Source organism: Aythya ferina, assembly GCF_964211825.1.
Source record: "Aythya ferina genome assembly, chromosome: 1".
In the NCBI taxonomy this organism is placed as follows: Eukaryota; Metazoa; Chordata; class Aves; order Anseriformes; family Anatidae; genus Aythya; species Aythya ferina.
The window spans coordinates 22699299-22839916 of record NC_140296.1 but is presented as its reverse complement, the minus strand read 5'-3'; the positions used below and the strand labels follow the sequence as shown (position 1 = coordinate 22839916).

The following is a 140618-nucleotide window of genomic DNA, read 5'->3' as shown; positions in this document are numbered from 1 at the left end:
CTGGTTTGAAAACTGCTAACTGTGAGGACTGTCCTGCTGCCGTGAGCCCTGATGCCCTGTGGAGCTTGGAGACGTCTTTAGGCTGCATGCCACACACTCTCTACAGTGCATATCGCAGCCAAGGTTGGTGGATGGAAACACCTCCTTAAAGACTTCATTCTGAAAAGCCTATCATCTGTGTAGGAGAACCTGTGTGGTATTTGTTTTCCTCGTATATGGTTTTGTCATATTTGAAGACCCTTTCAAGGTCCTTTTCTCTGTCAGGACAGCTGCAGCTTGAGAAAAGTTGTAGGGAGGGGGTAGAAAATGTTATTCTCTAAGTAGAGCCCACAGATGACTGTTATAGTAGTCCTAACAGTCATAGTAACTGTATAGTAGTGTTGCAGAACTGTAGTATGGCATGTAGTAGAGCAAGCCATAGGTGTTTGATCACTGTGAGTCCTAGAGTGCCAGTAAAACAGTAACCAAACACTGTTGTGGGATTTTTCTTTTATTTATTTATTTTTTCTGTCTATAAGGGTGGCTTTTGATATTTTGTAGTACTTGCAATCTCTCTTAAGCACAATATCTTGTTGGGAAGTTAGCAAGTTAACGTTGCAGAAGACGTGGAAAATTCTCTGAAAGAACGAGGAACGCCGCGTTTTCTGTTATTGTGCTGTCAGGGGAGAGATGGATGCTGCTTGGTGACAATCAGATACACTTGGCTGTATTCAGCCAAAGGGCAGGACTGTCCTGCTGCCAAACTACGCAGGTTCCTTTTTGAAGCTGTAAGGTGAGGGTTGTTTCCCTTAGCAGTTCCTGGAACTGCTTGCATGCAGTGTAGACATCACCGTGGATCCTGTATAGTTACCAGGAAGAGTGATGTGTGATGCATCCCCTATTTCTGTGGATATCAGCATCCCATAAATTCACATTATTTTTCTGCCTTGCAGAACTGATGCTGTGCTAGGATTTCTAATATCAGGAATGGAGCTGATGTTTGCTGTCCTAGGTATTTGCTGCATGTTCAGAAGTAGATGGCTCATCCTGCACTGCGGATGCAGACACAGTCCTGTATGAAGGACCAGACTAAAGGTCAGAGTGATGTTTGCATATTTTGTGTTTTCAGAAAGCGTACACATGGAATAAATAGTAGCTCTGTCCCAGTACTGTACCTGGCTCCAGGAATCTTAACAAGGTAACATCCCAGATGGGAAGGAACAGGTCCTTTTGAATGTTCTGGACTGGAACACATCTTTGTGGAGGTTCTGGACTGGATAAAACAGGAAGGAAAAGAATCTCTGATATTTTTCACCTGAGGCCTGCTTGAATTCTGCCTGTTCGGGTGTAGAAGTCTGATGCCAGTGTCAGCATCAGGGGCTTACCTGCCTCTACACTGGACTGAGTACTACTACCTTTAGAGGAGATGGTCCTTGAATGTGGGCAGCAGCATCTTGGGCTCCTTACAAGGAAACACTGCAGCTAATAATTTTTACCTTGGTGGCACACTTGAGTGTACAATCACATAAATGGCCAGGAGATTTTGGAGAGGAATTGTATATTTGATGCAGTGGTTGCAGAAAGTCAAAGAGATGAGTGGATGTTGCAGTGCAAGTTTTGCTCTCAGCAAAGCAAATATCCTAACGGGTCAGCAATTTCAGAGACAGTGCAGTCCTGGAAGAACATTTCTTGAGCTCCTTTTTGCTGTTGGAGCTGAACACAGGTCACGTCTGTATGAAACTGCACTGTGAGCTTCAGAGAAGCACTTAAAGAAGTTACATGCTTATACAAAAGTAATAAGATGCTAAAGGAATCACATCATAATGGTAAATCATTTCCATTACTGTTATGATGAAGTTGTTAACTATCTGTACACATTTTCACTGTGAAAAAATGTGCGTGGTGTAATGATCATCAGAAGAAAAGTCCATAATTAATGTGTTTTCAGCAGTTTCGCCCACTTTGTGAGCTCAACAGTGGGCATAGGCCAGGCCTATGAAATACGTTTTCTTGGATACTTTATGTACCTGTTAATTCCTCAAAAAACTTAGATATAAATGTTGTTCATTGTACGGATGAGAACACTGTGTGAGTACTGGCCGTGATTTGAGATCAGCTCTAGGAATGATGGAATTGTCTGCAGGGCTCGCGTGTCAACAACAATCAGCTGGTTCGCAAATGAAGCACGGTAAGGAAATCATTGCGGCGGCACCGGTCCCATCGCTGGTCCCAGCTGCCTCTCCCAGAGAGGAGACTTCATTTAGTTATCTGAGGTTACCGTGTTGGTCTGCTCCTGCTCCTCAGTTACCACTTATTCACACATCCAGGACAGCCGGCCGCCCGTTGGCATTGAAAGGACACGTGGCCTTCTGAAACCCCGTTCTCTTAGATAATGCTGGCTAATAAAAGGGAGCCAGCAATATATGCAGGTTACTTTATGCACTCTGCACAAATCCTGCTGGAAAGGCAAAGCAGAGCACGTTCTGTGCATTGTGACTGTTTGCAGGCGTGCTCCATCTCCTTGCTTTGAATGGAAAGCTCCTTCAGAAATAAGGAAGTATTTAAAGTATCTCTAGTGGATTTCAAATAAGACATCGGAAGGGGGAAAATTGGTTATAAGTCTGCATCTGATAAGCAGCTGGGAATTGTGTTCATATGGGCTGTGTAGAGGCTGGCACTGCAGCCTCAGAAAAAGGGAAAATATGGGCTGTGCTTTCTCAGAGTGCACTGCAAACAGCCTGTCCCACGGTATAACTGGAAGTGCTCTCAAAGAATGACAGCCTAAATCCCCAGCAGCTCCATCCTAAGTACATGTGGCCAGGTGCCCTGTCTCTGCAGATGTTTTGCTCTCATTTTGGGCTGAAAACTTAACATTTTTTTTTGTGGAGACAGGCTTTCAGATCTCATTAAAAATAGCCTAGTAGTGGCTTTGGATTTGACTGACAAGCTAGTTGTTGTGCCAAATTAGATATAATACACTCTTAATTTTGATCTGAAGAAACAAGGCTCTTTTTGCTCAGTAGGGAGGACCGAGTGACAAAATCCGGAGTTCCAGTGACGACACTGAATCTCTTTATTGTCAGAGCAAGCTAGGAAATCATCTGCCTGCCAGCCAAAAATGCTGGGGAGCAGGCAGAGTTCCTGACAGAAAGCAAAAGCTGCATAAGAAAGTGGTGGCATGGCCCAGTAAGCTTCTTAGCCCAGGGGGAAGTGTGCTGCCCCATCCTGTGGTGTTCCTGTGTCTTATATGGAGTTGATGCAAGTTCCTTCTCTCACCTCTGTCAGCAACCACAGAGCTTCAAGCAAGACTTTCGGAGGCCTCGCTTGTCACATAGTTTGGCTTCCTTGAAAATGCTGTTGGGCCAAAGAGGGATCTCACCGGGGTGTTTCACAAAGTCCTTTTGGGAGCTGGGAGGTTGATGCCCACTCTGTGTCTCCCTCTGGATTAGTGTCAGTCAGATGGCTGCTGTAGTCTGCTCCATCGATGCTTGGCTTTGCTGGAAGTCTTAAGTTATGAACTACACAGAGGATGTTCTAAAGTGGGAGCGTAATTTCAAGTAAATAAAATTAAAATCTATTTTCATCTTAATTTGATGGGAACTCCTCTGTTATTGCTTGAAATACACTGTTTAGAAGAACAGTTCTCTCGTTGGAGGAGCCTTTCTCTCGATTCTCTGCCTTATCTCTAAAGAAAATGGAAAACGAAAGGTTGTTTTCCCAACCAGTTATGAATATATGGTATGTATTTCCAAGTTCAGCTTGCCTTGCACGGAATAATATTTGAGCCAATAAACTCCTTACAAACATTTCTACTGGTTTTCAATAACTAGCTACAAGGGACGTTGTAAAAATGGAAGTATGTGAAAACATACATATAATAGAAAACATGATCTTATGCACTGCTTTCTGTGCAGTGCAGCATCCAATCCATGTGACTTTTCCCAAAGTATGCTGTAGTTTGCAAAACATCAAAATTACTACATCGGGATTTTGAAACTTCCTGTGCAGCTACTTACTTTCTTTCCAGAGCAATCGTGTTGTGATGTTATGACACGAGTGCGCTGGGGACAAAGCCTCTTTGCGTGAGGTCTGAGGTGGCTCGTGTTATCCAAGCGATCGCGATGACTGCACCTGTCATATGGGTGGTAATTTGAAGCAGATTTTGACTTCAATAGCTTGCAGAAGAAGGCATGTTTGTAAGGGATTGGAAGGGATGTGGCACAGCATGAACAAGAGAAGAAACATGTAGTGCTTCCGTAAAAAAACGCTGGAGTCTGCAGCTGATGAGTAAATTCTTTTTTATTTCTGTAGTCAGGGGCAGCAGAAGGAAGCCACCGGGCTGTGGAAACCTGTACAGGCCTCGGGATAAAAAGAGTGGAGATGAGGGAAAGCCTGTACCAGAATGTCGTGCCATTAAAATCTCCTCATTGCTCACCTTCTTCTAAATCCTTGGCTCTAGACAACAGCTGGAAATAAATGCTTCTCATTCCTTCCAGGTTTTCACAGAAGAAACTTTAAAGAAGTTCAGTATGTGTAAAGTTATCGGCTCAGAGAAAAAAGAAAAGGACCTTCCTTGAGACAGAAAGTGCCAAGTGCCTGCTGGGAAGTGGTTTGCATCTTGTGAGGCTGAACAGCTCAGCTTGCTGTATTTTAATTTTTATTGCCGGCCTTCTAAACAAGAAGCTATTGTGGCCTGTACAGAACCTGTATATTCCTTCTGTGTATAAGTATATTTAAAGAAGGCAGTGAACAAAACAACTGCAGTTTGTTTCACATCACCTAATATTGACAGGTAGCATGCTAGGGCCTGACTTTGTGTGGAGTTAAGACTGTCACCACGCTCCGTCCTACGTGGTAACTCCTCATAGAGCAGCACCTGAGGCCTCAGCTAAGGGATTTGCTCGTTTTAGACACCCGCTGGTTGTAACAGCATCCCACAAACATTTTAGAAATGCTGCCCCATTTAAAGAAGGAAGAGCGAGCACCAAGCTTTGTCCAAGGGTCATCGAGCTGTAAGGCTGTGTGAAAATCCATCTCTTGCAGTCTCCTCTGTAGCTTAATTCCTTGAGAAGAGCTGTGCCAGGTGACTGCTTGGCTGAATTGTCACAGGGTTTCACAGTGATTCATCTACTGATACAACTAAAATGGTTCAATCCACCTGACACAGATGCAAAAGAGTTGAGAACTGAGCCATCCTCCCACCCCAAAAACGTGGCTGCAGTGAGCTAGGACCAGCATAATTAGCATCTTTTAAATCACATTAGTGTCTAAAGAAAGAGGAAGCAGAGGATGCTAAGTTATTGACCTTAGACCTGGCTGCCCTGGTAACTGGTACAATTATGACTTTAAGATGTGGGTTTGTGGCTTTTTTTGGTTTATTTTTAGAAACTCTCAGTATTTGTACAGCTTTCCATTTGTGTGGGCCTAACATTAACAGACTACCCTTCTCTTAAGTTTCTCTCTCGCTAAGAATTAAGCAAGCAGTGTGGGGCTAGATGAAAAAGGGGAGGTTGTCTTATGCATTATCCTTCTTGGATGTGAGGGGTTGGCTTTGTTTGGGATCTGAAATAGGTCTTGCTAGGATTCCCCTTTCACCGTGGCTCATTGTATTGAATGCCATTAGCCATGGTCCTACAGGGGTTAAAGTAGTGACTTTATCAATTAGTTTATTTTGTTAGATGATTATATTTTTTTTGTTAGATGATGATATTAGTTTATTCTGTTCGGTGATGATGTAGGTTAATGGCTAAATTTTGATGTTGGTCACAAACATGCAAATAGTTAATTTTGACAGCGTGCTGCATTATTGTGTTCTCTTAAAGCTAGTTCATTTTGATAGCGTGCTTTGCTACTGTGTTCTCTTGAAGCCTTTGATCACGTTTTGGAAGGGGTTGCAGCCAGGAGCACTAGGGTTTGGGATATTTCCACATTTAGGTGGCCTGCAAAGCGCTGAGGATGGTGTGGACCATGTCTTGGTGCTGCCTGCTGCTTGTATTGCGAGGCGCGAGGTAAGGAGAGTTCTTAGCGTGTGTTTTATTCTGTCACTTAATAAACATGCTGGCTACGAGCAGGGTTAGCGCTTCAGGAATCACCGTGACACGGAAACAGCAGGGCGAGCTGCGGCCGCGAAGGAAACATCAGCCGGGCTCGCTCCCTTGTGACTCCAACCCCCGAGCGGGACAAACGCTGCCTGTCGGCACCCCGCGGCGGTGCGGGGCCCGGCCGAGCCCCCCGGAGCCCCCCGCGCAGGGCGCTGCGGGCGGGCGCAGCCGCGGGGTCCCGCCGCGGGCCGGCAACGCCTCAGCGCCCGCCAGGCTCCCGCGCCCCGCCGGCGGCCGGCTCCCTCCGCTGACTTTTATATTTGCGCGCCCTTTCGCTCCCGGGTGACGTGTCCCGCGCCGCGCCCAATCGGCTCGGCCCTCTGGTCAGGACAATGGAAGGGCCGCGGCCAATGGGCGAGGCGGCTGGCTTGGCGGCAGCCAATGGGCGCGGGGCTGTGTTGAGAGTAATGTTACCAGCGCCGAGAGTGTGAGGAGGCTGCGTATCGATCCCGCTCCCACAGCCATTGCGGTGCATTGGGCTTCGCAGCGACCCAGGCAGCGCTGGGGCTGGGGCCGGGGCGAGCGGCCGGGCGGGCGTCTCTGGGGCCGGGGGCCGAGCGAGGGCTGCGTGCGGGCACCCACACGGGTGAGTACGAGCCCGGGCGGGGGGCGGCGGGGCCGGCCGGGCGCGCTCGCAGCGGGCCGGGCTCTGCCTGCCGCCGCCACCGGCACACCGACAGCGCTGCCCGGGCACAAAGGCTGCGCCCCCCCCCCCCCCCGCCTCCCCTCCGTGCCTCCAGCCTCCGGCTCGCTGCCTCGCAGCCCGGCTCCCGGCGGGGAGAGGCCGGCGGCGGGCGAGGGGCTGGCAGTGCCCGGCCGCCGCCGCGGCGGTGGGGGCGAGGCGGGGCGGCGAGGCGCCGTGCCCTGCTCGGGAGAGGCTCCCCCGGCCGCGGCGGGGCCGGCGCTGCGGTGGGGCGGGCGGGAGGGCGAGGAAGGGGCCGGGAGGGAGGCGGCGGCGGAGCCGAGCCGGCGGCCGGGGCCGTGGAGCCGCTGGCCCCGCAGCCGCCTGGCTGTAACATGGCTGACGGCAGCCGCCAGCGAGAAAACAAGGCGAGCGGCGGCGGCTGAGCAGAGAGGAGCTCGGGCGGGCGGGGGCGCAGTTCGGGGGAACTTTTTTTTTTTTTTTTTTTTTTTCTTCCCTCTTCTTCTCCTCTCTCTCTCTCTCTCTTCTCTTCTTCCCTTCCTTCCCTTCTAGGAGGAGAGGAGGTCGTGAGGGGAGAAAAAAATAAAAAATAAAAAAATAAAAATGGGGTTGGGGGGGGGGGGGAAGGTTTAAAAGTCTGCGGAGCCGGGAGCTTGGGGGGGCTCTGCCCGCTCCGCCGGGGCTCGGGCACGGCGCTGGGAGCGCGCCGGCCCCTGCTCCCCCGGCCCCTGCTCCCCCCTCGGCGCCCACCCGCTCCCCACCTCCCCCCTCAGCCGCCCTCCCTCCTGCTCTCTTCCCTCCCTCCTCTCTCTCCCTCCCCCGGCTGCAATGGCTGAGCCCGTGCGCCAGGGTAGCGGGCGCCCTCACACACACACACACAAAGGGAAGGGAAGGGAGGAAGGAGCCATGTTCTGTAGCCGCCAGCGCAGCGGCCATTCCGCGCCTCGCCCGCCTCCTCTTCCTCCTCCTCCTCCTCCTCCTTTTTCTCCACAGGGGGGGGGTCCCGCGGCCTCCCCGCCGGCTGCGCCGGAGCCGAGGGGGCGCTGGGGGTGCCCGGCTGCTGCTGGGCGCACAAAATGGAAGCAGCCCGGGTCACCTCCTCCTCCTTCCTCCTCTTCATCCTCCTCCTCCTCCTCCTCCAGCAGCCTGCGCCATGCCCGGGCCGCCCGGCCTCATGGCGGGGGGGGGGGGGCGCTTTGTCTCCTCACAGGGTTTTTATTTTTTTGGGGGGGTGGGAGCGTGCAGGGGGCAGCAGCCCCGAAGAAATTCCGCGAATAAACTTTGAGGGCGCTCCCGTCACGAATAGCGGCGTTTTTATCCTTGCTGGGCATTTTTATTTTTATTTTTTGCCGCTCCCCCCCCCCCCCAAGCAGAGCCCTGAGGGGGGACCCGCGACGCCCCCCCCCCCCCCCCCTCACCACCACCCAAAATGGCGGGAAGGCGGCTTTTAAACCGCCTCACAGGGCCTCGGCTCCTCACGGGGCGCCCCCCGCCACCCCAAACTCCTCCCTGGGGGGTTTTCGGCAACATTTCTGCCCCCACACACACACTTCTCTTCCCCCCCCAGCTCTGGGAGCCATCCCCGTGGTGGGGCAGGAGCAGCTCCCGGCGGCGCTTCAGCCCCCTTCTTGTTTACTTGACAGAAACTTCAAACCGGACGCGTTTAGTCACGGAGCAGAAATCTGTTTCTGTCTATCCGCCAAACCGATAGGAAACGCTGCCGCTGTGGCAATACGGGCAGGCAGCAGGGTGTTTTTTTCTCTCTCTTTTTTTTTTTTTTTTTTTTCTTTTCCAATCCCTGCTGAAGGGCAGAGTTCGGCAGGGCGCGAGCGGCTTTTTCCAGGGAGCTGTGAAGAAAATGCTCCGCGTGTCTGGCCGGGGTGTGAAAGCTCCAGGAGGGTGTTTTTTAATTCCTGCTCCGGCCCCGAGAGAAGCAGCTAGTTCTCTGGCGGAGCACAGCCTTACTAGGCATATGTAAATGTCATACTTCTCACGTCCCCGGCTTGGTTATAACATGTTTGACTGAGCGCAGTGGCCCATTCCTGTATTTCTAGGTATAAAGAGTAGGGTTTTGTTTTTTGTTTTTTTTTGTAGCGTACTTAAAGGAGAACGGTAATATATGGCATATAAAAATAATGCATATTTTTTTGCAAATAAGCCCCAAAGGTCTACAGGGCATGGTGGTAGAAAGACGGGCTATTTGAAGAAAGAATTTAGTAACTGAGAAGGCCAGCTGAGACAGGATATTCAGGTACTTTTCCCCCCATTTCTTTCAATACAAGGTATTTCTTTCAAGCCTATGATTGATACACAAGGAATAAGAGTGTCACCTCCCTTGTGTTGATGCCAGCGCTTGCCTACAGATTGCTCGGAAGCAACATTTTTGTTTGTAGGAGACCAGAAGTACAAGTTTCCAAGGCCCTTTGAGATTTCAGGTTAGTTATATGTGCCAGGTTACCTCAGACAGTCATGGTAGGGATCTCCAGTAAATACTCCAGAAGAGAAACTTTCTTCAGAGTGTGATTTTGGAATACTGCTCTGACAGGTCGCATTCAGCATAGTTGTTCTTCGTGGCTTACTTCCTTCCTGCCTTGGCTTGTGGAAAGTAAAAGTTGTAAAAGTGTCTTTTCTTGCTTTGCTACAGAAAATCATCAAAAATGGGCAAAGGCGATCCTAAGAAGCCGAGAGGTAAAATGTCTTCATACGCCTTCTTTGTGCAAACCTGCCGGGAGGAGCACAAGAAGAAACATCCAGATGCTTCAGTGAACTTTTCAGAGTTCTCAAAAAAATGCTCAGAACGATGGAAGGTAAGAATAACTGCTTAAAAACCAAGCAAACAAACAAAAACAACAAAAAAACAAAAACAAACAAAAAAAACCAACACACAAAACCTTAACTGCCTTCTGTGAAATGTTCAAGATTGTCAGTTATTTCTTTAAAAGTTCAGGTTTTTGATACGTAGGAAGTACAGTTGTAAGGTGAATGATAACTGCCCATCATTCTCGCCTTACCTTTAGCTCCCTCGACTGATTTTAGAATGGACCCGGATGTGCTTTTCAATCTTAGAATGTGATTTTAATTGCCTTGCAGACTATGTCTTCTAAGGAGAAAGGGAAGTTTGAAGATATGGCAAAGGCTGACAAGCTTCGTTATGAAAAAGAAATGAAAAACTATGTACCACCTAAGGGGGAAACAAAAAAGAAGTTCAAGGATCCAAATGCACCGAAGAGGCCTCCGTAAGTAGATTTCTAGTTAGGTTATATCACTCAGGACCGTCACGCTAAACTTTACCTATAAAGGCATCATTTTATCCATGTTTGGGACCTCTAGAAATACAAGGTTATACCGCTGGTCAGGAAATTCAAGTAAAGATAGGTTGGGATTTTAATTGGGACTACTAGAGTTTTGTCTTCAGGTTGGCGCGCTTTAGGAAAGTCGGAATAATGTCAGCTTTTAAAAGCAGGTGCAAAGATCTACAACCCGCAGATGGTGACTGACGTTTCCAAATTTTGTGAAGAGGGCTGTTCTCAACAGAATGGTGATAAAATGTTGCAGGCCCTCTTCTTACCACCTGTTGGCTTGAGCAGGAATTTTAGTTGGCAGCCCTTTTGAAGTTAGAGGCTTATGCCCAAAACAGGCTAGAGGGATGGTCTTGCACAAAAACAGCTTGGAAGATTTCAGCCATTGACTACTGACTTGGATTCACACAACATACATTCTGTGTGTGTGGCTTAAATGAAGCTAATGCTGAAGGAAACAGGGAAGTTCCTGTACAAAAGACTTTGTATTTGGGCTGATGCTGTCATTTGGAAATCCTCATTTTCACCAGAAATTATTGCTGTTTCCCTGCCTTCAACACTTCTGACGTAATACTTGCTCTCCTGTTGCCATTCAGTCATTCTCTTTAAGAGTTTTCTCTGCATATGGTGTATAAAATTAGCCCCTCTGGGGGTCCTGCCAAAAATGGGACCAGATGTGCGGCATTACTCGGAGATGAGGATGTGTTCAGTTTTCGTGGTAGTTGTTTTATTCTATTATCTTCCATTGTAATTCATCTTTGCTTCACTTTTAGGTGATGTTCCAAAGCGCTCTTAAGAAACAGTAACAAAGGTCACAAAACTTTCTGTTACAATAGGTTAAAGTCTAAAATTAAAATACTCTTTTTTTTTTTTTTCATTTTTTTTCTTTTGTCTGTAGTTCGGCTTTTTTCTTGTTTTGCTCTGAGTTTCGTCCAAAAATCAAAGGAGAACATCCTGGTCTGTCCATTGGGGACGTCGCGAAGAAACTGGGAGAGATGTGGAACAACACCGCTGCAGATGATAAACAGCCTTACGAAAAAAAGGCTGCCAAACTGAAGGAGAAGTATGAGAAGGTAACGCTGGCATTTATGGAGGTGGTGTGGGGAGAGCAAACCTCAGTTTTTAGATACTTTCCCATTCTCACGTGCTCTTAATATTGCAGATTATGCTGCAAATTTTCATACACAGATGACAAATGTCATCTTTGCAGGGCGGTGTCACTCACAGGGGCATCTGGTTTGTTTTCGTAGCGCTGAATTGCAGCCCTCTGTGTTGCGTGTCCTCCATTCATCTGCAATTCAGGCCCATCGGTGGTGCCGTCATGTCCGTATTGTTACTAAAACAATAGGTCACAGCAGTGTCTGCCTTCATTTGGTGGAATTAAGTAACATCAGTAAAGATGGTTCTCTTGTTTTGGAGGTGTTAGGCATTGGTAAATATCCCCAAATATTAGAAGTAAAATAACGTAGAAGCTGGTTTCAGTTTATTCTTGGGTTAATCCCAGGACACTTCCAAGAAGCGGGTTTCAGGACGCATTTTTTCCTGTACCTACTTTGTGTCTAGCTCCTTTCTAGTAATTAACATGGTTAATAATAGATACGAAGCAATATATCATAGAGTTCCTTGAATTATTAAAGCTCAGCCCCGCCATCATAACGGCAGCTGTAGTCGCGCGTTGTGCACAGAGCAGTGCGAGGTGTGTTTTTATTTCCAGAGGCAGATTCCCATCCCAGGATGAGGAAACCACAGCGGGAGGGGATGCGTGTCAGCTTGTACTCTGATTCTGCTTCAGAGTGGTCAGCATCCACCTATAGCTAATGTATGCCACGGATATCAAGCCGTTTACGTGCCGTGACCTTTCCCTGGCCGTTTCTCCCGCTGGCAAACAAAACCACCTCAAAATTGTAGCATTATAGTGAGCAAGGTGGCCCCTTTTGGACCTAATTACGTGCTGGAGAGGAATTGGAGGTCTAGGTTTCCTGTATTGTCCTACTGATGCAGCTAAAAGCTCTCCAGTACGGTGACTGTTGATCCAAAAAGCTGCAACAACACACCAGAAACTTTGTACGTGGTTAAATCACTAATCTTTAGTCCTAGGTACCTTCATCTTCATTCCTTATGCTTCAAGATGGGGGTTTTTAGGTGCAGTAATTTGTGTGTTTCACTGCTTGGCCTTTGACGTAGTGGATATTGTGTCTTCTGAAAATCTAATGCTAAGCTTTAAGGGAGCGTGAGGAAACTGTGGGGAGAGAGGGGCATAATGTTTACAAGGTGGGGGATATTTGAAGATTTGGACCATCCGCGTAAAGGTGTTCACGTTTCTCTCTAGCTGATAAGTTGGAGAGTCCTGGAGATCGATTCTGCTAGTATTGTTTTTATGGTTTTGGCATAAAGCTGGGAAGTCTCACTGTTTTTCTGGCTTGGTCTCCCAAGTGCAGCTTTGACTTCCTCTAACAGGAACTGAATTTTGTGCGTTATAAAGCACTAGAATAAATTTATTGCATGCAGAAGGTGGCACTGTCTACCCTTTAATCAAAGTTCTTATACCTTTTATTTTGGAAACTTCAGCTGGGCAGGATTCAGTATAACTGCTCTTTGCTGAGGCATAACATCACAAATCCTGGGCAGTGTCATCCTGATGTGTTGCGGATGGCTAATTATGATTTTGTGTCACAGAAGAGTATTTTTGTGTGCGCTTCTTCAGCCATCCTACAAGGTAGGGCTGGGAAGGGACCTTAAGAGGTCTCCCTTCGCTTCGTTTCCTTATGGGGAAGCGGGTTCAGCTGTGCCTCTCTTTCAACCCCTTCCTAAAAGCCAGCCAGTGGAGATCCCTCAGCAGCCTTAAGCAGCATGTTCCAACACCTGAGTGTCCTTCTGGGTTAGAGGGATCCCGATCCCTTGTTCTCCAGGTGCTGGGCCTCAGTTCACGTTGTTGGAACTGGAGCTACGACCCAAGTGTCGTTTGGAAGTTGCTCGGAGCTCTTGCCTGGTTAAACTTTAAGAGAGATTCTTCCTGCTTTTCTCCTCCAAGGATATCGCTGCATACCGGGCCAAAGGGAAGGTTGATGCAGGCAAAAAAGTAGTTGCCAAGGCTGAGAAGAGCAAGAAGAAGAAGGAGGAGGAGGAAGACGAGGATGAAGATGAGGAGGATGAAGATGACGAAGAAGAGGAAGAAGAGGAGGACGAAGATGATGATGATGATGAATAAGTCTCTTTTAGAGCAATTTCTTTCTTGTCTATAAAGCATTTAACCCCCCTGTACACAACTCACTCCTTTTAAAGAAAAAAAAAATGAAATGTAAGGCTGTGTAAGATTTGTTTTTAAACTGTACAGTGTCTCTTTTTTTGTATAGTTAACACACTACCGAATGTGTCTTTAGATAGCCCTGTCCTTAGTGGTATTTCAATGGCCACTAACCTTGCCTGGTACAGTGTGGGGGTTGTAAATTGGCATGGGAGTTTTAAAGCAGGTTCTTGTTGGTGCACAGCACAAATTAGTTATACATGGGGATGTAGTTCATTTCTCATCTTCAGTTGTCTCTGATGCATCATAAAAAAAAAAAATAATTGTTGTTCTGTTAACTGAATACCACTCTGTAATTGCAAAAAGGAAAAAAAAAAAGTTGCAGCTGTTTTGTTGACATTCTGAATGCTTCTAAGTAAATACAATTTTTTTTTATTAGTATTGTTGTCCTTTTAATAGGTGCCCTTGAAAATCATACTTTTTCTTTTCTTTTTTTTTTTTTTTTTTTTTGAGGGGAACTCATCTTTTGCTTTATTGAATGCCCATTTGGGATCACGTGAATATTACAGTTTTCATCTTTCATATAACCAGCTGATAAACAAAGCTTTGATCTACATACCCTGCATAATCATGATAGGGTAAGAAAAGAAATATATAGGCATATGAGGAAAGGATATTCTTCCGTAACTGGAAACAAAACAAACAAACAAAAAAATTTCAATCTCATCAAACCTGATACTTGTTCAGAATTTTGTGAAATGTAATATTCTATTGAGTTGCATGAGTTTACCAGTCTTGGAGAGTTGAGAAGTATAGAGTTCAATTTTACAGAAATTAAATACTTTGGGGCGGGGGGGAGGTGGGAGGGAGGGAGGGGGTGTTAAATTCTGTCCTAGAAGGACCCATAGGAAGAGTGTATGTCCATCCGGTGGGGAGAAATTTACAGGCGTGACTCCGTTACCATGTAATGGAGGTTGTGTTTGTAAATCTCTGAACACTAGTGAGAGATGAACATACCTAAAAAGTGTAAAGTTAAAAGCATGAAATTACCATATTTTTTGGTGACAGGTCTGGCGATGGCCACGGGCTTTATACCATGAAACTCTCCTGGTAGCAAATGGCCCACGAGAAATGATTTTTTCTTTCTAAGATTTCTATAAATGGTACCATTATTATTTGTTAAATCTATGTAAATTCATATTTGTATTCTTGAAATTCTAGTTTTAGCCCTTTAAACAAAGTTGTATATTGTCTCAAATTGAAAATGAGATAAGATGTATTTTTCCTGTTAGGTTTTATACCGCACTCTTGATGTTTGCCCATTTTTAAGTTAAATATAGCTGTATGGAAAAGTACATTTTATTAAATTTTGCATTAAAAAGTGAAATGTTTATGGTATACCAACAATGTCTAATTTGGTCAAATACAGTTCTCTTCCAAAACCAAAGCTAAGGGTTTTTTTGCATATTTAGTAAAACTTCAAGTGCTGGCAACTGTAACTATTTTCACATATACCTGCTTACCAGTTTGGGGGACAATTTGGCAATTTTGTGGTTACAAAATTATGGTTCTCTTAAGTGCCAGTGTTTAAAAGGAGAAAAAAAAAAAAAAAAAAAAAAGCATTCTTGTAATTTTACACGCTTTTGTGATGGAGTATTGTTTTGTTATACAATTTTGACTTTCAGATTCTTATTTCAATTTGCATTTATGTATAACTTCAGGAGAAATATTGAACATCTGAATCCTGGATGATACTAATAAACTAATAATTGCAGAGGTTTTAAATACTTAGTTAAATGGCTCACTTAATATCCTAAAGGGTTTTCTTTCCTTTTTTTTTTTTTTTTTTTTTTTTATTTTGTGTTGGCGCTTTCAGATATGTTTACGTCCCTGCTTTCTGTTTCAAACAGAAGGAAGATGACCCTTCAGAAGCTGGTGACACAGGCAACCTAGGACAGATGAGTTTTAAACCAGGTGTTACCCGTTCAAGCGGTCCTAACTGATGACAGAAATTTTTGGTGATGAGCTTTTTTGTTGTTTCTTCGGGTCATCAGAGAAAAGCAGATGGGATTCCGGTTCTTGGAGCAAGCCTGCTTAATGAGATCCCTGTGATTTTGTGCCTTTTGTTCGCAGCGCTCGGTGTTGGCAAAAGTCAGGTAGAGGATTCAGCTGACCTTGTGCTTACCCAGCAGCCAGGCGCCGTGCTTGCCTTCAGCTCAGGGGTTAGCAGGTGGATAAGTTGAGCTTGCACTTGTTTATCAGACGAGTTAGTGGTTGTTCTCCTGGAACACCTGAATTGATGAAACCACTGCTTTTGGGGGAAAAATACATAGCTAGGTAGATGGGTTCTCTGAAAATACAAGTTTCTGAGAGCTGCTGCTGGAGAGGACCCCCCTGCTCGCTGCCTCTGGTCCCCCAGGAGCTAGGTCATCCTGACAGGAGGCGCAGCCTGGTTCTCAGCAGGAGCAGGACAAACATGACTGCTACGAGGTTACCTGAGCTGAGGTGGGTTAATGCTGACAAATGTCAAAACAAAAAGCATTTTCGAAGAGCTTTAACCCTCACAGAAATGCTTGTAGAGGAAAAAGAGCTCCCATTCTAACCCCAAAAAAACGGGATTGGTTTGGTGAGAATGTGAATAGTAATAAGAAGTAATTATAACTTGAATGTCATTTAAATTCATACCGATTTCACAGCTGTTCATCTCAGTTAGCCTAGAGTCCTGGAAGGAGAAGCAGTTGCTGCCACTGGCTCTGTGGGTATTATAATGTTAAACTGGTTTAACTAGAGGTAGAGAAAGCGTTCATTGCTCCTGCAGGCCTCTCAGCGATCGCGGCTTTTGCTGTCTAGCAGAATCTTATTTAACAAAATGCTTCCAGGTAGACAGGCCACCAGAAGTCTGAAGTAACAGGAACCGAGTGGCTGAAAAGCTTTCTGCAGCTTGGTTGGGATAATGCTGGCGCTGCTGACGCCGGGCCCCCGTAAAGCTGCTTTCAGGAGCATGACAAGGCTGTCGTGGTGGAGGAAAGGCCGAGTAAGAGCTGCTGTAGGGTTGCTGGAAAGCGAGAAGAAGGGGTTGAGTAACTCCCCCAGCAGAGGAGCTGGTCAGACTGCAGCAGCAGCGTCCGGTTGTTTATGTGGGTGATGAGCAGAGCTCGAAAAAATTAATTTTCACTAGCCTAAGGGTTAAAAGAGCTCGTTAGAATAAACGTGCCTGTTTTGGCTTCCCGGCTATGCCTAGCAGAGGATGAAAGGAACGAAGCTGACGAGCTGTGTTGGATCACAATACGTTATTCAATACTGAATCCATAACAGACACAGGGTAATTAACAGACAGGGGTAATTAATTAGCACCATTTCCAGGGTCTGCCTGTAGTAGCTGACCACCGTGAGGCTCCTAGGACACAGCCGTGCCCATGGGTTATTGATAGCGGTGAGGTTCCAAGTGTGTTCAAACAACGCTCCTTCCTCATGCTCTCTAGCTTACCCTCACACCGTACTTAAAGGACTACAGACCACATCTTTTTGGGGCTGTTTCAAGAGAAAATGGCCACGTGTGGCATTTTGCTTGGGCAGGCTGCGACAGGCATCATTTTAGCCCCCGAAATACGTTAAGGGGTGTTGGACAAGTGAGTTAGTCCAACGCAATGCTGCAAACTGGTGTTAATTAATAAAGGGTTTTTTTTTCCTGGATTTTGGTACTGGATTGCACCCTACATCTGAAAAAAAACCACTTGGTGAGTTTTATTCATAAATAAACTTTATTTAAAATTAACGCCATCTCTTATTCCAAAATCACGGATTTGTAGACAAGCTTTCACACTTTCACTGAGTAAAAAAACACAAGAAGTAAATCTCCAAGAGTTTTGTATGCTTCTGTAGAAATTGTCTTCTATTTTGTATACATCGTGCTCCCTGACTTTCCTTTGACAGTACCTCAAGCAGAAAAACAAAAATGGATTTATTTTTTTTTTCTCCCACTGGATTTGCTATTAAGAATGAAGGTCAGATTGCTCTTAGGGCTGCTTTGTGCTATTGAAAACTACAGCGTGGGTTCTGTTCCGAGAGTGCCTAATTTTGAAATCCATCTTGCTGGAGTGATTGCTGCTAGAGGTGACCTGCAAGAGAGACGAGACTTCCCTTTTGCTACTTCACAGCGGAATGAAAGACTTGGGCTATAAATGAGCTTCGTTTACCTGTTTTCTGCACCAGAAGCTCCAGCCCTTCAGGAGAAGTGCTCTGGATCAAGCTGCACAATGAGACCCAGAAAGGGAAGTGTGGATTTTTAGTTGCACCTTTTAAAATTTCACTTATATCATTAAAACACGTCTAACTTAAATGGCAAACGTGTGGCACAAAGGAAGCTCATCCTAATGATTCCAGCAGCCCTTCATCTATTAAAGTGGCAGAAGCTCAAATAAGACGTTTCTGATCTCCCAAAAGTTCTTCAAGAAAAACAGGAAAGACCAAACTCGACGGCTTGAATGTCTGGAAAAGACCCAGCTGCCTGCACGCCTTCAAGCAGCGAGAGGTCACGCTTCAACTGCTCCTCGAAGCCGCCTTCCAGAAAGTCACGCTTACCGAGGAGACACTGAGGGCTCGCACTGCGATGGCTGGGGAGCAAGTTTGCTAGGGGGAGTAAAAATAACAACTAAGAAACGCGCAGGAGCACATTGCACACACACAAACCCCCTGCGTTGCTCTTGAAACTGAAGTGCACGAAGCAAATGCGACCGATGCCCATCTGCACTCCTGGAGGATGAGAAGCGAGAGCATCACACTGCTCACTCTGGGTGAAAGGGCAGCAAAACCTTGATTTTTTTCCACCTTTTCCCCACAGGAGCCAGCCACGTTTTCCGCAGCGTGGAACTGAGGGTGAGGGCTCAGGCTGGAGAGAGGCTCCTACGTGGGCTTGAACCAGACACGCAGAGGGAGCCAGGTGGCAGGCTGGAGATAAGGATCGCTGGTACCAACGCTGCAAAGAATGAGTAAAAAGCTAAATCATGGTTCTCTAAAAAAAAAAATATATATATATATATATATATATATAAAATTTACATGGTGATGATTCCCAGAAGAGATAACTTGTAAAATGTGGGTTAGCAAATGATTGAAGAACGGTGACTCACGTTTTATTATCAGACCTGACTAGCAGTGTTTGCACCCATTTCAGCTTTGTTGACGTGTGTTTCTAGCGGTACCTTCACTTAAGGATGATGCCACGTACAGGCGTTGTGTTTGTAAAGCTGGTACTGGAAAATGGAGGTGAGGATCTGGGGGACAGAAGGGTTGGGTTCAGCTCTGTAGGATGCTGACGGCCGGTGGCTGCCTGCCCCTCAGGGTGTACGTGTGGTTGTGCAGTCCCCTGGCTCCAGGTGGGCAGGAGCAAGTCCAGTTGCTCTTGCCGCTGGACAGACCAGGTTTGGGTCACAGAATCTCAAAATGACAGAGTTTGGAAGGGACCTCTGAAGGTCACGGGGTCCAACTCCTGCTCAGGCTGGGCACCACTGAGCAGAGCCTGGCTCCGGCCTCTCTGCACCCTCCTTTCAGGGATTTAGGGACATGGAGGAGATCCCCCTGAGCCTCCTCTTCTCCAGGCTGAGCAGCCCCAGCTCTCAGCCTCTCTACACAGGAGATGCTTCAGCGCCTTCATCAACTTCATGGCCTTGCACTGGGCTCCCTCCAGTATGCCCAAGTCTCTCTTGTACGGGGGAGGCCCAGAACTGAGCCCAGAACTCCAGACGTGGCCTCACCAGTGCTGAGGGTCCTGCTTCTTGCTCTTCCCGAAGATAGGAGTGATATTTCCTCCAGTCTTCAGGCACTTCTCCCTGCTGCTGTGATTGACCACAGGTTGTAGAGTGGCCTCACAATCACATCTGCTAGCTCCCTCAGTGCTCGTGGGTGCATCCATCCCACCAGGGCCTGTGGACTTGCAAATGTCCCGTTCCCTGACCTGATCTTCTTCCAAGTGCATCTTCCTTGCTCCAGCCATTCAGCCTGGCCTCTGGGCCCAGGGATTCCTGAAGGCCAGTCTTGCTGGCAAAGACGAAGGCAAGGAAGGCATTCAGCACCTTGTCCCGGGTAGCCAGGTCTCCTTTTTACTTCAGCAAAGGGCCGACATTGTCCCTGGCCTTCCTGGTGTCACTGATGTACTTGTAGAAGCCTTCCTTGTTGTCCTTGATGACCTTGGCCAGATTCAGTTCCATCTGGGCTTTCCTAACTCTACCCCTAGATGCTCTGACAGTATCTGTAGTCTCTGTAGTCCTTTTTGTGTCTGAGTTTGGCCAGGAGCTCCGTGCTCCTCCATGCAGGCATCATGGCGTTGTTGCCTGACCTTCTCTCTGTTGGGACAGATGGCTCCTGGGCTTGGAGGAGGTGACCCTTGAATATCAACCAGGTTTCTTGGGCCTCTCCTCCCCCCAGGGCCTTTTCACAGAGGACCCTGTGAGGCAGATCCCTGAAGAGGCCCAGTTCTGCTCTCCCAATGTTCAGGGCTATGAGTTTTAATGCTGCTCCCTGCCCTCAGGACCCCAAACTCCCCCATTTTGTGGTGACAGCAGCCAGGGCCGCCTTCAACCTCCACATCCCCACCGGGCCCTCACTGCTGGTGAGCATAGGGTTGGGCAGATCCCCTCTCTTCATTGACTCTAGTATTACTTGGAGAAGGAAACTGTCACCACCGTGCTCCAGGAACCTCCTGAATTGCTTGTGTCCTGCTTCACGGAACCCATGAAATGGGTTGAAACCCCTCATTTTTGTGCTCCTTCACACCGAGCTGGAGTACAGCATCCCACAGCACCGTGTGGCGAGGCTGACGGCCTGGAGGTCCCTGCTCAGCCGCTCTCACCGCTTTCCCCAAGTCCCTTGCTTCTCCTCACGTGCTACTTTTTTTTTTTTTTTTCTTTTTTCCATCTGAATCATTTAACACGGCTCTGGGAGCACAATAGAGCTGTGATTTGCTTCGGAGCCGCCAGCCTGCAGGAAACAGAAGGTCTCTGAATAAAAGGGAGGCTCTGGTTACAACTTCCCTCTTATTTACTGTTCCCAGCAGCAGAGAAGTTCAGGCTGCAGTGAATGAAACGGAGAATTAACCACGCGTAGCTCCGAAATATAAACACATAAAGGCTGCAGGTCCCAGGGCACCGCTCACGTCGGTGGCTCTCACCCGCTGCTCATAAAAACCTCCCGGCACCCAGACGTCCCGGCTGTGGTGAGCACACGCAAAGGGCAGAGGAAGCAGGACAGAGGTTTTTCAAAGGAAAATGTACAAAATGTGAGTTTTACATGGGTTTTTCTCTTTCTGTACAACTTGAGTCCGAGTTGATATCCCCAGTGCTCAATCATCACCCTGCGACTTTTGCAGAGGAAACTCCCCATTTTCCTTTTTCTGTGTTAACTTTAAAGCTATAAAAGTTTGGGACAACTCAGCCATTCCCTGGAAGGCTACTTTAAAATTGTTTTAGAAAGAAATCACCGTGCCACAGTGTTCCCAAAGCGCGGGCAGCTTTGCTCCTAAAGCAAGCTGCCTGCATTTAACCCCCCTCTTTTATTTTTGGTTTTAGAAACCAAGCGGTGACCATTTGTGTCTTTTATTTAAAAAATAATATATTTATATATAATTGCACACCCGTGTTTGCTCTGTGGCTGTAGATCTGGCATATTCACACCAGTTTGTGCAGAGGTGTTGAGTGCCTCGAGTTAATCGGTGATGAGTTAACTCTGGCGAAGGCTGTAGAAAAGCCAGGATCCAGTCAGCCTGTTCATGTGAGGCAGAGTTTTTTACACAGTTTTTTTTTTTAATTATTATTATTTTTGAAGGACTTTGGTGAAGCAAAATGTAGAAAGTGTGAAAGCAGGGATGCATAATGTTGTTCTAAAATGTGTTTTTTATAAGGAAAAGTTCTGTGGGCTTGACTAGCTGGGCCTGCCATGTCCGTCCTGCTTTCTGGGTGGCTTACCTTGCACTTGGTGAGTGGCTGGTACAAAATGAGAAGCATAATTATAAAGCTGATAGCAAAGTCGATGATGATATTTATGCAAAAAGCTCAAAACTCTAAAATATTGACTTAACAGCCTATATATATAAAAGAAACACGAACAATATATATATATATATATATATATATATATATATATAAAAGAAACCTGAAAAAAAGCGAATGAAAAGTTTATTTGGGCCACCTGCAACAATAAAACCGAAATGACCCGAGTTGGAAAATCCCGTGATAGGCCTGTAAGTGGATGTAAAGAAATACCATCAGGGCAAGGAGCCGGCCCGGCCGTGCTGGTGGCAGCCCCCGGGGACCACAGGGACACCAGGAGCCGGGGACTGTGGCCGGCTCGCCCAGGCAGCTTCGTTTCGCTTTCTCTTTCTGCTCTGCTCGCTCAGGGCGGTGCTGGATGGGGCCGAGATCGCCTTGGTGGATTATTTACAGTTTGCACGGAAATCGTAAAAATAAAAGAAGGTTTTGAATAATGAAAAGTTTTCAATAACAGGCTCGCGCCGCATTGTTGGCTGGTGATTTATTCTAAATGCACTTTCCAGGTGTTTTGTTTGTAAGAGCATGCATTAAACTCAGCTCACATCCATAAACACAGGAGCTCCTTCCTCCCGCAGTGAGGAAGAAGAGGTGGAGGAGTGCTGCCCAGACCCCCTGGCTGCGGTATGACTCCTCCTCAAAATGTCCTTGGTTGCCTGCCTTGGACTGGGCTCATTCTGAACTCTGATGGCTTAGCTGGCAAAATCCACCCTCAGGGCCAGGGATCCACTCTGCCCGGTCTGTCTGGCACAGGACGTCACCTTGTTAAGATTTTTAATTTTTAATGTAATTACTTTTTAATTTATAAACACCCAACCACGAAGGCGTGCCAGGCTCCTGGAGCCTTTTCCCCTGCGCTTTTCTCTAGGCCCCTCTCCACTGACCCCTTTTCTAGGGGGTGATTTTTCTGGGGTGATTAGTACCGGGGAGCTCCTGAGCCAACCATCCTCAGGGGTGCAGGTAACAAAATTTGGGCAGAGTTTGGTTTCAATCATCCCACTCCCTGCAGCAGATGGGGGCTCAGGTAAGAGGAGCTGCCTCATGTGCCATGAGACCAGAGATCGATGTGGGCAGGGACAGCACACGGACAGCTGCGTGGGGATCTGTGTGATGGAAAGCGTGATGAAAATGCTGCTTTTATTTTTTAATTGAGCCTCCAGCTTTAACGAGTTGCTTCTCCAAGGGTTGATGTAAACAGCAGCAGGGTTCGTGTGTGCCAAGCTGCAAAGACGCGACTGTGCTGTGAGATTGATGTGAGCTGTCCTCGTCCCCTGGGCCTTGGACCCTGCATCCCTGCTGTCCCCATCGTCCCCATTGTCCCCATCATCCCCATCATCCCCATTGTCCCCATTTTCCCCATTGATTCATCCTCATTGACCCCATCGCCCCCTTGTCCCTGCATGTGGCAGGCAGGGATGGGGGATCCTGGCAGGGCTCCTTCCGAAATGCTGAAAAAGAAGGTGTGGTGGATTTTTTTCTTGCCTTTTATTTTTTTTTTCTTCCCTAATTTTCCAGTTCAGAATATCTTCAGCACAAATTCAATGAACCTTCAGGAGCACTCCCAGGATCTGTAGGGTTTTGCTTGGTTTTTGGCTCCAGAAAGTCACCTGGAGGTTAATGCAATTGCTGTAATACAATAGGATACAAAAAAAAAAAAAAATAGATTATACCTTGATATAAAGTCTGAGCTTCCAAATAGTGCAGCTCCCACTGGAAAATGCCCAAATTTTTTTTGCTGGTGGGGAGAGGTGGGGATGCCTCTTGTGGTGGGGCTGGGAAGGAGGAAGGTTAACAAGGGGGCAATTTCTGCTGCTCCTGGTACCTGTGTGGGGTTCTTAGCGCATCGCCAGGGTCGTGCTGAGCAGTCGGTGATGATTCCCCTGGATCCTGGGCTCCTGATGCGAGGCAATCACCAGTGAGCCAGGAAATGTCAAGATGACATCACAGGCAGGAATTCTTTAAAGCCCCAAAAAGGAGCTTGTTAAAGCCCGTTTCTAAGCGGCGTGATCCCAGCTGCTTTCATTTTTGCTTTGAGCTTTGACTTCAGCGGAGCAGGCAAGCGAAGCCTCCCCCCCAAAATACCCCGTTGCTTTCACCCTTGGCTCTTGGTGCTGCCCTTCTCTTTGGCCTTGGCCTCGGCCTCGTACTGGGACCATCAGGATGCTCCCCGGAGCCAGGCAAGAGCACAAAGGGGCAGGGTGGAGGGGCACCCAGTGGCGCATGCGACCCACACGTGTTTTAATTTCTTTTATGGCCTCTGTTTTACTCTGCGCTGGATGTGTTTTTCTAAAACAACGATTTATTGGAACCTGGGACTTTATGGCTTTCAGGTTCAATTGAGTCCAGATTGTGAATTTCTCCTTTTGGAAGACGATGGGGTTGTTTGAAGGAGCCCCAAATAGCCGCAGCCAGCCCGTGGCACTCATGAAAGCCCAAGCCAAGGCTGACACCTTTTCGCCTAACTTCCACGGTAATGTCAGAGCAAACATTTACCATCTCCTGTTATGCCTTCCATATGCCGTGCCCTGCTGCAGACACAGGCTCGCCACGGGAGATGTGCCGGCCTCGTTTCTTTTAAAAATTATTGTCGGTGCCGTAAGAGAGCCAGGACTCGCTGAAGGACGAGTCAGCAAAATCTCGGAGCATGCAGAATGAACGCTCGCTTGCGCCCCGGAGTTTCCTCCTTCCTTAGTTTATATTTTAGAAGCACAACCCAAAGCGTTTTCTTGGGCACCGAACACAGCCCTGTTAAGAGCTGTCTGGAGCAAAATTCAGCTCGCAAAGCAGAAGAGGAGAACGGGAAATAACGCTGTTAGCGCCCGGGTACCCACGTCCCAAACCACCCTGAGCGCTCTGCCGGGGAGCCAGCAGCATGAGAAGAAGAAGAGCCCCCCGCAAGAAGTTATTGCAGTGCGAAAAGAGTCCTGGGTGAGAATGATTATTGACGTGAAGCCCTGGGAATATATCTTGTCCCAGGGCCGGGCCCCCACATCTGTTTCGCCACCAGAGGATCCTTTACAAACAGCTCCTTCAGTGCGAGCGAGCAGCCCGCGCGCAGACACGCAGCCCCAAAATACATCTCCTCGCCTCCTCGCGCTATCCCGCGCTTGGCAGGGAACCAAACATAAGGTTCGGCTCCTAGTTCAAAAAGCCCTTCTTCAGGAATCGACTGTGAGCTTGGTTTAATAAAATAATAAATAAAAAATCCGCCCGGCTTCCTCCGGGGAGATCTAATGGGATGCAGAGCCCCGCACCTCTCGGGGCTGCTCCCAACCTGCTCGGCGCTGGGCACAGAGGGAATGTGGTGGTGAAATAAACTCACCCTGCCACAGCTCGAAAGAGCTTCCAGCCTTGCTGTCTGATGGAAAAGAGGTATCATGAAAACAAATGGAGCACAAATCTCCTTCTGGAGGGGCTGGATGAGGTGTGCTGCTCACTGCATCCACGGTGGGATGCGGCGTTGGCTCCAGCGCGGCATCACGGTGCTGCTGAGCATCCATGGGCTCTTCCTAAGCAAACAGGGGGCATTTTCCTATATAAAGGGATGCTAAATTGGAGTTTTTCCCCCAAAAAATCCCTCCAGTCATCACAGCTTAAAACTTTGGGCTGAGCTGCTGACAGCGTATGCGGTGAATTCAGCATTTCCTTTACCTACTCGAAGGGAAGAGCAAAAAAGCGAGGAAAGGAGATGCAGCTGGCGTGGGAGACAGACGAAGGGGAAATAGCAAACACAGAAATTAGCAGTTCTGAAACGCTCGGAGATTTCCTGGATCCACTTCCCTCCTCTCCCAGCGTTTTGCTGAGCACGACGGGATTCGAGCCATTATTATTTTAGCAAGTTTTTTTTGGCTTTTTTTCTGGCTGCAAAAATAGTCATCACTTGTAAATTTAAGGCATTGCTGTCCTATCTGGTGGGGAGCCAAAAGGCATGGAAACAATAGAAGAAGTGTGAACTTTCTCCTTCATCTCGGCGAACATTAACTTCAAAGCCGGGCTGTAAACTTTCAGATGTAATGACTATTTGTCCAAAGGAGAAACACATCAGTTTGATCAATGAACAAAAGTTATAAAACACAGAGGTTACATTTGCTAAACACTTGGGGAAAAAAAAAAATAATATGGGACTGTTTTTGGGTGCGGGGGCAAATTATTACCGAATTATTAGGGCAGTGGGCTGGTGCAGCTCTGGCCATCAGAGGGGTTTCTGTCCCCGAGGAGGATCTAAGGTCCCATCAAACCATGGTCACCCCATGTCCTAGAGCGCAGGGCTCAGCTCTCGGTGTCACCGGGGTTTCTGTGCAGGGATCCTGAGCATCACTGAGTCCCAGGGACCCAAATCCCATGGGAACCAGGCAGGGATGCTCTGGGATATCAAGGAAATGCAGGAAGACCCCAAAATCACTCATTTTTTCCATGCTTTCCTTTTTTTTTTTCTGTTAAAAAGCCGCCTGGACGTGGTCCTGGGCAGCCTGCTCTGGGTGTCCCTGCTTGAATTAACCAGGAGGACCTGCGGCGAGGCAGCAGCGGGGACGGGTGCGTGCAGACCAGACCTGCCTGGAGAAGGAGAGAAGGAAGTGCCGGAGCACGAGAAGAGGTTTTGTCGGAGAGCTCCCTAACATCTTCTGCCAACATCTTTTTTGAATCAGCCCTGGGGGAACGAGCGAGAGGCCGGGCGAGCCGTGTTGTCCGTGCAGGGGAGCTGAGCTCATGGGGGCAGCGACACGGAGCCCTCCTTGCCCACCGTATGAGCCTGGGGGCAGAGAGGGATTGCATTTAAGGGATTGCATCTGGCCTAAGCTGGGAAAAAACACTGCCATGCAGCAGGCCCCGTGCTCAGAAGATGCCCACGGGTGATGCTGGAGCACGGTGCTCAGCTTCCCCTGACCCACTGCTGCTCAAAGGATGTGCTGGGGTTTGGGCCTTCCCCCTGCAAAGCCACACCTGGGCTTTGTAGCCATGGTGTGTATCGAAATCTGGTCCTTTCAACAACAGCAGTCCCCTTCCTGTGCTTTACATCACTGGATCCTGTCCCGGGCTTCGAAGCGTGCTGGAAGCAGCGAGCCATTTTGCTACAGGCTCAAAAAGCAGCGGTCCCTCTCTGGTTCTGTGTAAATAATAAACCGGAGTTATGTGTGCAAACGGAGGCCTGCCAGGCTCTTTGGATAGGAGGCACGAGGTTTGTGCTGTGGAAATGGTAGAAGAAAGCACGAGTCCTGGAAGCTTTTGGGCCGGTTGTGCAGCTGCGCTGACACAGGTGAGCTCGGGATCAAAGGGAAGCCGCTGCTGCCCTCCGACACCTCGCCCAGAGCAGATATTAGAGCAGATATTAGTTATCAGGCAGCAGCGCTATGAAAAGCACAAGCGTGCCCTTTGCCCTTCGGGAGATATGAAAGCCAGAAGGATGCCAGATTTGATCGAGGGAGGCACATTGGCGTGTGCGGCTTTCTTCGGCCTCGCAGCGCTCCTTCGAATCCCCTGCTGCGGACGGGGACGCGGAGCAGGGCTGTGGATGATCACTGCGGCAGGATCGTAATTGCAGTTGCTGTCTGAGAGCTGCTTAGGGCTTCTGCTAATCCCCCAGACCTGCAGCGAGTGACTACGGGGCAGACCGGGAGCATTCGGGGGCAGGGATGCACTGCATGGAACAGCTCTGCAGGAGGAGTGAGAAAACCCACCTCTGACCTCTCGGTGTTTCCATTTCACTCAAGGAGGAGATGCTCCGAGGCACGGGCACAAGTCCAGACCGAAGCCCAGACTTCTCCGCTCTGGGATTTCAGCCACTTGGAAAGCATCTCTGCCCCAAAGCCCTACCCCAAAGGCTGCGAGCCCAGCGTGGCTGAGCTCTCGGCCCAGTCGCTGGCCAGAGCTGCACCACCATGCCCTAAAAGCAAAGCCCACCAGTTCAATGTGCATGTCCAGGGGGGTTTTCAGCTTCTAGGGAGGTAACGGGAAGGTGGCAGCAGTGAAGACTCATGTCAGTCTCTGCAACAACTGTGTTTCAGGAAAACCTCCCTCTAAAAGCCATGTACTGCGTAACAGATGGTGCATCTGTTTCTGTTTCCAGTATGAGCTCACTAATCACTTTTGAAGAATCCAGCATTCAGGGTTAATCAACATGAGCTGAATTGCAGCAAAGGTTTCTGCAGCAATGGAAAAACCCCGTGCGACTGCCTTTCCCCAAGTTATCCCGGTGGACAGCAGGGTTTATCCTCAGCCTGAATGTGGCCAGAAGCCCCATGATCCCCGCAAAGCCAGGGCCTCTCTCCGAAAGGCTTCTGCCTCTTCAGGGTCCTTGTGTGTTTGAGAAAGCAGAGCTGCCAGTAGTCAACATTTCAGTCAATGAAAAAAAAAACTTAAAGCTCAAAACCCTTCAGTTTATCCTGGAGAAGATTTAATGAGAAGGTTTCTTCTGCTTCTTTCCCCCCAGCCACCTTGAGGACGTCCATGTAGAGGTTTGGTACCGACCTTTATTTCCATGTTACGGATTTATCATCGATGTTTCTATGTCCTTGCTCTCAGAACAAAACTTTTTATGACCCCGTTAGCTTATTCCATCCACTGTTAGACTTTAAACACCTTCCTAGGGACAGGTACCAATGTTATGATGCTCACTTTTATTTCCAGGGCACGGTGATTGGTCTCCATGGGTGGTGTAGCCACATGTCCTCCCAGGACACATTTCTCAGCCCCGATTTTTTGCTGCCTCCATCACCGTGCGCACCAGCACCCGGCCCTGGGGTCACACAAAGCCCAGTGGAGCCATTACAGGTCCTTAAAACAGCAACCTCAGCGTTTGCAGAGTAAGCACCGACGGCAGGGGGTGGAGGCACGCATTTGTGGTTGTGTTCTTATAAAAGCTGATTTATTTTAACGGGACATTCACAGCGCGCAGCTGGCAGCGGCAGACACGGCGGCTTCCAGGCTCTGCTCCGAGATCCTCAGGAACCCTTTGGGGCTGGTGGGGAGCTGCCAAAGCGACGAGGGGATGCTGGAGGGGGGGATGCTGCAGCCTCAAACGGGGTCCAGCGGGGTCCTGAGGAAAGGGGATCCCTGAGGAAAGGAGAACCCTAAAGGGGTTCCCAGCAGATACAGGGCAGGGCACAGGAGGAGGCAGCGAGTGGCAGCACCCTGCTGCTGGTTTGGAGGCCCCCACGTGCTGACCCAACATTTGGGGAGGTGTGCTGCTTGCCAGGGGCTCTGGTCCAACTCTTCCACGAGGTCACCAGCGATGAAGCCAGGGGGAACCTGGAGCACATCCAGCATGGCCTCATGGCTGGAAGGGCCAAGGCATGAGCTCCCAGATGATTTTCTCCTCAGTGTTGCTGTTGAAGGGCTTCAGGAGGAGCAGATGGGTCCTGCAGTTGAACTACTGTTGGGGTAGCTGCTGGTGACAACAAGGATTTGGTTTGGTGACCGTGGAGATGGTGACCCACCATTACACGAGTCGTGGTGGGATAGCTCACTGCTGTGGGTGGATGCAGGCCCTGCAGGAGTGACAGGCTGGGGAAGGACAGGGGGCGATTCCCTTGGTTTAAGGGGCTGCAGGGGGCTCTGCCTTGGAGCCACCAGAAAGGTTATGGGTTGGGGTCAGTGGGCAGACCAACATGGGTTGTGGATGGCTGCTACAGACCACCTGATGAGGAAGAGGAAGGAGCTGAGGCCCTCTTCATGTAATGCAGAGAAGCCTCATGTTTGCAGGCCGTGGTCCTCACTGGGGGCTTCACCCACCCTGATGTCTGCTGGATGGGCAGCACAGCAGGGCTCCAGCAGTGCAGGAGGCTTCAGGAGTACACCGATAATCCCTGGACACAGGTGACTGAGGAACAGTCCAAAAAAAAGCAGGACCACAGCCCTGGAGTTCAGGAGAGCAGGCTCCAACCCGTTTGCATTGCTGCTTGGAAGAATCCCTTAGGATACAGGCCTGAAAAGAAGAGGGCTGCTTGATTTTCGCGTTTTACCTCCTGCTCAAGAATAGTCCATCCCCATGTGCAGGATGTCAAGCAAAGGCAGCAGGAGGCCTGCAAGGACAAGAAAAGAGCTCCTGAAAAAGGTCAAACACACAAAAAAGAAATGCACAAGAGGTGGAAGCAGGGGCAGGTCACCCTGGAAATAGTGTAGAAACTATGGGGTTAGAAAAGGCAAAGCCCAGCTGGAGCTGAATCTAGCGAGGGATGTAAACAACAAGAAGAGCTTCTACAGATGTATGAGCAGGAAAAGGGAAACTAGGGAAAATATGGGCTTGCTGCTGACTGGGGGAGAGAGGACCCAGATGGTGAGGAGAAGTCAACATGGTTTTGTGAAGGGGGATGTATACTCAGCCACCCAGATAGACATCTGTGATGGGATGAATGTCTTGGTGGATGAAGGCAGAGCAGTGGATGTTGTATGCCTCAACTTTAGCATGGTTTTCAACATTGCCTCCCATGACACCCTCATAGACAAGTTGGTGAAGTACCAGGTAGATGTATAGTGAGGTGGATAGAAAATTGGCTGAACTGCCAGGCTGGAAGGATTGTGACCAGGTACATGAAGTCCAGCTGGAGGCCAGGCACTAGTGGAGTACCATGGGATGAAATTTGGGTCCAATATTGTTTAATTTCATTTTAATGACCTGGATGGTGGGACAGAGTGTGCCCTCAGTACCTGAGTACCTGATGTTGGGGTATAGTAAAGAAGACAGGGCCAGACTCTTCTAAGTCTGCCAGCCCAGGATAAGAGGCAATGGGCCAGCTGAAATACTCTTTTACACTGAAGGTGGTTGAACACTCGGGATGCTCCACAGAGAGGTTGTACAGTCTCCATGCCTGGAGGTACTCAAAACCTGACAGGACATGGTTCTACACAACCTGCTCTGGCTGACCCTGCTTGGACGGGGGTCTTGGATTAGATGCTTTTCAGCCTTGGTACCTTCCAGCCTCAACCATTCTGTGATTCTGTGAAATTTGTTTTAATCTCCAGCACAGTTATTTTAAAGTATTCCAGCCATTTGTACCTCAGTAAATAAGAAACTTGGCTTCAAAGCCCAAGAGCACATCGAGTCTTTACCAAACCTGTGGTGCCAGAGTTTCAGGAGTGCTTTAGCAGCCTAACAAACCAAGGAAGTACAAAATGTGCCATGTGAGTCAGATGTGTCTGCTGCATCAACCATATGATCCTAAGTTTCTCAAACAAAACCACTTGCTGTCAGGACAGTGTGGAGCCAAGTTAGCATGATTCAAGTTCAAGAGTCAATTTTGTGTAATGTCAGGAGTTACCTAGTGCCACCCAGTGTTGGCAGCTAGAAAAAGAAAGGTTAAATACGGTTACAACAGGGTGTAGCCTAATGAAACAGGAAAAAAAAAAAAAAAGTCCCAGCCCTTGCTTTCTGTATCAGAGGTGAGCAATTGCACAGAAGCCATTCAGCACTGAAGTCTGGGAGACAGCTGTCCCTCTGTGGCTTAGATGTTGAAAAAAAAAAAACCTTCTTGCACCTTTTATATTCACCTTTCAAAGCATATAATCAGTCTGAGAGAGATGTAGATGGCCTCTCACACCATGAGACTCACTCCTCTAAGCTAGCATGAGTTAGATGTTCAGGAATTTAGATGAGAAACAACTACGTGAGAGGTGTCTCTTTCCTGGGATAAGTGGAGCACAGTTAAAACATTACCTTTTTTCCCCTTTTATCTCAGATGGTGCATATGACCTGCATTTCCTTGAAGCCTTTTATATTGTATGGGATCTCACATGTATCAGACAAGGAAATAAATACTTTCCCGGTCATGGTCTTTTGATGACTGAAATAATTCTGCTTTTGTCCTTCAAAGGGCTGTGCAAAACTTGTTGAGTGTCATGGTCAGACAGGGAAACTGAGGCACAGAGCCAGCACTAACTTCCCTCTCACAGCAGGGAGCTGGGTCCTGTCCAGGAGGGGATGGAGAGGACCTGGAGCCCAGAACCCAAGAGGGAAAGAGGAGAAGGGGAAAGTAAGAGGCTGAGATGCTTTGAGCCCACCAGACACTGGCAGTGAGAGGATCCCAGGGTTGTGGTTTTATCTGCAGTGCCCATGGCAGAGAAATCCTCCTTCAGCCCCTTCTTGTATCTTGGACTCCTTTACTCTGCCCTGACGTGGCCTCATTTCCCAAAGAAATGAAGACAACAGTGGCTTGAGCAGTTCTCTGCCAGCTCTTTATTTTACCCCACAGAAGACAGAGGGCCAAGGAGAGACTGACACAGGCGTGTAACTCAGATGAATACATCACAAACAGGAAGGTGAAGGGTGGCTGCCCTCCAAAACCATGTCTTCACGAGGAGACACACTGGTTTATGGTGTTTCTGGAGGTCAGGGGTCCCTCCTGACATTTGTATGTTCTCCTCCCACCTCTCAAGCCCCTGTGGCTCTGCAGATCCCTTGGGTGGCTGCCTGCTGACAAGAAGCCCCCTCTCTAACCCACCTTCTCCTGAGCTCCTGGAGGCAGGCCACAAGCTGAAAACTCCCACTCCGGGGCCAACATGCTCGGGGTGCTCTTTCTTTTCTTGACAGTCCTACATGTTTCCTCGAGGACCTGGGAGCTGAGCTGGCTCTTCTGGCTCTTGGCACCTGTGGGAAGACCTCCACAGTCATTAATTATATCTGCGTGCTTCACTGGGGCCCCACACAACCTAGGTGCTCTCCACAGCTACAAGACTTTCAATCCTCCTCCCACAGTGCTTGCAGCTTGAAAATGGAAGCAGAAAATCTGTAATTCTGGTGATGACTGCCTGGCCTGGGCCTCAGGAATTCTTCAAAAAGAGAATGGAGAAGGTTTATAGCGTAGGTGTGCAATGAGAGCCAGTCCCTGCCCTGAGGTTTTACAGTCTCAACAATCAGGGTGAAAGCACAGGAACAGGACAGAAGCAGGAGACCTGCGAGTCGCTGTGTTGCAAGGCGTGATGCTGCTCAGTTTCCAGATATGAGATGTTTTTGAACCTATAAATAAACCGGGGACGTTAATGATGCCATTAATCTTGGTTGGCCACCATCCCAGCTGTTCTCAGTGGCGAGGTTACCTTGCATCGCCCAGCAAAAGTTGGTCCCCACGGTCTTACCAGTCCACTGTGCCTTTGTTTACAATTTCTGCTATGATATGCCAGGAATGAATTCCTAAAAGTATAAACAAGGATTTCTCCTATCGAGGAAAAATGAAGTTTGCACATACTGGAAACAGGCCCCTTGGAAAACCAAGCCCACGCAGCTTTCCTCGGAACTGCCTGCTCAGATGTCCAAAATGGTCAGGCACAGCCGCTTGTGGTTAGGGAAATAAACGCTCCCCTACCACCAGATAGTAACGTCGGCCAACCTTCTTTTTTATTTCTGTGTCTTGCCCAAGAAGTTGCGACACCCTCTCAGCAGCAGCAGAAGGGAGTTGTTTGCACTCTGGTCCCAGGTGATGTGTGGCTCCAGCACTTATTGGGACTTACTTCCCACTCAGCACCGTGACTCAGTTTCCTAACCTTCACCCCCCGTTTCCCTTGTGCTATTTACCCTTAGTTCCCAATTTCTTAAGTGGTCTGGATGCCACTTCCTATAAAGTATCAACTAAGAACAATTAAGAGGGATTTGGATGCTGTTCCTTACCTTACCAATGACATTTTTGGGCCAATGTCAGCAATTTCTCTGTGGAAGATCCAACCCTCTTGACCTGGCTTGCAGCTCATAAACAGTGTAACCTGCTCTCCCTCAGGAACCGCAATGAAATGCATTTAATTTATTTGTTTTTTTTTGCTATTTTTCCCTGATGACATCCACTGGGCACTGGTAATACTACAGCTACCCTTTTTTTGGGGTTACTAAAGATGAGGGAAAACCACCTATGAAGGACAAACTCCCATTAATTTGTGGTGTGTAGGGGTCAAGCAGAACCTGAGAACAAGCTGAGGGGGTGGAGAACCGGGCAGCATGTGCCTGGCACAAGGAGGCAAGGTTTGGTGTGGCGTGTAGCCCGTTTGGTGAGCAGGGAGATAACTGGGTCCAGCCCTGTGCACCGCATCTGGTAAGGGGAGCTATCCGGGACACCAAGATCTATATGATGGGGAGAAAGTTTCTTTCCCATCTTGATTAGCTTTCCTAGTTTTAATTGGTACAATTTTTATTAACTCCTAATTTCTATTTGTGGGTTTTGCTGAGCTGTTGCTGGGACTGGGAGTCTTCTTTATCAATGGGATTTCATCAGTTGGGTTTGCTTTCCATATATTAGCTTATTGCATTTAGAGAGTTGGCCATCTAAACCCCATTGGTATAAACTGGAGCAACGTCCACCTTGGAAGGGAAGTGGGGAAAAAAGCCCCTCAAAATCTCAGTTTTACTCCTAATTTTATTCTGTGTCTGGTGGAACAGCATGTCTGGTAAGAGACCAGCTCGCAGCTGGAGCCTGGCAGCAAACACACGGAGGTGCTCCAGACAGGCTCGACTTAACATTCACCCTGACAAAGTAATCAACCTGTCAAGCAAAGGAAGTCCTCGCGGCCAGACTGGTGATGGAAGGTAACCAATACTCCATCTGCAGCATCGGGCAATAAAGGATTTAAAATATTACAGGAGAGGAGACCTGAAATGCTAGAGAAGAGAGCCTATGTAGAGAAGGGGAGAGATTAGCAACGTGCAAGAGCCAGAAAAATGAAAAAGAAACTCCAGAAATGTTTCATATTGGCTGCAAATGAATAACAGCCTCAAATGAAGTGGTTAAGGCTTGTTGCATATGGTAAAAATACGGGCTAAGCCAAGCAAACAGTCTCGGGCTAGTGGCACAGAAGAAATAATCTCCCTAGAGCAAGAAAAGGCATCTGTTTATTTATCCTGGTTATGGAAATGTCCTTGCCCAATGTCAGCAGTGCTGAGAGCTCTGTGGGCAGGTTGCACCATCTCCTGGCTCTGGAGGAGACCCGAAACCAGTGTCCTGTATGCGATGTCCCTGGACATCTCTGCACAGAGATCAGACGGGGCCGATAGCAGCAGCATGGAGAGATCCCTGAGCTCCCCTGAAGCAGCACCTGTACAGAACCACTCTGCAGGGATCAGGGTCGCATGAAAAGGGCCTTCAGTGGTGACACCAGCTAAAGTAATTAATTAAATTAAAATCCAGAAAACCCTCACTGCTGCTTAGAAAAACCTGATGTCTTGAGTGAGGGTTGAGGATCCACACCCCATCTGCAGAAGACGCTTCAGGGACCACCTGAGATATCTGCACATCAGGCACGGAAATGTGAAGATCTCACCTGTTAATGTTGATAATTAACTATTATACATGTATTTGCCTGGGAAAAGGTGCTTGAAGCAATTCCTTCAGGAGGCTGCAGTCCAAGGCAGTGGGAGCCCAGGGCTGCACTCTGTAGGTCAGAACAAATATACAGACAACGAGATTGCTGCCCTTGTCCTACGTGGGCACTGAACACACTATGGGATTCAGAAACACTGGACATTACCTCTGCTACATAAACCTGGCATTTCAGCTTACCTCTGATGTGGCAGAGCTTCCAAACTCTGCAGGCCTGACCAGACCGCTGTAGCTCGTTTGGGTTTCTCACCGTCCTGGAGGAGTTATTAGACTATTGTGAGACTGAGTCTCTAATTAGGTCCCTATAGCGGTAAGATCGTTTCCTCTGTAATCACTCAGTGGGAACTGGTGCTTTCTCCTCTGTATTCAGATTTTTATTTCTTTCACCCACATCATCTGTCCAAAGCCCTGAGTCTCCCAGTCCGCTGGATGCAAATGACTTTGGCATTCGCTGTAAGGATGTTTCTTTCCAGCTGCTTCACGTTTCCTTTTGACAAGCTCTTCTAGAGAAATTTATAATGAATTAACTCCAGGCTGGACCACTTGCTACTCTCTTAAATCCAGTGCTGCTTCAGATCTTGATCAGCTGGTTTAATTTTTAACTCTCACAGAATTGGTAAGTCCAAGCTGAACTGTCGCACACCACGATCGGGAGATGGTTCCCAGGAAGGCAGAGCAGCAGCCAGGGGCAGTAGGCATGAGGTAAGCACGCAGAGGGACTCTACTTCTCCAGCATACCATCCGAAGGAGATGGTTCAGTTCACAGGGAAAGTTATCAGAGACCTGGAAAAGAAAGAGTCTTACTGATTTAAGTGCATGTGAAAAATGACGCAATGCACCGTGCAGAACATTTCACAAGCATCTTACAAAAGTGATATTACACAAATGCACCTTTCTCCACATTTTTTTTTCCAGATCCTCTTTTCTGTTTCTTGTTTCTGAGCACATCCTTCGATACAAGCTTAAATTTGGGTCCTTGTTTGAGCTCCTGCACAAAATTGATCTCATTTCTGCAGGACCTGCCCTCCCGAGTCCCACGAGTGCTACAGGGTCTGCAGGTGTTCACCCATTGTGAAAGTCGGGTCATTAGTGCTTTGGCAACCAACTGCTGATTCAAGCACCTGATTTTCATCGGTTTGACTTCCAGCTCTAAAATGTTGGCCTAGAGGTGAGGAGGATACTGGAATTTGTACCCCAGAGCCTGGAAACACGCTAGTCATTCTGAGCTCAGGCTGAAACGGAGGCTCCTCGCCTGTCAGAAGACTTAAAACAAAACAGGAAGTTCTTAATATCAGAGACAGAGCTGACTGGAGAGCCGAACAATATAAAGCAGAAGGTGTCTCCCCGTTTTCCTGTTTATCTCTTGCTATTTCGGAACGCAGGGGAGATGAAGCATCAAGGAGGAGTTTCTCAATCGCAATTCAGCGCTCAGGGCAGCACAACTGGAGCTGCAAACGGTCCACACCATCCCAGTAAAGGCAGGGCATCTCTCTCCTACAGCCCTTTGCCATGCTCTGAACCAAATGTGCAACCCGGTTTGAGGTGTCGGGGTGGAACACAGCACACCAAGGCAGTTTGCAGGGGGCAGGAGCTTAGAGAAAGCGAGCAGTAAGCGAAACCGCGGGGGAGGGCGAGAGGCCGGCTCGATATAATTACCTTAGGAAAACACTGGAACTAACGAACTTTCTCCCGAGAAAGGGCCATTAGATTTTTAATTAACACAGGCCATTAGGACCACAGCTCCATGCCACGGCTGAATGGTGGTTTATCAAACAGGACCAAATTGCTGGCACCGGCCTGGGAGGAAGCTGGAGCATCACAAAAAAATACCGTGTGTACCGGGCTAGCAGTGATGGCACAGAAATGAGCCAAACTTGCTGACCTTGTGGCCAAGCCTTGTCACATCAGCACAGCACATGCCAGAGAGTGTTTGGCCTTCTGATGGCAGAGCCGGAGGGACAAACCTGTGGGGATTTGGGCTCGCTGGCTGCGGGAGCTTTGCTTCACTTCGCTGGTTGCTGTGGAGGTGGGCAGGGGGCGAAGCTGCCTCCCCAGGCACAGCCACTCGCAGAGCTTCTCACGAAAGAAAAGATTTTTCTTGGCCCGGAAAAACTGGCACCGAGCAGGAAATTAAGGGTAAAAAACAGCTCTGTTTATTTGTTTCAACTTAAAATTGAGCAGGTGGTAATTCCTCATACAGCTTGGCCTCTCTTTCCAAAACAAAGCACAGAATGGCTAAGGCTGGCAGCAGGTACCAGCTCCCTCAGCAAGGTTTCCATTCTCCTGGTGAAACAGGAGATTGGATGTGAGGATTCATTTTGCTTAGTTCCTTCCTTCTCTTCCTTTGTTTAAGGTTTTGGGGCTGTTGCTCTTTCCCCCTACCTTTTACTTGGCTGAAGCAGATTCACAGAACCAGATCACCACCACGGACCCTTCCCCCAACCCACAAATAAAGAGGTGAGCACACCCATCCCTTTTTAAAAGGAAAAATCTCGATCCCAAGACCACTGGGGCTGCAGATGCCAGAAGACAAGGGAAAACACAGCACCACGGATTTCATTGCCACCTCAAGGAAGTCAGCTGAGAACGAAGTCACAGAGCTGTCCCCCAAAAGGGCACCTTTCTACCACGAAGGAAGAAAACGCTGCTCTCTTGTATAGGGGCACAAGATGACAAAATGACCGGCCCAGGCAGCAGGAAGATGCAGCTTCACGTTACAGCTGAGTCAGTCTGACAGCGTCGTGCTGCAGACGAGGATGGGCTCCTTGCCAGCTCCGGTGCTCTGCTCCTCTTCCTGCCTTTGCACTTTGCTGCCTCCTACCCCGAGGACTCTGTTTCAGGGACCTACACCAAAGAAGACTCTCTCTGCAAACCAAGGCAGCATCCTGAGAAATAGCTTAGCCACTAGACCTCTTTTTTTTGCAAGTAGGCAACTAGAAAAAAGAACAAAACAAAGGTAAGGAGAGGGGAGAGACAGCACCTTTATAGGTTCGCATCCCTGTAATGCCACACTCCTTTTTTCCCCCTTTTTCCTCCCCAGTTATCACTCCAGCAAGCCTGCCTGTGGATGAGCCAGGCCAGCTCCTCGCAGAAAATGGATGGTATAGTTACGAGTCATTTTCACACTTTAACCGAGAAATACAAGAACAGGTGAAACGAAGACCAAAGAATCCTACAAAGCGAATTAGCGAGCCTTACAGCAAAGCATTGGCTCTGTACAGCTCCAGCCAAACATTTCTTTGCATCTTAAAGCCAGCTGCTCTAAGTGCCCTGAAGCATCCCTTCTGCTGTCCAAAGCATACAGCCAAAAGGTAGTGCAGAGTGAACCTACTCGGGGCCTCGTAGGGCTCTCTCCAGTGCCGTATCTGAAGGCCTCCCCGTCTTTGAAGTATTCATCTCGTGTGCCCTGGGGGTATGGAAGTGTTATTCTTACTTCAAGAACAAGGGGCAAAAGGCTGAGGCAATTTGAGCAGCTTGCCCAAGGGAGTCGCTGGCAGAGCAGAAACCTGGCCGTAGCTCATCGACATCGCAGGCTAACACCTGAGCCTGCAGACACGCCCTCTTCTCCCCGAAAACGTGAGAAAAGGAGAAACAAAAGCAAAGCCATAAAGCAGCGGTTAGAGTCATTTGGGAGCCCTCAGCACAACCTCCCACGCAGCAACCACCGCGCAGTCCTGGCTGGTTCTGCGTTACCTTTCCCCTCTTGGCTCCCCTGCTCCATCCCGACACGAGCTGGGAGCTGCCTGGGGCAGAGGCTGTTCAGCTACTTCACCTGGGGTATCCTGCAGAAGGGCTGAAAATCGGGGCAAAGAGGCCAGGTTTTGCTTTCTCTGCTCGCTCCGGGATTTTTGACTTTAGTGAGATTATTTAGGTTGCAGGCAATAGCTCTTGAGGGTGACAAGGATCTGGCTAGTGAGCCCAAACAAGCCTGGAAGCCTTGCACACAGCAGAGATTGCTTTGTAGGAATGAGGCCCTGCAAATGAATTGTTTATGAAATCTCTGATGTCCAAACTGTTGCTGAGGAGGATTTATGTGTAGAGATGTGAGGATGTGTTCCTCCTCCACTACTGGCTATTCCTGTGCGTTTCCTCTCTCCCTGCCCTTCAAGGCTTTGCTCTGAATATATCGATGTGTACTGTTCCTGAAGAGTCTTGGGAGAGAATCTAGAGGGCAAAGATTTGCTTCAAAGCAGATCTTCAAACATCTGTTTGTACTTACTGCACAAATATTTAGCACACTACAGCACATAGCTGCCTGTAGCTTCAAGGCAAACACGAATGCTAAGAGGTATCAAACGCTCTTAAACATAAACAAGATAGCCTGGAACAGCTTATCGGTTAGGTGGTAATGGGTGGGGAAGAGCTCGTTGTATATTTAAGGCTCAGTCCTTTTCCCGGTTTATTTCCATGTTAGTCATGGGACCTGGAGAGAAAAACTCTCCTGTGTTTCAGCCTGGGAATGACGCTCAGATCACAGCCGGTCCCGACTCGCTGCTGCAGCGGCTCCTGTCTGCTGCTGCCCCGGGCTGCAAGGGCAGGCTCTGGCCAGCTGCCCTCTGGGTCACCCGAGGGTGGAGAGGACCTCTAATGGTTGTTGATGTCCAGAGAAGGGCTACGGAGCTGGTGAAGGGCCTGGAGCACGAGTGCTATGAGAAGCGGCTGAGAGAGCTGGGGGTGTTTAGTCTGGAGCAGAGGAGGCTCAGGGGAGACTTCATTGCTCTCTGCAATAAACACCTGAAAAGAAGGTGTGGGGAGCTGGGGATCAGCCTCTTCTCACAGGTAACCAGTGACAGGACCAGAGGGAATGGCCTCAAGTTGCACCAGGGGAGGCTCAGGTTGGAAATGAGGAGACATTTCTGCTCAGAAAGAGCAGTCAGGCACTGGGACGGGTTGCTCAGGGAGGTGGTGGAGTCACCATCCCTGGGGGTGTTCAAGGAGAGGTTGGACATGGTGCCTGGGGACATGGTTTGGTGGGTGACATTGGTGGTAGGGGATGGTTGGACCAGGTGATCTTGGAGGGCTTGTCCAACCTTAATCATTTTATGATGGCCAGGCCACCTGCAGGAATTACAGCTGAAGGGGAAGGGGCAATTTCCCTGACATCAGAGGTCCTGCTAGTTGGCTGTACAGAAGCACGAGAAGAAGCCTCTGGCCTCCGATTAGCATCTGGTTGAAGATGAACACGTTATCACCTGCTGTTGCTTGATGCCACTCCACCAGGACACTTGTAGCATTGCCTGGGAGAGAGGCATCGTGCTTGTCTCAGCTGCTAGGAGCTGCTGGTGTTTTAGCCCCACACTCTCCTGCTAGATGAGTGAAGAGTTCATTTGGCTGGCTGAAATCCCCGAATCACCTGCCGAAAGGGTCAGCCGGCTGCCATTTCTGGTGCACGGAGGGGACAGGAACACGGGACAGAAGCTGTGAGGACAGACGGCGTGGCAGTGGTGCTGGCCTTGATGGGCGCAGAGCATTAGGGAGAACATCTCCGTATCTCCAGTTCACAGACTTCTGGATGGTCTGATCTCACCTCCTTGGAGATTTCAGCTAAAACACAATTTGGAGCAGCTCTGCCCTGGACATATGTCGCCTTCTGCCAAGTCTGCTGCAGGGACAGAAATCCTTGCCAGCGGAACAGTCATAAACAGCTGGGCTGGTTGCCTCTTCAGTCACCTCGCTATGATTTGCTGGAGCTCATTTGTCAGAGCCCTAAATCACAGCACAAACACTGGAAAACAGCCTGAAATGGATCTGCCTAGACCACAAAAACCTGCAGATTCTCTGCAAACGTGCAGTCCGTCCCAAAAATCGACGTTTTCTCCAGGACAGCTAATGTTTGTTCTCCGATCCGAATAGGGCCAGCAACAAAAGCACTTTGACACCGAGATTTCTGGTGGTACGGGAACGTCCCTGGGGATTGTAAGGTAGTTTCTACACGGACAGAAGTTTGTAATGCAGATCCAGATCCAGTCCTACATTTGTGGAGCTGAGGAGGGCTTTTCCACCGCGTTGAGCTAATGCAACTGAGCCAACAGGAATTAATGCTATGCCCTTTTCTGCCTGTTGAGACACGGTGAAGGAAAGCAGCCACCTTAAATCAAAGGGTCCAGATTCAGGGAGGTGCTCGAGCTAGAAATCAGAAGGCAGTTTACAGATACTTTGATAACTTAAGCTTTTATCATTCCACAGGCCCCAGAGATCACTTGGTGAGGGCTGAATGAGTTTCCTCATATGGTATTTGAAGGCAAAGTCAATCTACATTTGCTTCCCAACAGGCAAGCCCAGGCAGCTACGGCGTGTTTCAAAAAGGGGAGATTAAACACAAGTTTTCGGTGCTACTCTCTGAAAAGATACAATCGGTTCTATCATTGGGAGCTTAGGAGTTAGGAGTTTAAATCTGATGTAGGCAGCTTTGAAGCGCCAGTTTTGTCAAGAATATCCCATGCTTTGTCCTATCTTGAAAACTGAATTGTTTAGCTATTAAGGGAGATTAATGTAATCTCTCTGCCTATGAAATTGGATTTTGAAACTGCTTGCTCACTGTACTATCTCAAGTGCAGCCAGCAAAACCTCTGCTCCCGTTCATGTTGCTACAGACTGCGGGTCACACCTTGCCGGAGCCCAGGGTGTGCTGGATCGCAACGAGGCCAAAGAGCCTGGTGGGCCACACCGGGAGGCACGTAGCTGGCAGGCCAAGGGGAGCTATTAATTCCCCTCAGCTCCATGCCAGGGAGGCCATGGGTGACACGCTGGGCTCCTCTGGGCCCCACAGATCGAGGAAGAAGAGGGGTAGCAAGGTGGTTGAAGCATAGGCCTCACAAGCCAGGAGCAGAGGCTGAGGGCTGGGTGTAATCCAAAGACGGGGGAGACGAATGGTTGACAGCCTCCTGTAAATCACACCCGCCTCATGGAGCCACAGGAGTGACACACACTGACACCTGATGTGAGGGGCAACAAAACCAGGATGGAGCTTGGAGGGTCAGAATGGACAGGGGCTCTCCATCCTTGGTGGCTCCCAAGACCTGGTTAGACAAGGCCAAGGCTGACCTGACCTAGTGCGACGGTCCTGTGCTGAGCCTGAACAATCCTGAGACCTTCAGAGGTCCCTTCCAACCAAAATTTCTGTGATTTTGTGGTTTTCCTAGTTTGAAGAAGCTGAGTGCTGTTCGGCTACATGGATCCATATCCTTTTATGTTAGCTAAGGATCTGAAAATCCCGTAACACTATTCAGAAAACATTTCGGAGAAATGGAAGTACCAGTTCTGAGGGAGATCCCACATTTTGCATGGTGCCATGATGGCCACAATTTTGGACTCCACCAGGTTAGTTTGGGCTCCAGGAGGACAAATGTAGATACACAGGAGATATGCACATGCACAATCTGAAATCCCATGCTTTCATCTAGAACAAGAGGATCTCTAAACCTCAAGAGGATAAATGACTGTGTGCACAGCTCTGTGATAACCAGCCTGTGACAAAAGCTCAGGGGTACCAGCTGGGTGGAAAGCAGCACCAAGTCAAAGCAGTGGACCTCTGGCTGTTGTACCACTATGCTGTCCAGTAGCACAAATATTCTCCAACTTCTTCTGTTCCTTCTCTAGGACTGTGCTATCAGAGGTGGTGATGACCACACATCCCATCCTAACCGTGGACTACCTGCAAGGTACATCATGGAATCCCCAAAACAGCAGCTCTGAGCTCCACAATGAGAATGAGGAGGACATCATGACACAAGTGAGAAGTAAGATGAAGACTTTTTTTTTTTTTCTTGGCATACTCCTCTACCTTTCTAATTTAAAATGGGTGTCATTATCAATGTATAGAGGGGGAAAAAATCAAGCAAGGTTTCCTCTGCTGGTTTATTAAGCTGAGGGCTGCCAAGGAACTAACAGTGAAAGTTAAGAAAGCTGAGCCCCTCCTGCACGTTGCTTCCCCCTTCCATGGCCAGAAGCAGCGTGTTGTGCTCCCCTCCAACACCCCCTCTGCCTGGGAAATGTGTCTGGCAGTCCTGTGAACACGGTCTGGCCATGAGTGTTGACAGTCCAGTTCCCTCACTCAGAGGTAAATGGTCGAAGAAGAGAGATCCCAGGGCAGGAGGCAATCGCTGCAGTGTCAGGGATTTCTGCTTGTCGTCAGCTAACCCACACCTTGCCTCCTTGGAGCAGCTTCTCTTCACTCGAGGTTCCTGGCCGCAGGGACTGCATCGCTGCTTCCACCACCGCGTACCCATGCACACCACTCCACAGGCACTTCAGCGAGCTCCCTTTCTGCGAGCAGTGGGACCATGAAGCATCCTCTGGCTGTCTGAAACAATTGCTCTCTCTGGCCCTTGGGTATCCTTAGCCAGAGATTAGCAACTCCACGCTCCAAAATCTGTAATGTTTGCTAGCCCCTTGCATCCTCTGGATGTCCCCTGCCAAGGAGAACCTATGTGCAGAGTAAACTCATCATGACAGCACTGGCCAGAGCTTCTGACAAGCCTTCCATCTGCAGTGTTGCAGCCCTACAGCACTACCCCTTGTGGGTAGTGGGTAAATATATATATATATATATATATATATTAATGGTTATTCTTTCCCTTTCTGCAGCAGCTGAAAATCTAACTTGTCTTCTGTCTTTCCCAGAAATATCTTTGACTGCACTGGCTTGAGAAGCACCCTGGCAGGAGCGAGTTTGTTAATGACTGACTGCTCCAGGGCAGTGGAGGAGTTGGTGCTTTTGATACAGGGAGAAGGGCAGAAGAGAAGGAAGGCAAATGAGCGGGTGCCTGTGGTTGTTACGCTTCTCCTGATGCACCTGACAGAGACTGCAGGAATGGTTAGATGGCTGCTGGAAGTGCTTGTAAAATGTGGGGAGCCCTACACCCCAAAGCACCACAGGCACAGGCCGTGTCACCACCAGCAGTAGGCTACACAACACTAATGAAAAGGACAAAAAATAGTGCCCATGTCCTCTGTTTTCAAGCAGGAAAAAAATATTTTGGATTTTCTCTTTCTTTTGGACTGTGTAAACAGTTATATAGACCATTTATGCACAACTTGCTTTGTCTGGTTTTATGCATCTGGGTTACTTGCCTATCTGTCCTCTCCGGTTTTAAGTATTTGCCCACTAAGTGCTGTTTCCTTGACCAAAAGCTTTACTTTTGCCTTCTGAATTCCTTATTGAATTGAAAGCACACGTATATGCTGCCCCAGTGCTGCCCTCAGTATGCCTCCCAGGGCTCTGAGGTGCCCTCAAGGCCAGATTCAAACCTCAAAGGGAAGAACTTGTCACAAAAGCAGTGCCTCAGGGTTTCCCGAGAGCATCCCAGCGGTCCGGGTGCCTGTGCTACTCCTGTCACCCCAAACTAGAGCTCAGCAGGAGAAGGATGACACAGAGCAGCCACAATACCTGCGTGTACTGCATTGTCAGCTGGCAGGGTGACCGGGGAGAGAGCTGGGGGGAGCTGCTACATGGACTGGGTTGTATGCAGGCTTTTAGGACCCACTGCTGGGAACTGACAACGTTTTGTATGTACATGCAGCTCTACATGGTCTTAACGGTATCTGAACATCTGCTACTGCTTAAAAGGCAGCTCAGTCATGACCTACCTGCAGAGAAGACCTTGGATATTGTTTTTTAAAGCAGTGGATAGGTCAGAATGCAAATGCTACTAGGAAAAGCTCGAGTGAGCATATAAATATTACATTTGGCTCTACCTGCTCCTAGTACCACTGCCTGCCTATATCCACCCATTATTTCTTACAGTCAAAACTCCTTGGAGCATGCATGTTTTGTTCCTTGTTCAGAGTCCAATGCAGCACGATCCTGGTTATAAACATTGACTGCTGGGTCCTGGAATGGTGAAAATTATAATATTTCAACATTAACCTAGTTAGCAGAATTACTAAGACAAAATGCGTTGTTATTAAGCCATCCATATTCCTACAGAACTATTTGTTAATGCTGCTCTCTCACTAGCATAGCATAACTAGGATGTAACAGTGTATATTTACCGATAAGTGTTCTCAAGTGAAGAATTAAGTTTTATTTGCCATCAGCAATGTGATGTTAAGTATATTAACTGCAAACTTACTAGCCACCAATTAGCAACATAGTGTAAGCACCATAAAATATGGAAGCAAACGCTCTTGACTCCGGCCCAGTAGGGCTGCCACTTTGATATTTCTGAAATTTAATTAAGCAAATGTCATCATTTCTAACAGAAACCATCTTGCAGCGAAGCATGTTTTCAAATGCTTGGAGCAAAGCAGAAAGGAGCACAGAAATCTTGAGGAGTTCGGAATTGTTCCCATATTAGGTACTATTTCCATAATGAGCTGTGTTCCCGGTTTATCCATTTTCATTCACCAATTTATTACATAGTATGCACTAGGGATGTGTGTCTAGATTAAAACCTCATTTGTGTAGGTGCTGCATGAGCAAGGCATGAGATAATCCCTGGTCCTGCAGGCTCCAATGTTGTGTCACAATGATCTAGAAGCAGGGAATCATGGAAGCACGGAATCACAGAAGAATTTGGGTTGGAAGGGACCTTAAAGATTGTCTAATTCCAACCCCCTGCCATGGGCAGGGACACCTCCCACCACACCAGGTTGCCCAAAGCCCCATCCAGCCTGGCCTTGAGCACCTCCAGGGATGGGGCATCCACAGCTTCTCTGGGCAGCCTGTGCCAGGGCCTCACCACCCTCTGAGGGAAGAATTTCTTCCCTAAACTGAGTCTAAATCCACCCTCTTTTAGTTTAGGACGGTTATCCCTTGTCTTATTGCTATACGCCCCTGCAGAAAGTCCCTCTCCAGCTTTCCTGTAGTACCCCTTTTAGGTACTGGAAGGTTGCTCTCTGGCAGAGGATACAAGACATCTAGAATGGAGAGAAGGTACAAACCAGTGTGTCTGGCAAACAAGCACATTCTTCAGAGCAGAAAAAAAATCTTGCTTTTCAGGAGAAAAATCATGTAGCATGACAGCGCACGCAGGCTATGTAGATGTCTTATTAATATTTAACTAGAAAGCCACGAAGGACTTCAAGACGTACCTACACTGCACCAAGTGAACATGGCCTGCAAAGCCCGAGCTGCCTGGAGCCAGGGTCACTGCAGCCAGATTGGTCAAGGCCTGGCTCAACAAGCTTTGACCTTTTTGCTGCCATGCAATCCATCTTAATGCAAATATACTCCCCTTCCTACCCTCTTTAGTACCTCTGTATGCCACTGCAGTGCCTATATCATCCCATCTCTCTGGGGTCTCAGCTGGTCCTTAGTGCACTGGGGCGTTCTGAGGACCCATCTTAAAGGAGCTGGCAGGGCAAGGGGGGCAGGTGGGAAAATTAAAATAGCTTTATATCTAACGCAGAGGGGAAGGCAGATGAGATAGCAAGCAGAGGTGAGATCAGACTGTGGATTCTGAAGGTATAAGGCAAGGGATTATTAATGAAGGGACTTGTTTGAGTGCCTTGGTAACGTCGTAATGAGAGACCGTGTATTACTGCTTCAGCAAACACTGCATATATAACATGGCATTGTGAAATCTTTGTATACAAGCACAGTTACAAGGATAAAATGATAAAAGGAAAGCTTAGCCATATTTCTAAATATACTCTCTTTTTAGGGAAAATAATGTTGACAGAGCCAGAACAGGCCTGATATATCCAACTCTCATGCACATGTCCTCATTCTTATGGTTTAATAATCATAATGAACTATGAGGGAACGGTAAATAGTCTTCATTCCACATCTCTGAGGATAATAGTAAGAAGGAAGAGATCTTAAACATTGGTAATGACTTGTAGAGCTGTGCATTGCTTAAAACATCGAGCACGAGCCAAGAAACACCCCTCAAGGCTGCAATCAAAAACTGTTTTTGGCTCTGCACTGCGAACAGAAATTTTATTTGATCAACAGAGTTATTGCAACAGACTTGCTGTTTAGCCTCTGGAAGCTTGTCTCTAAAGCAGCAGCTTGTCTCAGTGCAGCTGAAGGCTCCACACAGCAAAGCTCTGGGCTAGCAAAACCGCAACCTCTGCTAACAGCTTTGGGTCGGTTGTGATGGCCACAACATCTTCAGCTCTTCTCCCTTCCCTAACTCAGGAGTCTCCATAACTTTTCACATAGAAATATATTTTCTGGAGAGTGGAGAATACTGGCAGGGAGAAAAGAAAGGAACTTTAAAATATTTTTTAATAGAGGTTCTCAGAAAATGACAGACTTTCTCAAAATATTTTAGATTTTTTTTTTTTTTTTTATGTGAAAAGCAGAAAACAAGTTGAAATTTAGAAAGCGGGTGGTCTGTTATTCATATTTATATCTGCCATCATAAACGTGTTTCCTGCTGGTATCACTAAGGAAAAAGAAGAGTTTTGAGAAGAACGATAGCTGTTAAGAGCAGAAAGTCATTTTCAGCACGCAACAAGAAGCTGTACTGATCCGAGAAAACCCAGGAATGATGCTGACTGCTGCTGAGAACGACACGCTGAATGCTATCTGGATCATTGTTTAGTGACACAGATAATCAGCATTTCCAGGCTGAAGGGTTGGTGATCTGGCAAAACAGTCTTCCACAAACACGGGAATAAGATTTAAAAAATTAGCAGGCTCCTGTTCAGCAGAACAAAACCAACGGGGCAGGGAGTCCATTATCGGGCAGAAACACAAGGCCTCAGCTGCAAAACAGGCATGAACTGCCTGAGATCCTCAGGAGAGAAGGAGTTTCAGGCAAACCTGACGTAGAAAAGAGCTCTAGGGCCCAGAGAAGAAACTGGGTCCTCACACAGGCCATGAGGAAAAGATAGGCCAAAACACAGCAAAACTAGTCTACCTAGAAATAGAGATATTTCGCATGATCCACCTCAAGTCCTACTTAAGCATAGAAATAAAAACCACATGGCTTTTCTAAGCATCAGCTTAGTTTTGTTGTTGTTTTTAAATAGTTTTTTTTTTTTTTTTTTTTTTTTTTTAAGAGAAAAGCATTAACACCAGATTTTTTTATTTTTATTATTATTTTTTTTTTTAAACAAAGGTTAGGGCAACTCAGGAAGTTTGCAATGAGTTGGAGAGCCTGTGACTGTCTGGTTCAAATCCAGGCAGTATGAAAAGAGGTGATGATGGGTGGTTGAGATCAAAAAGATACCTTTCTAAGCAGGGAGAAGATATTGTAGCAAAATAAAGAAAATGGGAAACAGGAGAAGAGGAAAAGCAAGCACTTTGTCCACTGTTGCCTCTAGACTTCAGGAAAATAGTATGTTTATTTCTAGTGAGAAACACACACCTTAATACCCTAGTGAAAGCCACGCAGCAGTGGGAGGCTCAGGTGAGCATTTGCTTCCTGCAGGGCAGCTTTGGATGCACATTTCCAGTACAGGGGAGATAGAGATCACAATCGCTGTACAACTGTTACACCCGATTTCTAGTTAAAACAACACAGCAGCATCTCCGAAGGGAGGTGGTGTCGGCAGGTACAAGCACCAACAGCAAGCTAACAACAGAGAGCCCTGGAGAAAGAGCAGAGAGGCCTCCCCAGGCTGCTAGGATCAAGTGTATGAGCAGTTAAACCCCATAAGAAGGATTGGCACCTCTTCCCATGAACAAAAAGCTCGTCTGTAATTAAAATCAAATCCTGGGAAGGGCGTGTGGTGCATCTCTTGGAAGCATGCGGTACAAGCTGGGGAGATCAGTGGCGTTCACACCATACCTTTCATTTTCTGCCTCAATAACCCACAGAGGTGGTGGGTGATGACCATCACAAAGGTAAGCACTGGCATTTCACACTCCCAGTGCTTCCTCACCCACTGGAACCACTGAGACCTGAAAACCAGACTGGGATTTGGCCCACTGCACGTAGACCGGTCACAGAAAGACTCCCAGCATAGGCCCACGGCTGTTTCTAGTCCTGCAGGAAAAGGACATCCTCTTGCTAAAACCTGCTAAAAAAAATCTCTGCATGCCCCTCTTCATCCTCTGGAGCCCTCGCTGCAGACTGGGTTGATAATAAGCAAACCAGGAGGGAGGGAAGGGGCCCAGCTCGGAGGTGATGGCAACCCAGCATGGGTAACATCTGATCCTTCAGGAGAGCTGGGAACAAACACCGCCAAACAGCCCCATCCAGTCCCTGCAACATGACTAAACAGATCTGCACAGGCAGATCTGTGCAGCCTGCGAGAGGAAATCAAACACACAGAGCATGTTACAAGGCTGGCAAGCAGTCCCTTTTTTTATTATTATATTTTTTTTTTCCTCCAGCTGAAACTCATCCTCCCTTTTTATTTACTTCCAACGGGAGGAAAGGCTGGAAGAAACTACTGCCTCATCACCGAGGCGTCTCACCATGCTCCACAGTGCAGCTTAAAAGGAATTTTGCCTGTTTTCCTAAAAACAGCCATAGCTGATGCCTTTGCAAAGAGGACACCGAGGAGGAGTCATCCGTGAAGGGAGAAGGCAGAGATGGGTAGGATACCCTGGGGCAGGGAGAAGCTCCACAGCTTGTGTAACTTGCCAGGGTAGAGAATTGCTCTGACAAGTTGCACAGGCTTCTACAGCGACTACGAATTTGATCCTATTAAAAAAATATATAAAAAAAGCAAGTATCAACAACTTAATCACATGCCTGGATCACATGGTAGCACGGGCAACGCACAACAGCAAGTGCTGCTTTTTTTTTTTTTTTTTTTTTTTTTTTTTTTTTTTTAATTTAAAATGGGAGTGAGGAGTGAAACTTGGGTGGAGCTTTCTGCTGCTCGCTGGGAGGGAAGATGTCTTTGCAGCACCTCCTGCCTTGCTTTTGCTCTCCAGCAGCAGCGTGGGGGCTCTTCAGGCCCTGCCAGGGCTGTTGGAGCTGCAGTTTTTGCTTGGCCCCACAGACTCTGGGTTCTTCTGCCACCCAGACCAGCTTTGGTATGGTCTCACCAGGTCTCACCACCTGAGGGGAGATGGAGTGGGTTAAAAGCAGGAGCGCTGGCCCAGCACCCGACATGGTGGCAGGCCACGGTGCTCAGCACAGCTGGCCAGAAACCAGCAGGAACAGGCCAGGGATGTCTGTGGGGGGAATAAAGAAGAAGATCTCAGGAATGGGAGGTGTCAGGATCCCGGCATGGGGAGGAGATGCTGGCAGGAAGGGTGTGGGGAGGATGGGGAGTCACACCAACACTCTGCACAGGGCTGCGGCCTGTTTGACCTCCCTGCAACCACCAGCATGGGGTGGCTGAGGTGGGACCGGGCTCCCATCACCATCACCTCTTTCAAGAGGTGGTATGGAAGAAATCCCAGCCAGCATTCGTGTCCTCGTGGCAAGGCAGGGCTCCCTGGGGAGTCAGGCCTCACCAGCAGGGCTGCTTCCAACCCAACCACACGCTGCCTGGTCAGATCTTACCAGTCATGGTTGGGTATTTTTTTTTTTTCCCCAGAGACACGTCTACTTTCAAAATCATCTTGCCTGAAAGTTTCTCAGAGTGAAACAGCGTGTTTTAACTCACAGAAACCTTTTGGGTTTTTGCACTGTGCTGTTTCCACCTCTCTTCGTTTTCTGTGGTGGCAGAGACCCCAAAGGCTCAGATCAGCATCACTACCAGTTTGTTGCATCGATGATTTCCAAACGAAAACCCCTGTCATTTCCTTACCCAGTTCTCTCACACAGTACCTACAGATCTGCAAGTCTTACGCTGGGGGTCCATTTCCAGTAATCCCATCCACAGTAGACATGGATTTTCACAATGAACAAAAATAATCAGCACCCCCCCCACCTGCCTCTCTCCCTGCACAGCAGCCTTCCCCAGCAGAAAGCGATCAAAATTACAGCAGCAGAGAGGTCCTCACAGGGATGCAGCTTTTCCTGGCAAAGCCGGGCTTTGCTGATGTATCCTGTGTGCACACATGGAAACACTAGGAAAACAAGAGAAGCGTTTGCACCCTGAGGTAGATGGGCTGCCCAGGTCCAGGATCCTGCCTCCTCGGAGCCCTGAGCTGCAGGGCTCTGCCAGCAGGCACTGCAGGACACGCTCTGCTCAGCTGTTTCCTTTTAACTACTCTGGCACGATTAAAGAAGCACAGCCCCAAATGTGGCTACAGTGATACCGCTATAAAAAAAAATAAATAAAAATGCTAGTTTTAACGGAGCATGCCTTGTGCTAACATCAGTGTGGGCACTGGTGGTTGTACCACTATCAACCTCCCTGTGCAAATAGCAATTATCACCCTAACTGAAGGTTTTTACAGGCACTGGGGAGAGATGAGACCTCTATGCTATTTGTTAGGGCAGGAGGAGGTTGTGTCTTGCAAAGTATTCTTCTGGTTTGCAGGAACCAGAAATGTAAAGGAAGATATTTGTTTTCCTTTTTTTTTTTTTTTTTTTTTTTTTTAAATAGCTTGCTCTAAGGAATGCCTTTCTCAACCACAAGAGGATACAAGATGGAAGGGATACAGGACCTAATAACCCACCTGGAAATACTTAGTATGGAAAAGCTGTTCAGCGAGTTTGGGGATTATGCCAAAGAATTATCAGACAGGCCTTGCTTGATATGATTTGGGTTTGTGGGCAGCTTTTACAGCCCAGCAGGATTTCCCAAAGCTGAGGTACTTCTAAGCTGCCCTTGTATGTGCCTGGCCCTTATTGCAGTCCTGGCTGCTGGCCAAAGGGATTCTGTTTGTGAGAGAGCGAACAAGTGAGGATCATTACGACTTGGAAGAAGCTCAGTTCTTGTTCACCGAGGACTCTGGAGACGGAGAATGGGACTAGAAATGAATCAGAACGTGGGAGCCAGTGAGGAGCCGGCATGCTCTTGCAAATCTCAGCTATTTAGGACGTGGTTTGCAGGCTGTGGGACAGCTTGTGTACAGAAGTAGGTGAACCTCGGATGCAGGAGGATAAAAGGCATCCTGCGAGTTCTGTGTCTCCAGCTCTCGGGCAACCACACATCAGCAGATCTTTCCTCTGACATGGAGTGGCTTCCATCAGTTTCCTCACAGCTCTGACTCCTCTCCTAATCTTTCCTGGTCGCAAGTGACCATATGGCCTCGGGAACATGATGTTAAAACAATGTGAGAGTTTTCAGAAAGCTATGGCAGAGCCTCGGCTATGCTGTCTTCAGGAGAAGGGAAAAACAGAGCAATGAAAAGGTAAAGAAGGAAAAAAAAAAAATAAAACTGTAGTTTTTCCAAGTTAGAAAGGATGACTACAGAAACCATCCAGCCTCCTGCAGACCAAGACAATTGAACTCTGACATCCCTAAGGCCCCCTGGTAGTATTTCCAAATGAAAATTTACAGATTTTTGAGCAATCTTGTTGGGAGGGTGGGAGACTGGGGGGGGGGGGGGGGGGGGGGGGGGGGGAAGAAAGAAAAGTAAATTCCATGGAAAGCTGCCATTCTTCATTGAATCAAAAATAGAACTTCTTGGAAGTTTCCCAACCAGGCATTTTTGTGTGGAAAACACTAACTCTTCAGATTGGGCACTGTCCAAGGAAAAAGTGCACACCAGTTTTGGACAGGAACAGAGTTAGGGGTCTAGATGCAACAGAGAGACTCATTCACTCTAAAATACTTGCCAAAGAGTCCTGTTATGGCAGGACATGAGACGCTTGCAACGCCTGTTATTTTTCTGTAGCACGTTATAGGTCTGTCTTTAGGTCTCTGACTGTGCATCCACGGGGCTTTGGGGAAGTATTAGGGAGTCCTGGAGCACAGCTCGCCCATTACAGGCAGTGGAAATCTACTCACTGCAGTTACTGGGGTCCTGAGAGCGTTCATCTGAGCTTCACACCTGGATTTGGAGAGATGACTTACGCCCCGTGCTGCACTGAAGTGAGGGGGCTGAAGGGAAGGGATGTCAGGGCAGGTAACAGCAGTGTGTTGTTTAGTCAGTGTCTTTTTCTGAAGGTTAAACCCATGTTTAGCATGAGGCAAGGCATGGGAGGAGTAGGAAACAAGCAGGGAAACGGGCCATCCCCAGGGCTGTGATTTGGTGTTTGTTTGAATTTGGGGTTTGCTGAACTGATATCCACTAAGGCCAGTGTTTCACACTTGGTATTGCTTCTTGCCAAGAGTCTTTGGGCAGTGGACTAGGAAATGGGAGCACAGATTTTAGCTCAAGGCTTCCTCCTCCCATTGAAAAGTCCCAGACCTACCCTTGCTCTATGATATTTGATCTCACGCACTGGAAGGAGAATTTTTTTTTCCCCCATCCTTCTTTGAACTCTCCCTCCTTCTGCAATGCTTGCCCTGACAGTGTCAGAGCGCCCACCTCTTCCATCTGCTCCTCTGCGTACACTTGCCCATGCGGTTCCTCTCCCCTGCGTTTCACCTTTAGCCAAACGTGACGCTGTTCCCAGCCAGCCAGATCCAACGAGGCATGGAGCGCACCCACCTTTCACCTAGCGGAGGCAGGTGATGAAATTCCTTCTTGGTTCTGCACCGTGAGCAACCCCTTTTTTTTTCCTGCTGGGTTTGTGTTCCCGTGCTCCACCGGTCCCCAGCCTCACATCTTCACCCTCGGAGCCACGCAAGTGCATATTCCCAGCCAGCAGGGCCTTCCACCTGGGACTGGGTTAAGAATACCTGATTGTTTCACTTTTATTTGAAGGGAGAATCCTGCCTTCCTATTCTTGCCTGGGGCACAGCACAGCTCTCGAGCAGGACTAGTATTTCTGGTTTCTTCACAATACCGGCTTTATCAGCCAGAAGAAAGCTGAACTCTTGAGGTTTTTTTTTTTTGTTTTTTTTTTTTTTTCCAAAGAGGGTCACAGCAGGCTTGGCCGGAGCCTCACGCCGATCAGCTGTGTCCTGAGTGCCTGGGGCTGGGGCTGCACAGAAGGACAGGGCCACTTGTGCAAGCAGTCTCGCTCAAACATAAACAGAGCAGCTCCGTCTCCTCTTCCTTTGGGACTTTCATGCTCCAGGAGCTCAGAAGGATGCCAGAAATTGCACAGGACATGGTAAAGCTTACATATATGTGTGTCTCTATGTACATAGGTACGAATGTATCTGTGGATGGCCCTTGGCAAAAGGGTGAGGTGGAAAGCAGCTGTGATAAGGGACTGGAGATGCTATTAATGTGTTCTGTCAAGGGCTGGCACATGCTCCCTCGTGTTTGGATGTCTGAGGCTTAGGGAGCTGATTCTTCTTTTTATAGGCTGGTGACTTGAGCCAGTGTAGGCAGATTGTCTCAATATTGTGGTAACAGCAGAGGGGTTTGGGGGAAAATGGGGTTAGGAAGAGGGTTTGTGAAACAATCCATGGATTTCTGAGGTATCAGTGTGAGTGGGGGTTGGCTGGCAATAGGTGAGATGGTTTGGGGGACCCTGAGTGGGTGAAGGGTCTGGAGAACATCAGTGGGGGTTTGGATGATTCTGGGCAGGTAAAGGCATACCCAGGTGTACGGGGACTGTGACAGCTTTGATTTGGGGCTGGAAATGGGGATTCTTGGTCTCTGTTTCTCTCCTTGACCCTCACTGGATGGCAATTCCCTTAATAGAGGATTTCCATCCCAACCTACACGTCCCTCATCCCTGTTCCCCAGCACTATCACTCCTCCAAACCCCCTCACATCCAGGCACACGATAACTGGAGGCTGTTCTGAAGTGCAACAGGGTGGGACAGAAACTCCTGGGGAGTAATCATGCTCCTGCAGCATGTGAGCAGTAAGAAGGGACCCCCAAGGCCTGCAAACTCTGTACTTAACAGATCTATGGTAGCCCAAAGGAGATTATTTACGAAGGCCAACTAATCTTTTCTTCTTTTTTTTTTTAAAGGAAGAAGTGGTGTCTCATCCGAAGATACTGTAAGGCAAACAAACCCAGTAAAGCTGCTGTGTCAGGAAGTAGAGAAGAAACCCACATCCCATCAGAACTAACCCGCTTTTAGCTTTGCATCCAAAAATATTAGTCCATTTATTGCCCATTAAAAATTCCCTTTGTCTCCTCTCAGTTGTGGTGCGAGCTTGAGATGTTAAAGCTGGCTCTGTCGGTCTTTAAAGTAATGTTTGAGATCTATTTACTCATTAACTTTCAAATGCAGGACACTTTCAAAACCTTTTCCTGAGGGCATCCCTGTGTTGTGTTGCAGAGAGTTACTGTTGTTTTCCCACCTACCCTGAAGGGCTGTTTACGATACGATCTCTCCCTTTTAATCCTCTTTTCCTTTCATGTCGAACAAACAGCGCTAAACAGAGCACAAGGGGAAAAGACAGATCTCACACATTATAATCAGCTATATTTAACCGAAGAAAAGAAATGCTTGGCAATTAGAGCGCTCATTTGGTAAATTAACGCTCAAGAAGCCTTTTTCCTATGCATTTTCCAGATAAAACCTCCCTTCTTCGTATTGAGGGTAGCTCAGATAAAGGGACATTAGGGTGACAGTGACGGGGCTCCCACAAAAAGGATTTCTCTTCACAGACCCTGCACAGAGGCAGAGACGTGGGCAGTATTGAGGTGTGGGGCCGTGACAGAAAACATTACGTTTCAAAACTGGACATTTTCTAAGGTGCTTTTTCACAGGAAGCCTTGATTTCTCTGTCTCCTTACACCTGGGCAGCTCAGGACTGTGCCGGTGTTGCACTGCCAACACCAGCAGCCCCCAGTTCCCCCTTCCCCTCTCCCCCTGCCACTCACCCCTCGGCCGTGCCATTTCTGTGCAGCGCATGAAACGAATCGCAGAACACATCCAGGTTAAAAATAGCTGAAAAAAAAAGAGAGAGAGGGAGAGAAATGAGTTCCAGAACCTGGACTGACATCCTCAATATACATCCAAAGACAATGCGCCAGGACAGTTTAGCTCAGGTTCAATCCATCCAGCCCCAGCAGTAACTTTTCCCTTGGTGTTGTACGGGATGGAGAGGCAGAAGTCTCAGAGGTCACTGATTTCCTTGCTAAGCTTTGTGAAAACGCTTGGCTGGGCACAGGATGGGCCAGCAGCCAACTGGGCTAGTGGTTGCCTGCACGCTGGCGTTAGCTGGTCAGCCTGAACACACGTACCTGCCTGCTGCCCTGCCAAAAATCGGAGCACACAGAGGCAGGGGGAGCTGGGCTTGGTGCTCTGCGTGAAAGGAGCAAGGAGCAAGGGGCACGGACCCACGGGCATCCAGGTGTCATCAGTTCCACTGCTCACAAAGCGATTTGTTTCCAGAAAAAAAGTCAAACTCTACAACTAAAGACCTGTTTTGCCACTGAGCCTGTAAAACAAGCAAGCAGTTTCTCCCCCAATTTGGGAGGAAGCTGTGAGCTCAGCCTTGGATTCCTGCTCAGCCTCCAGCAACCACTTCTGCTTTTAGCGCTCCGGACACCAATGAAAGCCACGGGTGCCGGTTTCTTTCCCATACCCAAATGTCACTCGGAGCCCTTGTTTCTCCCCAACAACTCTTTTAGGCACTTGCTTCATCCCTGCTCCTACCTGCCCCCTTTTTAATCTACAGCAGCTTGCCAAGAGCTCTGCTCCTATCCCATTTTTTTTTTCTATAACCTTTGTGCACCCACTCTGGCTAATCCACGGCCTCGGAGTTGGGTGCAGAGCGACACATAACACACGTGTGGCTGCTTGCCCTCTTCTCGGGAAGAGAACAGTCCCCACGTCAGAAGCAGGCACTGGCTCTTTTGGGCTCTAATCACAACAACGCCGCTGGAAATTGGGTCTGTTCCCATCGCCTGTGGGTTCCTATAAGCCTTCGCTTTCCCCAGCAGTGGAAATGATCATCACCATGGGCAGGTCTTGGGCTTCTGCAGGTGGGAAAGCAGGGGTTTGGGGCAGCTGGGGATTTCCTGCTGCAGGAAATCCCCAGGTGGCAATAATCCAGCCTCATGGCTCCGCGCCATCCCCGCTGCAGACACCCAGGAGCTTCAAATGGAAGAGCATAGCTGCAGTGAAGAGGTGCCGGGGTGCAACCCTAAAGCTAGGGCTGGAGGGCTGGGAAGGAGCCCTTTGGTGGCAGAAGATCCCGTCCCCTCTCCTCACCAGGCACAGGGGTGTAGGGGATGCCTGGGAGCCCTTGCCACAGGGAAAAGCTGTCCGTGCATCGCTGTGGTGGTAGGCTCTGGTGTCATCCTCAGGCAACTATGGAATTTGGGGAGGTGGTGGCAGGGGGGGCTCGATCAGCAAGCTGGCAGAAGCGGCATAATTGGTGTATCAAAGGCCCCTTTTTCTCTCCCCCCCGTTCACATTTTAACAGTGCCCTATTTCATTCTACATGTCAGTAAACAACAAAATCATTACTGATAAAACTTGCCCGGAGCAACAAGACACATGCGAACAATAAAGCACTAAGAGCCACATTTCCAGAAGTGTGTGTGCAGAAATGTCTCTGGTACAATGTATAAGCAGCATGTGGTCTGGATGTGGCGAGCAGCGCCGGGAGAGGAAAAGGGGAACAGATGGAACCTGTATGTGAGTGACAAGGGCGGGCGTAAGCTCGGATCGAGTTTTGTGCCGTACGCAGAGGGCTGAGCTTGAAAAGCCTGGAATAATAACCACATTTTAAGGAGGACTGCAGCAGGGGGGCGTGCAGATAAGGACGGGAGAGCTGCAGAGGACGCAGCACTGGAGACGATGATATATACGCAGCACGTGAGGGATGGGGTCCGACGGGCCGGCCGCACACGCAATCCAAGGTGTGCACGTTTTCAAACCCATCGGCCTCTCCTCGAAACCTCGGTGAGCTCGCAGGGAAACATCAGGAAACGATAAGGCGGGGTCAGAAAGGTCTGAGAATTCCACACAGCTGAAATAAAGATTGAGCAAGGGGAATTAACATCAAGAAATGGGATTCAGATGTTTCGAGCCGGTCGTCTGAGCCGAGTTAATGCAACACACCACGCTCCGCTTCAAAACGCCGGGATGGTGCAGCTGGGGAGCCCTTCCCAGGGCTGTGAAATGCAGCTGAGGAGGCCTGGATACGAGCAGGGTCTGAGCGGTGAATTGGGATTAGAGCCTTTAATAGCCCGGGCTAATTTTACCATTTCCACGGGCCGCTGGCAGGGAAAACAAACCCAGCAGCAAGGCCACATGAAGCAGCAAGGCCATCTTCACGTGTTCGAGGCTTGCCTCCTCTCTCCATCCATGAGCTGAGAAGTCTTACTCTCTTTTTTTATAACTGTGAAGCACTCTGATGATCAGCACCCCTCGCTCTCTTATTTTCGGCACGTTCAGGTGAACATCTATGCAGCTATCCAGCTGTGCAGGTGCTGTAGCAATACTCCGTGCATCATCAGTTCATGGTAACTTCACTTCTTGGCTGCAGGGTGCTGTAGAGGAAAATCAGACACAACAGATATTAAGCTCTCAGATCCCAGATCTTTTCCCCACGCTATTCATACGTGTTTGCATGGCAGCTCTACATACGTCACGCTGTTCCGGGCCAAAACTCTCTCTGGTACATCTCTGGTGAAGCTAAAGGCAAATCTGACACCGTGATTTGTGCTGTAAACAGAACAGACCAGGGTGTGTTCTCTTGCTCTTTGGCAAGTGGCACAGCGGAGCTCCTCTGTAGGGCAAGCTCCCCTCCCACAGCCACCCCCCAGACAAAAAAAAAAAGGCTGGTTTCGTCCAGGCCCAGAGGAACAGCATCTCGGGAGGGCTCAGAGGTAAAGGCCAAGCCTTGCCAGGGGATGTGTGAGCAGCAAAACAGCGTGGCTGCCCCGCTTGAACCCATGGTACCCATGGCCAGGACAAAGCATCTCTGGCACCTGCTGATTTTGGAAGACTCCAGGTAGAGCTCGGGGTCTCTGAGCATTTCACGCCGAAGCACACAGCCTGGATTCTCCACCTGCGTGGTGGGAAGCCAGCTGGGTTCTGCTCCATTGCTGCTTGCTCACAATTTCCACCTGAAGCTCCTTCTTATTTCCTTTTCAGACAGGCGTAATACCCAGAGAGGCTGCACAAACTCCCCAGAAGGGTGAGGAGAGGATGACACCCTCACCACAGCGAGGCTTTGACCCTACACAGTCAGCACGGAAGCAGCCAGGCACACCTGGGCCACGAGCCCTGCGATGTCTGCACCGTGCGGGTAGCTGCTGGCTCCCTGAGCTGTGTGTGCACAGCCCCGACCCCTCTGAGACCTCATCAGGACTCAGCCTTGAGATCTCCAACCCATATGGCTCCAAAGTTAGAGTGCCACTGGAGCCTGTGGCTCCGTCCTTTGCATCAGGTTTGTTTCCAGCCTGCAGGCCAGGAGAAAAGGGTCATCTGCAGCAAGCTCTGCCTGCGTTTTAGGAGTCAGCAACTTTGATAAACCCTCGACACGGCTTGCAGGCACCGCTGAGCCTCTATCTCCCGCCTGCTGCAGGAAGCCGGTCACTGTATCACAGATCAAAGCTGCTCACACCAACACAGGAAGGTTGTGCACAAGCAGAGAGGAACTACAGATGCTTGTATTTGGACGCAAGGTTTTGCTGCTGTGCACATATTGGTCTCGAAATTTGCCCAGAAACTGCCTGAATCAATTCGGAAGAAAACACTGCCTGCGGTACCACCCAGCTTACTCACAGCCAAATTCTCCTGGCGCAGGGGCAAGCCGCTCCGTTATCAAGATGTTTGATACGACTCTGCGAAGATGGGTTTATCTAAAATTGCATTAGAGGCTTATTTAGAGCATGTAATGACCTTAAGTGGCTGCGCTTTAAAGAGGCTAACAAAAGAGTACAGGAGCTCAAACGGGCACATGTTGCAGGGAAGTAATTTCCCCCCGATACACACACAGCATCTGTGGAACAGGCAAACGTTTATCGGGAGCTGAAGCTCATCAGAGCAGTGAATTATTTCGTGGAGCTGAAGGAAGGGAAGGCTTTCTGCGTGTCTCCCGAAATCACAGATGCAGGCGGGCCCCTTCCAGAAGTCGCTCCTGCCGCCGGGTGCTGCTGGGATAAAGCAGAGCGAGGAATTACTGCCCAGCAGCAGGAATTACTGCCCAGAAACTTTCAGTCAGCTCGGGCAGTTCTCATGCAAACCTCAGTGCTGCAGGAGTCACATGCCTGGCTGCTGCCGGACTGACACAGAGGAACAGACTGGCGGAGGAACGCAGCCAAGTGTGTCTCCTCTCTCTTCTCCTCTCTCCTCCCCTCCATTAAACGATAGGAAATCTGAGAAAAGACAAATAAGCCGGGTTTGTACATTGTTTAAATTGTTTCAGCGCCTCTCGCGGGCTCTTGCGCACAAACAGCATTCACAAGTCGTTCGGGGCTTATTTCCTTTCAGTTCTGCATCCCCGCTCTGTTCTGGTTTACTATTCTCCGGCTCCCTGTACAAACAGGATCTTTCCCCAACAATGTTCTGCCACATCATCTTCCTTCCTTTGTATGCAGGCTGATGCTGTGTGCTACGCGCCACGCCGCTTCCTACGGCACCTCGTTTCTCAAAGCTAGTGAAAAAAATTAATAAAATAAAATAAAATAAAAAAACAGGAACCAAAAGCACACTGAACTCTCGCCATAGCTTAAAATCGGACCCCGGAAAGTTTCCGATTCGAGATGAGTTTTCAGCTAACGGATTCGTCTCGTTCAGCGCCTCGTGTGCCGCACACACGGTGCAATCCGCCCAAGTGCGCCCCTCCTGCAGGGTCCGTACCACCCTTTTTGAGCAAGGGTGGTGAAAAGTGAAGCCAGCTGAGCTCAGAGCATGCTGCTTCTCTGTTAACCTCTTTTCTCTTCTCTCGCTGCCTGATTTTTTTGCACTGAGGAGATTAGATAGCATGTCTTTGGGGAGAGGAGAAAACCGCAGGGCGCGCTGCAGATTGCACAAACGCTCTTGTTATTCTGAGGCCTGAAGAAACAAGGAAGGAAGCTTGAGGCTGGTGGTTTGGCAGGTGCGAGGCCTTTTTTTTACACAGACAGCTGTTTTAAGTGGGAGCTCTGGGCTCGGGGATGAGCAGGGAAGGCCTGTCATCCCCACCCCTGCACTGCGCGGTGGCACGAGGGGGTTTTGGGCTCCCGACGGAGCAACGCCACCGTGCCGCCCGCTCGCTCGAGCTGTGCTTTGGGTATTTTTTCCTGTCGCATTTGCAGAGCAAGGCTGCAAAGGGAGAGAATTTCTCCCGCAAAGCGACAACTGGCTGATGCAGCTGTTCCTCCGATGCACGAGGCAGAGGTTGGGGCCGCTGCGTTGGCGCGTAAACACAAAATGGATGAGGGCGAGCACAAAATGGGTGGAGGGGAAGGCGTAACGCCCAGCTCGACGTAGAGACCTGCTGGAAAGGGTTTGGGTGCTGCCACATCAAAATTAACTGCTCTAATCCCACCAGATCATTTCTAGTGGTTTGGGTCACGCTGCTGGTAATCCTTTTACAGTTCTGAATGAAGTGCTTCCCTTGGCAGGGTGCTGGGACACACTCTGCTAAGTCTTGCACGAGTTTGGAGGAATACTTTAGTCTTTGGCAGTTTGTACCCACTGAAAAATGTATCTGTGATCCCCCACCTGATAATCTGGAAAAGAACCGCAGGTTTTAGGGCTCTGCTACAACACCTGTGGGGAGGAAAAGGGGCTTTGCATGATATCCTCTCCAGCGGGGATTCTCTGGGGCAAGCAGCCTTGAGCCAGGTTGGTACTCTAAATGACAATAGGCTCTTTCTCCTGCAGCTGACTGCCGACTTTAATGAACGCTTAGCAACTTAATTATCTTTAAAGGTGCTACTGCTCTGTTAGAGGTTGCTGGAATTGGGCAGTGAATTTAAAAGTTACCAGGGGAAGGGCAGCCGCAGGGGAAAGCATGCACAGAAACACCTGGGTACAGCTGCCATGCGACCACAGAAGCCTGATTTCCATGAGAAATCAAGCTGAAGCCATTTCAAGGTGAGGGACTGTGGTTAATCACCCCTGACACACTCATTAATACATCCCCAAACTCGTCTCCTTGTCCACTGACAAGGGGAGCCGGCCAAGCACAGCCACAGCGTGGCAAAGAGCAGAACTACAGCCACGCCGTGGGCTTCAGAGGATCATGGAATTAGAAGATGATTTGGGTTGAAAGGGACCTTAAAGGTTGTCTAGTGCCAACCCCCTGCCATGTGCAGGGACACCTCCCACCACACCAGGTTGCCCAAAGCCCCATCCAACCTGGCCTTGAGCACCTCCAGGGATGGGGCATCCACAGCTTCTCTGGGCAGCCTGTGCCAGGGCCTCACCACCCTCTGGGTGAAGAATTTCCTCCTAATATCTCATCTACCTCTCCCCTTTTTAAATTTAAAACCATTCCCCATTGTCCTGTCATTATCTGCCCGAGTAAAAGTTCACGGGAACTGCTGTGTGTGCTGCCATGTCCCGAGGTTTCACAGCGCCGTGCTGGCTCAGAGCAGGGTGCTGGGGACACGGTGGCACTGCTCACCTCTTGGCTGCTCACCTGCAAAGGGCGGGATAAGATCTGCCAGCGTCCACAGCAGGATAAACAAAATACCAGAGAAGTGAAGGGCGAGGCAGCGTTTTGTCGTTCTTGGAAGACAGGGTTCTGACACGGGGCGACCCGCTGTCCTGCGGTCTCTGGAGCCACCCCGTCACCTGTGAGGAGCAGGTCGAAATCTAGTAGCAATCTAGTAACCTTTGGAGTTTGACTCCAAAATATGTGAAATAAATAAACAGTTATTTATAATTCATGATATAAATAAACTTATTGATAATGTATAATGTAAGAAATAAAAATAAGGGAAAGAAAGCCTTACAATGAAGCCTGACATTCCATTTTTGGCATCTTAATTTTTTAATTTTTTGGTATCTTATTTTTTTCCTTTATCTTTAATTAATTAATTAATTAATTAATTAATTTTATTTGAAAACTATCAGCCTGGCAGCAAACTGAGCCCCCCAGCTCACGTGGCAGCACGGCCTCACCGCGCCGGTGAGCGCTGCATAGACGCCTCGCATCCAGCGCGGCCCTAAATTGCAGCACTAGCATGTGGTTGCCGTCAGCCACCACATCCAGGAGGAAATGGCACCTTGTTACCTCCCAGATGATCTGCTCCCTGTGGGGTAAATATCCTCGGCGTGGCATTGGGGTTTAGCAGCAAGGTTCCTGTTAAAGGAGCTGGGATTGGAGGGAGGGTAAATGCGAGCGCGCGGCGCTGGGATGTTGCACCTATAAATCTTCTGCGTCTCCTGCTAGCTGCTTTCCTCGCTGACAAAGGACAAGTGTTTGCTGCCAGTGCAGGGTTCATAAAGCACAAAAGGAGGGTGTGTGTTCTGCATTGCTTCCTGTAACGCCGGCTGCAGCTACGGCGAGGAAGCATGGAGCAGGAAGAAGCCAGGGGATTCCTCAGCTCCTCAGCGGCTGCAGCCTGGCCAGAGGAAGGAATTCAGCTTTCAGTGGCAAAGTTTGCATTTCCCTTCAGTTACACAGTGATAAAGTGACTTCTACAACAGCAGCCACCATAGTCAGAAAGCACCATAGGCAGTAGCTACCTTATGGGCCCCGTCCAGGTTACTGCTCTTGTGCTAAGTGATTTTTTTTCTGAAAATCTAGTTTATTTTCCACGTGTCTATCCCATTGTGGTGGTGGTCAGCACGTGCCTCAGTTTACCGAGCAGCAATGGCTTGGACAGGCCCTGTCCTTCGGAGAGCTGCCTTAAAACAAATAACTTGTTTGACTTTGGAAATAACTTGCCTGCTCTCCAGGAGGCGTCCTGGCAGGGCTTGTAGGATAAATGCAAGCTCCATGTGCAGGATACATAACCCAGCACTCTGTGTCACCTCACTAGGTGGCGTGTGGCCATGCCTGGCTTGGGGGTAGATGAGAAAAGACTTAATTCGTTGTGTATCTGGCTTCAGCATGTCCTGCCTCTGCTGTGTATTTACAAATGTGGACCTACAAGTTAACGTTTCAGGGGTGAGAACTGAATTTTCAGGATCAGGGACGCCCGCTTCAATGAGCTTTGTATTCAGCTTTGGCCTGAAGGGCCCACTTGAACCAGGAGTGGAGCGAGGCTGGTAGAAAAGGGGTTTATTAAACCAGCCCGTCTCAAAGGGAAAGCATGCTTCCCGAGACACACACGAGCTCTACCCAGCTGAAACAGGCGCCTGAAGGAGGGCTGGTGTGTCTGCTTGCTACAGCTCGGCCAGCTGCTCTAATAAAAGGCCTTATCTCTTCCTATAAATTCTGCCTTGCTTATAGCCTGACATCATTACTGCTGCAGCACTACCGAAACGATACCCAAACCCTCGTGCCATTATTTTAAAGGCAAGCCATAAAGGTTAATTTGCGTTCTCCCTCTCTAAATGGTGCAAAGCCCGGTGTGGCTGCCCTCTTTTGTTCTCGGAGCGAAGATGCTGCTGGTTCCTGCACCCACACTGGGCCACGGGCCCCTGGGAAGCTCTTGGGCTGCTTCCTGAGAGCGAAGCTGGGTGAATGTGCAGTTTCCCAACTGGCCTAAGCTGACCTACCCTGGGCTCCTGCCAGGAGGCAGCTCCCCCAGCCGGCTGCAATCCTCCCTCCTTGTTCTCAATCCTGTAGGGTGAATCTGCAGGACCTTCAGCTCGCTGACTTGGCTGTTTGAGTGGCCACATCGATGCCAGGAGGGATGCCAGGCACAAGGAGACGTGGTGGGTGCGAGACTGGTCCTTCTGGCAGGAGCATCGACTTCAGCTGGCCGGCACCGCTGGGGCTGTGAACCCGAAACAAGCTCCTGAGGCACCCTGCAAACCCCAAAAGCCATGGGGGGTTTGCCGGCAGCTGCCTTGGGATGGGATGCAAACATTCCTCAGTGCCTTTGAACATAGAGAGAAGGGGGTTAACAGTTAAAGAACGGTGCCATGCATCTGCTACACACGTAAGCGAGGGTTCTTCCTGTGGTATTTGGGCCGAAGGTGCCTGCTATTTTATTATCCAGCCAGGCACCAACCTTCCTCTCCAGCTCCAGCACGGCGAGCGCTGGATTTAACACCTGACACACCAGGCTCGTAGCCACAACAGCACTTGCTGAGTTTCTGAAACAAGCCAAAATCGAGTGTTTTCCCGTGCTGTTTAAGGTTTAGGATGGGAGATGTGTTGTGGGGGGTGCCAGGGGAGGGCAGCTGGTGACGTGCCCGTGATGCAGCTGCACGGGGAGCCATGCAGTGCTCGCTTTCCCTTATCACAGTGCTCCCGCCGTGATAAGGGAAAACTGGGGCAAAGGCTGGCACCTGGCTGCACAAGACCCCCCAGGCGTTCCCTGGAGCAGGAGCTCGTTCCTGCCTTGCTGTGTCAGGTTTGTGGAGGCGCTGCGAGATGAAGCTGCGCGGCAGGACGAGTTCTACCAGGGCTTACCCACAGCAGCCTCCCCAGTAACCTTCCCCCGAAGCCAAGGCGGATTAGAGACAAGACGATAATGGGAGAGAAAATCGGGGTCACAGGCTGGTTTATAATCAGTTCTGCGGGAGAGGCAGGGCACCACCTACCTTCCTTACTTCTCCCTATGATTATTCCGTGAAATTCACCTTGGTGTCTTTGATCAGCTCGCTCAGCAAAGCCGGCCTCTGAAGGCGGCTGTCTCGGCTAACCCATTTGGTTCCCATTTCCCCGTGCCATCGCTCACGTGTAGTAAGCTGAAACATCTGGAGGGACCCAGAGGAGCGACGTCCTTACCGCCTGTCTCAGTCACTGCCCTCAGCCACCAGTGCCTCCCAGCTGAGGCTGCTGGTTCTGGGTCCTATTTGGCCGTTCCTTCATCCATCGCTATCGGGCTCGCAGGGTTTAAGGCTCCCTTACTTCCATGATGTTTTGGTTGAATTCCAAAACTGTTCGTACGCTTCTCTCCCCCTAGTAAACTTACAGCAACGAGTAGAGAGCCCATTAAGGAAGATGGGTTTGGGCTATAGAGAAATGCTGCCAACTACTGTAACAGGAAAACATTACAGCTCCCTTTTGCCCAAAAATAACATTTTCTTGCCATGGGTAAATAGCTATTACGGTTCTTCTGGGAGCAATAAGCACAGGCCTCTTCTTCTCCAAAAGGAGCGTGCAGTCCTGGAGAGGAGCTGATTTCTCCGAGGCATGGCCAGGCTGTGTCTGCCACCGGACAGGGGTGTGGGGAGCAGAGGGCAAGGAGCGTGGCAGAGCAGGGAGCCGAGAGGGACGCTCGGGGGCAGTCACTCCTGCAAGAGGACCACATGACAGAGACTATAAAAAGCTCTTCCCCCTCTGCATGGCACACACAGCACTTTGTCTGGGCTCCTCGCTGCCTGGGAAAGGATCTTAGCTTGGTTTCTTCTCCCTCTGCCCCATGCCCTGGGAGCTGTAATTCGGAAAGCTGGGTCTGCTCATCTGGGCGCCTGCAGAGAGGCAGGCGGCGTCCCGGCGTTCAGGAGATCAGGGAGCCAGCTCATTTCGGTGTCCTGACGCACGCTGCCTTGCCTCTTCCATCTCCCTGGCCAGGTTTATTGCACATCCTGCTCGGGAACAGCACGGGGTGATGGTGTCCTGGTGTCCTGGTGCTTTCAGAGCACCCGGTGAATGATTCCTTCAAGCTTGAGTTTCCAGGTACCAAATGACAGTAAAACAAGGAGAGTAAAGCCATTCATCAAACTCAGTTAGACCACGAAGAGGAGAGAAATTGATACCGTAATCAGAAGCCAGCCCTCCAGCTACTTTCAGTCTTGTGCGAGCTCTGCCCATAGGACTTCTTTCCTCCCCAAAATGCACCATTCTTCATCTTCCTGACTCTAATGAGGTGTCAGCCCGTAGTAATTTCAAGGCAGCTTCTCCAGCTCCATTAGTATCACTCTGCCTTGAGAACATCGGCCTCATTAGGCTTTAGCTTCCTGCCCCACCGTTTGTCCTCCAAGGGCTGGCTGCGATAACACCTACAAAACAACGCATCTGGTGCTTAGACCCAAAAATCAGGACGAGAGAATCCAGCCCCAGCCACTGACAAGTACAAATCCCTGCCCTTTTTTTTTTTATTATTATTATTATTATTTTTTATTTTTCTGTCTGTAATAGGAGCGACGCTGAGATCTCTCACAGCAGAGTCAGGTTTAACACTTCGGTTTGTAGGATGGTTTGAAATGTTCAAAGCACATCTCAACAGGAGTACGAAGCGCTACTAAAGGGCCCTAAACAAACCCTTGCTGACCTGACACTCTGCACAGCTGGTCCCCAGTCAGGTCACCAAAAAATAAACCCTGATCTGGCTGAACTATTTACTACATAAGCATAGAATAAAGGAAAATCATTTATATAAATTAATAAACAAATAAACAACAACAAAACCACATCACTTTCCAAAGAGCCTGCTTGTTTCTAAATCTCAAATTTGGGTTAATGTGAGAGCACCAAATGTATGGCCGCAAGCAGAGCTCACGGAAGACTCTGGGACCTTTCTATATCTACATATAATGCTTAATGTAATATGGCCCAGATCTTTAAGGCCAATAAGCTAAGGTCTGTTGCCATAAGAAGTGGGGTGCTGTAGGGCAGGTGGCTCTTCCTGGTGTGAGGCCCTGGCTCTGGGGCTGCAGGTTGCTGCTGTCAGCGAACAAACACGTTTAAGGTATTCCCATCTCCCTTCACAGCCCGTGCTGAGCGTTTCCACATCCCACCGAACCCGAACACTGCCTCTCCTCCAGGTGACTTTGGCAAGGAGCAGGATCTGGAGGGTGAAGCGGGTTACCTGGAGAAGGCAGCAATGGGTGTATTGGAGCAGCTCCTCGGCCCCGTCCCCTCTTCAGCACCACGGGGAGCCGTGCGGTGTGTGTGGCTCCTCAGCACCGACGGGGCAGGAAACCCAACCTAGGAAGCGTGGCTCACACTGCGAGCAGACGATGCTGCAGCAGGAAATGCCTTAAATACGTATCTGGCCTCGCAGCAGGGAATAGCAGAAGCCCAGCCTCACGCAGGCGCCGCGATACGCATGTCCTCTGCTCCTCCAGAGCTGCTCCCACGGTGTCTGCGTCCCTGGGGAGCGCCGTGTTTGCTGCTCCATTTGCACACCACCAGCCAGCAGCCTGCTTTTTGCTCGCTGAGTGCAGCTGGCATGCTCTGCTGGCAGGCTTCGGAGGGGATAACGCCGTCCTTTTCCCTGCTGGTGATGGTTTACCGGAGGTGCCTCCTTTCTGGCAAACAAAAAGGGATGGATTCTGGGCAATTTCGCAATAAGCAGGAGCAGGATGGCTTTACAAGGCACGCTTTGCAAGGTACTCCTTATGGGACTAGTGAAGAAACGTGGACTGCTTTTGCCTACCAGGGGAGCTCTGTCAAAGTCAACGCAACGCAAAGGGGGAGCCCAAAGCCAGCAGAGAAACCTCCTGCACCAGAGAAATGGGAGCCGTGTGGGCAGAGCTCATGGATCAAACGGAGATATTTAACTTGGGGGTGTCCGCTTGTGAGTTGACCACATTTTAAGTCGCAAAGAAATTGGCATTTTTAGCAGGCATTAGGAATTCACCCTCAGTTGGGCTAAATCACGCCTCGCAAGCTCCCGCTGCTCTCCACTGCCAACAAAGGCAGTCGGGCATGACCAGCCCACAGGTAAAGGTCTGCTGGGAGTGCTGGGTGAGATAAATCCCCTTTCACACCTCTGTGTTTTGACACGGGGATGCTGCACGCTGTAGGGCTGCTGCCAGGAGCAGGGTGCCTGGCATGGAGGCACGGAGCGGTGCCAGACACAGCCAAACCCTTGGGGAGCGCGGCCACTGAAGCAACCGTGACTTCATTAGGCTTGCTCAAGATGCCCTGTAGCCCAGACCTTTCACCTCATTTAATGTTTCCTTGGCCTCGATCACTCGTAATTCTGAACTGAAAAGAGAAAAAAAAAATAAAAAAGGAAAAAAAATCCCACTTCGACTCTGGTTTTCAAACCAAGGCCGTTTGATTTGGAAGGCTGCATTGAAGTCTGTGCTACTGATTGATTTCAGGTTTATTATATTTTCCCCTTTGAAACATGCTACAGTAAAAAAAAAAATCTGTACACTTTGTCGTTTTTCATGTAGCCCCTTCTCTCCCCCCCCCCCCTTTTTTTTTTTTTTTTCCAATCTTAGCAAATGCTCAGTCTTTTCCACTTCAATAGCTTGAAATTCTCCCCTGGGAACCCTAAGCTCTTTAAATATTTTTAGGTTGCCAGATTTCTTATGTTCTCTCTCCAGGAAGCCAATTTTGTTTCTAAGCTCTTGAGAGTAGTCCAGCTTCATCTTCTGCGCACTCACTGCATCACAATAAAATGCTGCCTAATTGCTGCCTCAGCCGAGTCCCAAAGGTGCTGGGGTTTGTCTCTAGGCTACAGTTGTGGACAATAAACTCTGCTCAGACTGGAGTTAAGCCTTTTTATTATTTAAATCTGAGTCATGTAAAATTAGTTTACTAGCAAGTAACCCGCAAAGATCTGGTATGGAAAGAAACTCCCACGTATTGTTTTCCAGCAGGATGAGGGAACGAGCAGATAGAAAGATCTGCAGGCAGCTCGTAACACCAGATGTAATAGGGAGACCGATGTTTAATTCAGCCCAAAAGACAGGAGAGTGTTTCTGTGAGACCAGCAGTCACCCTCAGACCTCAGCTGTTTGGTGCTCTCCAGCTCCAAATTGAAACTGGTGCCATGAAAAAAACTCCCTTTGCTTTTCCTCTGGCTTATCCATAACCTGAAACGCTGTGAAAGAGGGAAAGACAGCTGCGGCTAACAAATGCCAGATGAGCAAGAGCTTTCTTTTCTCAGGCTAGCACAACAGCCGGAGCATTCCCTGAACATCCAGCAAGAAAATCATCAAGAACATACTAAGACTGGGTGGCCACAGCTCCATCAGGCTTGAGGAGATTCCTGCAGCAAGGGGCAAGTGGACAATGTGGGGAGAGAGAATGAACGAATCCCCTTTTCCTCACTAGCACTGTATTCAGCCATCCTTGATAGCAAGAGATGACAGCTGTACACTGCACACAGAGGCATTTTCTCCCTTTGTGTCCTTTTTTAAATCTGTATTTTAAAGTGTTTCTGTTGTAGGATGTAGCTTCTAACGATAGCGCATACTCCAAGGACATTTCAGCAGAAAGATTATTCTCTCAGACTGCAATTTCCCAAGACAACACTCGGCTTTAGGTGCACTGGGTGCTGTAGACCCAAACCCACAGCCTTAACTAGGCAAAAAATGAAGCTGGAAGGGATCTCTCCGTGTGCTCCACAAGGTTAGGCTGGCCTTTACTCAAAAAAGGACAAAGACAGAGGGGATAAGAGAAGTCTTTGCAGCAGTCTGGGCAGCACAGCTGGAACCTGGGTCGCTCACCAGCGAGGAGAGCATGCATCCAGGTCAGGACGAGCTGATTCAAGGGCTCTCACGTGGCTCGTTTTGTCAGCACCAAGTACATGTACATGCATAACAGGCAGCCGGATCCCTCCACGGTGATTTCAACCTAATTCAGATCCAGGAGAAGCTTGCCACCAAAATCAGGGGGACGAAGGCTTCGCTCCACATGCCTGACTGCCATGGGAGAAGGCGTATTCTGCAGGTCCTGGAGCCTCGCCGAAAATGGGACCCCACAGAGCTCGTCTCGGCTTCATTGCCTGAAATCAAACAACACGGATTTGGGGTCTCTTTTTAGTTATCTGTAAAACAAGCACGATAATACTTTGAGTGCTAAACAATACAAGGTGTGTAGGAAGAGAAAATATCTTTTATTAGGCCAACTGATATAGCTGGGGAAAAGGAGACAAGCTTTCAGGCTTGCCTGAAGTGCTTTGAGATGCTCTGCTGAAAGGTGTTAGAGCTGTGCAAGGGATCATTAAATTACATTCTTCCTCTCTCTGGAAATCATTTAGTGATATTTCAAAGGAAAGATGCTGTACAGAAATAACCAATTTCTATTGCAAATTCTGTCTGGAGCTAAACATCTTCCTTCCTCCCTCTTTATGAACTAATCTAAAGAAAAATATGTTTCAAATTAACGTGTTGAGGATATTTCTGTGGTGTACCGTATAGCCCTGAGATTCGTGCTGTATTAGAGGTAACTTGCAACATCCTTATGCTCAGTACACACAAATAAAATGGCTGGATTGCTGTTTAAAATTAGAAAGCGTAGAAACTCAGTGAAAACAACAAGGGGGGAAAAAAAGGAAGATAAGATACAAAAATTACATTATGCTGGTAAAAACAGCCTAACAAGCCCCAATATTTTCACTGTTTAGTGTGGTCATTGTGCCTTCGGAAGTGGTGAACCAGTCAGAGGCCAGAAAAGAGGGACAGAAACAACCAAATTCTTAATCCTCTCCTCCCCCTGATGTATCAGGAAGGACAGAGTGACCTGGGATTGCTCAGTCTTCGTGCTGAGTGACAGACTAACAGCACAATGGTATTGCAATCGTGAGCATACCAGGAAATATCAGCGCTCTCGTGGAGTTACTGCATCACGGAGATTGCTGGGGGCCGGGAAGGGCAGGTGAGAGGAGGTGTTGGTTTGGTTTACTTCCTAAATTCAAGTAATGTGGAACGAGGAGGAGGCTCCAGGGCCCCAGCGTCACCTTGTCTCACTACATCCATTACAGGGGGGTGGACAGGAACAAGAACAGCCCAGGATCAGGTCAAATCAGCCACAAGATAGGAGGCTGGGATGGAGAAAGACCTTCCTCCTCTTCCTCCTCCCCCAGCCCCGTCTCCAGACCTTAACTCCACTTATGCTTTATCTGAGAGGCTTAACTGCGCGTAAATCCTGCTCGTATCACAACAGCGCTTCATTTCGGTGTCACGATACAAACGATACCAAGAGTAGAGGAAACTGGAGGGAAGTAGGAATAATAATCTCCAAATTTGCAGAAAGCAGTCACAAAGAAGAACGAAGGAGACTGCTGCCTGTGTCCACAAGCAATGAAGTTAAGCTGCAGTTAAAGACATTTACATTAAATATTAGAGAATTGTCCAGGATTAAGGAAGATAAAGCATTACTAGAGACTGCCCAGAGAAATGGTGAAATTTTCATTGCTGGGATGTGTAAAAAAATGTAAATAAACATTACCCAAAGTTTTGCTGTTGATGACTGTCCACTGGAGCAGAGAATAGGCTCGGTGATTTGTTTGAGAAAGGTTACCGTGTGTGACCAGGCTTTCCTGGACGTATTCTCTGTTTCACTCGGGAAGATATTGCTGAAGCTTCTCCGTTTGTGCGAGGTTTTGAGATCCATTCCTCTGAAAATATTTGTCTAAGACCGGAGGGGCCGTTTATCTTCCGAAGTGCCTGTTCCTCTCCGCTGATCACAGACGCAGTTGCAGATGACTGGCTTCGCGTGGACACCTACTTCTTGAATCCATGGAGTCAGATGAGACAAACTCCCACCCTTAATAGCAAACTCTGTCACTTCTAATGTATTCCTAGATACAACACTCACACCTCCATTTTTCACTCCAGCTATAATTACTTGTTTTGCATGGATGGGGTGGCACCCAGCACACATAACCACGGCGTTATTTATTGTCCTGTATTAGTAATTTTATCACATTACACTTGGATGCCATATGGTGCAATCAAGAACACAATAAAAGTTTCCTACGCAGTGTATGAGAGGCTTCCACACGGCAATTAAATATAACCTACTCCACTTCTACGCTCCCTTCCTACGGCGAATATCACTCAATTACACGGTATCTCAGTAAGGAGAACTTTATTTTTAGATCCAAGAGCCAGCCAAAGCTCTGTTGAGTTGCAGGTAGAGCTATTAACCGGGGATGCAAGCAGCTTTAATTCAGCAGCATGTATGAACCATTCAGGTGCTTGTGATATATGGCATTAACCACTTCTGTTCCCCAAATCTGTTTACACTTACCACATGCACTCAGTTAATCTGTCTGAACCTGTGTAGTTATATTGTACCCATTCCTTCAGGAGAGTAAATTGGGCACTTAGACATTTACACTGTGTCTACAGTGCAGTTAGAGGGAACGAGTCTGAGCTTCCTACTTAACTGTTCGTGTTCTCCTTAGGAACCCATCGAGGTACATCTCATGTCTTCAGGATAAGGCATGGATCTCGGGTAGTTTGCTCTTGGGATTACTCCCAAGCACAAATAAGGCCACAAACTTTTTATTTGGCTCCCTCAGATCCATGTTGTTGTCCAACGCCATTCTGGCAGGCTCAGCAAACCCTCTACCCAGACACTTATTTGTATCCCAGTGCACATAATACATACATTTCATTTCAAGCTATAACAACATCACTGATAGGTTGTTGCACAGCCCTGACATATCACAATGTAAGCTGAAAAACACATTAAAACAATAATTCTGCTCCAGGGCTAGGAGGATGCCACAAGCTCCAGGGTAGAGGGATTTGTGTCGTGGAAAGGGCACTGCAGTAGTGCTAAGCAGCTGGGCGTGAGCCAGTGATTCTTGAGGAATGTCTTCAGTCTCATGTGGAGAAGGACCAGAAAGAGGTGAGGCTTCAGCTAGAAGAAGCAATTAGCCAGGTCACGTCGTAGGTAAACGTATGTGGAATGTGATAGATAAATATGTAACTAACCAATCTCTTCACAGGTTATTAAGAAGCCTGTCCTGATGGCTACACAACTTTTAAAAAGCGGCGCCCCAGATACCATGTAAAATTATTAACCATTACAAGCCATTAACCATTCTCTCAGCTCATTGGGTTTGTGGCCAGCATTCCTAATTGCTTTAAAAGCACGCTGCTTTCAAACATGACAGTTAATTCTCTAACAACGCTAAATATCTTAACCGCTGGAGACTGCAGAAGTGTCCCAGTGGTGGTCATCACTGGCAGTAAATCCCTCTGAACTGGAAGGGATTTAATAATCAGAAAATGAAGTTTTAGTTCGGCAGACCTTTTCATGGTACATTTGTAAACCCCGTAAGCTATTTTGTTTGTAAGTGATGGCCATTTTTACAAGAATAACAGAGACATAAGGTCAGATTCTCTCCTTCTTGCAGCGATGCAATCTACAACAAACCTCCGGGATATTTGTGAAACACTGATGGCATAAAAATCACATACACAAACACGCATGCTTTGATAAAGGATTTAGTCTCCTTTACTAAAATCCTGAAGTTGCATAGATCTTTTTCTTGGTAGGACACTTGGCAAACAGGTCCAAGAGTTCGATTAATTCCTGCCTCTTGCCAAAGCTCCTCGCTGCCTCGGATGTGTAGGTTTAGCTGTTCACAGGATCATACAACGCACCAGGTCAGAGCTGTGGTCTGGGTGAAAAGCAGCGACTTCTAGAGGCCTCTTCCAACCTAGAAATTCTGTGATTTTGTGATATTCTGTGATTCTTTCTCAGGGTGCCTTTCAATCCAGCTGATTTCACCCGCCCATCCGGCAGTGCCACCGCACAAACAGCTGTAGCAGCACGGGCAACAGAGTGATAAGCAAAAGCAAGAACAAGTGTTGAGGGGTGGAGATCAGCTAACTCGGTTTTGTTGCCAAGGCAAAGATGCAAAGAATAGCACAGAACAGCATTCAGAGTTGAAGAGGCTCCTCCAGATGATAATTCAGAGCAGAAGCCTCGCTAACATAGTCTGAATTGCTCCCCGGAGGAGCCTCTCTCACTCCTTCAGCTATGCAAGGCATCTAGGGAGACAAGCCTCCTAATTTAGGCATGTAAGTTAGATGTTTAAACGTATGCAGTGAATATTTCCCCCGAGAATGTGAATGGGATGTTATAATAATTTGAAATATGTTTAACCAAAGCTCTGATAACCACGTCTGTTCTGTTACAAGACGCTGTCTGTGTGCCACTGACCCTCCACTGACACTGTAATGTTTCTCATTTGTTAGATAAATGAACAAAGTTAAGAAACGCACATCTTCCACATGCAGTCCAAATTTTGAAGTTAAAAAAAGATTCCCAGTTTTACTCTCAAAATACAAACCAGATTAAGTCGTTCACATGGAAACCACGCCATGTTCCCTACAGTAATCATATCAGCGGACCAGAAAGGGACAAAGTGATTATTGAAGTGATCACCAGCACATCTTATTCACGTTTCTGTTCTCCTTAAGCAATTTTTAAAAGTTTTCATGGAGAATTTTGGCTAATTACATTTTGGTAATTACATTTTGCCATTCAGGACGTTGCTCCTATCTGCTCAGAACTTTTTACACGTTACTTGATGGAAGGAAGAAGTCATGGATAAATGACAAAAGTAGGTTTTGATGCACGGGCACTGTTTGCTTACCTCCTGCGCTCCTGACTTGCACATTCTTGATTCTTAGGCACACAGCAGAACACAAGTTTTCAGTGTGTTTTTCCCTGTACATAACCACCTTCACTGCCATTGGTCACAGCACTATTCACAGGACTGTTCAAGACAATCCTGAAAAGGATTCCTGATATTTTAAAGAACAGTTTTTAGATGTAGCTATCTTCTGTTCTGGATTGATGTGTTTACAGGAACGGATTGTTGAAGCCAATTCGTTTTCTAAAATCTCACAGTGCAGAACTGCATCTAAAATGCCTAAGAAATGGAAAACACTGGACAAAGCATTAATACGTGTTAGATCGTGCTGTGTTTATTCTACTGGTTTGCACATCTAAGTAGTGTGTGAAAAAAGCTGCCCAACTGCTCCCTTATTTGAAACCTCCACTTTTAAGTCGGAGACATATTTAGAAGGGAAGGAGAACAATACATACCAGTATGACTTAAATTTATGCCTGTGTCTGAGGTAACAGGCTCGACTGCGATAACTGCTCGGTTCAAACTCCTGAAGGTCAGCACCCTACGGTTCTGTGATGGTTTCCCCTCAGCCCTCACACCTCAGTAAAACAGCTGCCTGTGGGTCATGCGTAACACCACGACCGTGCAAGCAGCAGTCAGCACGGAGCGGTCAGTCCCCTTATGCACGCTGACTGGGCAGCTTGTTGCCTGATGAAATATTTAACAGCTAAGCTCTGCCTACCTTGTGCTCGGCAGAGGCACCAGCTGAGCCCCTGCTTTCTACCAGGCCACTTACTGAAAACCAAAATGAACTCAGTTAGCATTAAGGCTTCCACCCTTTTCTTAAAGGTGGTAGAAATTGGCCAATGAAGGTCAAAATCACTGCAGTGGGACAGTGTGCAACTCCAGAGTGTCTATCTCTAGCAAACCAGTCTAAAATCCACACCCTACCACAAAAGAATTGTATTGCCAGACATTTTTTTGCTTAATCGTGCATCACAGGTTTCTTCTTAGCTGTCAGCCATCGCACACAGATAAAACTGACACAACTCTGCCACCTTACACTGGTGATCTGCCACAGGGCTGGGGTGATGTGACTGCATTTTTCATTTCCTGCCCTCTATTTTCAGGTACCAATTGCTGCCATGCAGCTTCGTGGGCCTGGCTCCACTTTCTCTGATATTTCTGTCCAAGCCTTACTCTCTTTTTGACCTCTGTAAACTGCTTTCTTAATCCTTCTCCAAAGAGTAATACTGTAGCAGACTCAAAATGCTTCTGCATATTAAGTATACACAGAAAAGAAACACAGTACCCTCGTTTCTGATAATTCTTTCAATTTCTGTCCAAAGACTCCAAGCAGAATTACTTTTTTTTTTCCCCCCAGCCTGCTGGGAGCTTATTTCAACCAATCTCAAAGACACGCTTTTTTTTTTTTTTTTTTTTTTTTTTTTTCTCCTCCTACCCGTATTTCCCATTAATTTGTCACTGGCTCGTTCTTCATCATTTTAATCAACATAGTCGTAACTCTCATGACATATTTCTCTCTCTCTGGCTCTAACGATGCAACGAGCACATTAGGTAGCACTCCTCTCAGCTAACTTTATGCATCTACAGTTGCAAACACCCACATTTATGGTGACTGGCTAAGCCCTTCAATAAGCACTCAAAAAAATATTAAACACATTCAGGAGAGTCCACCTTAGTCAAAGAGGGAAGCATCTCTCTCCATCATGCAGAAAACCAAGAGGAAGGCTAATTCATATGCACAAGTCTACAAGGCAGGTGTCTACATTTGATCCGTTAAATACAATAAACTATATCCATGTCTACTCTCATTTTCTGGCTAATTTGAAGTCTCATTTGAACATCAACTGCTTTTCCATAAACAATTCATAGCATTTGAGACACACCTGGTGTGAAAGATGTTGGCTGGATCCTTCTGTGTTGCCACTCCATCACAGATTCTGGAGGCTCAGGCTCTGACATTCCTTCCTAAAAGAAAAATTGGTGGATGCATCTTTCTGATAAATATCATACAATAAAAACAGAAAAATCACTACATGCATACATGGAAATTAACAGTGTGCCTACTGATGCCTTTACTGAGTTGTACACAGCTTCCCTTAGGTTCCCCAACATTAACATCCATGAATGTTACATGCTCCCTCTTTTCCTTATTGTTTCCCTACATATTTTTTTTTTACCTCCCCTTATTACAGCATTTCTCAACGCAACCTGTAAGACCTTTGGTAAGGGGTTATGTTTGCACGTGAGCATTAAACAATATTATGAAGGCGTAATAACGTTGGCACTTTAGTTAAAAATAATTGCGAGGGGAAGGGAAGACAACAGCAAAGGGCAGCTGATAATTCATGGATACCTCCTGGGCTTTCAACCTCCTCCTGCAGAACTTTGTGCGTGGGAGAAGGTTACAGATGAAGATCCCTGCAACTTTGTCCTAAATGCCTGTACCAGCCATCTGAGCGAGACACAGAATTTATGTAACAATAACCAAATCAATTTGGAAACCATCTTTGCTAATCTGACACAGACCCTAAGTGTGGATAGCTCTAAACTTATCTGGCAGAGCCTGCAATTACTCTAGCTTAAGAGACACTTTTGAACCAAATCAAACGTTCACAGCAAAAGAGCTACGTTAATTTATATCAGCTTCTGATTGAACTGCCTAGCATAAATCAGAGAGAGAGGGCATGCAATCAGCTCAGCTGGCAGATTTGCAGATTGCTGAAAGGGGCACGCGAAGTCCCTGGGGTCCGGCTGTGAGTAATGCCCTTCTCCACCAGCACAGCTGGAGCCCATCTAGCCACAGCTGCTGACACCCACCACCATCACGCCTTACCCAGAACTGCCAGGTAGACAGCCTCTGTCGAAAAATAAAAGGACGCAAGCCCTGAAAACACACTCAGAGGAGAAGAAGTTGCAGTGGTTTGGAGTGTCGCCCCCGCGCAGACATTTTGTACCTTCCCTCTGCCTGACAGCGGAGCTGCTGAAATGAAATACGTGCACGAGTCCCAGCTGTTTTGATACAAGGTCCAGCAAATTAGCTTAAACTGCTGATAAAGATGAGTTTAATGCCATATTTCGTATTAAAATGGATTAGAAACATGAGTGGTTTCCATTCCAGGGACTGTTGTGGGGGCAGGAACCTTCAGTAAGGAGGCAGAACAGGGGGTCAGGGGAGCAATATTTCTTGGGTCTCTCCAGCCAAAACTGCTGGAGTTTGTCTGATCGTGGCAGTAGGAAAAGCTATGAAATATCACCCTCGTGGTTACCAGTCTTTCACTTTATTAACAAATTTATGAATTCCCGATGGCCTGTTAGTCCTTCCCCCTCCTTTTGTCACTTCTTGTACCAAAGACCAGGCAGCAGGATAGCTACAAGCTCGATCACGAGGAGGAGCAGGAGGCTGGACCAGCCGACCTCCCAAGGCCCCTTCCAGCCTCAGCTATCCTATGAGCCTGGAGAACAGCTCATGCGCAGGGGTGGGAGCTTGGAGATGTGGTTCCCTCCCTTCTGTCCCAACCACTCAGCAGATCTTGGCTAAATGTGCAAACTAATGCCTCCCAAAACAAATTTTCCCTCTGAGGGGTCCAACCAGAGTGACTCAGGTATTGCTATGGCATTCAGCGACTTCTTTTCAGAGGGAGGTCAGTGGGAGCAAGGGTACCCAGTGCCCCGAGGAAGCAGCCCAACTCGACTCAAGTATTACCGAAAAAGTTGAAGGGAAAAAAAATAAATGAAGCAAGAGAGAGGTTATGACTAACCACCCAACCTTTTCCCTGTCACAGTTTACCAGCTGAGGGATATGATTCCCCAGACGAAGCAGTTTATGTGCTGTCTAATGGGATCAGAGGGATGGAGCCTTGTGGGAATGGGTGTTATGGTGGTACAGGGGGCAGGCTGCGTATGATCTGCTCCCCCTTCAGAAACATTGAGCTCTGTAAGGTCTGCACAGCATCTACACTTTTGGGTATGTAAAAAAAAAAAAACACAGCAGGAATCGGAGTCACGGGCAGGCAAGTTTGAAGAAATCTGGAAAAAAGGGGAAGCCAGAGTTGCAGCTGTTACGAATTCATCACGATTTTGGCTCCAGTTCTAAAATGCTCCACAAAGGCTTAAGAATCTCCACATGATTTTGAGGGAAGCAAGAGATGTACGTGCACGAGTGACACATCCACACATGCTGTATTGTTTAAGAGGCGTCCTGAGCGTGGGCTTTCAGCCCCGGCTCTTTTTGCTCGCATCAGCTCCCATTTCCGAGGCTCTTGCTGCGAGACGCAGCCTCGCGCTGCTACCTTAAGATAACAATTTGCGTTTTTTCCAGAGAAATCACGTGTGGCCGTTGGGAGCTATGGGCAGATCGTGGTTCGTGGGATGCTCCTGGAGCCGTGGCAGCGAGCAGCTGCACTTTCTGGTGGCCATGTGGGTAGGGAGAGGTTTGTACGGGCACCAGAGCTCAGAAATGTGAGGTTATGTCCACCCTCAGACGCCACAGCCTGGGTCAGCCCTCACCGGGTACCGCTGTGGTGCCAGAACTGCCAAACCCCACGTTTTATTCCTTCATCACCACATAAAAACGGCGCTCAACGTGTGCGTGTGTGTGGTGGGGATGGATGTCCACAACACCCCCAACCACCCTCCAACAAGCGGGAGGACTCCTAATTTGCTTCCAGCTGGCCCCAAAACCCCCCAAAAAGAGGTTTATAGGGAATAAAGGGCACATTTTCCCTCAGCCCTCCCCCGCCCCAGGGAACGCCAGCGGCCGCCCCCTCCCTCCCCGAGCCCGCTCGCCCGCCCTGAGGCGAGGCCCCGCCCCCCGCGCGAAGCCCCGCCCCCTCCCCCGCCGCCATGGCAACCGCCCGTCGCCCATCCTCCCCCCCCCTCCCTCCCCTCCCGTTTCCCCCCGGTGTGGCCGCGCCGAAGGGGCCGCGCCCCCCTCCCCGCTCCGCCGGCGCCCGGCCACGCACCCCGCTGCTCCCGAGGTAACGGCGGGGCCCCGGCGGTCCCTCAGGGCGCCGCCCGAGGCGGTTCGGCCCCGCGGCGGAGCCGAGGGAAAAAGCTGGGGGGGGTTGTATAGGGAGGTGGGGGGCAGCTTCCCGCGGAGCCTGCTGGGAAATGTAGTCCCGCGGCCGCCGCCGCGCGCTGGGCGCTGTATGGGGGGGAGGCGGGGGGGGACTACAAGTCCCAGCGGGCATGCGCGGGGATGGGAGCTGCGGCTTTGCCCCTGCTGAGAGGGCTCTGAGGGGCGGGGGGGGGGGGGGCGCGAGCCCCCTGTGAGGGGATGGGGGGGGGCAGGAGGCTTGGGGAGGGGATTTTGGGGTTAGAAGAGGGGATTTTGGGGTTAGAAGAGGGGAATTTGGTGCTGGAGGGGTCCGTGAGGGGGTGTTAACGCCCTCAGGTGCTTAAAACTGCGGGTTTTGGTCGTGCCCACCGTTGTTTTTTGGTGTTTTTGCTGCCCCTCACCCCGTTACCCCTGGCGATGGGTTTGGCGTTGTCCCGCTCAACAGGCAGGAGGGAGGGGCAGGGCAATAAAACCAATAAAACCGCAGCTCCCGATCGAGGGGGTATTTAAAATGTACGTGTTTGTTGCAGGCATGCTGTGCGGAGGTGTGTTTTGTTGTGTTTTTTTTTCTAAAGTGTTCCTGGAGAGCTGTGTCATGCAAGCATCACTGCAGTGGTGCCCCATTGGGTATCAGTATTGAGCGTCTACCCCAGTTCTGTGCAGCTTCACACGTATATACAGCATTAATCCCCTCGGAGGGGGGATGCTGGCCAGTGGGTGCTTGGTTTTATTGCAGCTGAAGGTGTTTTCCTCCTCCTCCTCCTCCTAAGGAGCGGACCCTGCCCTGAGGCACTCACAATTTTAAGATTAAGGAGTAAGGGGAAGGTAGGGAGATAACAATAGGCCTTTATCTGGGGCTTTCGAGGTAAATAATTGCAAAACAGCTCATTCTGGTGGTGATGAGCTGAGGAATCTGATGACTTGAAGGCTGTATCTCTAACAGCAGGATGTATATAAATACATCCATATTTATGTATTAAAGCATGCATCCATAGAATGCATTCTTCAAAATTCTTCTACTTGGGGAATACATTCTTTAAAAGAACTTTTAAGAAGCAGAATTCCACAAGATATGCGGTCATAGTCCTCAGGAGCCAATTCTCCGGCATTCAGAACGGGAATTCAGGAGGAGGAAAAGCATCCAGGCCTGAATGCTGACCTTATGAGTCAGGGTTATAAACACATGTGAGTCCTTTAAACCTGTGATTATCGTGGAAAGTTTATCTGGTTTGCAGATCGGCTGTGCTAGGAATGTGGCAGCACCAGGGCTGAGTCTGAGCGGAGCTGGATGCAGGCTGGCAGGGCTGACGAGCCACAGCGGTGTGGGAACGTGGATATGCCATATCCAGCACCAGGTGCAGAAGCTTTTTAACTTCCCTGGCTCAGAGCCTGACCTAATAAACGCTTTGAACCCGAGCTGGCTCCGCACAGACCCATCTTGGGAGTCTTTGGTGGCACGTTTGCTCCGCCATAAGTGCTTATGGGTGTGATGTGCAGAGATGCAGGTGGCTCCGCGAGGAGCCAGAGGGATTCTTGAGCTGGGCTGAGCTCTGGACAGGCTTTTTAAAAGCCTTCAGGTTATCTTAGCCCTGCATCCTGTCGGAGAAGGTTGGTACCATGTGGATGCTTGATGCTGGTTTGGGTTTGGTGTGGTGCTAATGCCAGAAGCCCAGGAGGGTGTGCCATAGGGAAGAGAGGAGCTTGGGTCAACAGGGCTGTGACAGCAAGGAAGGTGGTGATCTTCTTGCAAGGTAACCTGTGTGTGTGTGGAGTTATGCTCCATCGAGTGCCCCACAGTGCTTGTGTTTGCCATTTTCACTTCTGTTACCTCGTCTGGGTGATGAGCACCTGAAGACCTGCAGATGTGGCTGTGGGTATGCCTGAAGTTGGCATGTGAGTCGCTCAGGAGGAGAGTACAGTTTGCAATTAGTCTCAGGAGCAGCACAGCAGTCTCTGGTGTTTCTCTTTCTAGTTCTTCAGAAAGCTGTAGTTCAGAGGCTTTGCACATGGTCGTTTCGTTCTCCAGGATGCTCGCTGTTCAGTGCAATAGCATGTTCTCTCTGAAGCACTGACCACCTCGCTCAGTGGTTTGTTGTGTAATTGTGATTTCCTTTAACTTGTGGTGATTGTTTTTACTTCATTTAAAGATTTTTTTCCCCTTTATATTTTAAGTTAGCTCTCAGAAGAATCCACACACACGTTGTTTGACACCCACGTGCATGTCTCTTCCTCCCATTCCCACGCACATTTCCTTATTAACTCTATTCCAAACCAGAGTTTCAGAGCAAAGAAGCCAAACAACTGATGACAAAAACCAGTCCCCTCAGTGCTGGGGTTCCTGGGCTGTGGTGTGCACACAATTTATCCAGTGAGTACTCTTCGAATCGACACCTCTGAGGAGGAGGGAACGCTCTGACGGCATTACCTGCTGCTGCCACCGCCGTGTTTGTATCCGTATGTGCCACTGCTGATGTGCACAGCAAAAGGGGAAAAAAAGAAACATTAAAAAAATCTTAGAGCAGACTTTTTACCTTTATTTAAGTGGCTTCTTGAATCACCATTTAAATCCAGACCTGCTGGATCTGAGCCACAGGTGTATATATATAACAAAAAGAACCATATATGTATGTGTATATATATATAAACCAAAAAGAAGTTGGGATGCAGTGAGGTAATAATTATTAGTGCCCATCCAGGTCCATGGAGCCACAGCTGCAAATTTAAGCAAAGCCAAGTTACTAGAGAAAGATAAAAAAATAATTCAGCTGCGGAACTTGGCAAGCCCTTTTGTTTTCTTGTGCTTCATCCGACGGTGAGGGGTTAAAATGTTGGTTTTGGTGTGCCAAAATGAAGGCGACCATATTTCTAATAAAACAGGCAAGATTTAATTTTTTTTCTTTGGAATTGCATCTTTGAATCCTTAAAACTCAGTTGAAATACATCAGGCACGTGAAGAAATATGAGTCTGAGAGAAATACGCTTCTGCAGGCTTCTGGTGGGGATGGTGGGGGATGTGGTAAAAATGTTTTCCCCTCCTCTGACATTGTTCCAGTTAGTGCTGCAGGTGATGCCTCTCCAGGTAAGGCCCTGTTGCCATACTGTTCCGTGCCTCTATTTTAATGAATTTTGATCTTGAAGGGAAAGGTGGAAAATAAGATTGTTGGGCTGTATTTGGTGAAATTATGTTTGAGGGAGAGGAGTGTGTTTGGAACTGGTCAGAGCTGACTTAGAAGAACAGCGTGGCCTTAAATTAAGAAGGGCAGCTTTAGATTAATCGCGAGGAAAAGCTTCCAGGCAATAAGAAGAAAGGAGCAGCCACCACTTCACTCAGACTCTGGCAATGGAAATGGGTGCAAGTGAAAGGTGGGTAAGGCCAAACACTGAAACTTCATAACACGGAGCTGCCTTCCTTGCTTTGCACCACGTCAGCTCTCTCCTGACCCCAGCTAGGGGTGGATCAGCCGGGCTTATGCTCCAAGGCACGGCGTTAATATCCCCTGCAGCCTTTTAGCCTTGCTGCTGCAGGGTTTTTAACGAGTGGGGTAAGACCCTGCGTGTGGGCACCTCTCATTGATGATCTGTGAGCTGAGGGATCTCACAGGGGATCTTGGCGTGCCATGGAGCTGTCTGGTGGTGCAGGACAGAGCCACACCGTGGTCGGATGGAGAGCTGGTGTCACCAGGAAGGTGTGAGTTGTTCTGAGGGTGCTGGCGACGCTTGTCCCTCGCTGTGCATCGTAAAATAGGTGGCTGTGATAGGGCAGGGAAAACAAATATTTAAAAACAAAACAAAACTCACCATTTATACATATTTTTTTTTATTTCTGGTTTCTTTGGTGTATACAGCGTATGAACTCCACGGTATGATGTAGAACAGGTAATAAAAAACTCACAGCATGGAAAAAATCCATCCCTGAATCTCGTTACCTCCTCCCAGCCCTGGTGCTGCTGCATGGGGTTGGTCAGAAAACCATCCAGGAGAGAGCGGCTTCCCCAAAAGAACTTTTTTTTTTCCTCTTAATTTTGGGTATATTTGTTCTGACTTGCTTTGGAAGTTGGCTATTCTGAAGTAAGAGTGCTGTAGCTGATGGCTGTAAGAGGTTTGGGACTTGTTTAAACTATTTTGGGGCCATCCTTGTGTGCATTAAAAGGAGCGTGGCCAGCAGGTCAAGGGAGGTGATCCTCCCCCTCTGCTCTGCCCTGGTCAGGCCTCACCTGGAGTGCTGTGTCCAGTTCTGGGCTCCCCAGTACAAAAAAGACAGGGATCTCCTGGAAAGGATACAGCAGAGGGCCACAAAGATGATACAGGGCCTGGAGCATCTCCCTATGAGGAAAGGCTGAGAGACCTGGGGCTGTTTGGCCTGGGGAAGACTGAGAGGGGATCCCATCAATGTGTATAAATACCTGAGGTGTGGGGGACAGAGGGATTTGGGCAACCTCTTTTCAGTGGTTTGTGGGGACAGGGCAAGGGGCAATGGCCACAAGATGGAACCCAGGCAGTTCCGCACCAACATGCGAAAGAACTTCTTCATGGTGAGGGTGACGGAGCACTGGGACAGGCTGCCCAGGGAGGTTGTGGAGTCTCCTTCTCTGGAGATATTCAAGGCCCATCTGGACGCCCACCTGGGCAGCCTGCTCTAGGGAACCTGCTTTGGAGCTGGTACTTTTTTGAGTGGCGAGGCCCTAGCTGTTGGGCTGTGTGGGATTCAGGTGAACTAAAGGGGCAGGCATCGCTGGGGTCTTGTTCTGGGGGCGAGGGAAAGGCGGTGCTTTGGGAACTGCTGTTTTAAGAAGCCTTGAACTGCCATCAACCCCTAAGTGACACGCCAAATTTAATGAAAAGGTGCAAGTCAACCCATGGATGTTGGAGTACTTTGCAGGAGTGTTTAAACAGAAGGAGGTTCCCAGCTTTGCCTCTAGTGGGGCTGCCGTGCAGCAGCATTGTAGTCTCATTAGGGTGAGGGCTCTTGAAAGAGCTAAGCGCAGACGTCCCTGGTGCTGCTTGGAGCATGTAGGCATGTATAAAAAGCATAAAAAGCAATTTAACGCCTCGTGCCAGCTGTGATTCATGGGCTGAGGGCTGCTCATCCATTGTGGTGAATGGAAGTTTGGCTAGTTAAGTCCTTGAAGTTCAGCGTGGTCAGGGCTCTTAATTTTCTTGCATTCATTTAACAGGATTGGGACCAAAGGCAGTGAAGAAGCTGCATCATCTTTTTTTGTGTGTTTAATTGTTTTTTAATCACTGTAAAAGAATTGTGGTGTATGATCCCTCACCTTAATTTGGTAAAGAGGTACTCCAAGAGTTAAATGACTGGTAAAGAAAAAAAAACAAACAACAATTCAGCTATGAGAGAAATAACAAAACTGGGGTTTCACGGTCTGAATTACTCTACAGTCTATAATTTTTCTGATGATTGTGTTCTTTTGTAGACTTCTGAGTGAAGATGAATTTAGCAGAGATCTGTGATAATGCCAAAAAGGGACGAGAATACGCGCTCCTTGGGAATTATGACTCCTCGATGGTCTATTACCAGGGTGTAATCCAACAGATCCAGAGGCATTGCCAGTCGATCAGAGATCCAGCAGTAAAGGGCAAATGGCAACAGGTAAGGTGAAATCAGGCTCCTTGCCCACTGTTATCTGAAATTTGAAAAATACATTCTACATCCCCAAACTTCTGTGGTATAGAGGATGTATATTTCAACCAAGTTTTTAACATTTTCTTCACAATATTTGGTTGCTATTTGTGGGGAAATATTTCTTCTGATGTATTTAAAAGGATCATTTTATTCTAATTGAACCTTTTTTGCTTTCTCTTGTGATGTTTCAATACTACTCACTGGTCTGTCTGTGTGTGATTGCTTACTTTGGCAAAACTGTTTTGCTGAAGACTTCTCTTTGCTGTTTTATTTTTTATCCAGTAAACTTAAGATGTGAGTGAATGGGTTAGCATCAGCAGAGTGGTTGAGTAGTAGGTAGCTATGACACTACAAGGTACAAATTCAGATCAGGTTTCCAAAACCCCAGGTAATATTCTTAATCTGGATCATGTATCACGTACATCAGCCTTCTACATGTGTATATTTTTCTCTGTAGAAAATGCACTCCATCTGAAATAATAATACTCAGAGGATAAATATGTAAAGGTATATTCCAGGAAAAAAAATCATATTGTGAAAGTGTTATTTTTGAAAGAACACACCCCCTTATAAAGATAAAATTCTGCAGTGGGTGAAGAGAAGGTTTCAAGGAGAGTTTTTCTAACTATTAGTGTTTAACTAATGTCGCTTAAAGTGGAAGCAAATTTTTATGTTTATTGCAGCAGGTGCTTTGGTCATGATTTTGTGCTTCAAGTGTCTGGCATTTTTTGAATACCAACAGCTAAAACTGTTAGCAATCATTTCCTAATCACATTCTACTCGTAGGTCTTTATCACAGCACTATAAAAGTCTGCTCATGAAGATGTTGCCTGCAAAATGTGTGTGCATACAAGCAGCAGTGATAGCTTAGCTGTCCTGATGCTGTAACAAGCTGAAGGTTGGACAGGAGATATTCACATTCAGGTGTATGGATTCTAGCTCCTCCTCACCCCTGGCCGTTCTGGTACAGAGAGGTGTTCATCTCCTGTTCATGTCCTTAGTTCCTGATGAGGTTGTAGCTGGTATGAAGGTAGAACATGATTTTTTTCCTTGTTCTGCAGCTGTGGCTCTGCATCGGCTTCACTGGCAGTATTTTGTCTTTCCTCTGATTATATTGATTCTTCCATTAAGCTTTTAACAGCTCTTGTCTTGGGAAAATTACTTCAAGTCTCATGATATTGTGTTGTTCCAACTGCTTCAGGGAAGCCTGTGCAGCATGGACTGGATGCTCTACGCTGCATACAAGCCTCAAGCACAAAGGGGCCAGTAACAGTCTGCAGGATCACTCCTTGGGGAAGGCAGCTGGTTCCGTAGCAGAGGATCTAAAGTTGGCACCTCCTCAGAAATTACCCCATTTTAAAGAAAAACAGAACGGCCCCAACAGCGTCCCTTACACTTTAGAGAGAACTATCCCCAGAAGGATCAGCAGCAGGTGGGGCAGTGCCTGTCATGCTGCGTGCTCGTGCTGGTTCTGAAGCTTCCTAGCTCAGCAGTGGTGGTGGATAAGCGTGGTCAGAACATGGCTTTGCCATTACTGGTGCCACCCTTGGCTCAGGGACAAATACCAAAGAGTAAGAAGCATGGGGTAGAAAAAAAAAATACTGTTCTTCATCCCCAGATTGTTTTCCTTGTCATAAATTGATGGGACTCCCTGTAGCCCTGGGAGCAGATGATAACCCTGCCAGCTTTTCCGTAACTTCCCCTTTTCTGCTAGGATCTGGAGAGGTAGACGTGCTTTCTAACTCACTCTAGATAAATAATTGCAGTGCCTTCTCACTCAGTGAGACAGAGTAAGAGGGACTCTGATGATCTGGATGTTAATGCTGCTTTCCAGCTCCAATGGTGGCTGCCTCCAAACTGCCAGGCACAAGCAGTAGCTGTCAGGCACACTGCCTCTTACGAGAAAAGTAAAAGAAAAATATATATATCACCAGAATTTGTACACATAGATTTAGAAAAATTCAGGTCTAACCCAATAATGCACAAAATTAGAATATTTTTATGCCCTTGTGTCCTCTTGTAGGTAGCACCAGAAGCAAAGCAACTTTAGGTTGTGGTTAAGGGGATGAATGCTGATGGGTCTTATCTTAAACTCTGTCTCATCTGGAACATGGCACAAACCTGTTCTTTAGTTACTTTAGTTTCTTCGTCCCCTGCTGAAACTGAGGAGGATAATGCCACTGGTACCTGCTGGAGTTTGGCATTCTCTAGGCAGGCAGAGCTTTAACTGGTGGGCGTGATCCATGGCGTGCTCAGAGGAGAAGAAAAGATTGTTATTTAAACCAGTTCTTTGGGATCTGCTGGCTGTACGCATCTTCCCAACCTGCCTTCCTCCTCGAACCCCCTGAAGGATTGCTGGGAAATGGACGCTGAGGAAATCTGGCAGCATGACGCGTGCTCTTCCTGTATGGTTGTGAACAGGGTGATTTTTCTTTTCACTTCTCAGGTAGGGAACTCAGTTTCGGGTGTTTGCATACACATTTCCTCCTAAAACAGGAATGCCTGTGAGGGTAACATACCTCAAAGTGCAGTTACAGCCATGCCACTGCAGCTGACCGATTTTCTCCCCATATGATCACTTCTCCGTAGGGGTGCTCCGTCCTGGGCAGCTCCCTCATGCTAGGTGAACCTGGCTCATCGCTTTGTGTACTCCACAGGATTTTGCAGCAGTTTTCTGAGGGATGTAGAGCAGAGGTGAACCAGAACTAGGAAGGATTTGGGGTCAGACTCCCAAACACTCTTGATCCACCTCTGTTTGCCTCGGTGTCATCGTTTTCATATTCGTACAGGTTGCTCTGGACAGAATAACTCAGTGCCACGATCCGACTAGTTGGTAGCTTGTCTTCCACAGCACAGGCAGCTTCAGCTTTGAAACTGGGCACCGTGATTTCCAGGAGTTCTTGTGCTTGGCAGAGAGAGGATAATTAGGAGGAGCAGGAACGTGAACGTGTATCATCTGCTCCTCTGGGAGCGACCTGATGGTGCAGCTCCACGTGGAGCAATGCTGCATCCCCGGCGTCAGAGCCAGCGCTGAGTAGGGGAGGGAGGTGATTAGTCTGGGACAATCTGCAGGATGACAAAAGGACAAAAGATGCATCCTGGAGGTCAGTGCGCGGCCTGCCAAAGCAGCAATGTGACGATATGAGAATTCCTCAAACCCTTTGGAAAATTCGGAGGGGTTGAGGTTAAAAAATTGGCTGGGAGTCGCCCCGTTTAAAATCAAAAGCACCTCACCTCTCTCTCTGCTTGCCAACAATTAAAAGTAGATTTCCTCTCTTGACCGCCATCGTGAGCTTGACTCGTTCTGACATTCCCCCTGTTTACTCCCAGAGAGTTTCTTGGCTGCTGTGGTCTTTTCCTGAGACAGCTGGCTTGTAGGAAGGAGCTGCTTCGGTGACAGGTCGGCAGCTGCAGAACGACAGCTGAGCGTGCCCCCGGGAGAGAGCACCGGCTCACAACAAGGCCAGAGGCTGTTGAGCAAAACCTGCTGCATGTTGTAACCGTGCTGCGTCTTGCAGGGCGTCTGAGGGCGCTGGAGCTGAGGCAGAAGCTTGGGGATTCTCCTGGAGAGCTCTGAGCAGCCACCAACGCGCCCTCTCCACCCATGGTCGCTGCAGCAGGTGATGAGGTGCACTGCAGTCTTGCTCAGAGAATAAAGGTTAATTTTTAGTTTTAATCTTAAACACATTTCGGTCAGTCTGTGCTTACGTTGTTTCTGCCCATTTTGTTAACACTTCACAGATTTCTTCATGAGTAATTAAAGGGATATTCAGCAGGCAGCTTGTGAAGATCCGTGAATGCTGGAGCTGTGCTTTGACTCCTTGGGATCAGACAGAGTGGTTGGGGGAATTACTTTCATTTTATTTTTTTTTTTTTGGATGGAGATAACAGCTAACGCTAATTGCAGGCAGTAATTTCAGGTTTGCAAAATGCTTTTGCAGAAACTTGATTAGCTTAGTTCCAGCGCGATGCAATTAAAAACAACCCCACATGTTGTGTGCATTCAGCAGAGCATAAAATACCCACGTTGCGGAAAGTTGTGTCCAAGTGCAGGCTGCAATATAATGTGGAAAAGCTGTTGATCCCAAAGGTTACTGGAGTTGCAAGATTTTGAAATACAGAGGAACTCAGAAAAGGTTTTTTTTGTTTGTTTTGTTTTGTTTTTGGAACTATCAAGGAGGACTGAACCCAGCTCTGTTTTGTACCCATGTGCTAGGACGTGCTTTCTGCACGCTGACATTCTCTGTCCTGGTGTTCTTCTGATCGCAGGGTCGTGAGCCAGCGCAGCTTGCTAACCTCACAAAACCCTCCTTTATTTATATATGTTCTTGTTTATTACCCTCCTAGGGTAGTTTTCTTCCAGAATTGAATCCAGAAGAGTTCCCGTAGAGCGTGGTTAGGTAGAAGAAGTAAGGAGAGTGAGACCTTCTTGTTTGGCAGTGGTGAGCTGTTAAGCCTGTGCTTTCTCTTAAAATTACTTTAACATGAATAACCTAATTTTTTGGGTGTTCTCTAGAACCTGAACTGGAGCCATCTGGGAGCCCGTACACCTGAGGGAAGGGGCAAGGAGGCCGGGTGAGCCCAGCCCAGGGATTTCTCTGTTTGCAACTTTCTGAGGCTCCTGCAGAGCCGTGCTCATCGCTCAGAGGCTCGGGCACCTCCGTAACTACAGGAAGCTCTCTCTGCACCTGTTTCATCTGACTCAGTCTCTTTAAGGCCTCTAGGAATTTGTCAACTGCTTTTCCTTTGTGGTTACGTTGTCTGAGTACGCTGAGGGTTTTTAGTTGCCTTGCCAGGTACCAAGTCAGTGACAGGGGCTGAATGATTCGGAGCTTGGGCTGCTCAGGTCTCGATAACAAACAGCCAGCTGTTAAATTTTCAGCTCCCAAGGCACCAAAAGCTCACTTTCTCTGCATTTTCAGATACCACCCTCCTTCCTGCTCGGGTGCACCAGTTCTCAGTGGTGGTGAGTTGTTCCCCACTACGTTTCCACCAACTTCTCTGCGCGTGTTAGAAGGCCGCGAGGAGGAATCCCGTCGGTGTGCCTGGAGCACCGGAGGAGGCGGTGGCTGTCTCCCGGAGCGGGCTGCGTGCTGGTGGTGTGAGGAGAAAGCAGAGGGAGCAAAGCAGGGTGGCAGAGCACGTCAAGCATTGACTGCCTTTGGTAGAACAACCCTGCCTGAGCTGGGTGTCCTGCATCTTTGGAAAGATGCAGATATCCCATCGGGAAGGAGCAAGAAGGCTGCTCTGCCATGCCCTCGGGCACCTTCGTACAGATGCAGGGAGAATTCCAGGTGAACTAAATGCGGTGTTGCAAGAGCTGAGCAAGACCTCAAGGGTTAACCCTTCATTTTTGCCTCCATCCTTGCTGGCATCTGGCTGAGGATAGTCATATATGTTCTTCTCCTTAAACAGGATTTAAATTTTAGTCTAGAGAAGCATTTCTTTGCACTGCTAAAACGTCCTAATTTCTTCTTCGTGGGGGGAAGTTCCTGGAAAACATTACCCAGCAGAATGAGACATCACCGTAGGAGGTACCTGGTAGCATTTTAGGAGAACTGTAACTTCCAGGAGGAGGTGATGCGTGCTTGGTTCTGAACGCTCTCTGTTCATTTTTTCCTACCCCACACCCAGCAAATGGGTATGTCAGACGGCGCTTTGTGTCTTGAAGTTTTCCCAGCAGAAGTGGAGAGCCACTGCTGCCCTTTTAAATATGGAGAGGAGGGGTGGTGAGAAAAGGTGCCGTTCTGATCGTCCTGAGATTGTGAGGGAGAAATGGGATAAGCAGGTGAAAACCAGGCACACTTCTGCACACGTGCTGATGAGACACAGCCGCCTGCGCTTGCCCGTTGTGGTTCCTTTCTAGGCACTCACAGAGAAGAGAAGATCTCAGGTTAGTGGCCACATCATTTCATCAGTAACCACCACCAGGAACAGTGTCCGTGAAGCGTGATGCTGCTCTGTAGTAGCCTGCTGATTTGCTGCTGTTAGATTTGTCACCTCAGGAGGCAGGCTGGCCTTTCTCCTTTCTCCTCTCCTCTTGATTTGAGCAGAATCTGCTCAGGACACGCACAGCGAAGACTGTCTGGATTTCAGGCAGCATCACTGACATCTGCTGATGTTGTCCCTGATTGCCTTCCTCTGTTTGCCACAGCGCGGAGCCTCGGTGCAGCATTCCCAGGCAGTGTTTTTCCCAGCTCCTTCTCATGTGCACACCCGACGTGAGCACAGCTGGGTGTCTGTGTCTTCCCTTGGCTGTCTCACAGGCTGGCTTCTGCTCCTGGCTGTAGGTTCAGCCCTGCAGGGTATGGGTTGTGCTGGTTGTGTGCAGCCTGCAAATACCCTTGCTGTAGCATGTCTTCTCAGGGGCTTGATCCCACAGGATGGAAAGCATCAGTGAGCGATAGGTGGGAGATGGGTAAAATGCCGTACAAGAGCACTTAGATGAATCCAAGTACATCTTAGACTAATGCACCGAGAGCTCGTTTTTCTGAGCGAGGATGCACAGTGCCTTTCTTTGGCTGCTGTCGTGTGCTAAGAACCGGCGACCTTAACGTGGAAAACTCTGTCTCGTAACAAGCCGTATCGCTTAAAGCTTGTCAAATTTCTTCAGAGATTATTTCTCCCAGGCTTCATGGACAGAAAACGTGAAGTGAACCCATATTGAGTAAATAATTTTGAAGCCACTGCAGCAGTTCTAAGTGGCAGTGGAAAAGTCAAGTACGTAATTCAGCTGCAGAATTCTGCAACCAGGTTTCTTTGAGACATAATTTCCTCTCGTTCTTGGCTCGCATGCTTTACTTATCACTTGAACTGATGCTGTAGGGCATTAGTGATCCTGTTTTTCTCTTCTAGTCTTTCTAATCCAAAAAATAATTGTCTTGTGCTTCGACTGTATGGTAGGTCTGTGCACGTCACAGTTAATTTTACAGCATTTTACTTCACAGACTCAGCTTTATAACTAGAACCTTGGAGTTTGTGCTTCTTTTATGCCAATGTTAAAGACCTGCAAATGTTAAAGATGGGCTCTTACACCATAAAACCACGCGTGTGTGTGCATACGTGTCAACATGCATGTGTAAATCTGGGCAATAACACGCATTATGGAGCAGTCATTAAAAGTCCCATCTCCAAGTCTGGTTGTGACACTCACAAGCAGGAAGATGAACCCAACAGATTTGACTTTTGATGATGTTGTCAGCCTGATAGGGCTGGGGTTGGTGAGTGCTCAGGTCTGGAGGGCAGTGTATGTTTTGAACTGCTTTCTGTGGTTTAAAAATCAAGTTGGAATTGTAACTATTTCTAAATTATGTGTTTCTGAAGGTCCGACAAGAATTAGTTGAAGAATATGAGCAAGTTAAGAGCATTGTCAGCACTTTAGAGAGCTTTAAAATGGACAGACCCGCAGATATCCCGGTGTCCTGTCAAGATGAGCCTTACAGAGACCCCGCTGTTTGGCCCCCTCCTGTTCCAGCTGAACACAGGTAACGAGAGGCTCAGGCAGGGTGGATGGAATAAAACTGGTTTGCCTCAATTTCAAGTGCCTTTTCTTCTTGAATGTATTTGTAACGTGAAAATCACATTTCATTTATGCCCTAGTTACTTCTAATAAAGCTTAAATATAATTCGTTGGGGGGAAAAATGTAAATAAATTACAGTCAGATTTATTACTGGAGTTCTAAAGAAAGTCAGGCTTTTATTCTGGTGGGAGGGACTAAGTCAGTCCTGGAGCTAGAGTCTGCTGGAGAGCTCAGTGAGCTTTTGGTGACAGTTGCCTTTGTTGTATGCAGAGAGAAAACTTTTCCACTTCAATTTATTTAAGCAGTTGAATTTGTTTATGGCTGAGGACTCTGGAAAGAGCTGGAACTGGAGGAGCTGGAAGGACAAAGTGGTTAGACACTGCTCCCTAGTTAGAGATGTGACCTTTATTTAATCAGCTGGTTAATTTTTTTGCTAACCACGTTCTGCTGTACATGCTGGTTTTCCTTTTGTAACCACTCTAAAAGTAACTTTAGCTAACTAACAGTTTTCTTAAAATAAATTGCACGTGTGTTTTGTGAGATTCCTGGTTTTACCCTAATAGAGCTTGACACAGGTTGTTGGAAGAAAAAAAAAATCTAATTAAAATACAAGAATAAAGGTTAATATGCCAACATTCTTCTAATATTTTAACAGCGAAGAATTTTGATGTTGGTGTACTCGTATATTCAAAGGGGAAAAAAAAAGGAAAGTGAAAGATCTGGGTTAGCAGAAAGAAATGCCAAGTTTGTGTGTAAATTCATGTGCTGTGTGATTTTCAAACAAGCTGTTCTGCACTTGTAGAAAACCCTAAACCCTAAAAAATGTAAATGGTATTAACGATTCCTTTAGTGAGTGGTAGAAATGATTATCAGAATTTTATGGTAATGCCATGGGAAGTACAAGATAAATTCCTTCTCGTATCTGTAGTAGAGGTAAGGACCCAATAGTTCATCTGCATTTTTAAATGCTGAATTTAAAATTTAGCTGACATTTAAATTTTGTGCACGTAAGTAAGGAAAACTAACCACTCTCCTGTGCCATTGAGCTTGATGAAAATGAATACAAAGCAAAATGCAGCAGTTTTATACAAGACTGCATATCCATACGTACTCCTTTTAAGTCATGTTCCACAAAAATATTTTTTTGCAGTTAGCAAATTTTGAGTTACTCAGAGCAAGGCTAAGTAGAAGATCCAGGAGGGAACTCTAATTAAACTTGGGTGACACTTCTGGCCACGTATTTTCAGTTTTCTGTTTCAAGTTTGATCCCTGGAACAAAATGGCTGTGACACCTCGTCACAAAAACCAGTTCTGCCTCCTCATGCCACTGCTGAGTTCCCTTTGATACCGTGGGTGATGCACGCAAGTACAGGTGCTTGCAGTTTGGCTCTGCTTGCTTTTGCTTTCTAGGCAGTTTTTTACGTTTTGACATTTTCAGGGGAATTAATTTGGAGGTAGGAGGGTTGTTTTTAAAATTCTCTCTTTCTGTTTTGGGACCTGTCAGAGTTATTAGCCAGCATTTATTTATTTTTTGCTAGCAGTGTCTTCTGGCTGTGTAGAACTTGTGCATCTGAGTAAAGCCTGATATATGCAGAGGAAACTGTGATTCCAGCACTTTTACCAAGTTGCTTCCTCTCTTGTTGCAAGCGTACAGGTTTGCTGTAAGATTTGTATAACGGTATTGGCTGGTATAATATAATAATATTGATAATTTTCTTTTATTGCCCACTGTCGAAACTTTGTGTTTTGCCTTTTTTTTCTATTTTTGATTGTTAAACAGAAATGGATTGCTGGGTTTTCAGATACCAAGAGCTAAGACACTGAGGCTTGTCAGCTCAGATGATAAATCACTAAAAGCCATTAACGAACTACTAGAATCCTTCCTCCTTAACGCTGCTGTCTTTACTTTTTGTTGTGTTTTTTCTATCCTTAGGGCCCCACCTCAGATCAAACGTCCCAACCGAGAAGCAAAGCCCTTGAGGAAGGACTCCCCAGGCCTGCAGCCTCGGGGGCCCGCAGGCAGAGCGCACCCGGCGGCCAGGAGTGACAAGTCCGCAGGCAGCCGCGACAGGGAGCCCAGGGCTAGAGGCAGGGATGACAAGGTAAGACGTGGGGGGAAGGAGCTGCCATGCACAGGTGACAATGGAAGCATTCATAGTTCCACTTGTTAAATACAAATTTAAAAAAATAGAAAAAGAAACCACAATAATCCTGACCCTAATCTGTCAGGGTAAAGTCCCTTCTCCCCTCTTTTTTTTTTTTTTTTAAAAAATGGGTCAATTCAGGTCTTGTGCCAAGATTTCCACATAAAAAGTACAGAAATGAGACCAGTGCTCTTCTCTAGCCTTCAATCATTACATTATTAATTCCACAGTGCTGTCACTGCTGCCATGCCATAGTAAAATTTGGGTGTGTTTTCAAGTCTAGTAGAGTTTTGTCAGTGATGTGATGGTATGTAAATGTGTGCCAAGTTGTCTGAAATTACATATTTGGAATTGGTGTGAAGGAGATGCAGCGAAAGCAAGCTCTGAGCAACTTCAATTTTCTTTTGTTTATGAAAAAAAAGCTTTTGTTGTTGTTATGGTGTTTAGGAAGATGCTTCTTGGAAAGGCTTTGTCCTTCTTTTAAGAAAAAAAATAAACAACAATGCAGTGAATTGGAGTAAGTTGGGGATTCTTTCCTCTGTGGACCCGTGACAAAGAAGCAGTGCTGAACTGATAGAAAAGGAGAAACAGCGACTCACTGTCAAATAATGATGTCAAAGCAACTGATACATAGGAAGGACTGTTTTGTGGCGGAGAAAAATGCCTGTGTGCGCAAATTGCTTTTTGAGGAGCTTGCATTTTTCAATTCAGCTGTGGAGTCAGTGCTGGGAACACGAGGAGTCTGTGGGATACGTGATTCAAGTCCAGAGTGTACTGTAGTGGCTTTCCCTTCCTGACAGACAGTGATAAAAGAGGCCCCTTCCTACAGGGCACACGCTCAGTATTGTATGGCTCTTGGCAGACAAATCAGAAAATATTTAGTCCAGTTTTCCTCCAGATGACTTCGGTTAGCCCCTCTGTGGCCTTTCTATTGCAGGTTGCATCACAGCGCAGGGAAAACTTAGAAGATGACCTCTTTTATCATCATAAACTGCTTTTCTGATATTCAGGGAAAGCAGTGAGTAATAGCAGCCCTCGTCACCGCCAGCAGGTAGGGCCAGGCACATCTTCAGCAGTGCCACCGAGTGACCGCACGGTTAAAGTGTAATCATTTTAGAAATCTCTCACCTCTGCATCAGGAAGATTTAAGATAACAAGGGTATGTCCTACAAGCTATAAAGAGCTGGTAAGGATCTGTGAACTTGCTCACAGTTCTGCCAGCTACACTGGGGCTTGGAGGTGTTGTTTGTGACAGGTTCACCAGCTGCGTGTGTGTGAGGCAGCCTTCAGAGCCTCGGCTCTAATTAAGCTGAACTCTGCTCTCAGAGATTTCCTCGGATGAGCATTACTGGGTTTACTATAAGGAGCCCAACAACAACATGACTTGTACAATACTTTTCTCTGGGAATAACGTGGTTGGTGACACTGCTGCTGTCAGGCAGAGGAGGTCCTGTAGGGCTGTGTAACATGGCACGTCTTAAATGCTGCCCTCATCTGAATAAATCGGTCACTAGGTGGCAGAAGGAAAATAGCTGCTCATGTCTACTCAAAAAACGTGCTCTTCTCTTTGCGTTTTGTGGCTACCTGGTGGTTATTTTGCTTTCTTTGTCCGAGCTACATATGCAAAAATCACAGCAGGTTACAATTTCTTCTGTTGTTTGGTGATTTATGTAAGGAACCCATGGCTTTCCTTTGAAGAACATTTTGAATGAAAGAGTAAATAGCCAGGCAAGGGAAGTGAAAAAAGTTAGAGCCACTTCCCTTATTTTACACACTGGCATGAAAATAGGTTTAACTTCCCTCTCAGATTTATTCTTTCTTGGTTTGCAACTGTTGCAGGCTTTCAGTCTGGAGTAAAGCTAAGAGAAACTTTCCTCTGTGGCCTAGTGTGTTTGTAGAATTACAGAATGGTTTGAGTTGGAAGGGACCTTAAAGATCATCTAATTCCAACCCCCTGCCATGGGCAGGGACACCTCCCACCACACCGGGTTGCCCAAAGCCCCATCCAGCCTGGCCTTGAGCACCTCCAGGGATGGGGCATCCACAGCTTCTCTGGGCAGCCTGTGCCAGGGCCTCACCACCCTCTGAGGGAAGAATTTCCTCCTTAGCTCTAATCTAAATCTTCCCTCTGCTAGTTTAAAGCCATTCCTCCTTGTCCTGTCATTGTCTGTCGGAGCAAAAAGTTGCTCCCCATCTTTTTATAATATTAAATACTGAAAAGCTGCAATGAGGTCACCCCAGACGTTGAATCACAAAGTTCAGTAATGCTTTATGTTAAGTTAAAAACAACAGTTAAAGCTTTTCCTAAGATGTTTGCTGCAGTGCAGTAGGTTGTACCCTTTCCTGGCTATAATATTACCATGCAATATGTATATTTATTTCTAATATTTTTCAAGCAGCTATAGGAGGTACATTTTAAGAGTATTTTGCCTGTGTGTGTGAAGCCTTTTATCACTGTTTGTCCTTCCCAGGCCATATCGTCTTTTCATTCTGGCTGTATCCATCCTGCTATTAGGAGTTTTAACCCGACTGTGCCAGTAAATGGCCTTTTAGAGTGCTCTGTAAAATAATTTGGACCTGAAACCCATATGGATTGTGTTTATCCACTAAACCCTTACATTTACACATTCCTTTTTTCTAAAATACTGCTTTCAAGTGCTGCTTTCTTCTTATTTCCATGGGAAATTGTTGGGCTGGTTCTCAAGGTACCTTCTGCTGCATCATTTCCAAGAATCGTCGCTTCAGTTCAATAGCTCAGCTTAAAGAGGAGGCATGGATGTTACCTCGTATGTCTTTTAGAAACTGCATAATACCATACCTGGATGCTTTTATGAGTAGTCTTCAGATTCTTTTTGATCCTCTGTGGGCATAGATGGGTGCTGCAAAGGGTATGAAATAGCGAAGGGCTGTGCTGCTCTATCAGCGAAGTGAATATTAAAATCGACCAAGATGTGATTTAAAATACCATAAAAGAGTGGGTTTTGCTCGATTATTCCAACATGCAACATCAGAAGCATATAGGCAAGGCAGATTATGGAAAAGAAGATGCGAGATGAGGTAGCTGCACGTAGGTGGAAGTACAGACCTCCATGAATGGGAACTGGAAGGCTTTTTAATCTCCATCCCAGAATAAAGAAAGAACTGGTAGGTAGATGGCAGGGTTGGGAGCAGGGATTTCCATTAAAACTTCCTGGGCCTGCTCTTGTCTTAGGGGAATTGTGAGTTGTGTTGACCATGCCTGTATTGAGAAGGGACAAGGAAAAGGGTTCCAGGCAACTGGAGTTGTTAATTTTATCTAAACTGTACGCAAAGTTGTGGAACAAATGCAGAACGGAGGGAAAATGAAGGGCTTGAGCACAGGTGTTGCCTTTACTAGCACTTTCTATGAAAAAAAGCTCAAACAGAGTTTGAGTTAATGTCTTAGTTAATGTCTTTAGTTAATGTCTACCTGGCTGCCACATGGGAATTAATTAGTTAATCTCGAGGGCGTGTGGTGTAGAAGAAGAGTTGGGGAGGAATTAAGCAGCAAGAGGAGTTTAAACTGAACGTCTCAATCAATTGGCAAATTACCCATGGATTTCCTCAGGACCAGGACTCTTCTTTTACCCTTAAATTAATGACCTTGGCACAAAGGTCATCCCATTGAGGAGGATGACCCAAGAGGAGTTGGATGTCACGGAAACGGGTCGGTGGTCAGTGGTGCGGAGCAGCCATGCCCTCGGAGGCAGTAAGGACAATTTCTGCTGGAGGACGGGAGCTCGGCAGCCGTGGAGAAGAAAGGCTGGGATGTATCAGCAGAAATCATCGTGTCCAGCTTTGTTTGGCACGTCCCCTTTTCCCTGGCGGTGCTGGGAAGGGCTGGCTGCCCAGCTGAGCTGCCACCTTCGGCTATAGCAGCACGGGGTGCGGAGGGCATCTGGCAGTTGTTGCTTTTGCCTCTCTTCTTTCTCTCCCTCTCTCCCTTTTTTGCTTTTCCTTTTCTCCCTTTTTCCTTCTTCTTTCAGGTATACCACACTAAGAGCCCACCATCACCTCGGCTGATTTATTTGTTCGTCCTTTTTTCTCCCCCCGACCCCTCTCCAGCAGGCAGCCCTGCCTCAGGGCCATGGGTTTGAGCTGCTCCAGCCTCCTCCACCAGCTCGCCCTGCCTTCTGAGCTGCCCTTGCTCAGTTTCACTCTTCCACTAGGAAAATCAGTTCCTTACAGAGGGATATGAGAGAGATTTTAACAAAGACAGCAAATACCTTTTGCTTTACTGTGATTTTTTTTCTTATAGTTCCATTTGGATTGCATTTTCTCTCTTCTGAAACCTTCCGAACTCCACGGGGCTTTTTCTCTCCCTTTCCTTTCTATGCCAGGCCATTACGTTTCTGACGCCACCTTTTTGGCTAACCACAGCCCTCAGCTTGCTTTCCAGCGCAGAAACCCTGAGCTGGGAGCACTGAACAACACCACATTCGCTCAGAAGGTAGAAATAAAAACGGGGGGGAGGTAAATCTGCTCCCTCACCGGCCTCGGGGGCAAACGGTGGGCAGGAGGGTGCAGTCACTGCCTTTTCCTTTCTCCTCCGTGAGGTTATTTGTGTGTCTCCAGCTGCCTCTGAGCCCTTTGCTGAGGCTGCTCTTGTGCCGCCAGCTGGGATTCTGTAACCTGCTCGCTGCTGGCATTTGGAGGCTGAGTTGGAGAGTCCTGCAGCAGCTCCTTGGGCACTTTCCATCGTCAGAGGCCTGAGAGGAGGAGGAGCACGAGCTGTGATGCTTCAAAGTGAAAATATTGCTTCAACCCTGTAAGCTCGCTGGCGTTGTGGAGGCATTAAGCCAGAAAGTGGGGGCTGTCAGGGGCAGAGGAAGGACTGGACTCAGTTGCTCAATGGATTGCAGCTTGCTGCAGAAATGACTGGAGTTCAAAGAAGCCTGGGTGACCGGGGAGCTTGCTCAGGGCTTTCAGTGCCGTCCTTAAATAAACATGACCTTTTGCGAAGCTTTTAACTCTTCACAGAGCTTGCTTGTGAATGAGAGAAGCGAAATGGATAGCTTGCAGGAGAAATTGCCGGGCAGGAAGGCTTTATTTAAACACCAGGAGAGATCCTTCTCGGTTTTCCTCCATCAAAGACAGCGGGTGTAAGAGCTTCGTGTTCTTCTGTCGTGGTGGGGTGCCCCTGGCTGAGCTCAGGCAGGGGATGCAGCAGGTTTAGCATCTTCCAGACAGGCTTCAAGTGGTCTGGTCTTCAACCAGGCTGCAGTGCAGCACGAAGTCCGAGCGCCATCTCCGTTCTTCCACGAGTTGCATTCATGCATTTGGCTGGCCAAGAAGTGTGTCAGGCGTCTAAAGAGTGGTTTAGCACTGGTAAGAGTGTTGGGTTCACTAATTTAACCAGCAAACACGGGTGTTTGGGGGCTTCTCATGGTGTGCAAGGTGTGAAAACATTGGTTTTGCTGCCCATCGTGGTGCTGCATTAAAGGTTCACGTCATCTTTTGGCTCCAGCAGAGGCTAAATCAGCCATCACTGCAATGTTTTAATGGTTAAGAAAATGTGCAAAGCAAAATGTCCTCATGAGCCTGTGTGACTTTCACTCCTAGGGCAAGAAAATACCCCAGGAAGGTGTTGGTGATGGGGAAATCCCAAAATTTGACGGAACGGGTTACGACAAAGACTTGGTTGAAGCTCTGGAAAGGGATATTGTGTCAAGGAATCCGAGCATTCATTGGTATGAGGATTTTCTCCATTGAAGTGGTTTTGCCAGCATGGAAAGGGGGAGGAATTGTTCTTCTCCTAAGCCTTTAAAACAGGGAGCCACCACAATCTTCTACAAATGAGCAAAGCAAGATCTTTTGGTTTTAACAGTGTATTAATTTGATGACGGTCAGGCTCTTGCTGCCAACTGGTGTTACGGTGCAGAACATCCACTGCAAGTGCTGCCGAAATAAAAGCGTACTCCAGAGATCTCTAAAGATACTGCTTGGGTGTTCACATTATCCAAAACAATTTTTAATTAAGCAGCTCAGAGAAACTTGAGTCGGGAAAATCATTTTTTTCCCCCTACCTTTCACAAATGGATTTAGTTTTAGGTCGTGGGATTATAGGAGTGCTCTCACAAGGCACACACTGGCATGCTAAAAAGGGATGGCAGCGACTGGAAAGCTTTTGGTTGTCCTTGTGTAAAGGCAGGAGGAATATTGCTGTACGGGAATCTCATAAAAGTTTCTTCTCGCCCAGGGATGACATAGCAGATTTGGAAGAAGCCAAGAAATTATTAAGAGAAGCTGTCGTCCTTCCGATGTGGATGCCTGATTTCTTCAAAGGGATCCGAAGACCTTGGAAGGTGGGGATTTATTTGGTGTCTGAGTAAATGGCAAGCCCTAGTTATGCACGTCTGCTGTTTTAGCATGTGTGGCTGACTGCAGTCTGGCTAAAATGCCAAACAGGAAAGTTCAGGAATTTGTTTCGTGAAATCCTCTCATAATGATTCACATCAAATGTGCAGGAGTAAACAGCTGGGAATGGATACAGGCTTTACACTGAATAATTCTCTTGTGCTTACTCCGTGATTGCTTCTCGATGCTAATACTTTCTGTGTGTCAGCCTGTACACGTTAGCAAGCATACAGGGTGCACTGAGAGAGGCAGAAAATGGGAAGCTCTGCTTAATAGAACGGCTGCTCTTCAGCATTTCACCAAGGAAAGCAGTTTTGGGAACTGTTTTATTCTGCACATGGCAGCTCTTTTTTACTCTGACCACCAACTGTAGGCAACAGCAAGGACATGGGGCTGGGCTGGGCTCCTGATGGACCTGAGATGAGCCTTCTGGTTATGTGGAAGCATTTAATGATTAATTTAATTTAACTGGGGAGGACAGACTCTGTTGCAAGTTGTCTGTCATCCGGAGTCTCCAAAGAAATGGCGTGTGTAGGGATTGCTGTGTCCACGAGTAGTTTTTTAGTCCGCTGGCTCAGCAGCATACATCAGACCTTGCGTTACTAACCCCATCTTCTCCTGTTTGGTCCTCATACTTCTCTTCAATGTCTATTGAAACTCTCTCCCTTCATCTTGGCACAGAGGAATTTGATCCATTCCCTCATAGACTACAGAGGCTTCACCTGCCCTGCCTTCAAAAGCTTTTTAAGGGATTGAAGAGCTGCTGTGCTGCTTTTCCACCTAACAGGCCTGGAGCATGCAGTGGCCACCTGTCTTTTAAGGCAGGTATCTCAGCAGGCTGCAGGGAATGTAGAGTGCTGATGGCCTTGCCTCTCCAAATATTGTGTCAGTGGGTAGAAAAACAACAGCCTCGCCTTCAGAGTTAGTCTCTTCCTCTTTGCATGGGGTTATCCTTTCTTGCTGGCCAGTATCACTTCTGAAAGCGAGGTGGTTGAAGACATGGAAAAAAAAATGCTAAGATGATTTCCTCCTTTCAGCCTGAAATGCAAATTGATTTCTGACGAGTCCATGAAGAGTCTTCATTGTTAGCCTTTCCCCTGGGGGCTTGTGAAGCTGTAACTCTCCTGAATTTATTTTTTCACGTAGAACAGCATGTGTTTTCCCTACTGCTGACCTCTGGCTGTGCCACAAGGATGAGAAGCTCTGAAGGGAAGGCTGCTGCTCACGGTAATCAGCGGAGCAGCAGGCGTTCGTTGAGCCTGGGCATTCAGGACAGGAACTCAGGGAACAGGCAGCCAGATCTGGCTTGGGATGTTCAGACGCTGCTGAGAACAATTCCCACGACAGCCCTCGCAGTTTGCCCCTGCATTCATTCCCAGGACACTGCCTGGCACAGAGGAGCCAGCTGCCTTCCTGATCCAGCACCGGGCTGTGTGCTTGCAGCTGCAGGTTGCTGAGGGTCCCAAGGCTTGCTCCTGCTTTTCCTCTGAACTGTTTTGTTCCAAGAAGGCCCTCTTGCTCCCCGTGCTTCCCACTGCTCTGCTAGTGATTGTTACAACAACAAGAAGTAACCCCGCAGTGATTTCATCAAAACACTTACTCCCCGTGGTGTGTTTCAGCTTCTTATTGGAATACTTGGGATTAACAGAGCCTTAGAGGAGGAATAAAGAAGCCTTTGTGTTCGTCAAGGATTTTAACTAGTGAGTAAGTGGCAGCCCCTCCTAGCTGCAAAGAGAAAGAGCAACTTGATCCGATGCGCTTCTCTTTGCGGCCCTGAACACCTTGTTTTCCTGAGTCTTCAAGGTTTGTCTGCTTTTTTTTTTATAGCTGACTTTTTTCTTTTTAAATCCCTGTAGAACATGGTGTTCTCCGGGCTTTGCACCTGTGTCAGGCACGTAGATAATGCCACCACTGTCCTGTGCTAGGTAATGCTCGCTGAAATACTTGTGCAGGAGGCCCGAAGCGATGGGCTTTGGGTTCAGCAGGGAGCAGGGTGTGTGGCTGAAGCTGGAATTTGCCCTTCCAGAATGATGGAGGACTAAAACTGCATCCAAAACTGAAACCAGGACACAAAGAAAGGACGTTAGCCCCTGGGGTCACTAGGTCCTGCAGTAAGTGCTGTTTGTCGAACTCAGGTGAAGTGGGATTTGAAGTGAGGCGCTGCTTGTTTTAAAATATTAAATAAGCACATTTTGAAACTCTGAGAGGCCGATAAGTCAGCTCTGTTACAGGCTGAATGATTTTCACCCAGGCACTCCAGGCTTGTACTTGCAATATTATCACAACATCAGCGTGACTCTGCAGCAACTCAAATCCGTATCTGTCTGAGTGCTCGTGTAGAGTAAAAAAAACTCAATTTACTTTTCATGCTCGCTGCCCTGGAATTCAGGGAACCTTGAGCAGCCTGAAGAGTGACATTGGGCCGTTAGCTGCACGGGGGAAGGATGAACATTTCTGACTTAATTTCCCAGTGAATGTATGTTGAGCTTGCATTAGCTAAGTGTTAAATGGCAATAAAGGTATTAAGAGTTAATGGAAAATGGAATACAGACAGGCGATTGCTTTTGAAGAGTTCGTTTTTGAATAATTGCATTCCCGGTTGATTTGTTTTTATAGATCTCTTCCAGGCCATTCTTCGTGCTTTTTGAAGTAAATTTTTTGTTGCAGGGAACAGCTGAAATCTAATTTGCTCCGTGGCTTGCATTTAACAGATACTTTACTGCTGTGGCGTTTTCTGTAAGATATTAATTGCCAAGCACATTATGATGTGCAATTCTAATTCCAGCTAATTTCATTACCCCTGCAACACGCCACAACTTTACTTGAGGAAGCTCTTGTTAGCATGTAGTCAGACCTTGCCGTTGGGGGGGAAAAAAAAGCTGCTGGAGCACCGCGATTTCATAGCATGCTCAAAACACCAGCGGCCTTTCCTAGTGCTGTGAGGGGCTGGAACGCTGTGTTGTCCCAGCTCTGGTGCTGAAAGGGTTGGAAAGAGGATTCACAAAGGTAACTATTTAAAAATGTTATCCTGATTTAGTGCTGAGAGTGAGCAGTGACCTCATGATGGGTCAGTTATCTTCAGAAACCTGCATTGTTTTTGTTGTGGCTCAATAAATAGCCTGTCTTTGCTTTATAGTCAGGGTGGTTAACCAGCCTCCGTGCTGCAGTTTCTACATGGGTCCTGAGAGCACTCGTATCCAACTCAAAACCTGCTTGTATAGTGCTGAGACGATCATGGAATCACAGAATGGGTTGGAAGGGACCTTAAAGCCCACTCAGTCCCAACCCCCTGCCATGGGCAGGGACACCTCCCACCACACCAGGTTGCCCAAAGCCCCATCCAGCCTGGCCTTGAGCACCTCCAGGGATGGGGCAGCCACAGCTTCTCTGGGCAGCCTGTGCCAGGGCCTCACCACCCTCGGAGGGAAGAATTTCTTCCTAACATCTCATCTTGTAAAAAACACTGACTTGTAAAAATCAACCATATACACGCACTTGGTTAGGATTTGTTGGCAAAGTGTTGTTCTGCAGAAAAATGCTCTACTTTCTGCAAAAGCGTTTTGGTTTCTGTGAAACTTTCTTCACGAAGCAGCCTTTGTTCCAAAAAGATGATGACTTCACTCTCTTCATCCACGTGTACAGCCACCTGTGAGATGGGAAGGGCCCAAGTTCAAGTCTGGGCTCTGTCTGTTTCAGAGCAAGGCTGTAAATCTGTCACCTGCCTGCCAGGTGAGAGCTGCAGCAGCAGCTGGTGCCTGTTGTGATTCTGACTCGGGTGAAGTGGTAAGGCAAAGAAACGGCAGAACATTTTCATGCTGTTCTCATTATACGGTGTTCTTTTGTTTTCCACTGATGACAATTGTCATTAAGCAGTTAAAATACAGATTTGGGATTATATTGAGATGTAGTGTAGAGGGCTACAGTGCAAATTTGCTTCATTTGTTGTTCATTCCCTTTGTTTTCACCTCTCAGGGCGTGCTGATGGTTGGCCCTCCCGGCACTGGCAAAACAATGCTCGCGAAAGCTGTTGCTACAGAATGTGGAACGACCTTCTTCAACGTGTCCTCCTCCACGCTGACATCGAAGTACAGGGGCGAGTCTGAGAAGCTTGTCCGCCTCTTGTTTGAAATGGTACGTCCTCGATGATGTGCTCTGGGGAGCTCCAAGGTGAGCAGGGACCTCTCTCTCGGTTTCCTGCCCCTCAGTAGGGCTCTGAAAGCATGGAGCTTGCTGCACCGAGACAGCAAAAGACAATCTGTGTGTATCCATCTTGTTCTGATATGTCACCGAGGGTTAGGAAGGAAATGGTTCGTCACCTGTGTTCAGGAGAGCTTTTTCCAGGCTAAAGGTGACCTTGAGAGAAATTCAGTTATTTAGTTATGGGATACCAAGCCCATAGTAATAAGTAATTTGAAATTGGAAGGGCCTGGGAGCTGTTATTTTAGGAGCAATACAAACATGAGTTCTGTTTCTGCTCTGAGTGATGGGCATGAGCTTCTCACTGAATTTTTGAGTGCAGTCCATCATGCAGGCTGTGTGAAAGACAGGATCTACTCTACAGGGTCATTCACCTCTTTGGGATCTTCGTTTTGCTTCTAGCACTCTCTCAGTTGAAACGTCTCTATTTTGGGGTAGAATGGGTTCCTTTCTGTCCCCTGTGCCTTGCCCTCACCAGCACAAAAACCTAAACATTAAAAAAAATCTGCCTGAACAGTGCTTGTGTTCCTTTTCCCCTTTTCAATGCTGGTTTCTGAGGAAAACCAACCAACACTGAAAGACCTCTGACTCGAGGGGCACAATTTGAAGTGCAGAAACTTAAGCAGTTTGTGAATCAAAGGTATTGAATTGTTTTCTTGTGACAAGCGGGGAAGTCATCTCCGTGGTATTTCTGCCTGAACTGCGTCGTGGTCAGATGAGGGCCTGTGCTTGCTGCTTCGGTCTTAACAGCGGTGCTTTCATTTGAATCAAGGCGAGGTTTTACGCTCCGACAACAATCTTCATAGATGAAATAGATTCCATCTGCAGCCGCAGAGGCACGTCCGACGAGCACGAGGCCAGTCGCAGAGTCAAGTCGGAGCTGCTGGTGCAAATGGACGGTAAGGATTCCAGGCTGAGCTGTAATTTGGGGGCCGGGGCGCTGTTCTGTTACAGATGGGGATGTAAAAAACTCGAACCAGCTGGAAAACCTAGCTTTGTGGGTGGGGGGAAATAAGACAAATTGGGAGGAGTGCGTTTTCTGAGTGCTTGAAGGCAGATAACTGAGCAAGGCGCTCTGCTTTCTTTCTTTCTAAAACAGCCATTTTGCTGGAAAATTGAGAACTCCTTTTTAAGAGGCACCTTACTCTAGGAGAAGCAGATAATGGGAATTTGAGAAGTTTAAAGCAGGCCTTCATTTCTGATGCAATTTAAACAAATTTCTCTTATTTCCTGGCATCTCCTGCTCAGGGACCCAGTGACCAGATCTCATTTTGCTGTGGTGGCAGCTAACATTACCCTTTAAGTCACATTTCGTACCAGTTCTGTGCGACACGGCACACCACCATGAGGAACATTTTGTGGCGTAGTGCTTCGACAATCACCTCTGCACTGCAGTTGCTGTTGAACCACCATTTATAATTGCCTCAAATATTCACCCTGCGTAGGCAACTTTTTGCCCCAAAGTGATCATTTCTTTGCAGTCCTCATTTGGGAGGCCAGGGGGTGATTTTGTGACCTCCGTGGCCAGATTTAGCAGAGAGAGAATTGTTGGTGGGGCTGACAGTGCTGCACACACATATTAATTAACACACATATTTATTAACACACATTATTTCACACATGGTGTTATTAGCACTGCCAAAGAAAGCCTTTCCTTGACTCAGCAGAAGAATGAACTGTCCCCCTGTCTGTGGCAGTGATGATCCTGCCACATCTAAGCCATGGAAAGACTGAAAAGTGGCTCTAGGAGCATAAGGAGCAGTTGCTGAGCTTTGTTTGAGCTTTTGCAGTGTTTGTGCAATGTTTCTTAGCAAGCATCTCGAGTGAAATTTCTCCCAACCGTTGTGCTTGCAGGGGTAGGTGGTGCTCTGGAAAACGACGACCCCTCCAAGATGGTCATGGTGTTAGCTGCTACCAATTTTCCCTGGGATATCGATGAAGCTCTCCGAAGGAGACTGGAAAAGAGGATTTATATACCTCTACCCACAGGTACGTTTGGAACAAGCATTTTACTTTAAAATGGCCTTTACAAGCCTGCCTTAGGACTGCTCTGGGACTGCTGGATTTATGAGGAATTGTGATGCTTTTGTGATGAGCAGTGAAATTTAGGAGTTAATCGTTTGGTGGGATTGCTTTATATTTAAAAAGAGTGAGGGGAAAAAAAAAAAAACAAAACAGCTTGCTTGGGGGCTTAAAAACAAAGAGCTGCTGCGTTGCTTTGCAAGCCCATTGCTGGCTTCTTGCATTTTGAAAGGGAGCTCATTTTAATGAGCCTGGAATTATTTTAAATGTTTAACAGTCAGTCCTTGAGTGATCATCAAAGGCACCCTTTGGACACGTTAAGAAATGCTGCGAACGCACCCATGCCCTCGCAGACAAATGCAAAGAAGTGGCTCCACGAATTTGCACTTCCAGGCTCAGTGCCTTGTAAATCACCGCTTGCTTGCCTTAAACTAGGCTTCGAGCCGCTCCGAATGCAGCGGGCTGATTGCCTTCCTGCCCCGCGACGGCTCGGCTCGGCTCGGCTTTTCTGGCTGTCACTCAGCTGTCCTATTAATTTTGAGATCCCCAGCGCTTGAAGTTTGCGTGGCTTTGTTTCTGCGCCCGTGCAGCGGGCGCCTCGTCTCCCTGCGTGAGCACTCCAGATAACAAGATGCTGCGTGTGTGCTGACAGCAATTGTGATTGAGCCGAGCAGGTATAAGGACACTTAATAGGCCTACAGCTTGTCTGCGCAGGTTACAGGCAGCCACAGCTACTAACGGGATGCCTGTCTTTATGACCAATTAGTTTAAAATCCTATCAGCTCCTGCTCTTGTTTCTAATTAAGCAAGATTGTTTTTTTGACACAGTAGATTACACCCTGGACAACATACAAGATGGGCTCCTGTTTTATTTCCAGCCTTCTGTGCCGGCGCGTTTATCCTGTGTATAAGGAAGTCGAGCTGTTCCGTGCAAGCCTAAATGATGCATTTGTAACCGCCTTGTGGCATTTGATGTGGTCAGGCAGTTTAATTGCAAAAAAAGAGAGAGATTTCATATATACACTTCTATATTGTAGAATTTGGTACAAGTATATATCTGCGGTGTTTTGTTTTTGAGATACTGTCAGGGCTTGGTTATCCCAGTAGAAAAATCAGATGAATATTCTCTGAGCCAAGAAGCTCTCTGCAGGTACGCCGTGTGTACACTGCTGTAAATAGTAAATCCCCGTTTTATATCCAGTGCCAGCTGCCTGATTGATACTTGCCTGCATTCCTGACAGGTCTGTGAAGCTCTCCACGCCAGCAGCCTTGGATTAGCTTTCTGATTCCCCTCTGCTTTTATTTATTTATTTTAATTTGTGGCGTCAGTGAATAGAAAGCGTGGATATTTCCTTCAGACTTTTAGCTTTTCCTAGTGCTACTTCCCCTGCCATTGCTGTCCTCTTTTCAAAGCCGTAAAAATTGGTCCCTGTGGATATGAAGATGCTGAGCTGCTTTGTGGTTCTGCACGGCGAAAGCCAGGAAAGCATTTGTCCCTCCTTCAGCACCGTTATGCAGAGTAACACCGAGGCCCGAGCTGTCAAATGCGAATTCCCTGTTAGAAGCCTGGGCTCTTTAGCGTGTGTACCCCAACGCGCACACTCCTGTGTGCTCTCCACAAGCAAAATGGTTAATTGGCTGCGCAAGTACTCACTTACACAGCTGGCTATCCCTGCGTGTGCGCTGCACCCAGGTCTGAAAGTGGGATGCCAGGGCATTTGGGTTGTAAATACATGAATGTGTTTACCCTCTTAATGTATCTGTTTTCTATCAGGCTTCAGCAGCTTTCTGGGGTCCCAACTGGGTAAAGTGCTTAAACACATGCTTAAAGTTCAGCCTATTGTTAGGGCTTTGGTGTTGTTTAAAGCTCTGCTAATAGAATCCTCGTTGTGTTTTTAATGAAACTGTGTGACTAATATGCAATCAAACACCCGAGCAGAGAATGAATCCAAAGGGATGCGAGAAGCAGCAGACGTTTGTAGCCTTGTGCTTTAGTGCCTTTGGGTAGCGTGTCACCAAATGCTTTGTCACCTGAGACATAACAGGCATTTTTAATGATGTATGCCTTTGGAAGGCGTCTCTAGAGTATGCTGTTTTTAATATCCAATTTTAAAACACGTACTCTACTGTATTTGATTGTGCACTTTGCTAAGATTTATGATTTGCTCTGTCTCTTTTTCCTTTCCTTATATTAAAGCCTTTTGTTTGTATGAAAAATCTAAGTTGTGCTCGTATCTTCTTTTTTTTTTTTTTTTTTTTAATGTTACTCTTGCAAGGCTTCAAACAAATATTTTTTTTTGTGTTGTAGCAAAAGGCAGAGCAGATCTGCTTAAGATTAATCTCCGGGAAGTAGAACTGGATCCTGATATCAGCCTCGAAGAAATTGCTGAGAAGATTGAAGGTTATTCTGGCGCTGACATCACTAATGTTTGCAGGTATCTCCTTCCCCTTAATTTGCAAATAAAATTGCCTGGCAAATCGTCATTTGCATTACGTGATAAAAGGCAGTGCCCACAACAGCTGAAGCCGAGCTAACAGTGACTACTTTTGGGACCCAGATCTATTTACTGAAAACGTGCATTGCTGTCGTGTGGAGCACTCTAAAAACCGTGGTGTTTTGCATGAGAGGTGAGCGGGTTTGCTTAGATCTACAGGAAAAAAAATTGAGCAAATCTTGTGTTACCCTTGTCTGCATTTAGTGATGTTTGTTAATGCAGTGCACAACAGGGTTGGATTCTTTTCTTAAATCCTGTGAGGTGAAGAGCTACAATTCTGTGATTGTGCAATGGAAAAGAATTTTTCCTAGAATTTTTCCCCTTCTTTGGGGCTTCCCAATGGTGTATGCTTGGACAGCCCCAGCGCAGCAGTGTCTTGATTTCTGCTGGAATTTATAGGTGCCAGGGTGTAGCAGATAGCGTATAGCATCAGTATTGAATTCATTTCCATCCTATTTGTGCAACTTGTGTCAATTTTTGACAAATCAGGCCTTTCTGGGGGAGGACAGGTATTTGAAAAAGCTTACCAGTAGGAGCTGCCCATCCCTTGCAGAGATGGGGTCCCTGCCAGGAGAAACTGATCCTTTAAGAACGCGGCTTGGGATTATTTTTTTTCCCTTCCTGCTTTGCTGAAATTGTGAAATGACTCCGTGGTTTTGGAAACCCGGTGTGTATCACACGGTGCAACAGTGAAATGACCTGTTCTCCCCGAGGCCTGTGTTATCCCCTGCTGGGAAAAAAACTGGGGGGAGAGAAAAGGTAATTTCAAGCTGCATGTGGGCCGTGCCGTGAGAAACGAGCGGTGTTCTCAAGGAGAGGAGGAGCAGAAAGAGCACGAGAAGCCACAGGCACCGATGGTCCCGTGGTGTTAGCAATTGTTGCACGGCACTTGCTGGCTGTCCTCTGGGGAGAAGGGGAAAATCTTAAATCTTAAAGAGGGGTCTGCGAAATCCAGAGTGCTTTTGGGGAAGAAAAGGATGAATAGATAGCCCCGGGTGCAGTTCCTCTCCCACCGTGCCCTGCCCTGTGCTGAAGATGAAATCCGCAGGCTTACAGCACGTGCTGCTGGCAATCAGCTCCCAAACCTTGTCCTGTATTTCCAGGGATGCCTCTCTGATGGCGATGCGGCGGCGTATTAATGGCTTAACTCCGGAAGAGATTCGGGCTCTTTCGAAAGAGGAGCTTCAGATGCCGGTTACCAAGGGGGACTTCGAGCTGGCTCTGAAGAAAATCTCCAAATCTGTTTCTGCTGCGGACCTGGAGAAGTACGAAAAATGGATGGCGGAGTTCGGATCTGCTTAGCCTCACCGACAGCTCTCCCTTGCTAGAGTTTTATGGCTTTTGTTGTTTTCACTTGCAAAATGAGTTGGAAATCTTTTTTTTTTTTTTTTTTTTTTTTTTTTTTTTTTTTTAAAAAAAAAAAAGGTTTAATAAAAGGTCTGCCTCCCCTCCCTGTGTTGCCCCCCTTCTGGTGACAAGATCCTTTAAACTCCATTTGCCTTTAAAGGGAGCGAACACAATAACGGGCTGATACTGTAAAAAAATACATATATTTTATGTCTGAAATAGTAGAATCAGACAAACAGGAAGGGAAAAAATACTTCTGAGAAAGATCTTTTCATTTTCCCAATGACGAGCGGTGTTGTTTACCTCCTAACAGTCATCCTTCATGGCTAGAATCTGTAAATCAGCTGGGGGCTCGCTGCACCCCCTGCTCCACGTGCTGTGTTTCTGGTGAGCCACCCGCTCTGCCTCCCCTGGACGTGGCGTCGATGCTGCTGTCCCTTGCTGCTGTTCTCCGCACACATTTCCAGAGCGAAGCCTGTGGATTAATTGAAATTTACGTGGAGGAAACGAGGATCAGTTTGCCATCACGACGTGGGCATCGTTTGGCATCGATGTGACTGCAGGCTGGACTGACGTTGCTTTTTTGACTTCTCCTGATGGAAATGAGAGGAAAAGGGAAGGGCCTTGGCTGCTTTCAGCCCGTACCTGATCTCTGCACATCGTTTGTACCCGTTTGGCCAGTAGGCACTTTGACTTAAGTTATACCGTGCACTTTTATGCTTCTGTAGAACCCTGTACTTTGCTTTCTAGATCTTACCCTTATTGTTCTTGTTGTTATTTAAGTAGGACTTTAATACAGTAAAGACACTCATATCAAGGCTGTCCTCAAACTACGTGACTGTGGACTTCCAGTTCTTCCAATTAGGCCTGAGCCCTTTCCTAGCTTTACCGGGCGATGGAATTTGCACTTGTTTATGTTGCAGAACTGTTCAACTGGTAATGTGTTTTTTTTTTTTTTTTTTTTTTTTTAATGAAGATGTCTTTCAAATGTACAAATGCAATTGATTTAAGGGGAAAATAACCTGTACAAGTCTCATTTATGTTCTTATCTGTGACTTCCCTTCCCACGTGCAAGGATGAGGAGGGAGGGGTTATAAACCCTAGCAGAGAAGTCCTCTCTGGAGCATAATTGTCACGCTTTTCACAGACCTGGGCTGCAAGTCTGACAGGTGAAGGTTTCCCATGGAAGGAATGAGAAGGACAGGACAAATTTACAGAGGAATACGCAAGCTCTGAAACTCGTGGTGATTTTGTGAGCTGGATGCCAAGCAGCGCATTGGCTGTGAGTTGCTGTGCCATTCAGGGGGTGACTGTGCCCTCTGGCTTCCTGCTGAGATGTCAGATGTGGGGAGCTGGAATATCTTCGAGTTACCTCTTGGCCAGGAAGGTCAGTGCAGGGAGAATATCAGCCTTTCCCTCTTCACCTCCAGGCAGAATAAAAGCTCTCCTTTCCTCCCAGCTGCCCGCTTGGCACCAACAGCCCTTGGGCTTCGCAGGCTGTGGAAGGAGCAGCTCTCTGTGCCCTGGAAGATGAGCAAGCACAGAGCCGTGTTGGCTCTTCGTAATTTGGGGCTAAATTCCTCCCAGGGCCAGTCTGTTCCTCCCAGGGAATAACTGGATCTTTACAGAGAGAACGCTTTGAAAGCCTGGCCACAGCACAGCCTGTCAGTTCCTCCTGAAAGCTGTGTGCTGCGCCTGTTTTGCTTTGCTTTCTTTTTTGTTTTTTTTTTTTTGCTTTTACTGCAGTAGAAACACGTAAAGCTCTGCCTCTTCTGTGGCCGGTGCCAGATTAGCACTTCAGAGGCTCTCGCTGGTCTCACACCACTGCTGCCCGAGGAGCTTACTCTGCACAGGCGAGCACTAGGAGGGAAGAGACGGGGATGCCGATAACCCACACCCTTCGGCTGTCCAGGAGCAGTGCAGGATTCAGCAGCGTTTTGCTTCCCAAGGTGTAACTACCCCGTTCCTCAGCTTCATACTGCAGGCAGCAGGGCCCTTGCTGCTGCTGGAAGCACCACGTTCAGCAGAAATGCCCGTGCAGGCTGGGTTATTACCTCAAAAAGGGAGCCGAGATGCAGCAAGGAGCAACAGGGAAGGAAGGCTGGGCCGACAGCAGTAGCAAGGCAAGACCCTACACCAGTCCAACACCCATCCCTCTATTGAAACCCTCACTTAGGGGCTGTGTGATTCATCAGAGAGTGACAAACTGACACATCACAGCCTGCTGCAACCAGTTTTTAGGTCTGTCGGCGTGTGGATGTGTGCACGCGTGGCGCTTGGCTGGCTTGGGCTTCTCCTTGCACAAAACCAGGTTTCAGAGCTGTGTTTCCGCGTCCCCTTCGAAAGGTCTGTGAAACGCCCGCCTGGGTGGCACTGTTAATTTTGGTGCAACGAGCAGTTTGGGTGTACGGAGTAATAAATGTATGTGGAGAGCCTGCCTGGCTCCGTTTCCGAAGGCGGATTGTTTCAGCGTGTCGCAGCGGTGTTGGATCCACCAAAACCCTGGGCGGAGAGCGGTTAGAGCAGAGCCTGCTCTTTTTTGGGTAACACTGTCAGCAATGCTTTCCCTCTTAAATTGGCCTTTCATTGCCGCGGGCTATAAAACCCGAAATGTTCCAGCATCCAGCACAGGGACGGAGGGGGGAGAGGCGAGCAGCGGCCCCAGCAGATGTTCGGTGTTAGCACCTGATTCAGACCTCACAGAGCTGGGCAGGTTTTGTTTTTTTTATGGCTTGCCCCTGGGCTGAACGTCTAACCAGGCTCCAGAGAAGCTATCATCAGCTGCTCGCTCACCAGAAGGCTTCCAAAACCCAAACTCCCATTAGCAAGGAGCTCTCCGGGCTGCAAAGAGACCCCACATCTCTTGGGGCCGAGTTGATTATTTGAGCTTTCTCTCCGACTTCCTCGTGGAAGCCTGGCTGGTTCCCAGCGCCTCACGAGGCCTCCGAGATGAAAGAGCGAGCGGGGGAAATTGCTGATCGAGGGATTCGGGGAGAGGTCAAATCTTTGCAGAGAAATTTCAGCTCGCTCGGCTTTAAAAGGGGCTGCCCGATAGCGCTGGGTTGCGCTTTCTGCTTCCAGTTTGTTTGGAAATTCTCACCACTGTTCATCCACCTCACAGCCAGCCTTTTGCAGGTGTGCTCTCCCGCTCGGTGGCAGGTATTTTGGGCTCACCGAGCGGGCCGACACTATAAAAGATCTTCCTCCTCCTGCAGGAAAGGTCACCGGCGCGGGGAAGGTGAGAGGAGACGCGCTGAATACCAACGGGACCGACGGGGACAGAAACCATAGCAACTCCGCGCAGGGCTTACAAATCCAGCCCCAAAGGAAAGGGGAGAACCTGAAGGAGCTGCCGACAGCCCCGCGGTGTGCGTGGTGGTGAAAGTGGGGCTCTCTGCGTCCTTCCCGGGGAGGAGGATGCGTGTGAGGGGATGGAGGTCGCTCGGTGAGCAAAGGAAGCCGACGGGCTGCATCGCCCGCCTGGCTGCTGCAAAACCTGCCAGCCTCCAGGGCAGGCTTCGTACAGCCACGGCAACATCTGCCTGGCATGGGAAGGGGTTTGAAATCCCAAGGGCTCGCTTCCCACCTCGAAACGTCCTCAGGGTTTTGGGTATCGTAGTGTTTTCCGGTTGCTTTTGGCTGAAGGTACTGCGAGCTGAACCCAGTGAGTTTCTTTCCCTTCAGTACCTCCTGCAGGCACCTCACAAGCAGCCTGTGCTGCTCCCAGGGCTGGCAGGCGATAGCGTTGAGGCGTTGGCCCTAATCTCGCCTGAATTTCCTACAGAGGGGAGGAAAATGGATGCGCTCGGGTTTGTTTTCTTGTTGGTTTGCCTGGAAAGACGAAGCTCGGCGAAAGCAAGGTGCTGCAGGGGAGGTTATTTACACTGCGTCTCTTCTGCGCAGATTAGCATTTCCTCAGCATATGGCACAGCCGCTCAAAGCAAATATTTGCCTTTCTTTAATTCATGCCCGTGTAGGAAGGGCCCTGAGCATGCATATCGATTCCTCTGCTGTGCCTAACGAGACATTTCTGCCGTGCTGCCCGGAGGGTGCAGGCGCTGCCACGTCAGCTCCCCTCCCCGGATCCAAATCCTCACCCAATTTTGGGATGGAGTCACCGCTGCCAGCGACCCTTCTCCAGCTGCGTGGCACCTCCAGAGGCTTGGCGTTCTGGAGTGATTTGGGAACTCGCTGCTGGTCTCCAGTCTAAATCTGTTCCCGCTTGACTTGCGGGAGTTCTCGCTCCCTGCCACCTACCCTGCATCCGTGGATGTATTTATAGTCACCACGCGAAGCAGTGCCGTGTGCTTTGTTAGCACGAGCTCCTTCAGCCCTTTTTTATGAGACAGATCCTCTTCAGCAGCCTTTCTCTCCACTTGCACCCGCTTGGTTTTTTTTTCTAACACCAGTCACGAGGAGGGTGCACAATAAGCCACACGTGGCCAAGGACCCAGCAAGGAGAGAAAAAATGAGGTTGCCGCGTTGGCGTGTTGTAATCAAGCAAATGCAAACAGCCGGATCTCCCTGTCCTTCAGGCTAAGGCCAAGCTCGATCTCCTCCTGGGGAAGGGGACTGGAAATGTGAGCTCCAAACGTGCTAAAACTTTGGAGAGTCTGCAAGTCTGTATGGCTTTGGTGGCTGAACCTTTGTTTCTCATGGCCAGAGTGGTTTATGGACAGATCCCGTTTTTAAGGCCGTGTTCGCAGAGCTTATAACCCTTTGATTTAGGGTTCCCTGGGATGTGCCACGTTCACAGGTATTGACGTTTCTTTCACCATGCAGAGGCTGCAGAAACCTGGAAAGGTTTCAGAGCTGTGCTGGGCTCTGAATGCTTGAAGACCACTTGACTCCTGGAGCCCACAGAGTCCTCCTGACTGTGTCTGTCTGCCAAAACACATCCTTCAGGAGCAAGAAATCATCAGGAGAAGAAACTATTCTGGCTGCTTTTGAGATTTGTAAGCACCTGAGGAAGTTTTAAGGGTGAGAAGTTGCTCTACATGCCTGGCACTTTCAGATTGTGCTCGGGGCAGCTCTGGTGTTTGGGGCTGGATGCGATTTCAGCGCCCGAAGCGCTGCCTGCAGACATATATTAGCCGTGGGCGTGCTATGTTGTCTGCCAGACCTGCTCCTGATGATCTCTGTGATGATTTGGGCACTGCAACATTTTGTTGCCTTCCCCTGAACTGAAGATGTGAGCTGATGGGCAGTACCCTTCCCCAAACTCCAGTCCCTTCCCGGGCTGGATCTGGGCAAGCTCACCATGATTCCCCCAGGACCTCTGCCCCGAGATGCAGCACGAGCACCCAAACTCGCCTCCACCCCACCACTCACTTTGCCACCTTGCTCCGACACTGAACACCCCTGTGGTTAAAAAGCCTGATTAAAAGTCTGATTCCTAATTCAGCTCTGGAGCCCGTCACTGCCTCGCCGTGTGCCTCTCTCAGACAAACTTTTCAGTGCCCCTTAGCATCCCGAATTTCCTCTCCTCACATGTACTTACGCACTTCATCACATCACTCCTCGGGTTTCTTTCTGACGAGTTACAGAGGCTGACCTCCAGAAGTCTCCCCCGTAAGTGGTTTTCCTCAGCTCTCAAGCCGTTGTTTTTTTTTATGGCTCTTTTCTTCACCCGCTCCAATTTTGTGATGTCCTCCTTAAAATATGGGCACCTCAGCAGGATGGTGTCAGCCCGACCAAGGACGTAAGCGGAGATAAAATCACCCGCTATTCCTCTTCACAGTCCTCTTGCTTATACACAGAAGGACTAAATTAGCTCTTTCTGCTACAGCAGCCAGAAAAATAGGTCCCACGTTTGAGACCCGCGAGGCTAGAGAGCGGCATTAAAAGAGAAAAATGGAGCCGACGTGAAAGCAGAATTACAAACCGGGGCAGCGTTAATAGCCCAGCGTGAGGCCAGCCTGAACGCGTTAGCTGGAATAAAATGCTGAGAAAATGCTTTCTTCCACTTCAGAGCCTGGTAGAGGCCGGTGCCTTGGGTGTTTTCTCCGGGCACCTCTGCAGCGGGCAGGCTCAGCACCATGGGATGGGGTGTGCAGGGTGGGCTGGGGAGCGCTGTGGGGTCGGGGTGCTCCTGCACTGCCTGGCAGAGACATTTCTTCCCCAAAAGAGCAGTCAGGCACTGGGACGGGTTGCCCAGGGGGATGGTGGAGTCACCGTCCCTGGGGGTGTTCAAGGAAAGAGAGGAAGAGAGGGCAAAGGAGGGAGCCAGTATTGCCCTTACCCAAGGGGAGGTCGCAGGTAGGTATCTGTAGAAATCTCCAAACAAGATTTTGGAGGATGCCTATGAGTGTACAAAGCCCCGCTGTCTCACCCAACGCTCCTAGCCCTGACACCAACAGGTTCTCATTCATTGCAAAACACCACTAGTGGGCTTGAGGTTGTCCATAGGAAACACGAAATCAAATTTAATGTGTAGATTTTGTTCCACCCTTGCACAGCAAAGGTCTCCCTGTTCTGTCAGTATCTGATGATGCCCTTTCAGCCCGGTGTCATGCCATGTAGGATGAAACCTTTAGTCACTTGTTCAGCATCTCACCTCTTTGTAAAAACAGGTTTTTTTCGTGTTAGCTCACAGGGGTTGAGACGGTGTCCTCTGGTGATGAGACCACTTGAAGGAGCACGAGTGCTGGTTCGTCTGGTTCATCTACCAGTCCACCCTCACCAAGTTTTCCTAGCCTTTCACTCTCTGTCCCAAATTTCTGCCTGATAGCCCTTCAGCCCCATGTCTCCTGCTCTGTTCCCGACCCCGCCAGCTCCAGCAGCCACCTCCATGGGTCTGGTGGCTCCTGATGCCTTGGGTCAGACGGGGACCGCTCGCTGCCGGGGCCTGGGATCAGCTCTGGAGGCAGCATCTCAAAAACGGAGCCTGATAGAAAATCTCTCTCGATGCTGCCATAGAAACTGAGCAGACTTCACAGCAACCTGTTGCTTTTCTCAGCTCTGGCAGCTCAGCGTCTGAAGTGACTTGACCTATGAGGACATTTGCATTAAGCAGCACTTGATAGCTGCAGAAATGAGACTGAAGGAGAAAGACGGAGAGGAAAGCCCTGAATCTCTTGTGAGAGCCGCAGGGGGCAGGGGAGGCTGCAGAGGGGTGGGAGGCTTTGCTCTGGGGTGGGAAGGAAGAGGTCAGAGAGACCAAGGAGAGATGAATGGCCAAAAGGAGCTCACTAGGGGTGTGGAAGAAAAACCCTGGAAGAAAATACCTATTTATTATTATTATTATTATTAATGATTTTTGCCTATTAGCCTTTTTGTTGTCATAATCCTTGAAGACACGACCATATACTTCTCCCATGGCCATAAAAAACTCCGTCATCTAGGGTTTGGTCTCTCTGGGGCTGTCCACCCCACGAGGACGAGGCCAGGGAGCCGGCTGGCAGGGTGCAGGCACAAGCCTGGTGGCTCCAAATTGTGGGTGCTGCTGGATTTTTGGCTGTCCCAGCGAGGTTGTCAGAGACACGAGGGCAACCTCCAGCCTTCGCTGCTGATCTTGCAGGATGCCGCAATGGCTCCGCTTCCCCCGGGAGCAATCATAAAAGACTAAGCTGCCGTTCTGTGTGCTTAATGTGCTAGGAAATTAGATGAGGAGCTCAGCATTTAATTGCCAGGCTCGAGAAGCCAGATATTAGCCACGAGCCCCGACGTCTTCCTGATGGTATCTCACAACCCCACGGCGTACAGCTCCTCTCCTTCCTCCCCATGCGTCCTGCTTGTAACGGGGCACGGAGCACCGGGGCCCTACAGGAGCTGAGGCTTGGCCCCTCATTTCTTGGCTCTCCTTGGTGAACCCGATAGGCAGGATGGGTGCACCAGTACACCAAAATGACACCCCAAATAACCACATTGTCCCTGCCAAGATGCCAAGAGGTGGCACCCCCCTGATGCTCCTGCTGGGACACCACAGCACGAGGTGGGCCTGAAGGGGCTGGGACTGAGCTGTGGGTGAAGGGCACCCGAACACAGGGCTCAGCAGGGGGCTGGCACCCACCCACCCAGGCCGTGTCAGCCCCAAATAGCGTGGCTGCCCTCTTGGAGCCTGCTGGGAAGGGTTTTTATCCTATAATAACTCCAGAGCCTCCCCAGGGAGGGGCAGGGAGGTTGTGTTCGGCCTGGGGGAGCGCTGAGGCCCAGCACAGGGAACGGGGCCTGCGGTGCGAGCAGGGATGTTGTCGAGGGGCTGTCTGACAGGAAATTCCCATTTTTGGTCCAGCACGAGTGCGTTTTTCCTTGATTTTGTAAAATACAACATCAGACAACCGTGAAGAGTGCGAATGGGTATTTGCAGAGCAGGGTATTTGCACCACGGGCGCTGAGAGGGGTGCAGGGCCATGCCCTCACACGAGGCAAGGAGCAACGCTTTGCCTTCAAACCCAGCAGGATCAGCCAAAAGGGATGGACGGAGGGAGAAGAGGGAGACCTCGAGCAGCAGCCTGTGCCTCCTGGTTGTTTCCGAGCCGAGCAGACAGGCAGGAGAAGTGCTGGAGCAGAGACGGGCACTACAAAGCCGGATCCACGCTGCCAATTGCACAGCCGAGCAAACAGCCCCGGGGCACCGGGGACTCTGCTGCCGCCGTTTTCGTGTCTGGGAAAGGATTTCTATTTATTGAGTGATCGTTTGTATGCTTGAGAGCTACAAAACTTCCTCTGCCCACCTTCTGCTGGAGGCGCGTAACCGAGGGCGAGCTGTGGCTCGGGGGGAAGGAGCTTAAGGAGCTGTGCTCAGCCCCTGGGCTGCGATGCTCCTGTGGAAACAGCTCGTTTTGTGGATAAAACCCCATAAAAAAGGGAAGGTCTCCAACTTGCTTCTTCATGGCATGAAGAGAAAAGCTGGAGGAGTCGCTGGAAGGGAAATCAGGTGGATGGGAAGATGCTGGGTCCTGGTGTGAGTCATGACCGGGACGAGCCCAGCATTTCCCCAGGACACAGAGCTGCAGGGGAACATCCCCGGGGCCACATCAAGCCCCCAGCAGCAGGGCAGGACCCCACAGATTGTCCCTCACAGCCCCAGCGATGTGACAGACCCCAGCACTTGATGGATGGATGGGTGGATGGATGGATGGATGGATGGATGGATGGATGGATGGATGGATGGATGGATGGATGGATGGATGGGATGAGGAGCATCATCCCAGCTCTTTCCTGGCTGCAAAATCATCCGCCTCACCTTCTCATGCAGCATGCAAACAGCAGCTGCTTGCACACAATATTTCGTGCGTTAGGCAGGGTGGAGCTGCCCTCTGCTGTCTCCGCTCCGTACTGTTTATTATTTAGGATATAAAGGGGCCGGCACGGGCACGCTCCTCTGCGGCCAACAGGGCTTTCTGGAAATGAGCTGTTCTTGCCTGCGGCACGGCATCTTCTCCTGGAAGGGTGCAGAAATGGTGTTTTGGCTGTCTGGAGCTTCCCCTGGCTCACCACTGCTGTATGATGGAGGAAGAAATTAAATCAGAGCTGTAAACACCGCAGCACCTGGATGACACAGAGAGGATGGAGGGGCTCAGTTCGGGTGTCCCCAGGTGCTGCTTCTGCCTTTAGGGTTTCCTGGTGGTCCTATGTCATCCCCATGGCGTTTGTGCTGCTGGCAGGGGAGAGCTGGCTGAGGGGTGCTTTAGTGGGCAATAAATCCCTTGAATAAAATTTTAGAAATGAATTTAAATCGTAGCTTTTAAAGCAAATCATCCCAGCTCCACCTGGGATTGTTGTTTCGCTTGTCACACCCACCCTACCCCGCTTTCCTCTCGTCCTGCTCGATGCCACACCTGGAGCCTCCTGCAGAGCATCAGCAGCAAAATCTGGGGGGATCTGGGGGACAGCCTGGGGGGTGCTAATGGGGAAAAAAAATTATTCTTGTTGTTCCTCTCGGGACAAAACCGATGATTTGAAACCGAACCGTCCCCACCCTAATTTCCTGTGATTAATGACCATTTGGCTGGACAGCCACAGGTTCCAGGAATACTCTGGTGTTGTTTAAGGGAATGGGAAGAGTTTGTTGGGGTGGTTTTGCTCCGGGGAACACAAGCACTGGTTTGGGTGGAGGACAGCAGGAGGCCGTAGCTCAGGTTGGGGTTTCGCCCAGGGGCAGCCAGCACGGAGCCCGCAGGAGGCAGAAACCTTCTGAGAAGAAGGACTTAGTGCCACCTCCTGCCCAGTGAGCCCCTCGCAGCTCCTGTGATAGCCTCTGAGGTGAGGCAGGAGCCTGCATGGGGCTTTGGGCTCAGGGAATCGGCACATGCGGCACATGGCAGCCCCTCATTGCAGCACCAGCCTGGGTGCTCGCGCTGGGTACTGGAGAGGACAGCCCTGGGGACAGGAGAACGGGAAGAAATGTGCTGTCCATCACCAAGGCTAGGTCCACAGTGCTTTTCTTTAAATTTTCTTAATTTTAGGTTGGTTTGTGCTGGGTGGGCACGTGCTTGAGTTTCATTGCTCCAGCGTGGCCACCACTGCACTTGACCCACGCCTCTCCGCTCAGCACATCTGGGGGCTCAAAGTCCATCTCCCCCTGCTCGGTGGCAGCATCCCTGCCCCGAGGATGCTTGGGGGGAATTTTGCATCTTTGCTGCCCCCCACACACAGGTCCCAGGAGCCCCCAGGTGCCTGGCAGGGAGGTCCCAGCATGTTTCAATCCACACCGTGCTCGCTGATGGTGTCGGAAAATCTCCCCGCGGACACGTCTTGCTGTGTCAGGGAGATTTTTTTCAGCCCGCATTTCTCCTTTCTGCATTCCAGTCCTAACGCCCCTTGCCGAAGCCCTGGAGGCAGTAAATAGGAGGCAGGTTAGCAGGAACAGCCCAGCAGCCGCGATGAGGGAGGTTTCTGCTTAGGACCATGGAGTCGGCATCCCCTTGGGACACGCCGCCTGCCGAGGTCTTCCCCCAGGATTTATTTTTAGTCCTTTCCAATCAGGAGCAATTAGCTCCATTCGCCTGCCGCTCGGTTTCTCCATTTCACCTGGGGCTGGCCGCAGGGTTTTCAGGTTTTTCTTTCCTGGGAAGAGGACCTGAAGACCAGAGGTCCTTCCCAGCTGCAGCCCGCCCGTCCCTCAGTTACGGATGTGCCTCGTGTGCTGTGGTTTGCTGCAGCGCTTCTGAGTGTGGGCGATGATGTATTCGCTTTGGCATCCAGCTCTCACAGCCACAGGAGTGCTTTCGGAGAGCTCAGCCCTCCCTGCTGCTGTAACAGAGTCTCCATCCTCTTTTATTTCCCCAAGGACTCCTCTAGGACCCCTGTAGCTACTGCTTCCCAACCACTTTATTTAAAATTTCCCCTTTTTTTAGCCTCTCTCTAGGCTTAGTTTGCAGTGCTCTGAATTCCTGCCTGGCTCCTCCTCCCCCTTTCACCCTTCCCCTTTCCTACCTGCAGCGAGTGAGACGCTCAACGGGACGGCCGCTGGGAAGGTCTGCAGAGCCTTGGTGTTGGTATGACGCCCAAAATGAACCCCTAAAAAACCCTACTAAACCCCTAAAGGAGGTTTTTTGCTTTCAGGAGGATGCCAACGCTTGCACCTCTGCACTAAAGTTTGCTTGGCTTGCCCTTTGAGGACAAAGGGAGCACCGAGGGGGGAGATTTGCCCCCCGAGCCTCTCCAAACAGCCCCTATTTGCTGTGCCCTGCCCGGCTCGGTGGTCCCCCGGTGCTGTGCCCCAGTGGCCCCTTTGCCATCAGGCCCTTTTACTGCACCCCAAGGCACACAGGACTCACCTGCGGTGATGGGGTGGGGTGAGGACGGAGACTGGGATGGGGCTGAAGAGGCTTGGAAGGGGCTCGTGGAGGAGAGGGCTCCAAGCAGTCCGAAATGGTTTTTATTCAATGTATTCCCTGCTATCACAGGAGATTTTGACATCCTAGCTAGCACAGCCTAGCTTTGATTTCTTCTTTTCCTTTTATTTTTTTTAAATGGAGGTCTGAGCTTTCTTTTATGATGCTGGAAGCTTGCAGGGACACGTGAATGACACCCTGGCATCTCCGTTTCCCCTGAGTGTGTGCTCCCGACAGATGCAGAGCCTTACAGCTCCTTGCCTTTGCCAGCGTGTTTCCAGCCTCCTCCCATCGTGTTTATCACCTCTGGAAACACCCACAGCCCTTGAATCAGTCTGTTTGCCAGGTAATTGATGTTATCGGACGTGTGTGTGTGTGTGTGTGTGTGTGTGTCAGAAGGAATTTGTCCCCGGAGCAATTAGGCCGGTTGTTTGTCTCCCACGAGATCTCTCCCGATTTATATAAATTGCAGTAAATATAGGGCCTGGCCTTGCTTAGTCAGGCCACGACCGGCCCAACATGGGTGATGCAAACCCCGGGGTGTCATGAAATGACCGAGCACCTTCTCGTGGGCGAGTTCCTATTGCTGTTTGACCACCTATTGCTGTTTGGGTCAATCCTTCCTCCGTGTGGACACCCTGGAGCCCCCCCAGCGTTTTTCAGGGCAGGTTTCTCCTCCGTGGCAGGCTGCAGCCACGCGTTGGGAATTCCTCCTTGTCCAGCCAAAGGTGTCCCCTCCTGCCGTGGGGACGGGCAGGCACTCAGCCAGCTCTGGCTCTGCTGTCCCAAAGGTTTCAAGAAATGGGAACTGGCCACAAAACGAAGCAGCACCGGAGGGCTTTGCCTGCCCCGGGGCTGTGAGACAGCTCACGAGCACACGACGACCCCCGTGCTCATGGTTATAGGGCAACCTCCGCCCAGCAGCAGCAGCGATGATGACGGGACACCTCCTGTCCTGTCCTTAATGACTTCCTTCCTCCCTCCGTCCCTGCCTCGTGTCCCCTGCCCACCCGAGGCGAGGTGTTGTCCTTACCCGGGATGAGGAATCGCAATGTGCCCGAGGGGACAGATCCCAGCCCCGGCCACGGGACGCTGCCGCTACCCTCGTGGGTGTTGCTGCTGAGGGTGTTCTCGTATCTCAGTGCATCTGGAGATCATTTTGAGCACCCTAAAATACCAAAGAGATGAGAGACTGCAGAAATAAACAGCACGGGGAATATTCATGCCTCCTGCAGGTGGAGGCACAAGCGGGTGGCTACGGGGAGGGAAGCAAGGAGGACCTACACCCGTGGCTCCTGGGGCTTGCCCAGAGGTGCTGCTCTGATTTTCGCTTCCCAATTTCACACGTTGCTCTCAGGTCCCACGTTGCTGGGTGCTCCGGGGCAGGCTGGAGACAGGAGAGAAAATCTGAGTGTTTCTTACTGTGACGACTGAACGTGGGTATTTACTATTTAATATTTAACCAAAAAATAGATATCGTAAACGAAATTATAGCCGTAACGACAGAGAGCAAACCCAAGCGACGGAGCACAAGGAGACACCGAATGAGCCTGGAATGACTCAGGCTGCCAAAAATGAGAAAAACGCCAGCAGCGAGCAGAGCCCCGTCCCCACCCGCCCTGCTCTGACACGTTTTGTCAGCCTCTCATCGCGCCGTGACGCAGCGGGGCCAGGCGAGGACGTCCCGCAGCAGGGAGCCACCCCGGGGCTGTGTCTGGGACCTTCGCCTCCTTCTCACCCCCACCTCCTGCTTTTGCTGTCTGGAGATCCCTGTTTGGGTGTTTTATTGATTATTTGATTTGAAAATCGATTGATTACATGGGTAATGCTCAACAACGCATTAATCCAACACCAGGGGGTCTCACACCGGGTAAGCTGGCGCTGTTCTCTCTTTGCAGACCTCGAGGTGTTGCTGGGGCTGCCCTGGGACCAGGTGGGATGGTAATCACCCACCTGAGGATGGCAGAAATCTTGGGGTTTGAACCTCAAACCCCAGGAGGTGGAGAGAGGGTGCTTGGGGAGCCATCTCACCTGGCCTCACACATACAGAAGATGAATTTGGGGGTTATGGGCAGCTCGTGGATGCTCCAAGTGTCCCATGCTGGACACGTCGGGGGCTGCCGTGCCTTATGAAGTTGTCCCCTCCGTGGTCTTTGCTTTGGCCAGCCCGTGAGGCTGCGCGGCGGTGTGAGACAACGGAGAGCTGACGGTGGGAGGTGACCCCAGGGCAGTGCCAGCCTTGGAAACTGCAATACAAACAAAATGATGATCAAAAGAAGAAATGAAATCTGGAGGGATTTTCCTGCCCCGGGTCTGAGCAGGGGCTGAAAGGGGAAGCAGCCGCAGCTGGTGCTGCTGTCCCCGCTCTCGGGAGCAGCCGCGGGCTGTCCCCAGGGCCAAACGCCTCGGAAACTCTGCAGGAGCAGCCCGGCCCTCCTTCTGGTCTGAAATCACACATAAACAGCTTCTGCTGCTTCTGTGGGAAGCCTTCACAGCCCTGCAGGTACGTGCCCACACCTGCACCCCAGCCCTGCCTGCCCGGGACAGGGCTCCTCTTCCTTGGCACGAAGCACGCCAACAAGAGGGACAGGGGATGAGGAGAATCACTGAATCGTTAAGGTTGGACAAGCCCTCCAAAATCACCTGGTCCAACCATCCCCCTGCCACCAATGTCACCACTGAGCCATGTCCCCAAGCACCACGTCCAGCCTTGGGGAGGAAACCTCGCACAGCGCCTTCGGCCGGGGATGCGAAGCCCCACGACCTGCAGCCGGTTCCATGCGGGACGTGGCCCTGGGTGAGATCAGATAAGTGGCACCTTTGGCTCCCCTAGAGGCGTGGCAGCTGGCTGGGATCGTCCCTGCTCTCGGCCACCCATGCAAATACCCAAAAGCAGGCGCTCACGAGTAGCCCTGAGGCATTTCTGATTTGCTTAGCAGTAAGGAACGCTCCTGTCTGACCAGAAAATGTCCCCCTCGGTGGTTTTCTCTTTTTTTTGCAGCAAACTTCCAGCTTTTCCCAGGGGCTTTGGAAAAGCTAATGCTGAAATCCCAGCCTCTGTTTTAATATCTAATTAAAGAGCTCAGCCAGGAGCTGCTGCATGTGCAGGAATCCAAAAACCTGAACGAACAGTGGCAGCCATCACCCAGAGCCTCTGCGGCGCATGAACAAGAGAGCAGAAACATCTGCTCAGCATGAGAAGGTCGGGAGAGGCTGGTAGCCCTCTTCCAAAGCCAGTCTAGACCAGGATATTAAAAATGCCGGAGGGTCTGGTGTCCCCTGGGTCACTCCAAATGGAGACTGTGCCCTGGGTGCCCTGCACCTTCTGGGATGTGGTGTGGGTGAGCCCTGAAATAAAACCAGGCTTGGTTTTATTTCCAGGACTGCACAGCCAAATCACCTGGGAAAAAATAAAATAAAATAAAATTAAAATAAAATAAAATAAAAAGACCTCAGCTGGGCAGCAAACTCATTGCTCGCTGGCAGGTTCCTCGGGTGAACCTGGAACAGCCCCGGAAGGATGAGAGGGGCGCAGTTTGTGCTTCAGGCAGGCATCTCGCCAGAGCCAGTGCTCTGCGGGCATCGCTGCCAGGCAGAGCGATAAATCCTTCAGCTGCAAGGGGACCGAAATTTGCCTTCCTCCCTGCAGCCCTCAGTGACTCTGCTCCCAGCCTGGGTATCCAACCCCGAGCCTGAGCCATACCCGTGCGCCTTCCTTCTCCTGCCACTTTCCGTACACGCTGGTGTTTTACTGAGCTTGGATGTTTGCTCGCACTCCATCATTTACCTTCTGTGCCCTGAATCTGGTCTCGCATCATCTCCCCGGGGGCTGAACTCGGAGCTGGGGCCAGCAGGGAGGAGCGGGGCGGCGGGCTGAGTCACGGGGCTCCTCCGCTCTCCTCGGGTTTTAAAATAAGGCGGTGAGTAAGCCGGGTAACACCCGGCTTAAAACACAACTCTGCAGCTAAAAAAAAAAAAAAAAAAAGCAGATTGTGGGTTTGGTATACTGTGTGCTTGCTTCTTATTGCTGCTGTTTGTGCCGTAGTCACTTGGTGTGCGTGTCCGAGACGAGTGGGTGAGAAATGAAAATATCGCATCGCCTCGGCTCCCTGAGTGCACTCTGTGAAAGGCAGGTGCGGGAGGGGGGAGATGGACAATTTCACTCCTCATTACCTGCCTAATGATCAATAAAGCCTCGTAAGATGCTGAGGCGATGCTCAAGCAGAGCAAGTGGGCGGGCTGAGAGGGTTTTTCTGTTGCAGTGGGGTTTTGGAGAGCTGCCTGCCAGCTGGATTCGGTGCTGTCCTATGAGCAAAGGCACGTCCCCGTGCCCTTGCTGCTGGGCCAGGGGCTGGGCTGGAGCTGGTCAGCTCGTCCTGGGGGCTGCCAGTGCCACACGGAGACCTCCCGGGCACGGATTGATGTAGATTTAGGTATATAAATACAGATGTATCCCTCACGGTGTGTGGATCCTGCACAGGTTTCTCCCCGGCGCATCGCTTTGGAGAGATGTGGGCTGCGTTCCCTTGGTGCTGGCTTTGTTCTCGATTTGGCAGGGGTAAAAATAGTAAAAGGGAAAGAAAGGGAGGGTGTGGGAACTGTCTCCCTCTGGCTGCGTGTCCCCCTCACGCAGAAGAGGTCTGCTGTGACTTGTGGGCTCCTGCTTGGCTGTAACCATTTTACACGGGTCACTGGACACGTTCCTCGGGCAGATGTCCCCTTGGTGTGTCCCCTGGTCCTCCTGTGCCCTCCAGCATCCCCCAAGGAGCCCTGCCAGGTTCGCAGAGCACTGTGAGGCTGTGACAATGCTCCTGGGGCTGGCACTGTGCCCACGGCACGGGGACAGGGCACAGACACGCTTCTGGAATTGCCCTCAGGGCGCCCCATCCAAAGCTGCGACCCGGCCAGGCGATCTCGTTGAGATGAAATCCTCAGCCCTGGTGAAACAATTAGAAACGCCAGTTACAACCCCAAAAAACGCGGCCCCGAGCGTCTGGCAGGCTGTAATATTTTTAGAGGTCCACGCTGAGAGAGAGCAGCGGGCTCCCTACCACCAGCTGATCGCCTCAGCTCAGAAGCCCGACGTGAGCAGCATGCAGATGGCACGCATCAGGCGCGGCTGCTGCTGCGCCTGGTGCTGGGGAAGCCACGGCTGGTGGGGTGGAGAGGATTCCCTCGGCTTGCAGGAAGGCAGACGGGGCTCCGGGACCTCCTCCAGCAAATCAGAAATGCCACAGCCCCACGGTGCGAGGAGCTCGTCTGGAATAAGCACAGCCTCCTGCAGGGAGATGGGTTTTGAGGAGCTCCTGCACGGGCTCCGCTTCCGTACAGCAAAGCAAATTTGGTAGGGGTGCAGCCAGGGAGGCAGGAGCTGCCTGTGCGAACTTGGAAACTCATGAGGGAAAAAAAAAAAACAAACAACAACAACAAAAAAAAGGAAAATCTGGTGTTAGGTTTAAAATAAACAACGCTCAGCTATATTTTGCAGTTTTTGTTATTCCCAGGCAAAACCAGCAGCAGGCTCATCAGACTGAATCATTTCAGAGCTGTAGTCAAGACTGCTGCTTTGCTTTTCCTTGCTGTCAAAAATCAACCAGCAACAACATTTACTCTTCTTTGTTCTTTTGCAGTATTTTTTTTTTTTTCATGTGAATAATGAAACTGTAGATCACAGAATCATTTAATCTGGGGCTAGCTTCAAAGGCCAGCCCAGACTTTCGGTTTTGTACTTTGGCCACCAAGTAGGCTCCTGCTGAAGGTGACCCATGCGTGGCCAGCCCTCGCCTCCTCAACAAGCTCCCAGCAAGCAGTGATGTGGTAGCCACAGAACTGGGAGGGAAAAAGCCATTTCTGCTTCAATATTTGGCTTTTCGGGAAGCCTACAGACTGTATTTGCTGAGAACAAGATGAAGAGGATGACCTGGGAAATGAGACAGCAGGAAGAGGACATAAAGGATTAAAGATATTCAGCCTCGGGGGAAAGGTATGGACAAATACTCCCCGGAGGTATCAAGAAACTTCAGCTTGCATTTGCAGCAAGGATCTCCTAAGACTTAAGAGAAAAAACATGGCTGGACCCACTGCCTGGTGCTGCTGGAAACCCTCAGTTCCCATCCCATGCTCTGGGGGCGGCCGGCCACATCTCCACTGTGGTGTTTGGTGGCTGCTGGTACGAGGGCTTGTGGCTGCACCAGTGTCACGGCTGAACTGCAGGCAGTTGCCATAGAAATCGAGGACATGTAAACCTGACTTCAGCAACTGATAGCCTTTGTGTTTTTTTTTTTTTTTTTTTTTTTTTTTTTTTCCTCTCTTTCTTTTCTTTCACACTAAATAAGGCTGATTGTGGAGCTAGGCCTGCTTTTCTGAGGAGCTGGACTGGGAAGCTGTGGCATTAAGTTGGTGGTTTTGGAGGCTGGTGCTGCAAGTGGCCTTGGCCGTGCTTACAGAGAACAGAGCCGGTGATGGAGAGAAGGTGGAGAAGGCTTTTGCTCAGCTGGGAGCTCGCAAGGCTCCTGGTGAGACATGGCAGAGGGGAGAGCAGACCCTGCTCTTACCAGGCACCATCTCCTCGCCCCCAAAATGCTGACCTTGTAACAGCAGGAACGTTTCTTCCCCATGCTTTCATGGCAAACACTGTGCATTACAGCTTGCTGTGATGTGATCTGTGAGTATATCACTTCGAGTCTTCCTGTAGAGCGTGGATAAAAGCACTATAAGGCTTTATTCACCTCCAGTAACACCGGCTGCTTGCTCATGGTGGATGCCCCAACACTGATCGTTTTTAAACAATTATGCTGGAATTATTCTTGCTGCAGCTACGTTTATAATATTCCTTCTTCTTTTGCTTTGAAAGAGCGAGATCAGGGCACAAATCACTACACAGTGAGGAAATCGCTGCTAAAACATTTTGCCAAAGACCGTATCAGAAACATTTAAGACAAGGGCTGAAGTGTCCAGTGCTTAAAGCACCGGGGCTCCCTGCACAGCCAGAACCATCCACCTGTGGTTTGCATGATGTCCTCCCAAAACGGGGCTGCACCAGCACAGGGCTGCACCTGGCCGTGATGTTGAAACGTGAGAGGGAAACCCCCAAGAAGAGGAATCCCTTTGCCACATTTCCCAGCTTTTCTCAGCGGGTGTGAAACCAGAAGCGAGGCTCTGCCCACCTTAGCAGCTCCTCGCTCACCGTGAGTCCCGCCGTCGGTGTCAAAGGAAACGAGTGCCTGCCTGGCAGCACGGGAACACGTTGCACAACCCGTCCTAAATACAAACCGGACATGGCAGATAAAGCCTCCGCCAAATATAATTGCAGTAGCTTGGGGGCCCAGCCAGCTCGTGTTAATGTCAGTGGGCGGCGGGTCCGGGCGGCTGAGCCCTGCGAGCTGGCGTGGTGCTTGGGGGCACCCCAGCTCCACGGTGGGCACCGTGCCCAGCCCGGGGTGTCCGTGCGAGGTGGAGCGCCTTTGGAGGGGGAAATTTGGGTAATTGCATCCCGGGGAACCAGGCTTCCGGAGCGTGTAATTGAGCTCCAATTAAATTGCTCATCAGCAGGTGGGTATTTGCTACGAGTCACACTGCTGACGCTTCCCCGTGCTCGTGCTTTGTTCTTCGGCACGTTACTGAGTGGAAGGTTAAGGTAGGGAGCAACCATCAGCCCCGTCTCAACTCCGGACCTTGGCTTCCAAATCCAGCCTCGCAAGATGTCGGAATGACTTTGGGCTGGAGGGTTCAAGCAAGGTTTCTCTGGCACAGCCTTTTTCTGACTCGCCTCCAGCGGGATGCGTTGCTGGCCAGGGAGGACTCCGGACACCCCAGCCAGGGTCTGGCACACCTGAGCCTGAGCACTCAGGGATGATATCGAGCCTGCCTAGATAATAATAAGCACTTTTCTTTAGTGATGGTTAGAGCTTATTCATAAATATTACTAGAGGAATGCAATTTTCCTTGGAAAAATAAAGGATTTTTTTAATAAGGCTTTAATTACTATGTGTCACAGCTCTTTCTTAGACTGCAAATATTGAATTTCAGTGCGAATTGTGTTTTTAGGTGACTAAGAGGGTATCGAAAAACTCACTTTGTGATTTTAAGGGATGCAGGAGAGAGGGTGCAAACAAAGAGCCCGTCAGAAAAGCATTTGTAAGCATTCAGTGCTGGCTGTGCAAAGAGATTAAAGCAGGAATCTGAAGCGGAGCTCCTTTATAAACCAGCCTCGCCAGATTAAAGCACAAATCCCAAATTTTATAGGCAGCCCACTTCAAGTTCCAAGTCACATGCTCGATCCATTTTTAATGGCACTATTTTTGCTGTCAGAGAAACATCAGTCTCGACAGCCTATAAAATTAGCAAAATCCCTCTCCTAAAAATAAAAGCTGGAGCCCGAGCTGCTCGGGGCACAGGTGGCCGGGCCACCACCACACCGAGAGCCAGGTCTCAGCGTGGCCACGGCTGGAAGAGATGTCCTGTGTCACCGTGGGGATGCTCCTGCCCCCTTCCCAGACCGCCTTCAGGTGTGCTTCCCAGTTTTCGGGCCCTGGTCCCTCATGGTCTGTGCCTCTCCACACAGAGCTCCACCTTGTGCTACTGCATTAAAGTATCAGGAAATAATGGAAAATGAAGCCTAGGTCGAAGGAACTGAATAGGAGGAGGAAGCTCAGCAAGGGCTGTTACAAGGAAATGCAGACAGGAGCTGGTGCTTCACGAAGCATTCAGTGGAGTACACCGCTTTTTTTCTCTCCTTTTTTTCTTTTTCTCTACATTTTTTTTATTTATATGTGTGGGGAGAGAGTTGTGGACCTGTGAGAGCCATGAATATCCTCCTCCTTCACCTGCAGTCCCTGTCTCCATCATAATTTCTGGCTTTGTGCTTTTCCGCACAGCTCCAGTTAAGCCAGAGTGGTCACTGAACAGAGAAACAAGCTCTGGCTCCTCTCCAAGCTTAAACGAACTTCCCCTCATTAGGAATATCACCTGCAATGGCACTTCAGCTATTTACATAGTGAATATATGGGAGGATGCTTTCCCAGGGGGGTGCAAAGCTGCCCCAGGTGGCCCCATGTCCTCAGGAGGTCTTCTGCAGCCCTGGGTGTCCAGGGGAACCTCATGGCATGTCAGTGGTGGGCTTTGGTGAAGGTTTCCAAAGCAGTGGAAAAACTTTCACCTCAGCCAGTTTTGTGTGGGTATGTTATATTGCCATGTTTTTGCTCAAAACAGCCTCTTCTGGGACATGGCAAAGACTGCTCTGAGCCAGAGTGTTGGGGAAACAAAAAGAAAACCGACCAAATTAAGCTTGTTAAGTTTTACAGTAAACCGCTACCAGTTTGAGGCATGACACAAAAGCTGGGGCTTTCAAAGAACCCTGAGGGAAGCAGACCAAGGGCTGACACTGAATTTAATTTGCTGTATGCCGAAGGAGGCGGCTTTGGAAAAATGCCCACATGTATACACTGTCCTCAAACAGAGGTTTTATCAGGTTTAGCAAAAATGATGTGCTCCAGAGGAGCCGGAGGGGGGGCTCATGCTGGATGGAGAGCAGCATCCTGAGATGGGGGCCTTCTGCCCTGAATTTCCCCACAAGTTGGGATGGGAACGATGGTGCTGTGCAAGTGGTGGAGCATTGTAAAGCCTTCTTTCTGCCTTAGCCTGGTAAAACCATGCACAGCCTTCATTTTTGCGGGGATGAACACCAAAAGGAAAGATTTATATATTTTTTTATTTATATATTTTTTCTTTTTTTTCTTTTTCTCTTTTTCTGCCTGTAAATTATTTCTCAGAAAGAAGCAAACCACCCACACATTGCACACAGAGCCACCCCCCCCTTTTACAAAGCCCTGAAGAAGATGTGTGTTTTGGAAGGAGTGGCCCCACTATGGGGCTGCACATTTCACTCTGCACTGAGAGGAGAAGGAACGCAGCATCTTATCTTTTAATTGAGATATTACTTTTTCTTGGGCGATGTAATGGGAATTTTCTCAGTGTACGCAGAGAAGAGGAAACATTTTCAGAAAATTAAAAAACCCCTACACAACTCAACAAATTGCAGATGAAATCTATGTAGGAACAGGAAATGAATTTTCTGTTAATAATCCTCAAGGTTAACAAATCCCTAAGAGCAATGGGGCGAGCTTGGCTCTGACATCTGCCCTCCAAAGCACATTTCATTTTATTTTATTTTTTTAATTGAATGGATTTCTCTTTTTCTCCTCTTTGTGGGCGATGCGTTGGGTGACAAAGAGGCACTGAGCCAAAATGAGCTGGAATTGAAAGAGAACTGAGGGAAGAGCAGAGCTTTGCTGGTTTGAGGATATTTCTTTTTAATGTGGGAAGAAGCAAACCAAACAGGCGGAGTTCCCTCCAAAAAAATAAAAAAAGTAAAAAAAATCCAAAACCTAATTCAAGTCCTGGCTTCAAAGCCTGGTTCCTTATCTAAATGGCAGGATTTGTCATCACAAGTATGGTCACATACAGAGAAATAGAATAATAAGAGTAAAAAAAATGTATTTAGCGCTTTTAATACAAAGTTGTCAATCTGATTTTTTTTTCCTTTTGAATTCTAGCATTTGAAGTTTTTGCTAATGACTGAGACGCTGCAGTTGTGCAGCCTTAGCAGCATCACGATTTTTCTTTCCAGCTTCTTCCTTCTCTCTTAGATGTGGAGGGAGAAAGCCTGAAACCTGAAGAGAAAGCCTGAAGCACTGAAGATCAGACTCCAAGAAGGCTGTGAAAGGGGTTTAACTGCTGTGTCCCAGCACAGGATACTGAGTACGCTATTTTTTCAGGATTTTAAGTCAACTTCATGATGGGAAGGAGACGGCAAAATGCTGGTGGTTGGCCATCCTGCTGGTACCTGGATTTCTCTTGAAAGCAGGATGACATGGAGGTGCTGGAAGGACTCTTCAGCCTGTGACCGAAATGTTGTCTCTGCACTGACATCTGGATGCTGTTTGGGGTCTACCCATTGAAAATGGTGCCTTTCCTGGGCTGTGCTGGTGATACCTCTCTGCATGCAGCCAGGGCTTTTGAGCCACTTAAGGTCCCTCCTCTCCCCTAGGTGCTTCTGCCTCAGTTTGTTTTGTGATTGGAGTTTTGATTTCTGCCACAATTCAATTTCATTCTAAATTTGCCCAGAGATTAATCTAGCTCCTCTGAGTGCCGGCTATTTGCAAAGAAAATCTAAGTCGTGGGTTTGAGTAGCTCTGGGTCCAGTGATTAGATTGTCATCCTCGCCTCCAGTTGCAGACAACACAAGACGAACACAGCGTTGCAATGTCAATATGCTTGGTACGCTTCTCAAACCCATTGAGCAAACACGCATGAGGAGCATGCTGCAGGTAGGCTTGCTTGCCAAGGGCTGTTGCTTCTTGCCTTGGCTGTGCTTTGTGAGTGCATGGCTCTGTTTAAACAGGAAAACACATTAAGAGGCACTTCATCTTCAAGTGCTCCTGCCTACGGCTCCTGCATTCTTGGCCAGGTTGTTTAGCAAATATTAAGTGCAACTTGCTCGTGGGACCCACTGAATCCAACACTGGCAGGCCAACAGGGCTGTGCCGACATCAACAAGTTGACTGCTGTACTAAGCCAAGGCCAGGTGTGTGCAGTTTTTTGTCACGTTTCTTTCTCCTTCTTGTGTCTGTTGTCTGAAGGTCGGTAGGCTTCCTATAGAGCCTCTGACGGTCACTGTGATGGAATTATAGGGTCTTAGAAGATCCCGGTTTGGAAGGGACCAACAAAGGCCAGCAATTCCAACTCCCAGCTCCACACAGGAACACACAAAAATCAGACCCTATGGCTGAGAGCGTTGTCCAAATGTTCTTTGAACTCCAGCAGGCTCAGTGCTGTGACCACTGCCCTGGGGAGCCTGTCCCAGTGCCCGGCCACCCTCTGGGTGCAGACCCTTTCCCTAACCCCCAGCCTGACCCTCCCCTGTCCCAGCTCCATGCCGTTCCCTCGGGTCCTGTCGCTGTCCCCAGAGAGCAGAGCTCAGCGCCTGCCCCTCCGCTCCCCTCGTGAGGGAGCTGCAGGCCGCCATGAGGCCTCCCCTCAGCCTGCTCTGCTTGGGGCTGAGCAAACCAAGGGACCTCAGCTGCTCCTCATACATCTTCCCCCGTAGACCCTTACCCTTCTTTGTAGCCCTCCTTTGGGTGCTCTCTAACAGTTTAATGCCCTTCTGAAGTCAGGAGAGCCAATGTTCTCTCCATTTTCTGGTGTCCATTTGTGTCCATTTTTCTGCACAGGCTGTGGACAGACACAGGACTGCTTACAAAGGAGGTGCCTGCCATATGGAGGGGTAACGGTGCACGAAATGAATGCCAGCCTTGGTCACTCTATTTTCAGATGCTCAAGCTGAGAGGGGTCAAGGTGCCCAACCTTTGATGGAGACTCACAACTGTCTGCAAATCCAGTGCCTTCACAGTGTCTTGAGTTAAGATACTCATCAGCAGACAAGGCCCTCATCCTGACTAAATTTACAGTGGAAATCTAGTTTTACTCTCTTCTGTTCAATGACATAATACAGATTTAACATCATGCAAAGACTTGCTCAAATGTGAAAATTTACAGATGCTGCTATTCCAGGAGTATTACACCAAAACCTGTTCTTGACTATTACTCAATAAAATATAATAAAAAGACCTTTCCTCAAGGTTACCTTGAAACAGATAAGCTAGCTGAATTTAATCCTTACTTGACTGAATATGAGTCCCAGATATCAGATCCACATTCCCACAAGCATCTCGGAGTACATAGTGAGAGCAGAGCTGCTTACTTTGGCCTACTAGGCACATGCCCTGGGCACAGGGTTTCTATCTGCTCCACCAGAAACCCCCCTGCCCAAGGCCCAGCAATCACTGACAGTCCCAGACTCACCTGATATGAAGTAAAACTCTCCCAGGAGCTCTTACCACAAATGGTGTAGGAGCAGAAGTAGAAACTGGAGAAGATCTCACAGAAGGAGATCTCACTCTCCCTCTGAGTGTAGCTGCTGTAGATGAGGCACAGATCTTATCTGTTAAGAACAAACAGACAAACAAACAAAAACCTACAGCTACTGATTCTTTCTAAACTCCCTTTCCTCTCATGAGCCTGTTTCTGGGACAATTTTCTCAAACAATCACATTTCCCCACTTCTATCCTTCTATGCTCTTTTATTCAGCCCAAGAGACTTCTCACCCGCAATCACCTTTTTCCCCACTAGTAATCAAAAGAAATCTCTGTATAACAAAAAAGAGGCTTTTTAAACTCCTTCTCAGTAGATAAGGTTGCCAAAGTGTGTTTCCATAAGAGATGATCTCCTTCACATCATGCTAGCCAAAGCTAACAACTGCTCTTCATCCCTTAGCTGCATCCCACAGCTAGCTGGGCTGCAGGTGCCGGTCACCTCGTCCCCTAGTCTGAACTTGATCTGGTTCCTCTTGAGACATCAGGAACATGGTGATCTGAGAAGCTCACCAGAAACCTAAGTTGTGCCTCAACACTTTCTCCAAAAGAGCACAAGATAAAAAACAGATTGAACTACAACAGCGGGACAAAAAGACAGCACACCTGGAGATAAACATGCCCATATTTATACCGAAATAAATATTTGCAATAGCAAAACAGGGTTGATCCTGCAGAAGATCTAGGATAACTTGCTAGGTACGTTTCCATGAGGAGACAAATCAGGCCAACAAAGTCAATTTTCACATATTATATATAGAAGTGTAAGAAATGGTTATGGTGTTAAGGACGGGTCTATTTGCTTGTCCTGGATAGAGGAATATTTTAGAGTTAGTGGCTCTGATTGTCAGTCTCTCACCTGAAAGACTGCACAGGGGCCCATTTGCCAATAATAATGATTATGTTATAGGGTTACGAGTTCCTGCCCATGAGAAAACCAAACAAGAAAGACTGATGTTGTCCACTCTCTCTATATATGTCTGCTTAAGTGCTCTGCGAACAGCTGTTGTTAGCTACAAAAGCAAGTGTCCCACAAAGAAAGAGTACTGGGCAAACCAGTTGACCAAGGAAATGGGGACTATCATAAGGAGAAACTCCAAGTTTGTGGTGTACCCAAAGCCAAGAGAAGCCATCACTGCCCTCTGCAAATACCTTAGAGAGGCGGAAAAGCTATTTAGGGTAAATGCTGGCACCAGAAAAGAAAGAAAGAAAAAATTTATAACCTTTCTGCAACCACTCAGGCTGCAGAGTGAAGATTTCTCACCATTGGGGCATGGTGTTCTGTGGAGTCCCCGAGCCTCTCTTGGTGGTCGCAGAGGCTGGAAACCCTTCAGTGATCTTCAGTTGTGGGTACATGTGGTCACTGCTGGCAGCTGCAGGCGCTGCCTTCAACAAGGGACCTGCAGAGCAGAGAAATGTCCACTCATGGCTCCGAAAAACGAGCTCTTGTCCTGGCTCTGGCAGCCCGCAGGGGTGCCTGAGATAAGCTCTGACTGAATGGAGATCCTGGATGCTGATGATGCCTACAACATCCATCAGACAATAAAATCAATTAATCTCCTTATCACAGAAGAAAAAAAGTCCAGAGGGTTTAGGCTTGGGAATTAGACCCCAGTCACATCTCTGTTCCAGGACAGTAATTGTCTACCTAGCCTGCGGGATTGCTCTGACTTTTCTCAGTTAAATCCGGTTTCGTACGGATAGCTGGTACAAACCAGTCTGGTCATGACCCCATTAATTCCCTGGTTCACAGAAGCAAGAATTGGATGTCCGTGTCAGCTTGGCTGCACCCATCTCCTCTGACAATTTTCTCTCTGGAGGAACCTCAATATCCCCTGTGGGGATCTGGCTGGAGCCCACTGGGCCCTGCTGCAGTGGAAGGAGCCTCACGTCCCGGGCAGCAGCCCCAGCCCCAAGGGACAACCAGGGCCTCCTCCACATGCAGATAGGCTGCGTGACACCTTTTACAGGGTGCCCGCAGGAAAGCTTTGCCCATGCACTAAGCATTGGGTGTGATGTTTGTTTTTCCCATCCACACTCATATCACACAAGGTATACTCAAGGCAATGTGTCATTCGGCCCAGGAGTGGTGGGGGCAGGATCATTTCTTCTGTCACTGCCAGGGGCTTGAGCAGATGTTAAAAAAGTGAAGTAAAAGTCATTATTTGCATTCACAGCAATAATGTTGTGCCACCAGCTATATTTATAAATGGAGTAAAACACTGTGTTTTCTTTTAACTGAACTCAGACCTGCTCAGGAAGCAGGAGAGTGAGGGCAGAAAATAAGCAGAGAGAACTGACAGTAGTCAGAAGGGAGCAAGAGTCCTTCCAGCCACCCATTCGGACATGCTGAGGGGAGGATGATGGAGGGAAGGGTGAGTGATGAAACACTGAGGAGTTAAATTAGACTAAAGAATAGCCGATATATCATTTTTATTTTTTATTTTTTATTTTTTCAGCAGCCATCTTTCCTCATGTAAAGACGCATGGCCTGGCCCCTGAGGCACGATGATGTAGGTCACCAGGATTTGAGGGTTACATCCAGAGTCAGGTTTTCCAGGCCTCCAACCCTGCAAGGAGGAGTGAGCTGACAGAAGGAGATGTATGAAACAAAACCCTTTGAGGGGAGTGAGGCTGTAAGGGGCTCGCCCCGCTCCATCTGGGCTGAGGGACGTTGCAGAAGGCCCCACCAGCAGCTTGTTGTCAGCAGAGGTCCTGGGCACTGTGTTCAAATGCATAGGCAGGGTGTGTGGATTATGAAATCTGAATAGGCCAATATGGAGCACAGGGAGGCAGGGTGATGGGACCTGCCCATGGCCACAGTGCAGGTTAAGGGAGAACTTGGAAAGGAGCTCAGGTCCCCTCAGCACCGCATGTTCCTGCCACATGCAGTTAGGCAGGGCTGCTCTATGGCTAGGGCTTTGACAATGCCCTGTGACTTTTTTTGCCCCATTACTTCAGACTTCATCTCTGACTTCTTCTAGCAAAGCCATGGCTCCCTCGAGCACCCCAGCAGGCAGCCCTTCCTCTCACTTCTTCTTTCCCCAGCTGCACACAAGCCCCAGGCAAGCAGCCAAGAATGGCAAGTTCTTCTTTGCAGCTTCCTCAGTCACCTTACGCAAGCCATTAAACGGTTTATACCCACCCCCCACCCCTGTTTTCTGTCTTGTGACTCTGTGCTGGATATCATTCCATCAAAATTAAGGTGTCACCGCCCTCCAGGCCTGAACCTGGCTCATACAATGTTTTGCCGGAGGCGCAGCTCGTGAGTGTGTGCCATGATGCCAGCAATGCTCAGGTGAGCATCACTTCCAGGCAGGCTGGAAGAAGGAGCCTGTTTTTCTTCACCACCCCCATGGCAGCACAATCCCTCTATGACCCTCTGTAGGGTTCTCTGTCTTGCCAGAGGATCGGCAGCTGGATTGCAGATTTCCTATATGCACTTTACCATCTAATATTTCATAGGGTAGCAGAATAGTTTGGATTGGAAGGAACCTTAAAGACCACCCGGTTCCACCCCCCTGCCATGGGCAGGGACACCTCCCACCACACCAGGTTGCCCAAAGCCCCATCCAGCCTGGCCTTGAGCACCTCCAGGGATGGGGCAGCCACAGCTTCTCTGGGCAGCCTGTGCCAGGGCCTCACCACCCTCTGAGGGAAGAATTTCTTCCTTATATCTAGTCTAAACCTACCCTCTTTCAGTTTAAAACCATTACTCCTTTTCCTATCGTCATCACTCTACTTCCTGACAGAGTCCCTCCCCAGCTTTCCTGTAGCCCCCTTTAGGTACTGGAAGGCCTCTATAAGGTCTCCCCGGAGCCTTCTCTTCTCCAGGCTGAAAACCCCAACTCCCTCAGCCTGTCTTCACAGAAGAGGTGCTCCAGTTCTCTGACTCTTGTCCTCCAGTCGTCTTGGCCCTCCTCTGGACTCACTCTAACAGGTCCCTGTCCTTCTTGTGCTGAGGGCCCCAGAGCTGAATGCAGGGCTCCGGGTGGGATCTTACGAGAGCAGAGCAGAGGGGCACAATCCCCTCCCTCACCCTGCTGGCCATGCTGGTTTTGGTGCAGCTCAGGACACAGGTGGCTTTCCAGGCTTCAAGCGCACATTGCGGGCTCAGGTCAAGCTTCTCAACAACCAACACCCTCAGGTCCTTCTCCTCAGGGCCGCTCTCCATCCCTTCTCCACCCAGCCTGTATTTGTGCTTGCCCAAACCCAGGTGCAGGACCTTGCCCTTGGCCTTTCTGAACCTCATGAGGTTCACACAAGCCCACCTCTCAGGCCTGTCCAGGTCCCTCCGTATGGCATCCCTTCCCTCCAGTGTATCAACCACACCACACAGCTTGGTGCCATTGGCAGACTTGCTGAGGGTTCACTTGATCCCACCGTCCACGTCACTGACAAAGACATTAAACAGTGCTGGTCCCAGTACTCAGTGCCCTGAGGAACACCACTTGTTACTGATCTCCACCTGGACATTGAGCCTCTG

At 48.7% G+C, this 140618-nt stretch overlaps 2 protein-coding genes and 3 long non-coding RNA genes across 10 annotated transcripts; 3 read left to right on the top strand and 2 right to left on the bottom strand.

Moving 5' to 3' along the window:
* The first annotated feature begins 6487 nt into the window (after positions 1-6487).
* HMGB1 (high mobility group box 1) lies at positions 6488-15051 on the top strand. Of its 2 annotated transcripts, XM_084519995.1 has the most exons (6): positions 6488-6666; positions 8882-8974; positions 9368-9530; positions 9814-9959; positions 10921-11095; positions 13054-15051. In XM_084519995.1, exons 3-6 carry the CDS (start codon positions 9381-9383, stop codon positions 13228-13230), a joined length of 648 nt encoding a protein of 215 aa, XP_084376121.1. In that variant the 5' UTR covers positions 6488-6666; positions 8882-8974; positions 9368-9380; the 3' UTR covers positions 13231-15051. The 2 variants fall into 2 exon arrangements, with proteins under 2 accessions (XP_084376121.1, XP_084376120.1); XM_084519994.1 differs by lacking the exon at positions 8882-8974 and having other exon boundaries at positions 6511-6666.
* Positions 15052-31450: 16399 nt separating this feature from the next.
* Positions 31451-67238, bottom strand: LOC311430536. Of its 3 annotated transcripts, none has more exons than XR_014688861.1 (8): positions 67132-67238; positions 64919-66322; positions 61896-62050; positions 59051-60322; positions 57523-57810; positions 55189-55255; positions 34778-35380; positions 31451-32253 (listed from the first exon to the last, which is right to left on the bottom strand). It is a non-coding gene; the product is annotated as an uncharacterized lncRNA (long non-coding RNA). The 3 variants fall into 3 exon arrangements; XR_014688862.1 differs by having other exon boundaries at positions 31451-31884; XR_014688863.1 differs by lacking the exons at positions 55189-55255; positions 57523-57810; positions 59051-60322; ... (1 more) ...; positions 64919-66322; positions 67132-67238 and adding an exon at positions 35489-35906 and having other exon boundaries at positions 31451-31884.
* On the top strand, positions 62064-68385 carry LOC311430538. Its single transcript, XR_014688864.1, has 2 exons — positions 62064-62518; positions 67034-68385. It is a non-coding gene; the product is annotated as an uncharacterized lncRNA (long non-coding RNA).
* A 380-nt stretch (positions 68386-68765) lies between these two features.
* LOC311430535 lies at positions 68766-77631 on the bottom strand. The gene is made up of 3 exons (XR_014688860.1): positions 76982-77631; positions 76512-76593; positions 68766-70008 (listed from the first exon to the last, which is right to left on the bottom strand). It is a non-coding gene; the product is annotated as an uncharacterized lncRNA (long non-coding RNA).
* Positions 77632-79512: 1881 nt separating this feature from the next.
* KATNAL1 (katanin catalytic subunit A1 like 1) lies at positions 79513-113877 on the top strand. 3 transcript variants are annotated; one of them, XM_084507213.1, is made up of 11 exons: positions 79513-79604; positions 85114-85289; positions 92646-92806; positions 94776-94944; positions 100567-100694; positions 101204-101309; positions 105334-105492; positions 106331-106457; positions 107413-107547; positions 109889-110015; positions 111179-113877. In XM_084507213.1, the coding sequence occupies exons 2-11, from the start codon at positions 85128-85130 to the stop codon at positions 111375-111377; spliced, it is 1473 nt and encodes a 490-aa protein (XP_084363339.1). In that variant the 5' UTR covers positions 79513-79604; positions 85114-85127; the 3' UTR covers positions 111378-113877. The 3 variants fall into 3 exon arrangements, with proteins under 3 accessions (XP_084363339.1, XP_084363341.1, XP_084363340.1); XM_084507215.1 differs by lacking the exon at positions 79513-79604 and adding an exon at positions 80702-80869; XM_084507214.1 differs by lacking the exon at positions 79513-79604 and adding an exon at positions 82747-82763.
* Positions 113878-140618: the final 26741 nt, after the last annotated feature.

What these genes read in the sequence shown, in the direction of transcription:
- HMGB1 (XM_084519995.1), top strand. Translation starts at nt 9,381, where the DNA reads ATGGGCAAAGGCGATCCTAAGAAGCCGAGAGGTAAAATGTCTTCATAC. An exon ending in AATGCACCGAAGAGGCCTCC is followed by an intron (nt 9,960 to 10,920) that starts GTAAGTAGATTT and finishes TTTTGTCTGTAG; the next exon opens with TTCGGCTTTTTTCTTGTTTT. An exon ending in TGAAGGAGAAGTATGAGAAG is followed by an intron (nt 11,096 to 13,053) that starts GTAACGCTGGCA and finishes TTCTCCTCCAAG; the next exon opens with GATATCGCTGCATACCGGGC.
- KATNAL1 (XM_084507213.1), top strand. Translation starts at nt 85,128, where the DNA reads ATGAATTTAGCAGAGATCTGTGATAATGCCAAAAAGGGACGAGAATAC. An exon ending in CTAGAGGCAGGGATGACAAG is followed by an intron (nt 94,945 to 100,566) that starts GTAAGACGTGGG and finishes TTTCACTCCTAG; the next exon opens with GGCAAGAAAATACCCCAGGA. An exon ending in AGGAATCCGAGCATTCATTG is followed by an intron (nt 100,695 to 101,203) that starts GTATGAGGATTT and finishes CTTCTCGCCCAG; the next exon opens with GGATGACATAGCAGATTTGG.